This window comes from Oncorhynchus kisutch, linkage group LG18, assembly GCF_002021735.2.
Source record: "Oncorhynchus kisutch isolate 150728-3 linkage group LG18, Okis_V2, whole genome shotgun sequence".
In the NCBI taxonomy this organism is placed as follows: Eukaryota; Metazoa; Chordata; class Actinopteri; order Salmoniformes; family Salmonidae; genus Oncorhynchus; species Oncorhynchus kisutch.
Genome location: NC_034191.2, coordinates 77245483 through 77389661, shown reverse-complemented (window position 1 = coordinate 77389661; position 144179 = coordinate 77245483). Strand labels below are relative to the sequence as shown.

Here is a 144179-nt window from a genome sequence, read left to right as displayed (position 1 = left end):
AGCTGCTGCCTTGGCAGGAACTAATGGGGATCCTTAATAAACCCCAGGAAGAGTAGCTGCTGCCTTGGCAGGAACTAATGGGGGATCCTTAATAAACCCCAGGAAGAGTAGCTGCTGCCTTGGCAGGAACTAATGGGGATCCATAATAAACCCCAGGAAGAGTAGCTGCTGCCTTGGCAGGAACTAATGGGGATCCATAATAAACCCCAGGAAGAGTAGCTGCTGCCTTGGCAGGAACTAATGGGGATCCATAATAAACCCCAGGAAGAGTAGCTGCTGCCTTGGCAGGAACTAATGGGGATCCTTAATAAACCCCAGGAAGAGTAGCTGCTGCCTTGGCAGGAACTAATGGGGATCCTTAATAAACCCCAGGAAGAGTAGCTGCTGCCTTGGCAGGAACTAATGGGGATCCTTAATAAACCCCAGGAAGAGTAGCTGCTGCCTTGGCAGGAACTAATGGGGATCCTTAATAAACCCCAGGAAGAGTAGCTGCTGCCTTGGCAGGAACTAATGGGGATCCTTAATAAACCCCAGGAAGAGTAGCTGCTGCCTTGGCAGGAACTAATGGGGATCCTTAATAAACCCCAGGAAGAGTAGCTGCTGCCTTGGCAGGAACTAATGGGGATCCTTAATAAACCCCAGGAAGAGTAGCTGCTGCCTTGGCAGGAACTAATGGGGATCCATAATAAACCCCAGGAAGAGTAGCTGCTGCCTTGGCAGGAACTAATGGGGATCCATAATAAACCCCAGGAAGAGTAGCTGCTGCCTTGGCAGGAACTAATGGGGATCCATAATAAACCCCAGGAAGAGTAGCTGCTGCCTTGGCAGGAACTAATGGGGATCCATAATAAACCCCAGGAAGAGTAGCTGCTGCCTTGGCAGGAACTCATGGGGATCCATAATAAACCCCAGGAAGAGTAGCTGCTGCCTTGGCAGGAACTAATGGGGATCCTTAATAAACCACAGGAAGAGTAGCTGCTGCCTTGGCAGGAACTAATGGGGATCCTTAATAAACCCCAGGAAGAGTAGCTGCTGCCTTGGCAGGAACTAATGGGGATCCTTAATAAACCCCAGGAAGAGTAGCTGCTGCCTTGGCAGGAACTAATGGGGATCCTTAATAAACCCCAGGAAGAGTAGCTGCTGCCTTGGCAGGAACTAATGGGGATCCTTAATAAACCCCAGGAAGAGTAGCTGCTGCCTTGGCAGGAACTAATGGGGATCCTTAATAAACCCCAGGAAGAGTAGCTGCTGCCTTGGCAGGAACTAATGGGGATCCTTAATAAACCCCAGGAAGAGTAGCTGCTGCCTTGGCAGGAACTAATGGGGATCCATAATAAATACAAACAATTAAATAATTGGGAAGCACAGAGAACTGAGAGGAGGTTGCCTGCTCCACCACACTGACAAACAGTCTAAAGACTCACACTGTGGCCCTCCCCAAAGCCCACTATACTGATAACTCAACAGGAGATACACTCTTATCCAGAGAGTCATTAAACAGACTCTCTTATCCAGAGACACTACAGTAGTGAGTCATTTAGCAGACTCTCTTATCCAGAGACACTACAGTAGTGAGTCATTTAGCAGACTGTCTGATCCAGAGACACTACAGTAGTGAATCATTTAGCAGACTCTCTGATCCAGAGACATTACAGTAGTGAGTCATTTAGCAGACTCTCTGATCCAGAGACACTACAGTAGTGAGTCATTTAGCAGACTCTCTGATCCAGAGACACTACAGTAGTTTTTCATACTGGTCCCCCGTGAGAATCGAACCCACAACCCTGGCGTTGCAAGCACCACATTCTACCAACCGATCCACACAGGACTTTTGGGAAACAAACAGGCTTAGTAGGCATCACTTAGAAACATCTCCTGGATTACAGCTTCACATTATGTTCTATTAGCAGGCGCTCTTATCCAGACTCATTTAGGATACAATAAGTACATTCAAACAACTTCCTGATATTAGTATTCTACGTGAACCCTTTATTAAAAACAAACAAAGAGTCATGACATCTTTGGTATGAAACTGCTCTGTCAGTGTAAGAAATACATCTGGGATAAAAACAAGCGCTCGCATCATAGATGGGTCTAATCTGTGCAAAGCAAACAGAGAAAATGCCTTTTTGGAGAATTTAGGTCCATTTAAAAATGTAGCCTGTTTATTTTGCAGGAGGTAAGTCATTTCACAGGAGACTTCACCCAATGTAGGCGGCAGGGTAGCCTAGTGGTTAGAGCGTTGGACTAGTAACCGGAAGGTTGCGAGTTCAAACCCCCCAGCTGACAAGGTACAAATCTGTCGTGTTTATTCAGGAGCGTTTCTGTTTTACGCCTTTCCCTCCCTATTCAGCCTCCATTGATATAATTTGGGTTTAGCGTTTTGCCTAAACCTCTATAAAAAGGGTTTAAACTGATAAAAATCAGGATCAGACTCTTAATCTTGTGTTTATTCAGGAGCGTTTCTGTTTTACGTTGACTCAAGGGCATCAACCACATCAGTATTATGCTAACGCCTCAAATAATATATCCCGTATATCAGACACTCAACTATAGAAACATATGGGTGGTCCCGGGAATCAAACCCACTATTTTACCAGGCAAGTCAGTTAAGAACAAATTCTTATTTTCAATGACGCCCTAGTGGGTTAACTGCCTGTTCAGGGGCAGAAAGACAGATTGCCAGCTCGGGGGTTTGAACTCGCAACCTTCCGGTTACTAGTCCAACGCTCTAACCACTAGGCTACCCTGCCGCCCATGCTCTAGTAACTGAGCTACTGAGGACCACACATCCTTCACAGTTTGACATGCTTGGCTATGTGCAAGATGCTGTAATAAATGGCCTCTCTCTTAACTAAGCTCATTATATTAATTATCATTATTCTGGGTGTCAAATTAGATGGATTCTAATGGACATACGGTATAAAAATAACCCTAACTCTGCGTTTGCACTAGGAAGCGGCATCGAGCCATTCACTTTCAATGGAAGGAGATCGAGAGAAGCCGAGAGGAGCGACGCGAACATGGGCAAGGGATCCGAACAGGGCGGGGTCTAGAGACGTGGGTCTAGAAGCAGAGGAGACGGCGTGACAGCTGGCTCCGTCTCTGAGAGGAGAGATCCAGGGAGAATCAGAGAGGGAGGGGGAGGCCTCAGGGGAGACACAGAAGCCAGGAGGCCTGAGCCAGAGAGGGACAGAGTGACACCAGACACACCACCAGACACAGCCAAGAACCAAGGAGCCAAGAACCACCACAACATTTACTGCATCACCACCTTTAGAGATGGTATCTTATTCAGTGGCAATACCACAGAGAGCCAAAGCCAATACAAAAGTAATCTGACTGTGTGGTTATAGCCTCGGTCTACATATTATGGCCCAATGCTGTTAGTACCATGGACAGAGTCATAACAATGACTAGGTCTACATAAACTATATATACAAAAGTAAGAGGACACCCCTTCAAATTAGTAGATTCGGCTATTTCAGTCACACCAGTCGCTGACAGGTGTATAAAATTGAGCACACCGCCATGCAATCTCCATAGACAAACATTGGCAGTAGAATGGCCTTCCTGAAGAGCTCAGTGACTTTCAACATCATAGGATGCCTCCTTTCCAATAAGTCAGTTCATCAAATTTCTGCCCTGCTAGAGTCCTGGTCAACTGTAAGTGCTGTTATTGTGAAGTGTAAATGTCTAGGAGCAACAACGGCTCAGCAGCGAAGTGGTAGGCCACACAAGCTCACAGAACGGGACCATGGAGTGCTGAAGCGGGAGCACGTGTCCTCAGTTGCAACACTCACTACCAAGTTCCAAACTGCCTCTGGAAGCAACATCAGCACAAGAACTCGTCGAGAGCGTCATGAAATGGGTTTCCACGGCCGAGCAGCCTAAGATCAACATGCGCAATGCCAAGCGTCAGATGGACTGAAGCTCACCGCCAACAGCTCTCGTTCAGAGAGGAAACGCATTCTCTGGAGTGATGAATCATGCTTCACCATCTGGCAGTCCGAGAGATGAATCTGGGTTTGGCGAATGCCGGGAGAACACTACCTGCCCCAATGCGTAGAAAGAGTGAGAGAGGCACAGATAGAGAGAGTGAGAGAGAGACAGAGACATAGACATAGAAAGAGAGAGAGCGAGAGAGCACAAGAGACACAGGGAGAGAGAGAGAGCAAGTGAGAGAGCGAGAGAGAGAGACACAGAGACAACTGAGTGTACAGTTGAAGTCGGAAGTTTACATAAATGAGTTTTAATGACTCCAAACTAAGTGTGTCAAATTTCTTGTTAACAAACTATTGTTTTGGCAAATCGGTTAGGACATCTACTTTGACATGACACAAGTAATTTTTCCAACAATTCTTTACAGATTATTTCACTTATAATTCACTGTATCACAATTCCATTGGGTCAGAAGTTTACATACACTAAGTTGGCTGGGCCTTAAAACAGCTTGGAAAATACCAGAAAATGATGTCATGGCTTTAGAAGCTTCTGATAGGCTAATTGACATAATTTCAGTCAATTGGAGGTGTACCTGTGGATGTATTTCAAGTCCTACCTTCAAACACAATGCCTCTTTGCTTGAGATCATGGGAAAATCAAAAGAAATCAGCCAATTGTAGACCTCCACAAGTCTGGTTCATCCTTGGGAGCTATTTACAAACTCCTGAAGGTACCACGTTCATCTGTACAAACAATAGTCCGCAAGTATAAACACCATGGGACCATGCAGCCATCATACCGCTCAGGAAGGAGACACGTTCTGTCTCTAGAGATAAACGTACTTTGGTGCGAAAAGTGCAAATCAACCACAGAACAACAGCAAAGGACCCTGTGAAGATGCTGGAGGAAACAGGTACAAAAGTATCTATATCCACAGTAAAACAAGTCCTACATTGATATAACCTGAAAGGCCGCTCAGCAAGGAAGAAGCCACTGCTCCAAACCGTCATCAAAAAGCCAGACTACGGTTTGCAACTGCACATGGGGACAAAGATCGTACTTTTTGGAGAAATATCCTCTGGTCTAATGAAACAAAAATATAACCTTTTGGCCATAATGATCATTGTTGTGTTTGGAGGAAAAAGGGGAAGGCTTGCAAGCCGAAAAACACCCTCCCAACCGTGAAGCACGGGGGTGGCAGCATCATGTTGTGGGGGTGCTTTGCTGCAAGAGGGACTGGTGCACTTCACAAAATAGATGGCATCATGAGGTAGGACAATTATGTGGATATATTCAAGCAACATCTCAAGACATCAGTTAGGAAGTTAAAGCTTGGTTGCAAATGGGTCTTCCAAATGGACAATGACCCCAAGCATACTTCCAAAGTTGTGACAAAATGGCTTAAGGACAACAAAGTCAAGGTATTGGAGTGGCCATCACAAAGCCCTGACCTCAATCCCATAGAAAATGTGTGGGCTGAACTGAAAAAGCATGTGCGAGCAAGGAGGCCTATAAACTTGACTCAGTTTCAACAGCTCTGTCAGGAGGAATGGGCCAAAATTCACACAACTTATCGTGGGAAGCTTGTGGAAGACTATCCGAAACATTCGACCGAAGCTAAACAATTTAAAGGCAATGCTACTCAATAATAATTGAGTGTATGTAAACTTATGAACCACTGGGAATGTGATTAAAGAAATAAAAGCTCGTATAAATCATTCTCTCTACTATTATTCTGACATTTCACATTCTTAAAAATAAAAAGTGGTGATCCTAACTGAGCTAAGACAGGGGAATTTTTATTAGGATTAAATGTCAGGAATTGTGAAAAACTGAGTTTAAATGTATTTATCTAAACTGCCGACTTCAACTGTATGTACATGTTGAAGTGAACTATCCCTTTAAGGAGATGTTGAAGTGAACTATCCCTTTAAGGAGATGTTGAAGTTAACTATCCCTTTAAAGAGATGTTGAAGTGAACTATCCCTTTAAGGAGATGTTGAAGTGAACTATCCCTTTAAGGAGATGTTGAAGTGAACTATCCCTTTAAGGAGATGTTGAAGTGAACTATCCCTTTAAGGAGATGTTGAAGTGAACTATCCCTTTAAGGAGATGTTGAAGTGAAGGTTATTGTAATTTCAGTGACTATCTGCAACTAGGCCTAGATTCAGAATGATACAACCCCACAAAACATTTGAGGTGATCAATAGATGTACTATATACATATATTTCTATACATAAATACTTTATGAAGGAGTGGAACATAAAACTAAAGGAGAACTATTTAGTCAAATTCTCAAAAAATATATATAAGAGGCAAGTAAGTTGCCCAGAAATGTTTTGAATCTTCTCCAGAAGATTGATAGTAGGAGGGCGTTTGGTCACAAATCACGGCTTAAGATCTTTTGCGTTTGGAAGCGGTTCACTTTTATAGCAAAACAAAACACATCTTTCTTTCCAGACCTGCATCCTTTCTCAATGCGAAGACTGACACTAAAAATCTGTAGCAACTCTCTCTGAGGCGCCGAACAGCCATAAAGAGTTTATCAAACTCAGTTTATAATGCAGACATTACTTTTTCAAAGATACCATGTTAGCGCCAATGTTTCCATGACATTTAGGCTATACCTTTATTACTAAATAAAAACTGAGTTCTCTATGGCAGTGGGAGCTTCCATCACTCCCTGGGTGCCCCCTCAATATGATCCAAATCTCAACCCACAAATCAGATTCCACAGCCACAAATTCAAAATTAGCTCCAAAAAATGTATTTAAGGTTAGCAGTGTGGTTAAGGATAGGTTTAAAATCCAATTTTAAGTAGAGGAATTGTAAAGATGGGTGGAGTTGAGCCATAACTCTAACTTTGCGGCTGTGTTAACTAGTGATTCTGGTTTATTGGGTTATTCTGCCATTTACTCCCACAGGGGTTCTGTATTACTGCTGCTGAAGAAACACTCGACACCAACTCACAAATTCAATTGACAACATAACTTGTCCCCCCTCTCCGTTTGACTGATGTAGCCAGACTACATTGTTTTACCAGCCTAGCCAAGCATGAAAACAAAGATATTGTGTCAGGCAAAAGTATATTCAGCGCAAGCTATCCACTCAAGGTGCAAAAGCTATTTTTCAATCGCCATAACAGCATCAAGGTTGAGAGGTAAGGACTCAACCAGTATTAATGTAATGTATTGTATGAGTGTTCAGAAAGATGACAAAGACCCATAAATCTTGCATAAGATGACGTCACTCCTATGGGACACTCGTCGCTCAACCGATCAGTGCATGCGTAATGAGCGGTCAGACAGACAACAGATTATTTGCTTTGCGTTAGCCTTACCTGTATTAAAAAAGGGCATCTTTAGTCTAATTATTCACTCACTCAGAATTCACTGCTTCAACTTCAGCAGCCTACCTTTTCCTAGTTGGGCATGTGAGATCAAGTGTGCCTCATATGTGTGTGTGGTCTCATTGATATAGAGTAGGCTGCCTATGCTGAGAATCACTGGCAGTTATTTACTTCCTAAATATGGATATAGTTTACTACATTGCCTAGAAATAAATAAATAAATATTGATCACCCCTATTTGTCTCCGTCTGAAAATCGCCCCACTCCTAAAAAGGTAGTCTATATAAATAGCTCAAGAGAAAGAGAAATTCTCTCCAACTCTGCTCCCTTCAAACTACATCTAGCATATTGTCTGATATAACCCAGTAATACAGATAAGTGAATGCAAGGGGCCACGTGAGAAACGCTGGTAATTTAACCTAGGCTATTTCTGCACATTTTGATATTGCCTATAGGGCGCAACATTTCTGGAACCATGGTTAACATGGTTAAAATAACATTGAAGGGCCTGCAGTTGGGTTTGGGATCAGTTTTTGTAGCTGCGGGTGGGAGTCAGACAGAAAAGCTGCAGGTGCGGTCGGGATGAAGAAATCAGACCCGGGCAAACCTTGACTCGTCTAGACTAGCAGCAGCCTGAAGACCATGTCATGAGACAGGTAGGTTTGAGGCAGTCGCTAGCTACATCATGCCTTCAGATTACATCTATGGACTAGGCCAGTTTCTCTAAATTCATTGCGGTGGTCATGGCTTCTGACTGGATGGCTGTGACAGGATACATTGTAGAAGATGGTTGACAGACATAGCAGATCTGCTTCTAGCTCCTAAGCATATTTGCAGTATATATATATATGTCTGTTATTTCTTACATTATCAGCCCAGAACGTTTGTGTTATTACATACAGCTGGAAATAACTTTTGGATATCAGAGTGGTGGTAACTCACCAGCATTACGACCAGAAATACAACTTTCCCGAATTGGATCCTTTGTTCATAACCCCAGGGCAATTGAACTTATCCCAGAGGCTGCTCCAAGACGGCGCTGGCAGAGAAGAGGTATTTGGAGTGGAATTCTAGGCGTGCACACCATCCACCGCTTCCGAGCATATTACTTGCTAATGTTCTGTCCCTGGACAATAAAGTTGATGAGCTCAGGGCGAGGATCTCATTACAGAGAGACATCAGGGACTGTAACATACTCTGTTTCACTGAATCATGGCTCTCTCGGGATACACTGTCCCCGTCCATACAGCCAGCTGGGTTCTCAGTACATTACACAGACAGGAATAAAGAACTCTCTGAGAAGAAGAAAAGCAGTGGTGTATGTTTCATGATTAACAACTCATGGTGTGATTGTGATAACATACAGGAACTCAAGTCCTTTCATTCACTCGACCTAGAATACCTCACAATCAAATTAATACCTCAAAATCAAACTATTACCATGCGGACACCGACGTCTTGCTGCCCGACAAGCTAAACGCCTTCTTTGCCCGCTTTGAGGATAACGCAGTGCCACCACAATGGTCCGCTCCCAAGGGCTGTGGGCTCTCATTCTCCGTGGCCGAAGTGAGTAAGACATTTAAGCGTATTAACCCTCTCAAGGCTGCCGGCCCCCTTAGCCGCATTCTCAGAGCATGCACAGACCAGCTGGCTAGAGTGTTTACAGACATATTCAATCTCTCCCTATCCCAGGCTGCTGTCCCGATGTCCACCATAGTTCCTGTACCCAAGACAGCAAAGGTAACTGAACTAAATGACTATAGCCCTGTAGTACTCACTTCTGTCATCATGAAGAGCTTTCAGAGGCTAGTTAAGGATCATATCACCTCTACCTTACCTGACACCCTAGACCCACTTCAATTTGCTTACCACCCCAATAGTTCCACAGACGATGCAATCGCCATCGCATAGCACACTGCCCTATCCCATCTGGACAAGAGGAATACCTATGTAGGAATGCTGTTCATTGACTATAGCTCAGCCTTCAACACCATAGTCCCCTCCAAGTTCATCATTAAACCCGGGGCCCTGGGTCTGAACCCCGCCCTGTGCAACTGGGTCCTGGACTTCCTAACGGACCACCCGCAGGTGGTTAAGATAGGAAACAACACCTCCACTACGCTTATCCTCAACACAGGGGCCCCACAACAGTGCGTGCTCAGCCACCTCCTGTACGCCCTGTTAACCCATGACTGCGTGGCCACACACACCTCCAACTCAATCATCAAGTTTGCAGGCAACACAACAGTAGTAGGCCTTATTACCATCAATGACGAGACAGCCTACAGGGAGGATGTGAGGGCCCTGGGAGAGTGGTGCCAGGAAAATAACCTCTCCCTCAACAAAGGAGCTGATCGTGGACTTCAGAGGGAGCACGCACCTATCCACATTGACGGAACCACAGTGGAGAAGGTGAAGTTTCAAGTTCCTCAGAGTACACTTCCCTGACAATCTGAAATGGTCCACCCACACAGACAGTGTGGTGAAGAAGGCGCATCAGTTCCGATTCAACCTCAGGAGGCTGAAGAAGTTTGGATTGGCCCCTAAGACCCTCACAAACTTTAACAGATGCACAATTGAAAGCATGCTCTCGGGCTGTACGGCAACGAGCCCACAGCCGCAGGGCTCTCCAGAGAGGGGTGAGGTCTGCCCAACTCATCACCGGAGGCACACTGCCTGCCGTACAGGACACCTACAGCACCCGATGTCACAGGAAGGCCAAAAAGATCATGAAGGACATCAACCACCAGAGCCACTGCCTGTTCACCCCGCTATCATCCAGAAAGCGAGGTCAGTACAGGTGCATCAAAGCTGGGACCGAGAGACTGAAAAACAGCTTCTATCTCGAGGCCATCAGACTGTTAAATAGCCATCACTAGTCGGCTACCACACGGTTACTCAACCCTGCACCTTAGAGGCTGCTGCCCTATGTACATAGACATCACTGGCTACTTGAATAATGGAACACTAGTCAATTTAATGTTTACATACTGCTTTACTCATTTCATATGTATGTACTGTATTTTAGTCATTGTTCATCCTAATATTTATATATTTCTTAATTCCATTCTATTTCTTTGAGATTTTGGTGTATTATTTAGATACAACTCCAAATTTGGAGCTAAGAACACAACTATTTCACTGCACCCGCAAAAACATCTGATAAATACGTGTATGTGACTAATAACATTTGATTTGATTTGTTTACAGGGGGCCCACAGGGAAATCTAAAAAGCTTTAAGGGGAGGGGTCACAACACAACATGGTTCTGGAACCCACTGGTCTGGGTATTGATTAAAGTACCAAAGAGAAGGAGATCAAATGACATGCAGTCTCAGGAGGAGGGTCAGCAATTGTTGTCTCTAAGGCAATGTCACATGACTGCATCATGTGTGATGACCATCATGTCATAGCTTTGGAGAGAGAGCGTATGTGTAGCCCTATAATAAAAGGCTGAGAGGGCATTAAATGATTACACGATGCTGGCGAGACTGTTTGGAGCTGGCCATTACTACAGTTTCTTGATTCATAATTGTGCCCCAGTGCCATTAGTGGAAACTTGGCAAGACCGAGTCACACGACTCGAAGCCTTCAACACATCCAGGTTGAATCACATGGCCGCAGTTATTTGTTATCCTCATCCGAATCAGTCCTTTAAATCGTTATCTATTCTCGGAAATTTAACCAATTATGCGTATAGGATACAGCTCAAAACCTAAACACATCCACACAATCACTCTCTCCGCGATATTAATTCTCATCATGTTTGGGCTCCCATTTTATGTTTCGCAGTCGGTGAGAGTGGTTTTTAATTCGGGAAACCGGTTGACAGGCTACAGCCTACCAGTTCTGCATTATGCAGCTCTCTTCGTGCCGATCTTGTGTGACCAAATCTGAGATCTGAGTCCGAGCATCGGAGGGAAACAGATGAGGTTTCTGCTGTGTACCGATTTCCCGCACCCGCATGGATTATGCTACAGCAAACATATCCATACCCCCCCCCCCCTCCTCGCTCGTTCACTCATACCTTTAACTCTCGGCATTAGTTTTCATTGACAGGAGCAAGTGATTCTGCTGGAGGAATAACAATGCCATTCTATTCTCTTCTGCACACTGTGCATTTCTCAACCAAAAGAGATTAGGCCTGCTTTGTTTATACATATTCTAGCAGGCTATACAAAAATGAGTCAGGTTATTCGCTGTGAGGACTGAGTAGGCTCGGATTCACCTCTTTCATTTATTATGTCATCACCAAAGCTATTCCTTACCAAAGCCATTGCAGAAAGGGTTAACATAAAACGAATTAAGAGTGAACACACTAAAGACATTTTTTTTCACTATGTTTATTTCACCTTACTCGTACCTCTGCAATATTACTTAATGAGAACATTAATAACAGAGTGAAATACAATTTCAGCAATTTGTCCACTCACACCTAAAAAAGCTATCAGCCAGCTTGTCCCTAGATATCAAGTACTCCATATCTCCACCACCTAATGGTTCTTCCCCCTTGACTTAGCTATCAATCAGCAGAGGGATTGGTTTAGGCTGGTAACAGACCTACACATACTGTAAATACTAGGAGTGTAGGGATGTAGGTTAACAAGTATTCAGCCCAAGGGCTTATGAATGTATGCTTACAGTAGTATAGAATACAATTAATTCAGAACGTATTCAAACCCCGTCCCCTTTTCCACATTTTGTTACTTTACAGACATATTGTAAAATTGATTAAACGAATTTGTTTCCTCATCAATCTACACACAGCCAAGACAATGCAGGAGTGGCTTTGGGACAAGTCTCTGAATGTCCTTGAGTGGCCCAGCCAGAGACCGGACTTGAACACGATCGAACATCTCTGGAGAGACATGAAAACAGCTGTGCAGCAACACTCCCCATCCAACCTGAGAGGATCTGCAGAGAAGAATGTGGAAAAACACCCCAAATACAGGTGTACCAGGCTTGTAGCTTCATACCCAAGAAGACTCGAGGCTGTAATCGACGCCAAAGGTGCTTCAACAAAGCACTGAGTAAAAGGTCTGAATACTTATGTAAATGTGATATTTCAGTTTTTGTATAACTGTATAAATTAGTTTAAAAAAATAAATCCTGTGTTTGCTTGTCATTATGGGATATTGTGTCTAGATTGATGAGGGAATTTAAAGTATATCTAATTTTAGAATAAGGCTGTAACCTATCAACATTTTGAAAAGGTCAAGGGTTCTGAATACTTTTCGAAGGAACTGTAGATGTGAGAATAATGAACATGGTACAGTTGGTCTGTGTAGGTGAGTGTCTTATATGTCAATGAAAATGTTAACTTTGTCTGCCAAAAAAAAAAAACTATTTCTGGATTAAAAGGGGCAACACAAGACAAATTGAAACTGAGAATTCAATGCCAATCAGGTCAACATGTTGGTTTAGACAGCCATTCCAGAGAAGAATAACAACTACAGAACAGTCTAGATCTGTTCCTTTAAGAGCACCAAGATGTGTATTTTTGCTTTAATGACTGATGCAACAACAAAGATGCTAATAGCAGCAATTCAGCATCGCTGAAGCGGACAGTGACATCCTATCGGAGTTCATCCCCTGGGTACTGGACAGCGACATCCTTTTGAAGTTCAGCGCCTGGCTACTGGACTGCGACATCCTTTTGAAGTTCAGCACCTGGGTACTGGACAGCGACATCCGTTTGAAGTTCAGCACCTGGGTACTGGACAGCGACATCCTTCTGAAGTTCAGCACCTGGGTACTGGACAGCGACATCCGTTTGAAGTTCAGCACCTGGGTACTGGACAGCGACATCCGTTTGAAGTTCAGCACCTGGGTACTGGACAGCGACATCCGTTTGAAGTTCACCACCTGGGTACTGGACAGCGACATCCGTTTGAAGTTCAGCACCTGGGTACTGGACAGCGACATCCGTTTGAAGTTCACCACCTGGGTTCTGGACAGCGACATCCGTTTGAAGTTCAGCACCTGGGTACTGGACAGCGACATCCGTTTGAAGTTCAGCACCTGGCTACTGGACAGCGACATCCTTTGAAAGTTCAGCACCTGGGTACTGGACAGCGACATCCTTTTGAAGTTCAGCACCTGGGTATCGGACAGCGACATCATTTTGAAGTTCAGCACCTGGGTACTGGACAGCGACATCACACCATTGTGGGAATCTCTGAAGATAAATGAGAATAGGCCTATTCCATGACTGGTCTATCGACGTCACCGCACGAAGAGGAAAAAACAGACTTACCCCCATCCGTAAGTCCCTTATAATCCCTTATAATCTAACTTGCTAGCCCTGGTCTGCTAACTGCTAGCTTGCCTGCCCCGGTCTGCTAACTGCTAGCTTGCCTGCCCCGTTCTGCTAACTGCTAGCTTGCCTGCCCCAGTCTGCTAACCAGTAGCCCCTACTAACTGCTTGCTCGCTAATCCGGTCTGCTAACTGCTAGCTTGTTTAGCCCTGGCCTACTAACTGTTACCGTGTTAGCATTGGCCTGCTAACTGTCTGAATCGCCGTGTCCCCAGTCAGCCCAACCACTCTCTGGACCCATATGTTCACTTGTCTACGCATGCCTCTCTCTAATATCAATATGCCTCGTCCATTACTGTCCTGGTTAGTGATTACTGTCTTATTTCACTGTAGAGCCTTTAGCCCTGCTCAATATGCCTTAACCAACCATGTTGTCCCACCTGGTTTAAACGTCTCTAGAGACTATATCTCTCTCATCATTACTAAATGCCTAGATTTACCTTCAATGTACTCACATCCTACCTTACCTTTGTCTGTACACTATGCCTTGAATCAATGCTATCGTGCCCAGAAACCTGCTCCTTTTACTCTCTGTTTTCCGAACGTGCTAGACGGCCAGTTCTTATAGCATTTAGCTGTACCCTTATGCTACTTCTCCTCTGTTCCTCTGGTGATGTAGAGGTTAATCCAGGTCCTGCAGTGCCTAGCTCCACTCCCACTCCCCAGGTTCTCTCATTTGTAACTGTAAAAGCCTTGGTTACATGCATGTTAACATTAGAAGCCTACTCCCTAAGTTTGTTTTACTCACTGCTTTAGCACACTCTGCCAACCCGGATGTCTTAGACGTGTCTGAATCCTGGCTTAGGAAAACCGCCAAAAACCCTGAAATCTCCATTGCTAACTATAACATTTTCCACAAAGATAGAACTGCCAAAGGGGGCGGTGTTGCAATCTACTGCAAAGATAGCCTGCAGAGTTATGTATTACTATCCAGGTCTGTACCCAAACAATTCGAGCTTCTACTTCTAAAAGTTCAACTTTCCAGAAACAAGTCTCTCACTGTTGCCGCTTGCTATAGACCTCCCTCTGCCCCCAGCTGTGCCCTCGATACCATATGTGAATTGATTGCCCCCATCTATCGTCTAAGTTCGTGCTACTAGGTGACCTAAACTGGGACATGCTTAACACCCCGGCCATCCTACAATCCAAGCTTGATGCCCTCAATCTCACACAAATTATCAATGAACCTACCAGGTACAACTCCAAATCCGTAAACACGGGCACCCTCATAGATGTCATCCTAACTAACTCGCCCTCCAAATACACCTCTGCTGTTTTTAATCAAGATCTCAGCGATCACTGCCTCATTGCCTGCATCCGTAATTGGTCTGTGACCAAACGACCACCCCTCATCACTGTCAAACGCTCCCTAAAACACTTCTGGGAGCAGGCCTTTCTAATCGACCTGGCCGGGATATCCTGGAATGACACTGACCTCATCCCGTCAGTAGATGATGCCTGGCTATTGTTTAAAAGTGCCTTCCTCACCATCTTAAATAAGCATGCCCCATTCAAAAAATGTACAACCAGGAATAGATATAGTCCTTGATTCACTCCAGATCTGTCTGCCCTTGACCAGCACAAAAACATCCTGTGGCGTTCTGCATTAGCATCGAATAGCCCCGCAATATGTAACTCTTCAGGGAAGTTAGGAACAAATATACACAGGCAGTTAGGACAGCTAAGGCAAGCTTTTTCAAACAGAAATTTGCATCCTGTAGTACACAAAGTTTCACAAACTCAAAAAAGTTCTGGGACACCGTAAAGTCCATGGAGAATAAGAGCACCTCCTCTAAGCTGCCCACTGCTCTGAGGCTAGGAAACACTGTTACCACCGATAAATCGTCTATAATTGAGAATTTCAAAAAGTATTTCTCTTCGGCTGGCCATGCTTTCCACCTGGCTACCCCTACCCCGGTCAACTGCCCGGCACCCTCCACAGCAATCTGCTGTGGAGATCCCCCAAATCCAGATAGCTGATGTCCCCCAAATCCAGATAGCTGATGTTCTGAAAGAGCTGCAAAATCTGGACCCCTACAAATCAGCCGGGCTAGACAATCTGGACCCTATCTTTCTAAAATTATCTGCCGAAATTGTTGCAACCCCTATTACTAGCCTATTCAACCTCTCTTTCGTATTGTCTGAGATTCCCAAAGATTGGAGGGCTGCCGCGGTCATCCCTCTCTTCAAATGGGGTGACACTCTAGACCCAAACTGCAACAGACCTATATCTATCCTACCCTGGCTTTCTAAGGTCTTCAAAAGTCAAGTTAACAAAACAGATTACCATCCATTTCGAATCCCACCGTACCTTCTCCGCTATGCAATCTGGTTTCAGAGCTGGTCATGGGTGCACCTCAGCTATGCTCAAGGTCCTAAATAATATTATAACCGTCATCAATAAGAGAAATTACTGTGCTGCCGTATTCATCAACCTGGCCAAGGTTTTCGACTCTGTCAATCACCACATTCTAATTGTGTTGCTAACATTTACGATAGCAAATTTCAATTTACAAAAAAGAAATGACATTGTCGTATTTTGAGCTTCTAATCATGAAATCTATGCAGCCTACTCAATCACTTTTTATAGCTACTGTTTCCAGGCCTCCTGGGCCATATACAGCGTTCCTCACTGAGTTCCCTGAATTCCTATCGGACTTTGTAGTCATAGCAGATAATATTCTAATTTTTGGTGATTTTAATATTCACATGGAAAAGTCCACAGACCCACTCCAAAAGGCTTTCGCAGCCATCATCGACTCAGTGGGTTTTGTCCAACATGTCTCTGGACCAAACTGGAAGTCTTCCGACTAGCTTGGAAAGACAGTACCGTGCAGTATCGAAGAGCCCTCACTGCTGCTCGATCATCCTATTTTTCCAACTTAATCGAGGAAAATAAGAACAATTCAACATTTATTTTTGATACTGTCGCAAAGCTAACTAAAAAGCAGCATTCCCCAAGTGAGGATGGCTTTCACTTCAGCAGCAAAAAATTCATGAACTTCTTGAGGAAAAGATCATGATCATTAGAAAGCAAATTACGGACTCCTCTTTAAATCTGCGTATTCCTCCAAAGCTCAGTTGTCCTGAGTCTGCACAACTCTGCCAGGACCTAGGTTCAAGAGAGACACTCAAGTGTTTTAATACTATATCTCTTGACACAATGATGAAAATAATAAGTCTATAAGTCTCTGCCAGGTAAATCCCCGCTTTATCTCAGCTCACTGGTCAACGTAGCAGCACCCACTCGTAGCACGCGCTCCAGCAGGTATATCTCACTGGTCACCGTAGCAGCACCCACTCGTAGCACGCGCTCCAGCAGGTATATCTCACTGGTCACCGTAGCAGCACCCACTCGTAGCACGCGCTCCAGCAGGTATATCTCACTGGTCACCGTAGCAGCACCCACTCGTAGCACGCGCTCCAGCAGGTATATCTCACTGGTCACCGTAGCAGCACCCACTCGTAGCACGCGCTCCAGCAGGTATATCTCACTGGTCACCGTAGCAGCACCCACTCGTAGCACGCGCTCCAGCAGGTATATCTCACTGGTCACCGTAGCAGCACCCACTCGTAGCACGCGCTCCAGCAGGTATATCTCACTGGTCACCGTAGCAGCACCCACTCGTAGCACGCGCTCCAGCAGGTATATCTCACTGGTCACCGTAGCAGCACCCACTCGTAGCACGCGCTCCAGCAGCTATATCTCACTGGTCATCGTAGCAGCACCCACTCGTAGCACGCGCTCCAGCAGGTATATCTCACTGGTCACCCCCAAAGCCAATTCCTCTTTGGTCGTCTTTCCTTCCAGTTCTCTGCTGCCAATGACTGGAACGAACTGCAAAAATCTCCAATCTCCAATCTCTGGTCCATGTGTGGTGGTTACTAGTAGTACTGGTCCATGTGTTGTGGTTACTAGTAGTACTGGTTCCTGTGTTGTGGTGTCTAGTAGTACTGGTTCCTGTGTTGTGGTGACTAGTAGTACTGGTTCCTGTGTTGTGGTGACTAGTAGTACTGGTTCCTGTGTTGTGGTGACTAGTAGTACTGGCCCATGTGTTGTGGTGACTAGTAGTACTGGTTCCTGTGTTGTGGTGACTAGTAGTACTGGTCCATGTGTTGTGGTTACTAGTAGTACTGGTCCATGTGTTGTGGTTACTAGTAGTACTGGTCCATGTGTTGTGGTTACTAGTAGTACTGGTTCCTGTGTTGTAGTGTCTAGTAGTACTGGTTCCTGTGTTGTGGTGACTAGTAGTACTGGTTCCTGTGTTGTGGTGACTAGTAGTACTGGTTCCTGTGTTGTGGTGACTAGTAGTACTGGTTCCTGTGTTGTGGTGACTAGTAGTACTGGTTCATGTGTTGTGGTGACTAGTAGTACTGGTCCATGTGTTGTGGTGACTAGTAGTACTGGTTCCTGTGTTGGGGTGACTTGTAGTACTGGTCCATGTGTTGTGGTGACTAGTAGTACTGGTCCATGTGTTGTGGTTACTAGTAGTACTGGTTCCTGTGTTGTGGTGTCTAGTAATACTGGTTCCTGTGTAGTGGTGACTAGTAGTACTGGTTCCTGTGTTGTGGTGACTAGTAGTACTGGTTCCTGTGTTGTGGTGACTAGTAGTACTGGTCCATGTGTTGTGGTGACTAGTAGTACTGGTTCCTGTGTTGTAGTGACTAGTAGTACTGGTCCATGTGTTGTGGTTACTAGTAGTACTGGTCCATGTGTTGTGGTTACTAGTAGTACTGGTCCATGTATTGTGGTTACTAGTAGTACTGGTTCCTGTGTTGTGGTGACTAGTAGTACTGGTTCCTGTGTTGTGGTGACTAGTAGTACTGGTTCCTGTGTTGTGGTGACTAGTAGTACTGGTTCCTGTGTTGTGGTGACTAGTAGTACTGGTTCATGTGTTGTGGTGACTAGTAGTACTGGTTCCTGTGTTGTGGTAACTAGTAGTACTGGTCCATGTGTTGTGGTGACTAGTAGTACTGATTCCTGTGTTGTGGTGACTATTGGTACTGGTTTATTTTCTGTGTCAGCATCTCCCATTCATGGTCTTGGTCGGTCTCAGCCCTCAGGGGTGTTAATCTTCCATTTCCATTTTCCCTGTTCTCCACCCTGTGGGCCTGAGGGGTGCTTGGTTATAGTAGCTTTGATTACCTTTGAGTGGTTTTTATTTTCTGCTCAATCTCCTGCTCGCTCGGTGCAATGCGACGTTGTTGAATCAATCATGATAGGCAGCTCTGGCACGAGTCCATTCTCTTGGCAGACCGCTCGCTCACAAGTGAGGTATATCTCACTGGTCACCATAGCAGCACCCACTCGTAGCACGCGCTCCAGCAGGTATATCTCACTGGTCACCGTAGCAGCACCCACTCGTAGCACGCGCTCCAGCAGGTATATCTCACTGGTCACCGTAGCAGCACCCACTCGTAGCACGCGCTCCAGCAGGTATATCTCACTGGTCACCGTAGCAGCACCCACTCGTAGCACGCGCTCCAGCAGGTATATCTCACTGGTCACCATAGCAGCACCCACTCGTAGCACGCGCTCCAGCAGGTATATCTCACTGGTCACCCCCAAAGCCAATTCCTCTTTGGTCGTCTTTCCTTCCAGTTCTCTGCTGCCAATGACTGGAACGAACTGCAAAAATCTCTGAAGCTGGAGACTCACATCTCCCTCACTAGCTTTAAGCGCCAGCTGTCAGAGCAGCTCACAGATCACTGCACCTGTACATAGCTCATCTCTAAACAGCCCATCTATCTTCCCTACCTCATCGCCATACTGTATTTATTTATTTATCTTGCTCCTTTGCACCCCAGTATCTCTACTTGCACATTCATCTTCTGCACATCTACCATTCCAGTGTTTAATTGCTATATTGTAATTACTTCACCACTATGGCATATTTATTGCCTTAACTCCCTTATCTTACCTCATTTGCACTCACTGTATATAGACTTTTTGTTTTCTTTTGTTCTACTGTATTATTGACTGTATGTTTTGTTTATTCCATGTGTAACTGTGTTGTTGTATGTATTTTATTCTTGGCCAGGTCGCAGTTGCAAATGAGAACTTGTTCTCAACTAGCCTACCTGGTTAAATAAAGGTGAAATTCTAAAAATACAGGAAGCAGGAAGTCTGGAAAGGGAAGGCTCAAACACTCCCCTACTAACTGTTGATACATTAAGTATATAGCTCATATGGTCCAGAGGCAAACGTCCCTGAGTAGAGGCACATACGCTCACATACGGCATGTTACAGTAGGCCTATTCCACTTCTCTCAAGAACTCTTATTGTGCTTCAAGCCCCACATACCGACTGGCACACTTCGCCAACAGCACAAGGGATCACAGGGATGAGCCCACTGCTGCCACCATTGTAGCAAGAGAGAGAAGGGGAGATGCAACAGGGACTCGAATCATAGCTCCTACAGTGTAGAGGCGAGCACCAAATGGACTGTACAATGAAAATACAACGTCTAACAACTCTGTTACGATAGATCAGTGTTTCTGTCGTCTGTACCTTGGCCAGGTAGAGACTTGTACTGGTTCATGTGTTGTGGTGACTAGTAGTAATGGTTCATGTGTTGTGGTGACTAGTAGTACTGGTCCATGTGTTGTGGTTACTAGTAGTACTGGTTCCTGTGTTGTGGTGTCTAGTAGTACTGGTTCCTGTGTTGTGGTGACTAGTAGTACTGGTTCCTGTGTTGTGGTGTCTAGTAGTACTGGTTTCTGTGTTGTGGTGTCTAGTAGTACTGGTTTCTGTGTTGTGGTGACTAGTAGTACTGGTTCCTGTGTTGTGGTGACTAGTAGTACTGGTTCATGTGTTGTGGTGACTAGTAGTACTGGTCCATGTGTTGTGGTTAATAGTAGTACTGGTTCCTGTGTTGTGGTGTCTAGTAGTACTGGTTCCTGTGTTGTGGTGACTAGTAGTACTGGTTCCTGTGTTGTAGTGACTAGTAGTACTGGTTCATGTGTTGTGGTGACTAGTAGTACTGGTCCATGTGTTGTGGTGACTAGTAGTACTGGTTCCTGTGTTGGGGTGACTAGTAGTACTGGTCCATGTGTTGTGGTTACTAGTAGTACTGGTCCATGTGTTGTGGTTACTAGTAGTACTGGTTCCTGTGTTGTGGTGTCTAGTAGTACTGGTTCCTGTGTTGTGGTGACTAGTAGTACTGGTTCCTGTGTTGTGGTGACTAGTAGTACTGGTTCCCTGTGTTGTGGTGACTAGTAGTACTGGCCCATGTGTTGTGGTGACTAGTAGTACTGGTTCCTGTGTTGTGGTGACTAGTAGTACTGGTCCATGTGTTGTGGTTACTAGTAGTACTGGTCCATGTGTTGTGGTTACTAGTAGTACTGGTCCATGTGTTGTGGTTACTAGTAGTACTGGTTCCTGTGTTGTAGTGTCTAGTAGTACTGGTTCCTGTGTTGTGGTGACTAGTAGTACTGGTTCCTGTGTTGTGGTGACTAGTAGTACTGGTTCCTGTGTTGTGGTGACTAGTAGTACTGGTTCCTGTGTTGTGGTGACTAGTAGTACTGGTTCATGTGTTGTGGTGACTAGTAGTACTGGTCCATGTGTTGTGGTGACTAGTAGTACTGGTTCCTGTGTTGTGGTGACTTGTAGTACTGGTCCATGTGTTGTGGTGACTAGTAGTACTGGTCCATGTGTTGTGGTTACTAGTAGTACTGGTTCCTGTGTTGTGGTGTCTAGTAGTACTGGTTCCTGTGTTGTGGTGACTAGTAGTACTGGTTCCTGTGTTGTGGTGACTAGTAGTACTGGTTCCTGTGTTGTGGTGACTAGTAGTACTGGTCCATGTGTTGTGGTGACTCGTAGTACTGGTTCCTGTGTTGTGGTGACTAGTAGTACTGGTTCCTGTGTTGTAGTGACTAGTAGTACTGGTCCATGTGTTGTGGTTACTAGTAGTACTGGTCCATGTGTTGTGGTTACTAGTAGTACTGGTCCATGTATTGTGGTTACTAGTAGTACTGGTTCCTGTGTTGTGGTGACTAGTAGTACTGGTTCCTGTGTTGTGGTGACTAGTAGTACTGGTTCCTGTGTTGTGGTGACTAGTAGTACTGGTTCCTGTGTTGTGGTGACTAGTAGTACTGGTTCATGTGTTGTGGTGACTAGTAGTACTGGTTCCTGTGTTGTGGTAACTAGTAGTACTGGTCCATGTGTTGTGGTGACTAGTAGTACTGATTCCTGTGTTGTGGTGACTATTGGTACTGGTTTATTTTCTGTGTCAGCATCTCCCATTCATGGTCTTGGTCGGTCTCAGCCCTCAGGGGTGTTAATCTTCCATTTCCATTTTCCCTGTTCTCCACCCTGTGGGCCTGAGGGGTGCTTGGTTATAGTAGCTTTGATTACCTTTGAGTGGTTTTTATTTTCTGCTCAATCTCCTGCTCGCTCGGTGCAATGCGACGTTGTTGAATCAATCATGATAGGCAGCTCTGGCACGAGTCCATTCTCTTGGCAGACCGCTCGCTCACAAGTGTAAGAATTAGTGTCGTTACGGTGACAATATGACGTGTGTCAGCTGGAATGCCAACTTGGTCCAGTGGATTAGGTAACACATGGCTCCCTGACATGAATGACATTGCATTTAGACTGTTTCTTTTCTAGAAATTCATGTAGCTATTGGTTCTACTCAACATAAAACATGTTGATGTCTTTGCAGTGCGGAACAATAAAAAACAGAAAAATAAATAAAAACGGCAAACCTCTCTCTACACCCCATGGCAAAATGTGTAGAATTGCAGCAAATTTGCTTTAAAACAGCAAGACGTTCTCTACACCCCATGGCAAAATGTGTAGAATTGCAGCAAATTTGCTTTAAAACAGCAAGACGTTCTCTACACCCCATGGCAAAATGTGTAGAATTGCAGCAAATTTGCTTTAAAACAGCAAGACGTTCTCTACACCCCATGGCAAAATGTGTAGAATTGCAGCAAATTTGCTTTAAAACAGCAAGACGTTCTCTACACCCCATGGCAAAATGTGTAGAATTGCAGCAAATTTGCTTTAAAACAGCAAGACGTTCTCTACACCCCATGGCAAAATGTGTAGAATTGCAGCAAATTTGCTTTAAAACAGCAAGACGTTCTCTACACCCCATGGCAAAATGTGTAGAATTGCAGCAAATTTGCTTTAAAACAGCAAGACGTTCTCTACACCCCATGGCAAAATGTGTAGAATTGCAGCAAATTTGCTTTAAAACAGCAAGACGTTCTCTACACTCCATGGCAAAATGTGTAGAATTTAACTGTGGCGGTACAACTGCAGCCCCTCATGTGGAGTTAAGATTGTTGGTGGCTCCCACATCAATGTTGCCCTTCCCTGATCTTAGCCTTTAAAATGTACCTATTGCATAAATGACAGAGTAACAGAGTACGATTTCTAGGACGGAAAATTCTAGACGAGCATTTGCATAAATCCAAGTATTTCATCTTCCTCTGTCAGGAACTAAAACTGACAAATGAAAATTGTGAGTTAAACCGCTGGCTGTTCATCATATATGTATAGTCAATATAACCATATGTACATACTACCTCAAATCAGCCTGACTAACAGTAGCCTCGCTACTGTACAGTGGGCCAAAAAAGTATTTAGTCAGCCACCAATTGTGCAAGTTCTCCCACTTAAAAAGATGAGAGAGGCCTGTAATTTTCATCATAGGTACACTTCAACTATGACAGACAAAATGAGAAAAAAAAAAAAAATCCAGAAAACCACATTGTAGGATTTTTTATGAATTTATTTGCAAATTATGGTGGAAAATAAGTATTTGGTCAATAACAAAAGTTTATCTCAATACTTTGTTATATACTCTTTGTTGGCAATGACAGAGGTCAAACGTTTTCTGTAAGTCTTCACAAGGTTTTCACACACTGTTGCTGGTATTTTGGCCCATTCCTCCATGCAGATCTCCTCTAGAGCAGTGATGTGTTGGTGCTGTTGCTGGGCAACACATACTTTCACCTCCCTCCAAAGAATTTCTATGGGGTAGAGATCTGGAGACTGGCTAGGCCATTCCAGGACCTTGAAATGCTTCATACGAAGGCATTCCTTCATTGCCCGGGCAGTGTGTTTGGGATCATTGTCATGCTGAAAGACCCAGCCACGTTTCATCTTCAATGCCCTTGCTGATGGAAGGTTTTCACTCAAAATCTCAGGATACATGGCCCCATTCATTCTTCCTTTACATGGAATGAGCTCGCTAAGGTCAGGGCGTGTCAACTATAGACATCAAGAAAGCCAGTCAGTTGATTATTGACAAGTTTTTCTGTTGATAAACAGGGCAAAAAAAGGGGAGAAGGTGTCACCCACTTGGGAGAAGCTTTGTTTTCTGGAGGCAGATCTCTTGTAGAAAATGCCAATGGATGGTCTTTGAACAGCTGGAGGGGGCTTCAAGGCTTCTGGGTTTGGGTGGGGCAATATGCCATTTGTTGGGCTCAAAGGCTTCGACATCTCTCACTTCACACGTCAGTGCTCATTGAAGTTGTATCTCTTTGTCCTAGCAGGCTTGGTAGCTTTCAGTCCATATAAAGTCAAATGTATCATTGTAATGTATTTCTCTTGGCTCTTGAAAGTAAATAATAGCTTCAGACTAAGCATTACTCACTCAGTTCCAGGTTGGATGGTGTTTTCAGATTTCTGTTTGTTTCCCAGAGCATTTGATGTATAGTTTGGGAATAATAATTATTGGGTGTAGGAAGCATTCCAGGTAATTCCGTCAAAGAACAGGTTGTAGGTTTGGAGTTTTGATTTGGAGTGAAGGTTATGTTGTTTAGGGTAGCATCCTGTATATGTCCTGGTGACATAGTGAAGGTTATGTTGTTTAGGGTAGCATCCTGTATATGTCCCTGCCAAAAAAAATCCACGCTTGTCTAACTCTAAATCTATCTATTTTGTTAAAACACATGCTGAAAAAATGCGGGAGCTCATCTGCTCATGACCTCCCTCTCTCATACACTATCCATACACTAGTAAAGGGAGGTGTACTCTACAGACCTAGCCTGGAATACAAACGGAGTGTTTCAGTTTGGATTGTAGTCTAGCACAGACCCATAACCAAAAAATGTCTCGGTTTTATTCTATTACTAACAATAATATGATATGTTATTTAGCAGAAGCTTTTATCCTAGCGTTGCAAGAACCAAAGCTGGGGAACAATATGATGTTAAGGGAGGGGGGGGGGGGGGGTTGAAAAACAGAGGAAAAATAAGGAAAAAAATAAAAAATGTAGGATACTTCTTCATTATACAGTGAATTCGGAATGTATTCAGACCCCTAGACTTTTTCCACATTTAGTTACGTTACAGCCTTATTCTAAAATTCATGAAATTGTTTTTTCCTCTCCCCCCATCAATCTACACACAATACCCAATTATTCCAAAGTGAAAACAGGGGGGGGGGGGGTAATAACATGCTATTTTTTCTATGATTCCTGCAAGAAATTAGTATGTCAATTCTCTACCAGCCCAAAGTTCAAAGTTGTCAACTCAGATGGAGTGTTGGGACGTCACTATTTTTTATGGACTGAATTTGCCTTAGACCTACAGTACAAAAGTTTAGACACACCTACTCATTCAGGCAAGTCTCTTCTTCTTGTTGGTGTCCATTAGTAGTGGTTTCTTTTCAGCAATTTGACCATGAAGACCTGATTCACGCAGTCGTCTCTGAACAGTTGATGTTGAGATGCGTCTGTTACTTGAACTCTGTGAAACATTTATTTGGGCTACAATTTCTGAGGCTGGTAATTCTAATGAACTTATCCTCTGCAGCAGAGGTAACTCTGGGTCTTCCAGAGGCGGTCCTCATGAGAGACAGTTTCATCATAGCTCTTGATGGTTTTTGCGACTGCACTTGAAGAAACTTTCAAAGTTCTTGAAATGTTCCCGATTGACTGACCTTCATGTCTTTCATGCCTTCATGTCTTAAAGTAATGATGGACTGTTATTTCTCTTTGCTTATTTGAGCTGTTCTTAACATAATATGGACTTGGTCTTTTACCAAATAGGGATGTCTTCTTTATACCACCCCTAACTTGACACAACTGATTGGCTCAAATGCATTAAGAAGGAAATAAATTCCACAAATTAACTTTTAACAAGACACACCTGTTAACTGAAATGCTTTACAGGTGACTACCTCATGAAGCTGGATGAGAGAATGCCAAGAGTGTGCAAAGCTGTCATCAAGGCAAAAGGTGGCTAATTTGAAGAATCTCAAATATAAAATAACACTTTTGTTTTTGGTGGTTACTACATGATTCCATATGTGTTATTTCATCGTTTTGATGTCGTCACTATTATTCTACAATGTATAAAATAGTACAAATAAAGAAAAACCCTGGAATGAGTCGATGTGTCCAAACTTTTGACCGGTACTGTACATGACAATGGAGAAACGTTTCCGCGGGGGGAATGCTATTAATGCAAGCAATCTCGCCACTTTCAAATAAACCATGTTCTCATATTTCAGGGTGAAGATGATATTGCACAGCATAGAAAAGTGCTCTGTCGGTTATTATTGCTCTTTGTGAGCCGGTCACAAATTGATAATTCGATCGACCAATCGTGCCCTGTGCAATTTGCCAATCAATGGCAGCCGCCAAACAATTTTTATTTTTATTTTATTTCACCTTTATTTAACCAGGTAGGCTAGTTGAGAACAAGTTCTCATTTGCAACTGCGACCTGGCCAAGATAAAGCATAGCAGTGTGAACAGACAACACAGAGTTACACATGGAGTAAACAATTAACAAGTCAATAACACAGTAGAAAAAAAAGGGGAGTCTATATACATTGTGTGCAAAAGGCATGAGGAGGTAGGCGAATAATTACAATTTAGCAGATTAACACATTAAATATGGTTGCTCTTAAATTTGTTCATTTCAGACTTGTTTCTTTGAGCCTCATTGTGCAGCCACAGCACAACCTTGTCCGACCTCTTAGGCACACACACAGTGGAATTGCGTCTTTCATATTTGGAGTCCCATCTTAACAAGATTCCGTGGAGCTCTGGGGGGCCAACGTCAGCGGCCTTCAATGACGCACCACACAGAGCACAAAACTAGAAAACTGTGAACTCTCTCCTGCCTCCTAACCAACATTAAACCTCAAAGGAGCCCTCTTTCTAAAACAATGTCGCTTGGAGTGTTGTGGTGAACTCAACAGATTTGTAACACTGAAGAGTCGGTCTCCATCGGCGACTGCAGTTGTATAAATCCAATATGGCGTCTAATCGTTTCCCATAAACAACCAGGGGCATCCTGTGGTTGCCAGAGACATTATTGAATGAAGTGTTGTTAAAGAACTAGTCCAGGGCCATAAATCAAAATACATCTGGTTAGAGAAAGGGGATGCAGCCTGACGCCACAGTTGAAGGTCGAAGATCACAGTTGAAGGTCACAGTTGAAGGTCCCAAGGTAGACATTGCCACGACTCTCACTGACAAGTTTAGACATTGTGAGCTTCTGCTACCACCATCACCACCAGCCACCCCTGCTAGCCTTGGTTAATCCTAGCACAAGACTACCCTTTCCAATGCACCCCTTGGGCTACTGTATTAATCACAAGGCTGTAACCAGGTCACCAACTCATCGCTCCCTAATGGTATATCAGTCTCAGGCATATGGGATAATTCTGCCATTGTAACCCTCTACATCAGTGGTTCCCAACTCCAGTCCTCCAGTATCCCCAACAGCCCAACTCCAGTCCTCCAGTACCCCCAACAGTCCAACTCCTCTCCTCCAGTACCCCTAACACCAAAACTCTAGCCCAACTCTAGTCCTCCAGTACCCCCACCTGCACACATTTTTGTTGGGGGGTACTGGAGGACTGGAGATAGGAACCACTGCTCTACAGGACAGTATCTGCAACACTGCCCTGTTGAATTGTGGTATCCATAGATCAAAGGGAAGAGTGCCCCCTTACTGGCCCAACAAAACATCTTGTAGCAGCATCTTGGTCTTCAATACAAGGATCAACCAGACCCAACCCTGCTTAGCTTCAGAGGCAGATGAACGGTGGGTGGAGGGTGGTATGGCTGCAGCATGCCTCCTGCCACAGCCCTTATCAACAGCCAATAGGGTAATGTAACTCCCAGCACAGCCTTTATCAACAGCCAAAAGGGTAATCTGACTCCCACCACAGCCTTTATCAACAGCCAATAGGGTAATCTGACTCCCACCGCAGCATTTATCAACAGCCAATAGGGTAATGTGACTCCCACCACAGCCTTTATCAACAGCCAATAGGGTAATGTGACTCCCACCACAGCCTTTATCAACAGCCAATAGGGTAATCTGACTCCCACCACAGCCTTTATCAACAGCCAATAGGGTAATCTGACTCCCACCACAGCCTTTTCAACAACCCCACAGTTTAATCTGACTCCGCTACAAAACGGACAGTCATGCTGTGCAGCACCACACATCACTCTGGCATCAGAGGATTACCAACAGTTTTTCACAGTGCTCCACATCTGATTCTGTGATTTCCTGCCCGGCAACACCCAGCCCAGGAGGCGAGAGATGGGGGAGATTAACTCCGTGGTAACAGGCCTACCATGGCAATGCAGCGCTCTGTGAGGAAATGTAGGAAATGTACTAGCAGATTGAACCGCTAAACATCACACACACACACACACAATTAATCAGAGAGAGGGGATGGAATATAGGTCACATAAAGACAAAGGCCTGGATCTGCTCCAGGGTCATTTATATAAAGATAACTTTCACATAGCTGCTATTATAGATTTGGCACGGGTCCTCAGATCCTCACACAGTTATACAGCCGCACCATCGAGAGCATCCTGACTGGTTGCATCACCACCTGGTATGGCAACCGCTCGGCCTCCGACCGCAAGGCACTACAGAGGGTAGTGAGTACGGCCCAGTACATCACTGGGGTTAAGCTGCCTGCCATCCAGGATCTCTACACCAGGCGGTGTCTGAGGAAGGATCTAAAAATTGCCAAAGACTTCAGCCACCCCAGTCATAGACTGTTCTCCCTACTACCGCACCACACGGTACCGGAGCGCCAAGTCTAGTTCCAAAAGGCTTCATAACAGCTTCTACCCCCAAGACAGAAGACTCCTGAACCGCTAATCAAATGGCTTCCTGGACTCTTTGCATTGACTCTTTGCAATGAATATTGTACCCTAGTGATATTAAGTGAAACATATAGCTGTTGGGTTTTATTCATGTCACAGGTTAGTGTAATGCCCACGGTGCCACATAGTAGTGGTCAAACATCGTCAGGCACTATGTCTGGAAGGCTTTAGCCAATCAAATCAGATGTTAATGGTCACATGCACATGGTTAGAAGATGTTATTGGTCACATACACATGGTTAGCAGATGTTAACGGTCACATGCACATGGTTAGCAGATGTTATTGGTCACATACACATGGTTAGCAGATGTTATTGGTCACATACACATGGTTAGAAGATGTTAACGGTCACATACACATGGTTAGCAGATGTTATTGGTCACATACACATGGTTAGCAGATGTTATTGGTCACATACACATGGTTAGCAGATGTTAATGGTCACATACACATGGTTAGCAGATGTTATTGGTCACATACACATGGTTAGCAGATGTTAATGTGAGCGTAGCGAAATGCTTGTGCTTCTAGTTCCAAAAGTGCAGTAATATCTAACAAGTAATCCAACAACTACCAAATACACACAAATCTAAAGGGGTGAATGAGAATATGTACATGTAAGTATATAGATGAGCGATGGCCGAGCAGCGTAGGCAAGGTGCTGTAGATGGTGTAAAATACAGTATATACATGTGATATGAGTAATGGAAGATATGTAAACATTGTTAAAGTGGTATTATTTAGAGTAGTATTGTATAAAGTGATTAGTGATCCATTTATTAGTGGCCAGTGATTGGGTCTCAGTGTAGGCAGCAGCAGCCTCTCTGAGCCAGTGATTGGGTCTCAGTGTAGGTAGCAGCAGCCTCTCTGAGCCAGTGATTGGGTCTCAGTGTAGGTAGCAGCAGCCTCTCTGAGCCAGTGATTGGGTCTCAGTGTAGGCAGCAGCAGCCTCTCTGAGCCAGTGATTGGGTCTCAGTGTAGGTAGCAGCAGCCTCTCTGAGTCAGTGATTGGGTCTCAGTGTAGGCAGCAGCAGCCTCTCTGAGCCAGTGATTGGGTCTCAGTGTAGGTAGCAGCAGCCTCTCTGAGTCAGTGATTGGGTCTCAGTGTAGGCAGCAGCAGCCTCTCTGAGCCAGTGATTGGGTCTCAGTGTAGGCAGCAGCAGCCTCTCTGAGCCAGTGATTGGGTCTCAGTGTAGGCAGCAGCAGCCTCTCTGAGCCAGTGATTGGGTCTCAGTGTAGGCAGCAGCAGCCTCTCTGAGCCAGTGATTGGGTCTCAGTGTAGGCAGCAGCAGCCTCTCTGAGCCAGTGATTGGGTCTCAGTGTAGGTAGCAGCAGCCTCTCTGAGCCAGTGATTGCTGTTTGGTTGGTACCAGTGTCTTCTGCTTGGATTTAATTGATTAGTGTTACATCATTGCAAGCACACACGCTGCTGCGCGAGTGAACGCACACACCCCACACACCAGACATAAGGAAGTGGATGGCTGCAAAAGCGTTCTACTTTTAAGCTCGGACAAAACAGAGATGCTTGTTCTAGGTCTCAAGAAACAAAGAGATCTTCTGTTGAATCTGACAATTAATCTTAATGGTTGTACACACACACACACACACACACACACACACACACACACCTACACACACACACACACACACACCTACACACACACACACACACACACACACACACACACACACACACCTACACACACACACACACACACACACACCTACACACACACACACACACACACCTACACACACACACACACACACACCTACACACACACACACACACACACACACACACACATACACACACACACACACACACACATACACACACCTACACACACACACACACACACACACACACACACACACACACCTACACACACACACACACACACACACACACACACACACACACACACACCTACACACACACACACCTACACACACACACACACACACACACACACCTACACACACACACACACACACACACACACACACCTACACACACACCTACACACACACACACACACACACACACACACACACACACCTACACACACACACACACACACACACACACACCTACACACACACCTACACACACACACACACACACACACACACCTACACACACCTACACACACACACACACACACACACCTACACACACACACACACCTACACACACACACACACACACCTACACACACACACACACACACCTACACACACCTACACACACACACACACACACACACACACCTACACACACACACACACACACACCTACACACACACACACACACACACCTACACACACACACACACCTACACACACACACACACCTACACACACACACACACACACACCTACACACACACACACACACACACACACCTACACACACACACACACACACACACACACCTACACACACACACCTACACACACACACACACACACACACACACACACACACACACACACACACACACACACACCTACACACACACACACACACACACACACACACACACACCTACACACACACACACACACACACACACACCTACACACACACACACACACACACACACACCTACACACACACACACACCTACACACACACACACACACACACCTACACACACACCTACACACACACACACACACACACACACACACACACACCTACACACACACACACACACACACCTGAGGGGTGACCGAATGAAGCGTTTTGAAAGGAATGTCATCACGTGTTAAAACCACTTGACAGTCTCAATTCATCTATTTTTTCAGCAGTAAACAACAGCAAAATAATCATATTCATTGGAAGTTTCCTCTGAGGTAAACCCAGTCATTCTTCTCTTGTGGATCTCACTTTAATTAGGGAAATATCAAAGCCTGGCAATGGAGGAACGCTAACAACAGGGAGCTATTATCATAAGAGTTTTGCAGGTTTAATTCCTCATACCATCCTCATGTGTGTACAAATGGGTGCTAAACCAAAGGACGACTTGCTAAATGGGCACATGTTGCCGGGAGGTTAAATTCATTATCTTTAATTACCCTCAAATGCCTAACAACATTTGATGTGGATTACAGAGTAAGTCTGTGATTGGAACACCGGGGGGGGGGGGGGGGGGCATTCAGCCCTCCCTGTCTAGTTTAGGCTCACATCAGCACTGATCTGAATAGATCAGTGCTGAATAGATGAAAGCAAACGTGGTTGAATCTTCTCTCCCACATCGTTCCTCTCACCTGATCGGTGCTTTCAGATCAGTCATTGATCGAGGAAGGAAGGAATTACTAAAAGGGATTGGGCTAATTCCAGATTCTATTCATGGAGATCTGACTATTCTTTGTGCACATATTTCACACTCCAGTTATTTATTCAAGGGGAAATTAGTCACATCTATGGTTGACTTAATGTTAAACATTCCTAAACTATAGAAAACTGTATGCTACTTTGGGCCCGGAAAAGTATACTTGTACTGAAGACAAAACATGCGGCAGACCAAATAAATGTAACATTAAATTATATCACCAACGTTATCTTATACAAATGTAAGTTCTGTAAAGTTGGGCCTTCCGAGTGGCGCAGTGGTCTAAGGCACTGCATCTCAGTGCTAGAGGCATCACTACAGAGCCTGGTTCAATTCCAGGCTGTACACAACCGGCTGTGATTGGGAGTCCCATAGGGTGACGCACAATTGGCCCAGCGTCGTTAGGGTTTGGCCGGGGTAGGCCATTCATTGTAAATAAGTATTTGTTCATTAAATGACTTACCTTGTTAAATAAAGGTTAAGTAAAAAGTGATTTTGTGGCTGAGAAGCCAGACAATATTACGTGCCGATGTAACTGCAGAAAATATAAACATACTTTGACAACATCTCAATCAAATGTCCTCAATCATATATCCAGTCAGACAGTAGAGCAAGGACAGTCTGCATCTTGTTGTCTGATATTTGAGCTCCTCTGATCCGAACATTTTAATTAGTTTTTCCATCTCCAGACTGCACAGGTGCTGACACTGATAGACACCCTTTTTGTTTGTTTTATAATGAATAAGATATTTGGCAAGCTTGCCAGCAGTGGTGTAAAGGACTTAAGTAGTACTTTAAAGTATTTTTTACTCAAGTCGTTTTTTTGGAGGTGGTATCTGTACGATATTATTTATAGGTTTTTACTACTTTTACTTCATTCCTAAAGAAAATAAATGTACTTTTTTACTCCATACATGAATTCTTAGCAGGACAGGAAAATAGTCCAATTCACACACTCATCCCTACTGCCTTTGATCTGACAGACTCACTAAACACAAATGCTTTGTCTGTAAATGATGTCTGAGTGTTGGAGTGTGCCCCTGGCTATCCATAAATAAAATAAAAACAAGAAAATGGTGCCCTCTGGCTTGCTAAATATCAAATAATTTTAGACTTATGTAAATTGGGTACTTTTTCCACCACTGCATGGCAGATCAGGCAACACAACATTCCAATATGTACTAACATACCCACCCAAATATTTACACACTGGGTTATGCACAGTTCAGATGTTTATACCCTGGTTTACGCATGGTTCAGTTTGTAGCCCCCTAAATGTTTATACCCTGGTTTATGCATGGTTCAGTTTGTAGCCCCCTAAATGTTTATACCCTGGTTTATGCATGGTTAAGTTTGTAGCCCCCTAAATGTTTATACCCTGGTTTACACATGGTTCAGTTTGTAGCCCCCTAAATGTTTATACCCTGGTTTATGCATGGTTCAGTTTGTAGCCCCCTAAATGTTTATACCCTGGTTTATACATGGTTCAATTTGTATGCACCCCATTTAGGGGTATGCACCCCTAAATGTTTATTTCCTGAATTATGCATTGTTCAGATGTTTATACCCTGTGTAATGTATGGTTCGGTTTGTAGGCCCACCAGATGTCTATACCCTGGGTTATGCATGGTTTAGTTTGTAGGCCCCCCTAAATGTTTATACCCTGGCTTATGCATGGTTCTGATGTTCATACCATGGGTTATACATGGTTCAATTTGTGGGCCCACCAGATGTTCAGACCATGGGTTATGCATGGTTCTGATGTTCATACCATGGGTTATGCATGGTTCAGTTTGTGGGCCCATCAGATGTTCATACCATGGGTTATACATGGTTCAGGTTGTAGGCCCACCAGATGTGTGTAACCCTGGATCAATTCATAGGCCCACCAGACACAACCTTTCCTGTTAAAATACCTATTTCAATTCTTCTTTTTTTGAAAACCAACAGTGGTTTTATCAGCCACATTTATGGATAAGATATGTGTGAAGTAATCTCAGTGGGAGTGATGCAGACGATTGGGAATGAAGAGGGAAACTAACCAACCCACCGTACATAGCAGTGTCTCAGAATTGGTGGGCAACAGCTCCCTCCTTTGGTGGTTTCCATTGATGGTGAGACATGGCACCTGCTGGCATTTGTTGAATAAAAACAACATACAGTGCCTTCAGAAACTGCTTGCCAAACTGAGAAGTCAGGGGAGAAGGGCCTTGGTTTGGGAGGTGACCAAGAACCCGATGGTCCCCGACAGATCTCTAGAGTTCCTCTGCAGAGATCGGAAAACCTTCTGGAAGGTTCTCCGATCTCTGCAGCACTCCACCACTCAGGTCTTTATGGTCGAGCGGCCAGACGGAAACCACTCTTCAGTAAAAGACATGACAGCCCACTTGGTGTTTGCCAAAAGGACTCTCAGACCATGAGAAACAAGATTCTCTGGTCTGATGAAACAAAGACTGAACTCTTTGGCCTGAATGCCAATCATCACATCTGGAGGAAACCTGGCACCATCCCTACGGTGAATTATGGCGATGGCAGAAACATGCTGTGGGGATGTTTTTAAAAGTGGCATTGGACAGGGAGACTAGTCAGGATCGAGGCAAAGATGAACTTAGCAAAGTACAATGAGATCCATGATGAAAACCTGTTCCCGAGCGCTCAGCCTTCCAACAGGACAACAACCCTAAGCACACAGCCAAGACAATGCAGGAGTGGCTTCGGGACAAGTCTCTGAATGTCCTTGAATTGCCCAGCCAGAGCCCGGACAACTCTGGAGAGACCTGAAATTAGCTGTGCAGCAACGCTCCCCATCCAACTTGACAGAGCTTGAGAGGATCTGCAGAGAAAAATGGGAGAAACTCCCCAAATGCAGGTGTGCCAAGCTTGTAGCGTCATACCCAAGAAGACTCGAGGCAGTAATCGCTGCCAAAGATGCTTCAACAAAGTACTGAGTAAAGGATCTGAATACTTATGGAAATGTGATATTTCAGTTTTAATAAATGTGATAAAATGTCCTTGTTTTGTTATTATGGGGTATTGTGTGTAGATTGATGAGGGGGGGGGGGGAACTTCATCCATTTTATAATAAGGCTGTAACGTAACAAAATGTGGAACAAGTCAAGGGGGTCTGAATACTTTCCGAATGCACTGTATATCCCAGTTAAGATTAACGTACACCTCAGTAAATACACACTTTTATATTTTCACTCAATTGCTAATGAGAAAGATAGTTCCCATTTTGTAATGAACAAAGTGGTAGACTATAGACAGGTTCCTGATTTCATCATCACAAGCGCTTACAGAAGGCAAGCTTGTCTCCATTCTGATGGTGCCTCAAAAACACCTGCAGATCTCTGTTCATATATACATGTACAGTGCAGAAATCACATGGTTACCAATGGAGGTGTATAAAGATTTCAGAATTCAGATATGACATCCGTTTTACCACTATCCAGAGTTTGTAAACAGCACGGCCCCATCACCAATAAACCAGCACATTATACTGGTTGGGTTTTTCAAATTGATGCCGTCCTGGAGCTAGAATTGGGATCATGTAATGCTAATGACGACACCAAACAATCATCTGTATGTACTCTATTGCTGAACAGGAGGCCGCTTTCACGTCAGTTTGTTTTTCAATCATGCAAGGTAGGCTACTCCGGTTATGTCACTGCAAACATCACCTACGGAAGCATGCTCTAGCTGCGCAAATAGGTGATATTCGGCCCAAACTCTCTATGCCATGGGCTCTCCAACCCTGTTCCTGCAGCTACCCAGTGGTTAATTTGGGAAACCAAGTGAAATCTGTTCGGGAACATTGAAAATAACAGGTTTTTGCATAAAAAATAAAAAAACATTTTACTAAACTGTTGACAGCCCGTCCGCGCGCTCTAGAGAGGAATAACGGAGAGGAAGAGACGGAAACGCATGGTGGTGAGATATTCTGTAGCTAACAGTAATATCACTCAATTAATTATGAAAATATAAAAAATGCCACATTACTAGGCTTTTCAAAAATCAAATACAAATTCACCAAAAGTAGGCTAACTGTAAACCGCCCTGCACAATCATGAACCATCAGCATCGCTATACGTAGCTAAAGGGTTAGACCGTAGCATAAAGTATCCAACCAGTCCATCCAGTATGTATAATAACAGTCCACGCTCAAAGGCGATTAGTCAAATCTATTTCATTTTGGAATATAGGCAAGACGAATTTGGTACCAAAGATATTTTAAATCAGTTTATTTTGATGTGTTTCTGCCAGATGTAACATGCGGTAGGCTATGTATTGTATAACGGCACAATGATTTTAATTTGGGCTTTATTTGTCTTGGTCTTATGGCAATAAGACAACGAGTAAACTCTAAAATGCCTATGGATGTTTTTAATTAAACGTCACCCTAGAAAGCACTGCCCATTTCATTGTGCTTGGCTTTGAAACAACACGCACAACAACCATGTTTTACACTTTTCAACCTGCTGCTTAACTTCTTTATTCAAATTGATCACCGTGAGGTGAGTTTTAAAAGCACTATACTGTTTTGATGATTAGTGTTTGATGTGATTTTAGATCAAATTTGCATTGATGTCAGTGGGGGACAGAGCCCTGAGTACCAGGCCATTAGGACCTGATGGAGGGACAATAGAGCCCTGAGTACCAGGCCATTAGGACCTGATGGAGGGACAATAGAGCCCTGAGTACCAGGCCATTAGGACCTGATGGAGGGACAATAGAGCCCTGAGTACCAGGTCATTAGGACCTGATGGAGGGACAATAGAGCCCTGAGTACCAGGCCATTAGGACCTGATGGAGGGACAATAGAGCCCTGAGTACCAGGTCATTAGGACCTGATGGAGGGACAATAGAGCCCTGAGTACCAGGTCATTAGGACCTGATGGAGGGACAATAGAGCCCTGAGTACCAGGTCATTAGGACCTGATGGAGGGACAATAGAGCCCTGAGTACCCGGCCATTAGGACCTGATGGAGGGACAATAGAGCCCTGAGTACCAGGTCATTAGGACCTGATGGAGGGACAATAGAGCCCTGAGTACCAGGTCATTAGGACCTGATGGAGGGACAATAGAGCCCTGAGTACCCGGCCATTAGGACCTGATGGAGGAACAATAGAGCCCTGAGTACCAGGTCATTAGGACCTGATGGAGGGACAATAGAGCCCTGAGTACCAGGCCATTAGGATCAGATGGAGGGACAATAGAGCCCTGAGTACCAGGCCATTAGGATCAGATGGAGGGACAATAGAGCCCTGAGTACCAGGCCATTAGGACCTGATGGAGGGACAATAGAGCCCTGAGTACCAGGCCATTAGGACCTGATGGAGGGACAATAGAGCCCTGAGTACCAGGCCATTAGGACCTGATGGAGGGACAATAGAGCCCTGAGTACCAGGTCATTAGGATCAGATGGAGGAACAATAGAGCCCTGAGTACCAGGTCATTAGGACCTGATGGAGGAACAATAGAGCCCTGAGTACCAGGCCATTAGGATCAGATGGAGGGACAATAGAGCCCTGAGTACCAGGCCATTAGGACCTGATGGAGGGACAATAGAGCCCTGAGTACCAGGCCATTAGGACCTGATGGAGGGACAATAGAGCCCTGAGTACCAGGCCATTAGGACCTGATGGAGGGACAATAGAGCCCTGAGTACCAGGCCATTAGGATCAGATGGAGGAACAATAGAGCCCTGAGTACCAGGTCATTAGGATCAGATGGAGGAACAATAGAGCCCTGAGTACCAGGTCATTAGGATCAGATGGAGGAACAATAGAGCCCTGAGTACCAGGCCATTAGGACCTGATGGAGGGACAATAGAGCCCTGAGTACCAGGTCATTAGGATCAGATGGAGGAACAATAGAGCCCTGAGTACCAGGTCATTAGGATCAGATGGAGGAACAATAGAGCCCTGAGTACCAGGTCATTAGGACCTGATGGAGGGACAATAGAGCCCTGAGTACCAGGCCATTAGGACCTGATGGAGGGACAATAGAGCCCTGAGTACCAGGTCATTAGGATCAGATGGAGGAACAATAGAGCCCTGAGTACCAGGTCATTAGGACCTGATGGAGGGACAATAGAGCCCTGAGTACCAGGCCATTAGGACCTGATGGAGGGACAATAGAGCCCTGAGTACCAGGTCATTAGGATCAGATGGAGGAACAATAGAGCCCTGAGTACCAGGTCATTAGGATCAGATGGAGGAACAATAGAGCCCTGAGTACCAGGTCATTAGGACCTGATGGAGGAACAATAGAGCCCTGAGTACCAGGTCATTAGGACCTGATGGAGGGACAATAGAGCCCTGAGTACCAGGCCATTAGCAAGTTGGGCAATAACAAAGCATGTCCAGAGTGCATAACGGGAGATTACCATGACTGTCACATGGAATTTTACTACAATCAGCCGATGTGGTGGTCACCGCAACATCCCTAGGGCTGCCGTCCACTATTGTGTTGAATTATTTAAAGTACCAGAAAGTATCCATTGATAACACATAATCTTCAATGAAATACCATGGGATTAATAGCAGCGAAAACAAAATCACCTAAAACATTACAAGCAATGTTTTCAAGGTAGAGAACTGTACTCTGACCCAGCCAGCATCGTCTTGTACTTTGTACATGGTCACTGGTGAGGCCATAGACCACAGCCAAAACCAATAGAGTATCTATTACATTTCTTTGATAGGAAGGTCTCAATCCTTTGTACTGGCACATCAGTAAAAGACAGCCACACAAATTACAGTAACCCAGTTCATTATATAAATCGGTGTGTAAATTAAGCAACAAAAAAAAAGAGACAAGGAAACCTATTTCAGACATGTGACAAAGCCTACGAATGTAGAAAAACATGCTACCGTGGGCCCATTGTTGTTAAGTGTTATACTAGCCTACAGCCAAAACCCTACAATCCATTTCATTCTCTTTGATAGCAAGGTCTCAGTCCTGTGTACTGGAATGAAATACACAGTTCATTCACGGGCTGTGAATGTGAATGCCAACTCCACAAACAAAAAAAACAAGACCATGGATTTTACACAAACTTTTTTATTTTATTCACACCATTTTTCACTCCAACTATGTTGGAACTGAAACGTCAATCCGCTACTTTCCTATGTTGAGTGTTCATTCTCCTGTAGCACGGTATGAAAAATTCTAATACATATGGTTTAGAAATCATCAGAAGGGAGACACAGGCGATTCTGTAATGGTTTTGAGGGTCTTCGACATCTCTCCTCGTAGCCTCCTACAAGACATTTTCAACACAGCTCAGATGGGGCTTGGAAAGAAGACTAGTTTTGACGTTGGTAAAGCATTTACATTTGGGACAGACCATAAAAAGCCCAAATACACATAATGGTAACTAGAGGAATAAACTACTTGGGAACACCACAAAACACAATTACCATTGACAAAAAAAAAAGTTACATTTACAAATGTGTATTCAATTTAGCATTTCATAGAAACAAAAATAGCAAACTTTGGAGTAAACAAATCGACTATATACACCCGAGGTAAAAACACATTGCTCTTTAGGAGGTATTTTCCTTAGGTTATGACCTTGTTATATATCCTGTTAACTACGGTTTATTTTTCTTCAACTTTTTTATATTTTATTTATAAAGTGATGCTGACATTGGAACACAAATCACATGCAGCTTGTAAGAACCAATAAGAGAAGAGTATAGTCTCAACCAACTGCAGGCACCGTATAAAACAGGATAAAGCACAATGGTCTCACTACAGCAGGCACTACAGAACAGGAGTAGAACGGTCGGCTGTTCATTTAGCAAGCAGGGCCCTTTCGTGACACCAACTATCGCTTTCCTTTCTCCGGTTATTAATTGGCAGTCGTAAAGTATCTCTAGAATGATAATGCCTGCTCTTTCTGACACTACTGCCCACACCCGGTATTCTTCACAGTGTCTGGATATTAGCGTTGATAGAAAGATTGGTAAAACTATGACCCAAACATAGGAACCAGTTGCGATTTTACCAACTGGGCATATGCATGACCTTTGAAGAGATTATACAAATTGTGCTCTGGTTTGCAGCCTCTCGGGGAAGGTGGAGCCATCGGAGTTTAGTTTCAGTGCTCTAAAAACAAAAAAAATTGAAGAAGCTTGGCTGGCAACATTGGCATGTCTCCCTGGCCTCAATTAGATCACACAATAGCAAACTCAGCTTGGTTAATTAGTGTTGATCCTCGCTCGGTGCAACAGTACTGTGTTTGTCTGAGCAGACTGCATATCCAGCAGTGCCCTCAACACCATTCGCCTGCTAGTTATAGAATTACCAGATCATATCGTTGGTTTGGGTCACAAAAGGGCACATACAGCCAACAACCCTCCCTCCCTCCCTCCTCAACCCTTCACCTCCTGACCGTCTGCTGCCTGGCACCCCCTGGCTGTCTGCTGCCTGGCACCCCCTGGCTGTCTGCTGCCTGGCACCCCCTGGCTGTCTGCTGCCTGGCACCCCCTGGCTGTCTGCTGCCTGGGACACCCTGGCTGTCTGCTGCATGGGACCTCCTGGCTGTCTGCTGCATGGGACCTCCTGGCTGTCTGCTGCATGGGACCTCCTGGCTGTCTGCTGCATGGGACCTCCTGACTGTCTGCTGCATGGGACCTCCTAACTAGTGTTTCTATTACAATGTCTGGGTGGAACTTGAGCAGAATGAAGGCACAGAAAGGTTTGGAAAGCTGCGACTAATTGTGTCAACCCATTTTTTATGAAACCAGAGGTGCAAAAGATATGGTTGTTTTTTCTGTTAACCTGTAGGGTGAACCTTGTTTCAAGGGAAAATTGCCCTGCATTTCACTGAGAAATGCAGGGCATGTATGCAGGGCATAATGTGTTTTTTACAGTCACCGCAAGAAGAAGTCACATTTGATTTTGAAAACCAAAAGAAAGGCTGCTGGTGATTTTTAAGAGAAATGTTGGTAGGATACAGAATGAACGTTGGCCCAGTGTTGGCGACGGAGGCATAGATAGAGAAGTAGTAGTCAGCTGAACTTTTGCCGTTGTTGAGTGTTGTGGTTGAAATGTCCCAGAGATGTCCCACACTGTCGGAGATCCAGCACACACACACACGTGCGCACACACACACACACACACGTGCGCACACACACACACACACACACCAAATTCAGCATGATGAAATTTCAGCTATTTTCTTTCTCGTTTTGTTCGTCATGTATCATAGCAGCAATATCCGCTAGTCTCTCTTAATATTATGATAGATTTCACGGTTTTTGTTCACAATTTTTTTTATGCTGACCAACTGTGCAAGACAAAGCTTCCAGCCAATCATACAAGAGATATAGTCTAGATATTTACATGTACCAAGGAACCATTCACACCAGTGTGTGACACAGCATATAAATCATTCCGTATGAAAAGAGGCGGTTTTCTTTCTGTTCAACTCAATGTAAAGATGATCTTCCGTTCCTGAAGCTAATCAGACATAATAAGGAAACACTTAAAATGACTAATTCTGCACTTATCTAGAGGAGGAGGGTTACCAGCATTATAGATGAAGACTGACCTGATGCACACACACACATACACAGAGACAGAGAGGAGGCAGAGAGAAACAGAGAGACAAGGAGACAGAGAGAGAAGTCCCTGCACTCACCCTTGGGGAACACCAACAGTGAATAGTCATGTAGAGACAAAAGCATCATGGTACAGATTTAACAAGAAGCATGTGATATGTTGTAATGTTATGACCTCTGACCTCATCTGGTTTCAGAACAGAGTGTCTCTGGCCTCTCCTGGTTTCAGAACAGAACAGAGTGTCTCTGGCCTCCCCTGGTTTCAGAACAGAACAGAGTGTCTCTGACCTCCCCTGGTTTCAGAACAGAACAGACCAGTGTCTCCGACCTCCCCTGGTTTCAGAACAGAACAGACCAGTGTCTCTGACCTCCCCTGGTTTCAGAACAGAACAGACCAGTGTCTCTGACCTCCCCTGGTTTCAGACCAGAACAGAACAGTGTCTCTGACCTCCCCTGGTTTCAGACCAGAACAGAACAGTGTCTCTGACCTCCCCTGGTTTCAGACCAGAACAGAACAGTGTCTCTGACCTCCCCTGGTTTCAGACCAGAACAGAACAGTGTCTCTGACCTCCCCTGGTTTCAGACCAGAACAGAACAGTGTCTCTGACCTCCCCTGGTTTCAGACCAGAACAGAACAGTGTCTCTGACCTCCCCTGGTTTCAGACCAGAACAGAACAGTGTCTCTGACCTCCCCTGGTTTCAGACCAGAACAGAACAGTGTCTCTGACCTCCCCTGGTTTCAGACCAGAACAGAACAGTGTCTCTGACCTCCCCTGGTTTCAGACCAGAACAGAACAGTGTCTCTGACCTCCCCTGGTTTCAGAACAGAACAGAACAGTGTCTCTGACCTCCCCTGGTTTCAGAACAGAACAGAACAGTGTCTCTGACCTCCCCTGGTTTCAGAACAGAACAGAGTGTCTCTGACCTCCCCTGGTTTCAGAACAAAACAGAGTGTCTCTGACCTCCCCTGGTTTCAGAACAGAACAGAACAGAGTGTCTCTGACCTCCCCTGGTTTCAGAACAAAACAGAGTGTCTCTGACCTCCCCTGGTTTCAGAACAAAACAGAGTGTCTCTGACCTCCCCTGGTTTCAGAACAAAACAGAGTGTCTCTGACCTCCCCTGGTTTCAGAACAAAACAGAGTGTCTCTGACCTCCCCTGGTTTCAGAACAGAACAGAGTGTCTCTGACCTCCCCTGGTTTCAGAACAGAGTGTCTCTGACCTTCCCTGGTTTCAGAACAGAACAGAGTGTCTCTGACCTCCCCTGGTTTCAGAACAGAACAGAGTGTCTCTGACCTTCCCTGGTTTCAGAACAGAGTCCGACGTTTTGTAGTAACACAGACAGATACATAGAATGCATCCAAACAGCAGACTGTTCAAGAGGCATTCAAAAAAAGAATACATAAAAAATAAGAAACTCAAAACAACATGATGGCCACACAGGTAAACCTGCACGTAGGTCAGAAGAAGTACACTTGTAGACAAACAATAAGATATCTTTTGGGGCTCCATTGTCTTTCTACTGTGATGGTTTGCGGTACCGTATTTCCAAAAAACATGCTGAAATAGAGCAAGAAACTCGAATGACATCAAGACTGTGGACATACCAAAACGAACACAATCCAAATTGGTATAAACAGGCAGCTTGCAGGTTTAGGCGTGTGGCAATAGGATATCTTACAAATACAAACATTACTTATTAAATCTGCTGCTACATTGACTTGTAATTCCTTTATATAGAACATTGACCCTATTTTATAATAGTAATTATTTATAAATCTTACTTTTTACATAACAGGATTCTGACTCTCTCCATTGGTCCCTTACGGCTTGCTAAGCTGAAATGTCAAGCAGTTCACACAGTGATAATATGTCGTTTATCCTCCGTAAACGTACATTCTTATACGTAGTAGAAAAAGTTGCCACAAAAAAAAAAAAAAAAAAAAAACATTGAAAACCTATGGCTTAGTAAAAATTCATTTTCTATATTTAAATGAATGTACCTCACCTCGTTCAGTCTTTGAAGAGACGTGTGCCGTCACACACTTTGAAACAACACAAAGACGGAAACAAAGTGAAATCCAACAATGCATGATTATAGAACAACTCCAGTAATGAGTAGTTGTTTCCTTCTTGCTTAAAGCCACCTTGGAGGGGGACTTCGTGTAGTCCAGTGGGTAGTACTAGCACCCCTATCAGTCTGGTATTCAGTGAGTCAGAGCTTTGCCATACAGAGTAGAGAGAAAGAGACAGAGAGAAGACGGGACGGGAGAGTGACCCCTCGAGTAGATGGCACCAACAAGTTGGTGTTGTGGCTGCCCTAGGCAGCATGGCGAGGTCACGTCCTACCATTTGCATAGGAGAGTTTACTCCATGCTGCTCCTCCAGCTCTGAGAGGGTTTTACTCCATGCTGCTCCTCCAGCTCTGAGAGGGTTTTACTCCATGCTGCTCCTCCAGCTCTGAGAGGGTTTTACTCCATGCTGCTCCTCCAGCTCTGAGAGGGTTTACTCCATGCTGCTCCTCCAGCTCTGAGAGGGTTTACTCCATGCTGCTCCTCCAGCTCTGAGAGGGTTTTACTCCATGCTGCTCCTCCAGCTCTGAGAGGGTTTACTCCTTGCTGCTCCTCCAACTCTGAGAGGGTTTTACTCCATCCTAATCCTCCAGCTCTCTGAGAGGGTTTACTCCATGCTGCTCCTCCAGCTGAGGGCCTCTGTCAATACTCCATACAATCTCACACAGACACAAACCAACATGAGGGTTGGAGGGGTAGGTTTAAAGCAGTGGCACCAGTTAACACCTGGCTTGGAAGGCATGGTGGCGACTGTCGAGCTGTTGTAGTTGACGTTGTAGTAGCAGCAGAACAGAGTATATAAAATAGATACACTATCTATATTGCATATGTCATAGCATGTTCGCCAAGACTGAATGAGGTCATGTCCAGTTGGTTGGAGACTGAATGAGGTCATGTCCAGTTGGTTGGAAACTGAATGAGGTCATGTCCAGTTGGTTGGAGACTGAATGAGGTCATGTCCAGTTGGTTGGAGACTGAACGAGGTCATGTCCAGTTGGTTGGAGACTGAACGAGGTCATGTCCGGCTGTTTGGAGACTGAACGAGGTCATGTCCGGCTGTTTGGAGACTGAACGAGGTCATGTCCGGCTGTTTGGAGACTGAACGAGGTCATGTCCGGCTGTTTGGAGACTGAACGAGGTCATGTCCGGCTGTTTGGAGACTGAACGAGGTCATGTCCGGCTGTTTGGAGACTGAACGAGGTCATGTCCGGCTGTTTGGAGACTGAACGAGGTCATGTCCAGTTGGTTGGAGACTGAACGAGGTCATGTCCAGTTGGTTGGAGACTGAACGGGGTCATGTCCAGTTGGTTGGAGACTGAACGAGGTCATGTCCAGTTGGTTGGAGACTGAACGAGGTCATGTCCAGTTGGTTGGAGACTGAACGAGGTCATGTCCAGTTGGTTGGAGACTGAATGAGGTCATGTCCAGTCGGTTGGAGACTGAATGAGGTCATGTCCAGTTGGTTGGAGACTGAATGAGGTCATGTCCAGTTGGTTGGAGACTGAATGAGGTCATGTCCAGTTGGTTGGAGACTGAATGAGGTCATGTCCAGTTGGTTGGAGACTGAATGAGGTCATGTCCAGTTTTTTTTTTTTGTGCAAACAATCTAAGCAAATAAGTTAAACAGACCTGTAGTCCCTCGGTACAGTGATACATGGAGAAAAGAGGAAGAAACACACGGTGCGACATGCTCTGGACACGAGTCCACAGCACCTCTCCATGGAAACACAAACAAATAACTACAATAAAACGATTGTTAACAAGTACCAGATGGTCCTAAATAAAACTAAAGTTTGTTGCTTCAGTCTTTTTCTCTCGTTGAGTCCGAGCCACCACAGCCAGTCACAGAATGTAACACTTGTTGTTTGAATGGAGGCATTGACACCTGAATGTTACGACCAGCAGTCATGAAACCTGGGGGTTTCTGGGTGGTGTTTTGATGATCCTTTCCTCCGCTTTGCAGATGGGTCTGTGGCAGGGCGGGACTACGGCTGTCTGTAATCACTGTTATAGGTCCTTCACGAGCACTGGGTGAGGAGATCCCACCAATCATGAGTACAGGGGGTTGGTGTCTGAACTGACACAGGTTGGTGGTGGTTTGTAGTGGGGACAGCTTTAGCACCCAGCCATACCACTCCCCCCCCCCCCCAAAAAAAAATCACACTCTCTGACAATATCCCTCCATCAGATCCATCCACCTCAGAGACATAAAATCACGCCGGTCGGCACGGCGACAAATATAAGGATGACCGCGTTTAGAGAGGGGTTAGGGGGTATCAGAGTAAAACTTCACCACGCTGCATCGCCTCCCCTTTCAAACCAAGAGGAGGAGCAGCCTGAAGAGAACCAATGATGACGATGAAAATAATAATATTCAGAATAATATAATAAGACTAAAGGAAATGTCTACATCTTGATGCCCTCTGATTGGCTGAGCTGGGACAGGGTCTTCTTGATGCGCAGCGCTGTGAGGCGGGCGGCTCCGTTGGCGTACCAGCACTCCCTCATGATCTTAGCCATCACCCGCAGAGCCTGGAGGGAAGGAGAGAGTCAGGAAGTTAAGGATGACTTGATAAAACATCACTAAATGAATGTAGCGGTAATGTGTAAGAGTCCTTTTAATCATGGATATAAATACATTTTTAAAAAAGTGAGGATTTGTATTTCCAGCACCACATAGCGAGGCAATTTACCAGTGTGTGTCACACACACCCCTCACCCACCCTCGATCAAACGCAGAGTCGCCAGGGCTTTTTTAATCGTTTCCACTTTTAGACTCCTGAGAGGATGTGGCCATTGGACAGACAAGGTTACCCAATACCTACCTCCTCAAAACCAGGACCTCTCCACTGCTTATGGCTCATTCCTCTAAAGCTTGTTTAAGAAGGTAAACCGTTTGGAATGGAATGAGACGCTGAATAATTTTTCTGCCAGCCTTGTAAACAGCATCTGTGTTCAGCCCATCATTTGTCTACATTTCTCAGAGGCCTGTCGAGGACATCATCTTGGGGATTTCCACCAGTGCTTATTAAGACAGAGTGCACTCATTTGAACTAACTGTGACAAATACCACTCCATAGCCTTCTGACAAGTAGGCCTCTCTTACACATCTCCTACAGTACAGCATCTCCTACAGTACAGCATCTCCTACAGTACAGTGTCATGACGTTGGCCTGGGGGTTGGTTTATGAAAGTCATAAATACCTCTTCCCCCCTTTTTCCTCTCTCTACCCTACTGAGGTTACATTTGCAAAACCCTTGGTTAACATAGAGATTCTGGGAACATCAGAAGGTGGGGGGAAATTAACTATATTCTTGTAATCCGACCAATGCGGTGGTACTTAATGAATATGATGTCAGTTCGGTTGTCATCTGAGACATTCTCATCAATGATAAGATGACATAACTCTGATGTGTAGACTTTCCACTGTAGAGTTTATCGGATTCACATGGAACTGTTGTTCAATTTAAATGTTTGAATATGAAATTATGTGTGATGGGATGAAATGTGATTTTAGCTTCTAAAATGTGAGATTTAGATTTTCATAAGATAGGGCTGCTCAATCAGTGGCCCGCCCTGTGAAGGGACATGGGCTATAAAACTTTTCAAACACACCCCCCTCTCCCTTCCTATATAAGCCCTTGACGACAACATAACTTCCTGTTCTGAGGACGTCGGTCCTATGTCAGAATGGTTCAGATAATAACTACAGAATGAAGCCAACATCAGCGTGAGCTTTGGTTGTAAATGGTATGAACTTTGAACTCTTATTCACTACAGAAGTGATATCTCCTAGCCGTTGAGTTAGCAAACGCAGGTTAGGAAGGAACAGACAGAGTATCCCGTCTACCACACAATGACGTTACTACCTACTGAAGCGCAGCTCAGAGTAAATATTTATTGCATTTTCCTTTTCCAAATGGCCGGTAATTTAGAATGCGTAAGATACTGTATTTACGACAGTACAGCTTTTTCCCCTTTGTTCCTCAGTCTCCCGCTCTTTCACTCAACCCAGCCCCTTTTCCTTTGTGTAACAAGCTTATCTGTCATATCTGTTCCGCCCGCTAGGGACCTTTTCCTTCATGACGTAATTTGTAATCAAGTTATGATTAATTGTGTGTAATTAGTTAGGTATTTAGTAAATAAATAATTAAACCAAATTTGCATTGCTGATTCAACTTGTTAGCCAGGGTTCGTGCAGATAAAAGAATTCACAACTTTCAGATGAGACTGAAGTAAAATGACGATTGATATTGACTGCTATTAATGTAAAATATTACTAGGTCTTTAAGAGTTTATTCGGAAGATAACAGCTCTATAAATATTATTTTGGTGCCCGACTCTCTAGTTAATTACATTTACATGATTAGCTCAATCAGGTAATAGTAATTATGGATAAATTATTTTATAGAATAGCATGTCATATCACTTAATCCAGCATAGCCAAAGACATGACACTACTTAACTTAGTGGACTCCTGTGGCTAGCTAGCGGACTACATCAGTCTTTCGTATGTGCTCCTGTTGTGTGTAACTGTTCAACATGATTACTCAAGCATTTGCATAAACGACATTTATTAAAAAAAAAAATATTTAAAAAATATGTTAACCTTTATTTAATGTGGACACCCGTTCAAATTGGTGGATTCGGCTAATTCAGCTACACCCGTTGCTGACAGCCGTATAAAATCAAGCACACAGCCACGCAATCTCCATAGACAAACATTAGCAGTAGAATGGCCTTACTGAAGAGCTCCAGTGACTTTCTAAGGATGATCTTCGCATGTGTGCTTTCCACCATGAAGCATGGAGGTGTTATGGTGTGGGGGTGATTTGCTGGTGACACTGCCTGATTCATTTAGAATTCAAGGCACACTTAACCAGAATGGCTACCACAGCATTTTGCAACGATACACCATCCCATCTGGTTTGCGCTTAGTGGGATATCATTTGTTTTTGAACAGGACATTTACCCAAAACATACCTCCAGGCTATGTAAGGGCAATTTGACCAAGATGACCTGGGCTCCACAATCATCCAACCTCAACCCAATTGAGATGGTTTGGGATAACTTGGACTGCAGAGTGAAGGAAAAGGATCCAACAAGTGCTCAGCATATGTGGGAACTCCTTCAAGACTGTTGGAAAAGCATTCCAGGTGAAACTGGTTGAGAGAATGCCAAGAGTGTGCAAAGCTGTCACCAAGGCAAAGGGTGCTACTTTGAAAAATCTAAAATATAATTTTGCACGCCCAATTTTTCAGTTTTTGATTTGTTAAAAAAGTTTGAAATATCCAATAAATGTCGTTCCACTTCATGATTGTGTCCCACTTGTTGTTGATTCTTCACAAAAAAATACAGTTTTATATCTTTATGTTTGAAGCCTGAAATGTGGCAAAAGGTCGCAAAGTTCAAGCGGGCCGAATACTTTCGCAAGGCACTGTAGATAAGACCTACTGTTTCTATATACATATAAGGGAGGGTAACCAGATACAGTTTAAGCAGGTGGAATGTCTTGACATCCTGTGTTAGTTGTATTGTAAGTATGAGTGTGATCAATTGGCATTGATTTGTTACAATGCTTAATATTTGTGTTGTGGTGTCTACAAAAAAATCTACTTTGGTATGTATGCATGTGTGTGTGTGTGTGTGTGTGCGCGTGTGTGTGTGTGTGGGGGGGGGGGGGGGGGGGGGCAAAAATTTTCTGTCCAAACCATAAAAATATATTCAAATCAAATGTATTTATATAGCCCTTCGTACATCAGCTGATATCTCAAAGTGCTGTACAGAAACCCAGCCTAAAACCACAAACAGCAAGCAATGCAGGTGCAGAAGCACTATTTATGCCAATCAGACTGTCATTTTGGTATCAGGAACAGTGTTCTCAGTGTCTTGTCACGGTGTTGTGTTAATAGCAGATTCAGCTCAGTCCTAACATCTTGGCAGCCATTTAGGCCAGGTCATAGCTGCCAGATTAGATTACAGGATTTTATTACTGTGGATTGACTCTAATCTAATGTATCAGTTTTTACACTCAATAAACAGGGACACCAATAAACGGAGGTGGGGCGGGAGACAGAGAAAGAGAACGTAAAGAGTGAGAAGGAGACAGAGAGAGAGAGAAAGAGAACGTAAAGAGAGAGAAGGAGACAGAGAGAGACCGAAAGAGAACGTAAAGAGAGAGAAGGAGACACAGAGAGAGAGAACGTAAAGAGAGAAGGAGAGAAAGAGAACGTAAAGAGAGAAGGAGAGAAAGAGAACGTAAAGAGAGAAGGAGAGAAAGAGAACGTAAAGAGAGAAGGAGAGAAAGAGAACGTAAAGAGAGAAGGAGAGAAAGAGAACGTAAAGAGAGAGAAGGAGAGAAAGAGAACGTAAAGAGAGAGAAGGAGACAGAGAGAGACCGAAAGAGAACGTAAAGAGAGAAGGAGACAGAGAGAGACCGAAAGAGAACGTAAAGAGAGAGAAGGAGACAGAGAGAGAGAACGTAAAGAGAGAGAAGGAGACAGAGAGTGTCAAGTGAAATGAGAATGTGAAGGGGGAAAACTTGAGACGGCGAGAGAGGTAGAGTTGCAACACACTTACTTTCCTCTAGGGTGGGAAGTAACCTTTATTTAACTAGGCAAGTCAATTAAGAACAAATTCTTATTTTTACAATGACAGCCTGCCCCGGACAAACCCTCCCCTAACCCGGACGACGCTGGGCCAATTGTGCATCTCTTATGAGACACGTGAGTCTTACTGAGGTAGATGGACACATTGGAGAGTCTCAGGTTTGTGGGCTTTGATCTTTCTTGGGTTTAAACGCACCGTGAGGCAGACAGTAGTTCGGAAAGACTATCTGGAGAGAAATCCTCTCGTGTGGATTTTCAGTTGAGGAAATTGGCAACTTATTATGGCCGCATTCAAAGAGAAGACGCTACACGTTCGCGCGAGGTGATTCCCACTTCAGAACTAGGAATGTGAAAGGTTTAAAAACCAAAGATATATGTGTGTGTGTGTGTGTGTGTGTGTGTGTGTGTGTGTGTGTGTGTGTGTGTGTGCACGTGTCACCTACCTCACAGCTCTGCCACCTGTTTGGAATGTTGGGTCGTAGCTTCTGATCACACACCACCCGCCTCATCTCCTCCACAGAAGGGTCTGACTGCACCAGGTCATGGTATGGCAGCTGGTAGTCTTCAACGATGCCTGACGCAAAACACGTCAGAAGCGTTAAAATACATCACAATGGCTTGACAGAGTGCAATACAAAACTTTATTGTTCCTCAAGGGACAATTGTGTTTTCCCTCATGCATCAAAAGTAGCTCATATACTTCAATGAATTGTATGTGATTTTTATATATTAGACTGAAACAAATTGTAAACGTAATATGTAAAGTGTTGGTCCCATGTTTCATGAGCTGAAATAAAAAGAACCCAGAAATGTTCCATACCCACATAAATAGTATTTCTCTCAAAATGTCTGCACACATTTGTTTACATCCCTGTTAGTGAGCATTGCTTCTTTGCCAAGATAATCCATCCACCTGACAGGTATGATATATCAAGATAAATAAACAGCACAGTCATTACATAGGTGCACCTTGTGCTGGGGACAATAAAAGGCCACGAACAACACAGTGCCACAGATGTTTCAAGTTAAGGGAGCGTGCAGGAATGTCCACCAGAGCTGTTGCCAGATCATCTAATGTTCATTTCTCCACCACATGCCGCATCCAACATCATTTTAGAAAATCTGGCAGTACGTCCAACCGGCCTCACAACCGCAGACCACGTGTAACCATGCTAGCCCAGGACTTTCACATCCGGACTCTTCACCTGTGGGATTGCATGGGGGGGTTCTGAGGAGTACTTCTGTCTGTAATAAACCCCTTTTGTGGGGAAAATTACAAATTGACTGGGCCCGGCTCCCCAGTGGGTGGGTGGGCCTGACTCCCAAGTGCCAACCTAGGTCCACCCATGGCAGCGCGCCCCTGCCCAGTCATGTGAAATCCATTGATTACGGCCTAATGAATTTAGTTTAATTGACTGATTTCCTTTATATGAACTGTATCTCAGTAAAACCTTTGAAATTGTTGCACGTAGCATTTATATTTTTGTTCAATACAGCCAGAGAAACAGCTAATGAACAAATAAACTTGCTAAGTGCCATTATAATATTATTCAATATTATTCAATAACTGTTGATATCAGAGGGGCAAACAACCCTGATACCACTACCGACGTTATAATATATTTTTTAAACCTTTATTTAAATCAAGGGACATTTATAACTGAGTGACTATAGGGGGGGGGGGGGGGACCAACACACATACCTGTCAGAACATCTACTGGATAACTGAGTGACTATAGGGGGGGGACCAACACACATACCTGTCAGAACATCTACTGGATAACTGAGTGACTATAGGAGGGGGGGGGGGACGACGACGACGACGACACACCAACACACATACCTGTCAGAACACTTACTGGATAACTGAGTGACTATAGGGGGGGGGGGGGGACCAACACACATACCTGTCAGAACACTTACTGGATAACTGAGTGACTATAGGGGAGGGGGGGGGGGGGGACCAACACACATACCTGTCAGAACACTTACTGGATAACTGAGTGACTATAGGGGGGGGGGGGGGGACCAACACACATACCTGCCAGAGAGCATCGACTGGCTATCTCCCAGAACACCAAGCCCATGGCGTAGATATCTGCCCTCTTAAACGACTCAAAATGCTTCATGTTTATCGAGTCGTCTAGCACCTCTGGTGCCATATACCTGGAGGGAGAGAGACCGTAATGTTGGTTAGATACTAGAGTAGACAGACACACACACGTTTTACTATCCTTGTGGGGACCAAACAATTGATTCCAATTCAATATCGTATTTGCCCTGAACTCTTAACCTAACCCCTAACCGTACCCCCAACCCCTAACCATACCCCTAACCCCTGATTGTAACCCCTAACCGTACCCCTAACCGCTGATTGTAACCCCTAACCGTACCCCTAACCGTACACCTAACCCCACCCCTAACCGTACCCCTAACCGTACCCCTAACCGCTAATTGTAACCCCTAACCCCTAACCGTACCCCTAACCCCTAATTATAACCCCTAACCGTACCCCTAACCGTAACCCCTAACCGTAACCCCTAACCCCTAATTGTAACCCCTAACCGTACCCCTAACCGTACCCCTAACACCTAATTGTAACCCCTAACCGTACCCCTAACCCCTAACCACTAATTGTAACCCCTAACCGTACCCCTAACCGTACCCCTAACAGTACCCCTAATTGTACAGCTAAACGTAAACCTAAAATAGCCTTTATCCTCGTGGGGAGTCTGGGGACCGGTAAAATATCCCCTTGTTTTAATATCCTTGTGAGGACTTCTGGGGCCTCATTGATCAACAACGCATTTGATACTAAATTCTGCCGGATGTGGAGATTCTAGGATTTATTGGGATTTATTGGGATTTATTGGGATTTATTGGGATTTATTGGGATTTATCCAAATTGTCGCACGCAACATATACACATGGCACGCAACATATACACATGGCACGCAACATATACACATGGCACGCAACATATACACATGGCACGCAACATATACACATGGCACGCAACATATACACATGGCACGCAACATATACACATGGCACGCAACATATACACATGGCACGCAACATATACACATGGCACGCAACATATACACATGGCACGCAACATATACACATGGCACGCAACATATACACATGGCACGCAACATATACACATGGCACGCAACATATACACATGGCCGACGTTTTTTAATACCATTGTTATAATTCCCATGCATCAAACACCTATTTCACCAGAACGATCAATAAGCCTATTTGCTTGCAATTACAATTGATCCACCTCCCAGAGGTTGTGCGCACGTGCGGTTTGAGATTTGCCGTGGACATACGCACACTTTCCCGTCAAGTTCAACATTTATAAATACCGACCTTTGCCGGAAAACTGGCACATGCACCTTTGAAAAATGGAGCCTCTGTTTCCCACAAGGGTAAAAACCATCAACGAACATTTCACAAGCGTTCATTTCACAAGCGTTCATTTCACAAGCGTTCATTTCACAAGCTCAATCCACAACCTTCCACACTGAGGGAAAAAAATGTCTGAATTCCGTGAGCAGGTGTTGCATATCGACGATAAACATCACGAAACGCCTTCCTTATTAGATCTGGTGGTGATACACTCGCTGATTCCTTTTGAATTCATGTTTTATTTAACCTTAATTTAACTAGGGCAAGTCAGTTAAGAACAAATTATTTTTTTAAATGACGGTCCTGCGGAGAAGGGGGCTGGGATTTAAAATCAAAATAAATTCATACAAATATAGGAGAACACACACATCCTGACGAGAGAGACAACACTACATAAAGAGAGACCTAAGACGACAACATAGCAAAGCAGCAACACATGACAGCACAGCATTGACGTGGCAGCACAGCATTGAGGCGGCAGCACAACACGGCAGCACAGCATTGAGGCGGCAGCACAGCATTGAGGCGGCAGCACAGCATTGAGACGGCAGCACAGAACAGCATTGAGGAGGCAGCACAGCACAGCATTGAGGCGGCAGCACAGCACAGCATTGAGGCGGCAGCACAGCATTGAGGCGGCAGCACAGCACAGCATTGAGGCGGCAGCAGAGCACAGCATTGAGGCGGCAGCACAACACGGCATTGAGGCGGCAGCACAGCACAGCATTGAGGCGGCAGCACAGCACAGCATTGAGGCGGCAGCACAGCATTGAGGCGGCAGCACAACACGGCAGCATCAGAAAACATGGTACAAACATTATTGGGCACAGACAACAGCACAAAGGGCAAGAAGGTAGAGACAACAAGCAAATCAGCCACAACTGTCAGTAAGAGGGTCCATGATTGAGTCTTTGAATGAGGAGATGGAGATAAAACTGTCAGTAAGAGTGTCCATGATTGAGTCTTTGAATGAAGAGATGGAGATGAAACTGTCAGTAAGAGTGTCCATGATTGAGTCTTTGAATGAGGAGATGGAGATAAAACTGTCAGTAAGAGTGTCCATGATTGAGTCTTTGAATGAAGAGATGGAGATGAAACTGTCAGTAAGAGTGTCCATGATTGAGTCTTTGAATGAAGAGATGGAGATAAAACTGTCAGTAAGAGTGTCCATGATTGAGTCTTTGAATGAAGAGATGGAGATGAAACTGTCAGTAAGAGTGTCCATGATGGAGAGATGGAGATAAAACTGTCCAGTTTGAGTGTTTTGTTGCAACTCGTTCCAGTCGCCAGCTGCAGTGAACTGAAAAGAGGAGAGACCCAGGGATGTGTGCGCTTTGGGGACCTTTAACAGAATGTGACTGGCTGAACGGGTGTTGTATGTGGAGGATGAGGGCCGCAGTAGATATCTCAGATAGGGGGGAGTGAGGCCTAAGAGGGTTTTATAAATAAGCATCAACCAGTGGGTCTAGCGACATGTATACAGAGACGACCAGTTTACAGAGGAGTATAGAGTGCAGTGATGTGTCCTATAATTCAGAACGCTCAAAGTAGTTAAAGAAGTTGATCAATATTTGCCCAACACTCCAAAGCATAAAAACGGCAACCGTTCCTCGGGTTTTTAAACTACAATAAAACTGATTGCATCCTCAGCCTGGCGCGATTTCCCAACACAGTATCTCAGAGAGATATGAAACACTATCCCCCTTAACAGTTCGAGATGAAGCCAGCTAATCCATCGCAGTTTGGACGTTTCCAGGCCTTTAGGCACAGATTTAGGATCAGTTTCCCCTCCAGATCCCAACCTGCATCATTAGACTGACCTTAAACCAGTCTTCAGGGGCAACATCTCTAATCCTGTTAGTGGCCATTTTGTTCCGTAAGGGAGGAAATCCCAGATTCCTAGCGGGAGATGAGAGGGGGGTAATGTTTTGGGAAGGGGGTTCCTCTCTCCTCTGGAAAGTTGGAGCCACAGGAAGGAAAGGTGTTAGCTGCGCTGGGCCTAATCTCCCTCCACAGTTCCAGAGGGGGGTAAAGTCCGTGAGACTTCCGCTTAATTAAGCCCCACAGATTCCAGTGGGCCAGCCAGGTAGACAGACATACAGTCAGTCAGTCTGGACCAAAACACACAACCACCTGCCTGGCCCAGGGAGAAGGGGGAGAGACCAAAATGTACACTCAGTGAGCATAGCCTTGCTATTGAGAGAGGCCCCCATAGCCTGTCATCTTTCTCTATTGAGAGAGAGCCAGGTCAACCTATGTGCCCACGGCCTACGAAATGGAGGTGGAAACTAAACTACACTTCCTAACCTCCTGCCAAATGTACAACCACATTAGAGACACACATTTCCCATAGACCAACACAGAATTTGAAAAGAAATCAAAAGATTGAAAAACTCCCATATCTGTTAGGGTAAATATCGCAGTGGGCCGTCACAGCAGCAAGATGTGTGGCCCATTGCCATGAGAAAGGACATACAGTGGAGAACAAACAATGTCAATACAACCCATATTTATCTGTTTATTTTCACTTTCATACTTCAACTACCTGTTACAACACTGTACATTACCAATAATATAACATTTGAAATGTCGATATGCTTTTAAAAACGTTTGTATAATGAGTGTAATGTTTAATGATGTTTACCCTGTTTATTTCACTTTTGTTTACTGTCTATTCCATTTGCTTTGGCAATGTAAACATATGTTTCCCATGCCAATTAAGCCCTTTGAATTGAATTGAGAGAGAGAGAGAGAGAGAGGAGGGAGAGCAAGAGAAGTAGGGGAGGGGGAGTGCAAGCGAGAGAAAGGGGGGGAGCGCAAGAGAGGGAGGGAGGGAGGGGGAGGGAGAGGAGGAGAGCAAGATGAGGAGAGAGGGGAGGAGAGCAAGAGAGAGGGATTGGAGGAGAGCAAGAGAGAGGGATTGGAGGAGAGCAAGAGGGGGATTGGAGGAGAGCAAGAGAGGGGGATTGGAGGAGAGCAAGAGAGGGGGATTGGAGGAGAGCAAGAGAGGGGGATTGGAGGAGAGCAAGAGAGGGGGATTGGAGGAGAGTAAGAGAGAGGGATTGGAGGAGAGCAAGAGAGGGATTGGAGGAGAGCAAGAGAGGGATTGGAGGAGAGCAAGAGAGGGATTGGAGGAGAGCAAGAGAGGGATTGGAGGAGAGAAAGAGGGAGGAGAGAGGAGGGGAGGATGAGATGGGGGAGAAGAGAATAGAGAGGAGGGGAGGATGAGATGGGGGAGAAGAGAATAGGGAGGGAGAGAGAAGAGAGGGGGGAGGAGGGCAAGAGAGAGGGATGGGAAAGGAAGGGGAGCAAGTGAGAAGGGGAGGAGGAGTACAAGAGAGGTAAGGAAGGGCAGAGGGGACATAAAGGCTGAGAAAACAAGTCACACAGGGTTCCACCTCTAGGCTAATGGCTAGCAGGTTCCCAGATGCTTGTCGAGGGCACTTAGACAAGGGAGGCAGGATTCAATCTGCTATACCATTTGAGCGTGTTATTTTACACGGTGTCGTGTCCTGGAGCCGACCACGATACCAACAAAGTGCAACAACAACGGATGTGAACTATGAATAATACCATGCGATATTAATGAGCTGGGCCTCAGTTCTATACCAGCAGAGCTGTGTTACACAACACATTGTGCTCCGTAGTCAGCAGAGTGTTGTAACACAGCTGCTCCGTGTGGCAGCCGTCCAGCCAACAACGGCAGCCGGACTAGAATCTACACCGTGGATTGGTGGGATGCTTGATAGGAATGCAACACACCGCAGAAGACTGAATCAAGACAGTGTTATTCAAGAAGAAAGCAAAATCAGCGATATGGTTGTCAAGACAATTTTCTCCTCTTTCTATTGGAGTTGAATTATAGAAGAGTCGACGCACGTTGCTAGTAACTGCCTGGCCTGAGCTGGTAGGAACGGCTGTGTGTGTGGCCATCATCCCCTCTGTGTTTTCCAACCACACAGGCTTGTCTTGTGGAAAAGGGGGAAATGTCATCGATTCTGCTGCAGGGTGGGAGAGACGGCATGTTGGTATGAGCGCCGTGTTTCCATGGCATGACTCACGCCGCGTGTTCCTCCTCCCCTCCTCACCTACCTGCTACACCTCTCTGGAGAGCCGGAGAAGATGACGGGTTTCACTGCACCTTCACCTTTTGCCTATGATGGCGAGTGGCAGCTGTGAGAGCCAAGATGGCGGCTCCGTCACTACAAATGACGGCTCAAACGAGGCGGAATGACAGCCCCGTGGGACTCCAGTTATCTTTGAGTTTCCCCACTCTGTGGTTGAGGGCTCGGCAGCACTCTAGAGCCAGAATGGACAACCAGTTTCAAGGCACCTCCAGCCATTATAATGAGCTGTGGGAGCCAGAATGGCATCTCCCATCACATCGTTACAGCAAATGACAGGTGTGATCCCCACCTGTTACCTTCTGATTTCTGCTCAATGGTTGAGGTGGAGTAGTTTGAAGTTGCCACTAACCACATCAAAGAGCCGGCATGGCGGCTCACTCTTTATCAAATTGCCATCCCAAATAACAGTCATAACAGAGCTCGAATGGGGGATCCAGTTACCTTTTGGTCCCTACTCTGTGGTTGGGGGCGATGTCGATGGTGTCGGTGGCGGAGTCGTGGCGCACGGCCAAGCCCAGGTCGGCAATGCAGCAAGTCCCGTTCTTCTTCACCAGGATGTTCTTAGATTTCAGATCCCTGTGGGCGATGGCCGGCTTCCCTGAAATGTATGACATATGGCGTTGAGGAAGAGAGAGAGAGAGAAAGAGAAGTGGAGAGAAGAGGAAAAGCATTAGACGAGACCGATTCAAAAGAACATGATTGTATTTGACATGTTGGAGAGGGAGGGGGGGGGGGCAGGGAGGAGCATCTCAGCAGTCTCTTCTTACTCCTTCCGTATACACTGATGTGAAAGAACTGGACAGTTAAAATACCATTTTTAGCTTTAAATTACGCTGCGTCCTTCTTCATATGAAAATAAAATCTAGTCCATAATATGGTCCTATAGATGTCATATGCTAAACATTAGGAACGTTCTCCTAATATTGAGTTGAATCTCTCCCCCTTTCTGCAGTGGACCATTTTATTGAATATATAAAACATACAATGCTCAAGGGCATGTCGACAGATCTCCCACAAGGTAGAGGGAAAACAGGGACTTGAAACAGCGACCCATCAGCCACCAAGCCAAACTCCCAGCCGCCAGCCCTCTAAGATGCGAGCGCCCCCCCCCCACCCCACAGTTCCCCAAGAGCTGCCACTCAACCATTCGAGAACCCCCCCCCACACAGTCCCCGCGCCATATATCTACTACTATGCTGTGATGTTTAACATAAAATTTCAATCTAAATCGAATAGAATCCACAGATCGCGAGTTGAAGATAAATACTTTTACTAAGAGTATTAGTAATTGAGATCTCCAGATCTCCTAACAGTACTATTTCTAGGGTCAATTTTAGATCATTGCTATCCATTTTACAGCCATTCCTGAACCTGAGACCAGAAACAGGCTACCTGAGGGCAATACCAAAATAAATGGTCTATTGATTCTGTATCCTCACAACAAAATCTGCAGAGCTGCGATGATTATATGCCCCAAATATTCAACATTTTGTTGGTGGCAAGAATTCTGTACAATCATTTTTGCAAAAAAAATTATAAATCACGACGCCTGGAATCTTGCATCGTTTTATACATCAACTCATACTCCCTGTACCATGGGAATCGGTACATCAATCTACTCCCAACTATTTTGCAATATGTATGTCAACAGCTGTCAACATCCTGGTCTTCAAATGAAACTGGTAAAGGTTCCTATTTATATTCCACCACTTTGATCCTTTCTATTGGGCAGACACGGGAAACAGGAAATGGTTCAGAGTGGAAAAATCCAGCAGCGTTACAGTTCTTGACACAAAACGGTGCGCCTGGCACCTACTACCATATCCCGTTCAAAGGCACTTCAATCTTTCATCTTGTCCATTCCCCCCTCAATGGCACAAACACAATCCATGTTTAAATCGTCTGAAAGCTTAAAAATCCTTCTTCATCCTGTCTCCTCTAAACTGATTGAAGTGGATTTAACAGGTGACATCAATAAGGGACCATAGCTTTCACCTGGATTCACCTGGTCATTCTATGTTATGGAAAGAGTTCATCATATTTTATAAACCCGTGTATGGTTCTACATATCATAAACCCTATTCTCTCTGGACTAGTATCACTAGAGAATGGGTTGGCAGGGTAGCCTAGTGGTTAGAGCCTTGAACTAGTAACCGGAAGGTTGCAAGTTCAAATCCCTGAGCTGACAAGGTACAAATCTATTGTTCTGCCCCTGAACAGGCAGTTAAACCACTGTTCCCCAGTAGGCCGTCATTGAAAATAAGAATGTGTTCTTAACTGACTTGCCTAGTTAAATAAAGGGTGGGAGGATGGGATTGGTTCCCAAGTTTCTAAACCATACCAAACCATCTTTGGTATAGTGTCGCCATAGTAGTTGAATTGAGGAAGTGCGATTACAATTATTAGAATATTTGATTGATCCGCTGCACGTGCACCCGAGATGCGTTTTAAGGCTGATGGATGAGAACGTTAACTTATCATTCTCCAAACCTTTAGGTTTTGATTTATTCATAGTATTAAAAATTTTTGGCGCAAAAACTTTTTTTACTGATGCATTTGGCAATATTCAATTCATATGCACAAAACATATAAACAACAGCATTCTCTGTGAAAGTTGATACATGGGAGGGAGGGATGCACTATATATCGGAATCGGACGATATTTAGCTCAAAATGCCAACATCGGCATCGGCCTGATGTCTAACAATCAAACAAACAATATAGGAATGCAACACAGCATTCCTAACCTAGCCCACAATGTCTGCTGTGTGGATTGAGCAGTCAACAAGTGAAGCATTTGAAAGAGTAAGGAGCATTCAGCTAGACGGCTCAAAAAAGGCGAAATCAATTAACACCGAGATAATAGATTTCAATCAACCGTTCTCTGTTGTGGATGATGTTGGCTTTCGCCGACTGGTCGAGCACCGGTACCACACTACCAAGTAGGCGCTATTTTTCAGGATGTTCCACTCCCGGAGTTACACAGCATTGTTGAAACACATTCATGAGCTACTTGCTATGGGCGTCACTGCTATTAGCTTCACGACTGACATTTGGACCAGCGATGTCAGCCCCATGAGCATGCGGAGTCTGACAGCACAGTGGGTCGACGAGGATCTCGTACTGAGGAAAGCCGTATTGCATGGTTCTCATACCACTGCTGCCATTTCAATGGCATTTGAGAACATGTTTGAAACTTGGAAACATGAACACACTCCTAGCTCCATTCGAACAACTGATTCGCGAAATAAACACAACTGTGTCTGCAGCAGATGTGATACCCTGTCATGGCATTGAAACACCTGCTCAACAAAATGTCAACACCGACCGTCGGTTTAACTTGGAAGAGTACTCTACTAGAGGCTGTGAACAAGTGATTCGGTGGCATTCTCTCAGAGCCTCTACTGTGTCGCCACCATGCTCGATGCTAGGTACCAGGACCGCTACTTCGATGCAGACAAGAAACAGGGTTTACGTGAAATGTTACTACATACACATCTGGACAAGATGGAAACGGACATAGTGACAGTGGGCACCGAGGAAGAGAGACCACGGACAGACAGAGCTGGACAAGATGGAAACAGACACAGTGACAGTGGGCACCGAGGAAGAGAGGCCACGGACAGACAGAGCTGGACAAGATGGAAACAGACACAGTGACAGTGGGCACCGAGGAACAGAGGCCACGGACAGACAGAGCTGGACAAGATGGAAACAGACACAGTGACAGTGGGCACCGAGGAAGAAAGGCCACGGACAGACAGAGCTGGACAAGATGGAAACGGACACAGTGACAGTGGGCACCGAGGAAGAAAGGCCACGGACAGACAGAGCTGGACAAGATGGAAACGGACACAGTGACAGTGGGCACCGAGGAAGAGAGGCCACGGACAGACAGAGCTGGACAAGATGGAAACAGACACAGTGACAGTGGGCACCGAGGAAGAGAGGCCACGGACAGACAGAGCTGGACAAGATGGAAACAGACACAGTGACAGTGGGCACCGAGGAAGAGAGGCCACGGACAGACAGAGCTGGACAAGATGGAAACAGACACAGTGACAGTGGGCACCGAGGAAGAAAGGCCACGGACAGACAGAGCTGGACAAGATGGAAACGGACACAGTGACAGTGGGCACCGAGGAAGAAAGGCCACGGACAGACAGAGCTGGACAAGATGGAAACGGACACAGTGACAGTGGGCACCGAGGAAGAAAGGCCACGGACAGACAGAGCTGGACAAGATGGAAACGGACACAGTGACAGTGGGCACCGAGGAAGAAAGGCCACGGACAGACAGAGCTGGACAAGATGGAAACGGACACAGTGACAGTGGGCACCGAGGAAGAAAGGCCACGGACAGACAGAGCTGGACAAGATGGAAACAGACACAGTGACAGTGTGTATATATATATATATACACATACACAGTGTATTCAGAAAGTATTCAGACCCCTTCCTCCTTATCTAACATGTGAAAAACAGGTTCAGACATTTAGCAAATGTATTAAAAATAAGAAACTGAAATACCTCATTTACATAAGTATTCAGACCCTTTGCTATGAGACTCAATTGAGCTCATGTGCATCCTGTTTCCATTGATCATCCTTGAGATGTTTCTACAACTTCATTGGAGTCCACCTGTGGTAAATTCAATTGATTGGACAGGAGTTCAATAAAAACACATTTGGAAAGGCACACACCTGTCTATGTAAAGGTTCCACAGTTGACAGTGCATGTCAGAACGAAAATCAAGCCATCAGGTCGAAGGAATTGTCCGTAGAGCTCAGAGACCGGATTGTGTCGAGGCACAGATCTGGGGAAGGGTACCAAAATAATTCTGCAGGTCCAAGAACACAGTGGCCTCCATCACTCTTAAATGGAAGAAATTTGAAACCACCAAGACTCTTCCTAGAGCTGGCCGTCCAGGCCAACCTGAGCAATCGGGGGAGAAGGGCCTTGGTCAGGGCGGTGACCAAGAACCTGATGGTCACTCTTACAGAGCTCCAGAGTTCTTCTGGCCAGCCGGAAGTCACTCCTCAGGAAAAGGCACATGAATGCCTGTTTAGAGTTTGCTCTGGTCTGATGAAACCAAGATTGAACACTTTGGCCTGTATGCCAAGCATCACATCTGGAGGAAACCTGGCACCATCCCTACGGTGAAGCATGGTGGTGGCAGCATCATGGTGGTGGCAGCATCATGCTGTGGGTATGTTTTTCAGCGGCAGGGACTGGAGACTAGTTCAGGATCGAGAAGAAGATGAACGGACCAAACATCTCTGGAGAGACGTGAAAATAGCTGTGCAGCAACGCTCCCCATCCAACCTGACAGAGCTTGGGAGAAACTCCCCAAATACAGGTGTGCCAAGCTTGTAGCGTCATACCCAAAAAGACTCGAGGCTGCGATCGCTGTCAAGGATACTTCAACAAAGTACTGTGTAAATGGTCTGAATACTTATGTAAATGTGATATTTCCGTTTTTGCTATGTCATTATGGGGTATTGTGTGTAGATTAAAAAACGATTTAATCCATTTTGTAATAAGTCTGTAATGTAACAAAATGTGGAAAAAGTCCAGGGGTCTGAATACTTTCCGAATGCACCGTATTGCTTATGCGCAGCACTTTGTTAAATTTATCAAACAGTTATTGTTTTCTTGCTGAAAACACGAGCAACATCTGGCATACTGTGACATTTCTCTCAAAACACAGAGATATCGATACACACAGGGCTAGTAGTATCAATTGACCTTGGAGTTTGCCCCCCAAAAAAACAGTAGGTTATTCTGGCTGGAAATGTAAAAAATTACTGCCATGGCAGATTCGGACAAGAGTAAAATTACAGACGTTTCGTGCTCACGTAATTACATTACTCAAACTCCCCCAGTAAAACTAATCCCATTCGAAAAGGGCTGAAGTCTGTGGGACCCAAGAGGGGTAAATACATACAGGGGAAGGTTATGAGATTATAACTAGGCAGGTAGGGGGTAATAACTAGGTATATAGGGGGTAATAACTAGGCAGGTAGGGGGGTAATAACTAGGCAGGTAGGGGGTAATAACTAGGTATATAGGGGGTAATAACTAGGCAGGTAGGGGGGTAATAACTAGGCAGGTAGGGGGTAATAACTAGGCAGGTAGGGGTAATAGCTAGGTAGATATGGGGTAATAACTAGGTATATAGGGGGTAATAACTAGGTATATAGGGGGTAATAACTAGGTAAGAAAGCTAAGGTAACTGAGCTAAACGACTACCGCCCCGTAGCACTCACATCCGTCATCATGAAGTGCTTTGAGAGACTAGTCAAGGACCATATCACCTCCACCCTACCTGACACCCTAGACCCACTCCAATTTGCTTACCGCCCAAATAGGTCCACAGACGATGCAATCTCAACCACACTGCCCTAACCCATCTGGACAAGAGGAATACCTATGTGAGAATGCTGTTCATCGACTACAGCTCGGCATTCAACACCATAGTACCCTCCAAGCTCGTCATCAAGCTCGAGACCCTGGGTCTCGACCCCGCCCTGTGCAACTGGGTACTGGACTTCCTGACGGGCCGCCCCCAGGTGGTGAGGGTAGGCAACAACATCTCCCCGCTGATCCTCAACACTGGGGCCCCACAAGGGTGCGTTCTGAGCCCTCTCCTGTACTCCCTGTTCACCCACGACTGCGTGGCCACGCACGCCTCCAACTCAATCATCAAGTTTGCGGACGACACAACAGTGGTAGGCTTGATTACCAACAACGACGAGACGGCCTATAGGGAGGAGGTGAGGGCCCTCGGAGTGTGGTGTCAGGAAAATAACCTCACACTCACCGTCAACAAAACTAAGGAGATGATTGTGGACTTCAGGAAACAGCAGAGGGAACACCCCCCTATCCACATCGATGGAACAGTAGTGGAGAGGGTAGCAAGTTTTAAGTTCCTCGGCATACACATCACAGACAAACTGAATTGGTCCACTCACACAGACAGCATCGTGAAGAAGGCGCAGCAGCGCCTCTTCAACCTCAGGAGGCTGAAGAAATTCGGCTTGTCACCAAAAGCACTCACAAACTTCTACAGATGCACAATCGAGAGCATCCTGGCGGTATCACCGCCTGGTATGGCAACTGCACCGCCCTCAACCGTAAGGCTCTCCAGAGGGTAGTGAGGTCTGCACAACGCATCACCGGGGGCAAACTACCTGCCCTCCAGGACACCTACACCACCCGATGCTACAGGAAGGCCATAAAGATCATCAAGGACATCAACCACCCGAGCCACTGCCTGTTCACCCCGCTGTCATCCAGAAGGCGAGGTCAGTACAGGTGCATCAAAGCTGGGACCGAGAGACTGAAAAACAGCTTCTATCTCAAGGCCATCAGACTGTTAAACAGCCACCACTAACATTGAGTGGCTGCTGCCAACACACTGTCAATGACACTGACTCAACTCCAGCCACTTTAATAATGGGAATTGATGGGAAATGATGTAAATATATCACTAGCCACTTTAAACAATGCTACCTTATATAATGTTACTTACCCTACATTATTCATCTCATATGCATACGTAAATACTGTACTCTATATCATCGACTGCATCCTTATGTAATACATGTATCACTAGCCACTTTAACTATGCCTCTTTGTTTACATACTCATCTCATATGTTATACTGTACTCGATATCATCTACTGTATCTTGCCTATGCTGCTCTGTACCATCACTCATTCATATATCCTTATGTACATATTCTTTATCCCCTTACACTGTGTATAAGACAGTAGTTTTTTGGAATTGTTAGTTAGATTACTTGTTCGTTATTACTGCATTGTCGGAACTAGAAGCACAAGCATTTCGCTACACTCGCATTAACATCTGCTAACCATGTGTATGTGACAAATAAGATATGATTTGATTTGATTTGGGTATATAGGGGGTAATAACTAGGTATATAGGGGGTAATAACTGGGCAGGTAGGGGGTAATAACTAGGTATATAGGGGGTAATAACTAGGCAGATAGGGGGTAATAGCTAGGTATATAGGGGGTAATAGCTAGGTAGATAGGGGGTAATAGCTAGGTATATAGGGGGTAATAGCTAGGTAGGTAGGGGGTAATAACTAGGTATATAGGGGGTAATAACTAGGCCGATAGGGGGTAATAACTAGGTATATAGGGGGTAATAACTAGGCCGATAGGGGGTAATAACTAGGCAGATAGGGGGTAATAACTAGGCAGATAGGGGGTAATAGCTATGTAGATAGGGGGTAATAGCTAGGTAGATAGGGGGTAATAGCTAGGTATATAGGGGGTAATAGCTAGGTATATAGGGGGTAATAGCTAGGTATATAGGGGGAAATAACTGGGCAGATAGGGGGTAATAACTAGGTAGATAGGGGGTAATAACTAGGTAGATAGGGGGTAATAACTAGGCAGATAGAGGGTAATAACTAGGCAGATAGGGGGTAATAACTAGGCAGATAGGGGGTAATAGTGTACAGTTAGAAGAGAAACTACAGAGGCCTGACAGGGATGATTTAACATCTATTTACAGATTCTGCAGGGGGGGGATTGGGATTTCACATACAGTCTCTCCGGAACGCTCTGCTTTACTGAGAAAATGTTCTGCTCGGAGGCTCCACTAGCTAAATAAACAGTTTTGTTTATTCCCCAAATACTGCACCCCTGCCTAGTGGACATGGCCTATAGCGTGTATCCTGAGCAAGAGGGCAAAACCCAATGTACAGAACTGTACAATGAGGAAAGTAGATTCCATGACAGTCTCGACTCCTGTGGAATCTTCCCTCCTGTTCTGTGGAGGACAAGACACGTGGCCTAGTTGAATGAGTCATACTGTCAAGTTACTATGTATATAAGGTTGTGTCTCGTTTTGCCTGTATACATCATGTGACTAGGGCTGTCCCCGAGACAGACAACAAAAAAAAAATCTTAGCCGACAGAGTCATCTGTTCTTTCGACCAATCGATTTGTGAACATTTTAAAATGTGTATTTTTCCATATATAGGGCACACCCTATGTGTTAATAAAAATCAAATCTACGTAGGCTACTGAGCTTGTCTGATGCTTTAAGCACTGCGATTAAATATTCAGACACACAAATTACTAAAGAGGGAGCCAGAGATCAATATAGCCCAACCAGAAAAAAAACTCTTCCCGACCCTTCTCCTGCTGCTGGTCATCACAGATTCTGACGTTAAGCTCCTGAAGTCGCCGGTAATAGGCTACACCAGCGGCCACAGTGGTGGTGAGTTAAGACAACCAGAAATAGTATCAGTTTATAACACAGTTTATAACATAGGATTTTATAACATAAATAGTATACATGAAACCAAAAGGAATACTCCATCTCTCAACCAAAAAAACGTCCTCAGTCGCTGATTGGTGGGAGTTGCTGTCCCCTCTGACTGATGGGTCAACGTGGCTGTCACTCACCTTGCGTGCCAACGATCTCCATGTGGAGGTGGGCCAGACCGCTGGCGGTGGACAGTGACAGCTTGATCATGCCCTCCACGGTGACTGTGTAGCGGTTCAGATAGTCAAACAGAGAGCCGTGCTCGTGGTAGTCTGACACCAGCCACAGCTGGGTCCATGTCCCGTTATCTGACAAAGAGCAAAGGGTGAGACATGTACAAAGACAAAACCCCCCAAAAAATTGAGTAATTGGAATGATGGAGAGAAAAACAGAAGGTGAGGAGACGTTAATGAACACACTGAGTCGGTTGTCCTCAGAGCAATGTGATGTTAACTACAGATAGCCAAAGAGAGCTCAGAGCAGCTGGACAACCATTGACCCGGCTCCATAAAAACACACACACACACACCTCGAGCAGGGTTTGTGCATGGAGATCATCCAAATATCATCCAAATATTCTTACAAGCCCACACCAGTCCAGTCCACCTTACTGCCACGGCAGACCAGAACCCCTACCTAGATCACTGATCGAAGAGTACTACAGACCAGAACCCCTACCTAGATCACTGATAGAAGGGTACTACAGACCAGAACCCCTACCTAGATCACTGATAGAAGGGTACTACAGACCAGAACCCCTACCTAGATCACTGATAGAAGGGTACTACAGACCAGAACCCCTACCTAGATCACTGATAGAAGGGTACTACAGACCAGAACCCCTACCTAGATCACTGATAGAAGGGTACTACAGACCAGAACCCCTACCTAGATCACTGATCGAAGGGTACTACAGACCAGAACCCCTACCTAGATCACTGATAGAAGGGTACTACAGACCAGAACCCCTACCTAGATCACTGATAGAAGGGTACTACAGACCAGAACCCCTACCTAGATCACTGATCGAAGGGTACTACAGACCAGAACCCCTACCTAGATCACTGATAGAAGGGTACTACAGACCAGAACCCCTACCTAGATCACTGATAGAAGGGTACTACAGACCAGAACCCCTACCTAGATCACTGATCGAAGGGTACTACAGACCAGAACCCCTACCTAGATCACTGATCGAAGGGTACTACAGACCAGAACCCCTACCTAGATCACTGATCGAAGGGTACTACAGACCAGAACCCCTACCTAGATCACTGATCGAAGGGTACTACAGACCAGAACCCCTACCTAGATCACTGATCGAAGGGTACTACAGACCAGAACCCCTACCTAGATCACTGATCGAAGGGTACTACAGACCAGAACCCCTACCTAGATCACTGACAGAAGGGTACTACAGACCAGAACCCCTACCTAGATCACTGACAGAAGGGTACTACAGACCAGAACCCCTACCTAGATCACTGACAGAAGGGTACTACAGACCAGAACCCCTACCTAGATCACTGACAGAAGGGTACTACAGACCAGAACCCCTACCTAGATCACTGACCGAAAGGTACTACAGACCAGAACCCCTACCTAGATCACTGATCGAAGGGTACTACAGACCAGAACCCCTACCTAGATCACTGATCGAAGGGTACTACAGACCAGAACCCCTACCTAGATCACTGATCGAAGGGTACTACAGACCAGAACCCCTACCTAGATCACTGATAGAAGGGTACTACAGACCAGAACCCCTACCTAGATCACTGACAGAAGGGTACTACAGACCAGAACCCCTACCTAGATCACTGACCGAAAGGTACTACAGACCAGAACCCCTACCTAGATCACTGATCGAAGGGTACTACAGACCAGAACCCCTACCTAGATCACTGATCGAAGGGTACTACAGACCAGAACCCCTACCTAGATCACTGATCGAAGGGTACTACAGACCAGAACCCCTACCTAGATCACTGATCGAAGGGTACTACAGACCAGAACCCCTACCTAGATCACTGATCGAAGGGTACTACAGACCAGAACCCCTACCTAGATCACTGATAGAAGGGTACTACAGACCTTAAGGAAAAGAGGCCCTAGTCAGTAAACACACCCTTACAAAAGTGATTTGATGCTTTAGAGGTGAGCTGTGATTGTTTGTACCTTTGTTGTCGGCGGCGATGAAGCCCAGGATGTTTTCGTGACGCAGCATGACCGTCTGGTAGATCTCGGCCTCACGGAACCACGAACGTTCCTCACGGGAGGAGAAAATCTTGACCGCCACCTCCTCGCCTCGCCACTTGCCCCGCCACACCTCGCCGAAGCGGCCCTTCCCGATGCTCTCCTGGAGGATGATGGTCCGGGCTATGGTCCTCTGTACCAGTAGGGGCAGACCTGGGAGGAAGAAGAAGGAGGAAGGCATTTTAGAAAAACACTTCAAAAGGACCTGGTCTCTCACTGCAATGTACAGTACATAGTAACAGTTGCTTAACACTAGCAAAGACTCAATTCAAAGGAAGACATGAAAATTACCTGGACCAAACGTCAGTTTAAAAACTTATCAAATGAACTGGCTCTGCTATGGCTTTTGAGACAATATAAAAGACATTTAAACCTTAAACCCACTCCCTCTCCCTCTCCACCTTAATCTGTACAAAATCCAGGCAGACCGTGGATTGAGCTACTTGCCTCGATTAGGGTCATCCTTTATGATCCTATTGTCACAATGAAATCCCATTCCAAAAGCCTGAAACAAGGAAACTTAGATAGGGGTCGGCGTGTACATCAAATCAAACTTCACTGTGGACTTAGCCAGTCTGCTAGATGTGACGGTCTTGGTACCACCAGATGACGGTCTTGGTACCACCAGATGTGACGGTCTTGGTACCACCAGATGTAACGGTCTTGGTACCACCAGATGTAACGGTCTTGGTACCACCAGATGTGACTGTCTTGGTACCACCAGATGTGACTGTCTTGGTACCACCAGATGTGACTGTCTTGGTACCACCAGATGTGACTGTCTTGGTACCACCAGATGTGACGGTCTTGGTACCACCAGATGTGACGGTCTTGATACCACCAGATGTGACGGTCTTGATACCACCAGATGTGACTGTCTTGGTACCACCAGATGTGACGGTCTTGGTACCACACGGGGAAAAAAATGTTAAAATCCACTTTGCCCTATATCAGAAAATCCTACAAAAATATTGATTCCCACTTTTCCCCAGTAAAATATCCCAGGAACATGATTCTGAATTAAATCCAGGTATCCTAGATGTGTGGATTTCTATGCCGGTCCTGATGGCAAGCTGTTCATTTCTGGTCGGAACGAGATGACACTGTGTCCTGTCCGCTTGCCAGTTCTCACTTCACGTTTCCTGGCTAGCAGGGCTGGCGTCTGGGGGTGACAGCAGTTTCCAGCAGCTCTGTCAGCGCTACCTGTCATTAGAGCCCCACACCGCTCCAACACCACCCCGTCATTAGAGCCCTACACAGCTCCAACACCACCCTGTCATTAGAGCCCCACACAGCTCCAACACCACCCCGTCATTAGAGCCCCACACAGCTCCAACACCACCCCATCAGTAGAGCCCCGCACAGCTCCAACACCACCCTGTCAGTAGAGCCCCGCACAGCTCCAACACCACCACCATGTCATTAGAGCCCCACACAGCTCCAACACCACCCTGTCATTAGAGCCCTGTACTGCTCCAACACCACCCCGTCATTAGAGCCCCGCACCGCTCCAACACCACCACCCTGTCATTAGAGCCCTGCACCGCTCCAACACCACCCTGTCATTAGAGCCCTGTACTGCTCCAACACCACCCTGTCATTAGAGCCCTGTACTGCTCCAACACCACCCTGTCATTAGAGCCCCACACCGCCCCAACACCACCACCCTGTCATTAGAGCCCCGCACCGCTCCAACACCACCACCCTGTCATTAGAGCCCTGCACCGCTCCAACACCACCCTGTCATTAGAGCCCCACACAGCTCCAACACCACCCTGTCATTAGAGCCCCACACAGCTCCAACACCACCCTGTCATTAGAGCCCCACACAGCTCCAACACCACCCCGTCATTAGAGCCCCACACAGCTCCAACACCACCCTGTCATTAGAGCCCCGCACAGCTCCAACACCACCACGTCATTAGAGCCCTGCACAGCTCTGCACCCATTACACCATGGTTAAGGCTGAGCCCACCTGAGCCAGAGATGGACTGATAAGATAACTGCTGCTTTCACTACACACTCACAGAGGTAGGGAGAGAGGGAGGGAGGGAGGGAGAGAGAGTCACTGACTCAGTCTGCCCCACCGTGTCACAGCAGGGTGCCTCCCTAAGAGCTGTTCTGAAGCTACACAAACTGGCAGAGTTATTCACACACTCACACAGAGACGCATGCTGGTAAGTGCTCACACACGCACTGAACAATAGTACTCTGATACAATTGCACACACAAAGGGCAAACAAAGAAGAGGCCCAACACAAGAAGCCACACCTTAGCCGATAACACACACCGTGAGGCTGTGTTACAAACACAACACACACCGCGAGGCTGTGTAACTAACACGACACACACCGCGAGGCTGTGTTACAAACACGACACACACCGCGAGGCTGTGTTACAAACACGACACACACCGCGAGGCTGTGTTACAAACACGACACACACCGCGAGGCTGTGTTACAAACACGACACACAGCGTGAGGCTGTGTTACAAACACGACACACAGCGTGAGGCTGTGTTACTAACCCGACACACACCGTGAGGCTGTGTAACTAACCCGACACACACCGTGAGGCTGTGTTACAAACCCGACACACACCGCGAGGCTGTGTTAAACACGACACACACCGCGAGGCTGTGTTACAAACACGACACACACCGCGAGGCTGTGTTACAAACACGACACACACCGTGAGGCTGTGTTACAAACACGACACACACCGCGAGGCTGTGTTAAACACGACACACACCGCGAGGCTGTGTTACAAACACGACACACACCGCGAGGCTGTGTTACAAACACGACACACACCGTGAGGCTGTGTTACAAACACGACACACACCGCGAGGCTGTGTTACAAACACGACACACACCGCGAGGCTGTGTTACAAACACGACACACACCGCGAGGCTGTGTTACAAACACGACACACACCGCGAGGCTGTGTTACAAACACGACACACACCGCGAGGCTGTGTTACAAACACGACACACACCGTGAGGCTGTGTTACAAACACGACACACACCTTTAGGCTGTGTTACAAACCCGACACACACCGCGAGGCTGTGTTACAAACACGACACACACCGCGAGGCTGTGTTACTAACCCGACACACAGCGTGCGGCTGTGTTACAAACACGACACACACCGTGAGACTGTGTAACTAACCCGACACACACCGTGAGGCTGTGTTACAAACACGACACACACCGTGAGGCACAGTCAAACACTCTACACACATCCCCGCCCAAAACCCCACGGCTCCTTAACCCACCAGAGCCGGAGCCAGAGGTGGTCATGTCGTAGATGAGGTCTTTGAGAGTGGAACCCACGGTGAGGAAGGGGTGATCCATGGAGGGATCCTCCTCGTTGGGCACGCGTTGATGCACACCCACACGGCTGTGGCAAACGTAGAAGACCAGCACCAGCACGAAGCACAGCACGCACACGGGCCCCGCGATCACTGCCGCCAGAACCACAGGCCCCAGAGGAACAGGCTTCACCGTCGGCACTGTGGGAGGGGGAAAGGGAAGGGTGAGTATTAAAGGATTTTAAAAAGAGTTAAGACACAAAAACTATTTTTTTAAATCCACTCTGGCCAGACACGCCACAATAGACATGAACTATTCACAGGAGTTTTGCAACTATCAACATAATTGATTCAAATGGTTCCATCTGAATATGTAATTATCAGATGACTCCGGAGATGGTTCCGGAATAAGAGTGGGTGAGTTGGTTGAGATAGCGTGGAGTGAGACCAATTGTACACCCATTAAGTTATGGGTACAAAAAGACAGGTAACCTACAATACCCAGAATACACCAGTGTTCCCCAAAAATGTCTGACCAGTACCTGGTCTTGGCTCTTCGGTCCTTGTCGTCGAAAAGGCATCCAATATAAATGAAAGTTATGAATTGGATGGCTCACACGCTTGTCTATGTCACGAGTGTCTTCACTAAGTCACCGGTTAATAGGCATTGATAAGTCGTTATGGTACAGTACATGCCTAAAAGATGACCCATGGTGACACGAAGGCTAGCGACATCAATGGCAATGGAAGAGAAGCTCCTCAAAACCCCAAGCTGCTGGAAAATCTGGTTTTGATCACAAGACTGATAATGGCTCCTACTGTGTTGGCCACTCAATAGCCTGTACATGATCACTAACAGTTAGACAACAAACATGACTCACTAGGGGTGGCCATCTTTGTAAACATCGCTTGGGGAAGCTAAAAATAAATAATGTTTGGGGTGCGCTGAAGAAGTGTATTAAAAGTAGTAGAACAGCGAGCTCGTGGTTCTCAAACCTCTCCTCGGGGGGACCCGCAGACATTCCATGTGTTTGAGAGCTAGCACACAGTGTCTTAGTGCAGTGGTTCTCAAACCTCTACTCTGGGCCCTCAGCCATTCCGGGTACTTCATCTATTCCACAGCTAGCACACCTGATTCAACTGGTCAACTAATCATCAAGCCTTTGACTAGGTCAATCGGGTGAGCTAGTTCAGAGCTACAACAACATTGTGAAATGTCTGGTGGTCCTTAAGGAGCCGTTTGAGAACCATCGCCTTGTATTAAATGTCCCAGGAACAGCGTGGTCTCTAGTACAAGGCTTTTGGCAAACACTTTTTAAGAAATAGAATAAAAAGTCAGAGGTGGGCTTACGTTGGTGCAACGGCAGAGAATTTCGGAGAGTTTGGTGAAAACAGGGCCACTGCACTGTGTGGGCAAAAGCCATCTGTTGTCAACAACATTTACATGTCCCTATACAGACAGCAATGCCAGAACTAAATGCTTTGTGTAGCTGGAATATGTTCATTCAAAACACCTCCACTAAAAACGGGTAAATCGGCTAACCTAGGTTGATCCTTTAAACAGGGTTCTGGGCCGCCTCCACCTAATATAGTGCATTCTCAGTAGGGATGAAGGTTTGAAATAATTTCACGATTCGAATAGTATCAGTCATTTTTATTGAATATTCCTAAGATTTTAATGAACACCAGTTAATATGTAAAGAAAACTCTGTCAATTAAAAGACTTTCATTAGGCCCTTATCTATGGATTTCACATGTCTGCCATCTGCCCGGTACAGTTGAAACCGGGATTAATCCGTAAAGACCACACTTATCCAACGTGCCAGTGGCCATCGAAGGTGAGTATTTGCCCACTGAAGAAGTCGGTTACGACGCTGAACTGCAGTCAGGTCAAGACGAGAGGACGACGAGCACGCAGATGAGCTTCCCCGAGACGCTTTCTGACAGTTGGCGGGGGGGAAAAAAAGAAGAAGAAAAACATCGACCATTGTGCAAACTTTAGCTATAATAAATCATCCAGAAATATCTACAGAAAGAAGATAGATCCTGCTTCTGTGTCCTGTTTGAGTGTTTGTTAAATAGTCTAATGATTCCGTGAGTACGAAGCATCGGGCAACCACAACATGTCGGATAAACAATTTCACAAAATGTCTAATCTTTGCTATGCTGTAATAAAGGCTTTTCCTCATTAGACCAGCTTGTCTGGTGTTATTCAGAATTGATTTAGTGTTGTTTACACTATTCCAAATCGTCAGAAAAATATGTATTTATAATAGCCCTCCTACTTCCTTGAACTCTTTCTTATTGTTATTATGATCAACATTATAATAAATCAGTAATGTCATTATCATAATTTCTATGCGTAAAACAGGTGCTTGGTCCTAGTTTTTGTCCCATGGAATAAATGTTGTGGATCTTAATGTTTTTCCTCACAATCCTGGACTATCGGACCACCATTTTATTACGTTTTGCAATCGCAACAAATAATCTGCTCAGACCGCAACCAAGGAGAATCAAAAGTCGTGCTAAAAAGTCTCAGACGCCCTTCCTGTCACGACCATCACCGAAGGTGGCTCCCCTTCCCGTTCGGGTGGCGCTCGGCGGTCGTCATCACCGGTCTAATAGCTGCTACCGATCCCTTTTTCCCCTTTTCGTTTTGTTTGGTCTAATTGGTTTCACCTGTTCCTTGTTTGGGGTTTTGGTTGGGGTTATTTAAGTTCAGTTAGCCCGCCTGTGTTTGTACGGACTTGTTTGCTGTTTTTGGTTCAGGAGTGTCCTGTCATTTATTTCCGCTGTACAGCGTATGTACCGGTGTTGTACATTTTGGAGTGTTTGACGCCTGTGTTTGCCGTTACCCTCTTTTGTTCGCTGTGATTGTTCCGGAATAAATGGTGTTTCCGAATCCTCTGCGCCTGACGCCACACACATCACTCTTCGAAGCCTTACACGTCGAGACTCCCTCTGCCCACCCAAGGACAAAAATCAGTTAACCACCTAACTGAGGAACTCAATTTAACCTTGCACAATACCCTAGATGCAGTTGCACCCCTAAAAACATTTGTCATAAGATACTAGCTCCCTGGTATACAGAAAATACCCGAGCTCTGAAGCAAGCTTCCAGAAAATTGGAACGGAAATGGCGCCAAACCAAACTGGAAGTCTTCCGACTAGCTTGGAAAGACAGGACCGTGCAGTATCAAAGAGCCCTCACTGCTGCTCCATCATCCTATTTTTCCAACTTATTTGAGGAAAATAAGAACAATCCAAAATGTATTTTTGATACTGTCGCAAGCTAACTAAAAAGCAGCATTCCCCAAGAGAGGATGGCTTTCACTTCAGCAGTAATAAATTCATGAACTTCTTTGAGGAAAAGTTCATGATCATTAGAAAGCAAATTACGGACTACTCTTTAAATCTGCGTACTCCTCCAAAGCTCAGTTGTCCTGAGTCTGCACAACTCTGCCAGGACCTAGGATCAAGAGAGACACTCAAGTGTTTTAGTACTATATCTCTTGACACAATGATGAAAATAATCATGGCCTCTAAACCGTCAAGCTGCATACTGGACCCTATTCCAACTAAACTACTGAAAGAGCTGCTTCCCGTGTTTGGCCCTCCTATGTTGAACATAATAAACGGCTCTCTATCCACCGGATGTGTACCAAAATCAATAACAGTGGCAGTAATAAAGCCTCTCTTGAAAAAGCCAAAGTGTGACCCAGAAAAAGAAAAAAAAACTAAAATCTGCCACTCTCGAATCTTCCATTCCTCTCAAAAAAATGTTTTTAAAATCTGTTGCGCAGCAACTCACTGCCTTCCTGAAGACAAACAATGTATACGAAATGCTTCAGTCTGGTTTTAGACCCCATCATAGCACTGAGACTGCACTCGTGAAGGTGGTAAATGACCATTTAATGGCATCAGACCGAGGCTCTGCATCTGTCCTCGTGCTCCTAGACCTTAGTGCTGTTTTTGATACCATCGATCACCACATTCTTTTGGAGAGATTGGAAACCCAAATTGGTCTACACGGACAAGTTCTGGCCTGGTTTAAATCTTATCTGTCGGAAAGATATCAGTTTGTCTCTTTGAATGGTTTGTTCTCTGACAAATCAACTGTAAATTTCGGTGTTCCTCAAGGTTCCGTTTTAGGACCACTATTGTTTTCACTATATATTTGACCTCTTGGGGATGTCATTCGAAAACAATGTTAACTTTCACTGCTATGCGGATGACACACAGCTGTACATTTCAATGAACCATATTGAAGCCCCAAAATTGCCCTCGCTAGAAGCCTGTGTGACATAAGGAAGTGGATTGTTGCAAACTTTCCACTTTTAAACTCGGACAAAACAGAGATGCTTGTTCTAGGTCCCAAGAAACAAAGAGATCTTCTGTTGAATATGACAATTAGTCTTGACGGTTGTACAGTCGTCTCAAATAAAAAATGTGAAGGACCTCTGCGTAACTCTGGACCCTGATCTCTCTTTTGACGAACTTATCAAGACTGTTTCAAGGACAGCTCTTTTCCATCTACGTAACACTGCAAAAATCAGAAACCTTCTGTCCAAAAATTATGCAGAAAAATTCATCCATGCTTTTGATACTTCTAGGTTAGACTACGGCAATGCCATACTTTTCAGCTACCTGGATAAAGCACTAAATAAACTTCAGTTAGTGATAAATACGGCTGCTAGAATCCTGACTAGAACCCCCAAAAATTATCATATTACTCCAGTGCTAGCCTCCCTACACAGGTTTCCTGTTAAGGCAAGGGCTGATTTCAAGGTTTTACTGCTAACCTACAAAGCATTACATGGGCTTGCTCCTACCTATCTTTCCGATTTGGTCCTGCCGTACATACCTACACGTACGCTACATTCAAAAGACGCAGGCCTCCTAATTGGCCCTAGAATTTCTAAGCAAACAGCTGGAGGCAGGGCTTTCTCCTATAGAGCTCCATTTTTATGGAATGGTCTGCCTACCCATGTGAGAGACGCAGACTCGGTCTCAACCTTTAAGTCTTTACTGAAGACTCTTCAGTAGGTCATATGATTGAGTGTAGTCTGGCCCAGGAGTGTGAAGGTGAATGGAAAGGCTCTGGAGTAACGAACCGCCCTTGCTGTCTCTGCCTTACCGGTTCCCCTCTCTCCACTGGGATTCTCTGCCTCTAACCCTATTACATGGGCTGAGTCACTGGCTTACTGGTGCTCTTCCATGCCGTCCCTAGGAGGGGTGCGTCACTTGAGTGGGTTGAGTCACTGACGTGATCTTCTTGTCTGAGTTGGCGCCCCCACCCCCTGGGTTGTGCCATGGCGGAGATCTTTGTGGGCTATACTCGGCCTCGTCTCAGAATGGTAAATTGGTGGTTGAAGATATCCCTCTAGTGGTGTGGGGGCTGTGCTTTGGCAAAGCGGGTGGGGTTATATCCTGCCTGTTTGGCCCTGTCCGCGGGTATTATCAGATGGGGCCACAGTGTCTCCTGACCTCTCCTGTCTCAGCCTCCAGTATTTATGCTGCAGTATTTTATGTGTCGGAGGGCTAGGGTCAGTTTGTTATATCTGGAGTACTTCTCCTGTCTTATCCGATGTCCTGTGTGAATTTAAGTATGCTCTCTCTAATTCTCTCTTTCTCTCTCTCTGAGGACCTGAGCCAGAGGACCATGCCTCAGGACTATCTGGCACGATGACTCCTTGCTGTCCCCAGTCCACCTGGCTCCAGTTTCAACTGTTCTGCCTGCGGCTATGGAACCCTGACCTGTTCACCGGACGTGCTACCTGTCCCAGACCTGCTGTATTCAACTCTCTAGAGACAGCAGGAGTGGTAGAGATACTCTCAATGATCGGCTATGAAAAGCCAACTGACATTTACTCCTGAGGTGCTGACCTGTTGCACCATTGACAACTACTGTGATTATTATTATTTGACCATGCTGGTCATTTATGAACATTTGAACATCTTGGCCATGTTCTGTTATAATCTCACCTGACATAGCCAGAAGAGGACTGGCCACCCCTCATAGCCTGGTTCCTCTCTAACTTTCTTCCTAGGTTTTGGCCTTTCTAGGGAGTTTTTCCTAGCCACCGTGCTTCTACACCTGCATTGCTTGCTGTTGGGATTTTAGGCTGGGTTTCTGTACAGCACTTTGAGATATCAGCTGATGTACGAAGGGCTATATAAATACATTTGATTTGATTTGTCCTTACTCAAGATTGACAGGAGCTCGCCAAACAGAAGACAATGAATAAATGGGCAACTCGTAAATGGAATGAAATAAACCAAGTGTCGCCTAGGTTGTATGCTCTGCAAATAATGTGTCCACTCCTACAATGAAGACTGTAATAATAATAATAATAATAATATATTGAACTCATTAACTTCTTTGGGACTGGGGGGCAGTATTGAGTAGCTTGGATAATAAGGTGCCCAGAGTAAACTGCCTGCTACTCAGGCCCAAAAGCTAGAATATGCATATAATTAGTAGATTTGGATAGAAAACACTCTGAAGTTTCAAAAAAAAAAAAACTCTTTAAATGAGTATAACAGAACTCATATGACAGGCAAAAACCTGAGAAAAAAATCCAACCAGGAAGTGGGAAATCTGAGGTTTGTAGTTTTTCAACTCATTGCCTATCGAATATACAGTGTCTGTCGGGTCATATTGCACTTCCTAAGGCTTCCACTAGATGTCAACAGTCTTTAAAACTTTGTTTGAGGCTTCTACTGTGAAGGGGGAGAGAATGAGAGCTGTTTCAACTGGGTGTCTGGCAGAAAGCAATGAGGTCAGTCTCGCGCGTGCCCGTGAGAGTTAGCTGCGTTCCATTGCATTTCTAAAGACAAAGGAATTGTCCGGTTGAAACATTATTGAAAATGTATGATAAAAAGATCCTAAAAATGGATTCTATACATCGTTTGACATGTTTCTACGAACTGTAATATAACTTTTTGGACTTTTCGTCTGAACTTGCCTGCGCCTCGTGAGTTTGGATTTGTGAACTAAACACTCAAAGAAAAAGGAGGTATTTGGACATAAATGATGAATTTTATCGAACAAAACAAACATTTATTGTGGAACTGAGATTCCTGGAAGTGCATTCTGATGAAGATCATCAAAGGTAAGTGAATATATATAATGCTATTTCTGACTTTTGTGACATCTCTCCTTATTTGGAAAATGGCTGTATGTTTATCTGTGGCTAGGTGCTGACCTAACATAATCGCAAGGTGTGCTTTCGCCGTAAAGCCTTTTTGAAATCTGACACAGCGGTTGCATTAACTTCTTGGATATAGGGGGCGCTATTTAAATTTTTGGATGAAAAACGTTCCCGTTTTAAAAAATATATTTTGTCACAAAAAGATGCTCGACTATGCATATAATTGACAGCTTTGGAAAGAAAACACTCTGACGTTTCCAAAACTGCAAAGATATTGTCTGTGAGTGCCACAGAACTGATGTTACAGAGAAAAAAAAACAGATAAAAATCCAATCAGGAAGTGCCGCATTTTTTGAAACCGCCTCATGGCAATGACTCCTTATAAGGCTGTGGAGGAGCTAGGAGTCAGCTTACGGTTTCCACGTTTTCCCCAAGGTGTCTGCAGCATTGTGACGTATTTGTAGGCATATCATTGGAAGATTGACCATAAGAGACTACATCTACCAGGTGGTCGCTTGGTGTCCTCCGTCGCAATTATTGTGTAATCTCCAGCTGCAGTATTTTTACATTTGCTTCTGATGAGAAACCAACTGCCACGAATGATTCATCATCGAATAGATATGTGAAAAACACCTTGAGGATTGATTCTAAACAACGTGTGCCATGTTTCTGTCGATATTATGGAGTTAATTTGGAAAAAAGTTTGCCGTTGTAGTGATTGCATTTTCAGGTTCTTTTCTTAGTCAAACGTGATGAACAAAACGGAGCTATTTCTCCTACACAAATAATATTTTTGGAAAAAATGAACATTTGCTATCTAACTGAGAGTCTCGTCATTGAAAACAACCGAAGTTCTTCAAAGGTAAATTATTTTATTTGTATGCTTTTCTTGTTTTTGTGAAAATGTTGCCTGCTGAATGCTAGGCTTAATGCTATGCTAGGCCATCAATACTCTTACACAAATGCTTGTGTAGCTTTGGTTGAAAAGCATATTTTGAAAATCTGAGATGACAGTGTTGTTAACAAAAGGCTAAGCTTGTGTTTCAATATTATTATTATTATTATTATTATTTCATTTGCGATTTTCATGAATATGAAACGTTGCGTTATGGTAATGAGCTTGAGGCTATGATTACGCTCCCGCTAGAGGTTGCTCGACGCTAGAGGTTAAGAAGAAGTTTATCTATATTTCCATGCATAACACTTGTATCTTTTATCAATGTTTATTATGAGTATTTCTATAATTTGATGTGGCTCTTTGCACTTTCACTGGATGTTTGTTTGAGACAATGCATTTCTGAACATAACGCGCCAATTTAAAATGAGGTTTTTGGACATAAAGATGAACTTTATCGAACAAAATACACATTTATTGTGTAACATGTCATGTGAGTGCCATCTGATGAAGATCAAAGGTTAGTGATTAATTTAATCACCATTTCTGACTTTTGTGAAGGCTCTCCTTGGCTGGAAAATGGCTTTATGGTTTCTTTTTACATAATTGTTTTGTGTGCTTTTGCCGTAAAGCCTATTTGAAATCGGACACTGTGGCTGGATTTACAAGAAGTTTATCTTTAAAATTGTGTAAAATACGTGTATGTTTGAGGAGTTTTAATTATGAGATTTCTGTTGTTTTGGATTTGGCGCCCTGCGATTTCACCGGCTGTTGGGCGAGGTGGGATGCTAGCCACATATCCCAGAGAGGTTAACATAAATAACAAATTCCCATAACCAAATAAACTTTGTAGAAGAGAAATGATTGTAATGAAGGATAAATGTACTACTGGTGATACTGGTGTGCCCCCGCGGCCTCCGCAGTGGGCTAGTCCATTCTAGTCGCGGGGGCACACCCGTATCACCAGTAGTACATGTATCCTTAATTACCATAATTTCTCATCTACAAAGTCCATGAGACAGCTGTCTCGTGTGCCATAATTTAAAATAAATATATGTGCCACTGCTCAACTAAAATAATCTAAGTCTACCAACAGCCAAATCGACCAAACAACTAAATGACGTCAGCCCTACATACGTGTCACGTAAAGAGAGCAAGGGTTGAGGGACTAGGAAATGTTTATCCTAAACAAATGAGGGATTAACGTAACAGAACTTCAGTCAGAAATGTCTGTAATGTTTCAGCAACACGGACAGCACAATACACGTTGTAAATGTTCACTGGTGGACGCTGCAGCAGGGAGGAGAGAGAGAAAGAACGGGTGCTAGTCACAGTTAATCACTGTATTTTTTTTAACACAGTGCAGCAAGTCCAAGTCAGGCCCAGCAGAATAAAAATCAATTGCGGGTGGACTCCCTCTAGCCATTTGTGTGTGTTAGTTATTTCATCAAACAGTTGGCTTAAAGCATCAGACAAGCTCATTTAATATAGTTGATTTGATTAAAATACATAGGATGTGTCTACGTATGGAAAAATACACGTTTAAACATTTCTACCAATCGATTGGTCGAAAGAACAGTCTGTTGGGCGACAAAGATGGGCTGTCCCTGACAAAAAAACAACAAGTAATGATCATGTTGTTTAATCAGCTTCTTGATATTTCACAGCTGTCAAGTGGATGGATAAGCTTGCCAAATGAGAAATGCGCACTAACAGGGATGTATACACATTTGAGGCAAAAAGTTGAGAAATTAGCTTTGTGTGTGTATGGAAAAATACTGGGATCTTTTATTTCAGCTCATAAAACATGGGACCAACACTTCACATGTTGCATTTATATTTTTTATTCAGTGTAGTTAGTTAAATAGTTAACCAAAGAGTTCACGTGTATTATTTTTTTTTTAAACGTACATTTTTTACCTGAGAGCTGCTGTGCAGAGAGAGGCTGCTGCAGATGGCCCGCTATGAGATTGGAGCGAGTCGACGGAGGCAGAGACAGAACCAGTAGCCAAGGCAACTCGGCTATCTGACTTGAAGCAGACACAATGTTATTTATCATCCCATATACAGTGGGGAGAACAAGTATTTGATACACTGCCGATTTTGCAGGTTTTCCTACTTACAACGCATGTAGAGGTCTGTAATTGTTATCATAGATACACTTAAACTGTGAGAGACGGAATCTAAAACAAAAATCCAGAAAATCACATTGTATGATTTTTAAGTAATTAATTTGCATTTTATTGCATGACATAAGTATTTGATCACCTACCAACCAGTAAGAATTCCGGCTCTCACAGACCTGTTAGTTTTTCTTTAAGAAGCCCTCCTGTTCTCCACTCATTACCTGTATTAACTGCACGAGGGCAGTCAGGTCTGGAGTGAACCAAGGGCTATATCTGTTCTTAGTTCTGCATTTTTTGAACGGAGCATGCTTATCTAAAATGGTGAGGAAGTTACTTTTAAAGAATGACCAGGCATCCTCAACTGACAGGATGAGGTCGATTTCCTTCCAGGATACCCGGGCCAGGTCGATTAGAAAGGCCTGCTCGCAGAAGTGTTTTGGGGAGCGTTTGACAGTGATGAGGGGTGGTCGTTTGACTGCGGACCCGTAGCGGATACAGGCAATGAGGCAGTGATCGCTGAGATCCTGGTTGAAGACAGCAGAGGTGTATTTGGAGGGCCAGTTGGTCAAGATAACGTCTCTATGAGGGTGCCCTTGTTTACAGATTTAGGGTTGTACCTGGTGGGATCCTTGATGATTTGTGTGAGATTGAGGGCATCTAGCTTAGATTGTAGGACTGCCGGGGTGTTAAGCATATCCCAGTTTAGGTCACCTAACAGAATAAACTCTGAAGCTAGATGGGGGGGGGTGATCAATTCACAAATGGTGTCCAGGGCACAGTTGGGAGCTGAGGGGGGTCGGTAGCAGGCGGCAACAGTGAGAGACTTATTTCAGGAGAGTAATTTTTTAAATTAGTAGTTCGAACTTTTTGGGCATGGACCTGGAAAGTATGACATTACTTTGCAGGCTATCTCTGCAGTAGACAGAACTGCCAAAGGGGGAGGAGTTGCAATCTTGACGGAAAATGTTATAGTTGGGTATGGAAATTTCAGAATTTTTGGTGGCCTTCCTAAGCCAGGATTCAGACATGGCAAGGACATCAGGGTTGGCAGAGTGTGCTAAGGCAGTGAGTAAAACAAACTTAGGGAGGAGGCTTCTGATGTTGACATGAATGAAACCAAGGCTTTTCCGATCACAGAAGTCAACAAATGAGGGTGCCTGGGGACATGCAGGGCCTGGGTTTTAATATGGTATATCATATTCAATTGTTTACGTAGGGCTCCCTTGTGAGAGAGACCCTGGTCTCAATGGTGACTCCCTGCTTAAATAAAGTTAAAATATCTTGAATATAAAATACCTTGAAAAAAATACTATTCAGTGTCAAAATTAACAAAAATAAATAATCACAAGTATTCAAATACCAATGTCAGTTCGGCAAATACAAATAACCGTGCATATCCCTAATTCCCAGACGGTTATTTCTGTCATAATTCGAATAGTATGATTTCTGTGCAGAGGGCAGTTGTAAAGATTTTTGATGGCGTCGTCGGAATGGCCAGACAGAAGGGTGGTATGATTATTATAATTGATAGGTAAGGCTACTCAAGATTGGCAAGGAAATAACATACATAATAAGGGACGTGTGTGTGTGTGTGTGTGTGAGATGCTTATATTAACAGTCTTATAGGACGGTTAATATATCTGCCTCCCAACTGAACAACACAATTGACCCGTGACTTGAATACAAAGTGTATCTATAATCAAATGAATCAACCTTGAACATGAAGATTCGTGACAAAATGATCTCAATATTTATAGATACACCAATCAGGGGTAAGGATGCAGAGGTACAAATTAGTCCAGTAATAGAGCACACAGCACCTCACTCAAACTGCAATGAATATCAATCCAATCGGTTGTTTCTATCCTTGATGAATTGCCATAGATAGCAGTCCACTCCTAATAACTGCAACAACATAGCTGGATCACAATACTAAAGATAAATGCATTTGTAATAGGGACTGGCAAACTGCACTACGTTGGTATAGGGACTGGCTAACTGCACTACGTTGGTATAGGGACTGGCTAACTGCACTACGTTGGTATAGGGACTGGCTAACTGCACTACATTGGTATAGGGACTGGCTAACTGCACTAAGTTACTTATCAGGGGTCAGATCTCTGCTCTCTTGAGATGCACCCATGAGGGAAGGGACTGACTGACAGTGAGAGACGGGGACGGACCTGGGAAGACGCTGAGGTTGGGGTTCTTGTTGCACCAGTCGGAGGCGCAGCACATTGGGTAGATGCCTGTGTCGTCCTTGGTGGAGGGCGCGCAGATGAAGGGGCGGTCGCGGGGGATCAGTTCGCTCTCGTGCACGCACATGCTGCGCTCGGTGGTGAGCCGGCTGCCAGACTTCATGACCGTCACGAAGCACAGACCGTCCGTGGTGCACGTAGAGTTGAGACAGCGCTGGCAATAGCACTGCAGGGCTGGAGGGAGAAGAGTGATGGAACATAGAGTTTCAGGTAGAGAGACAGGGGAGGGAGGGGAGGGAACAAGAGACAGGACAAAGGAGAGAGATGAATACTAGAGGTCAACCGATTAATTGTAATGACCGATTAATTAGGGCCGATTTCAAGTTCATAACAAATCGGTAATTGCCATTTTTGGACGCCGATTACATTGCAGTCCACAAGGAGACTGGGGGGCAGGCTGACCGCCTGCTACGCGAGTGCAGCAAGGAGCCAAGGTAAAATGCTAGCTAGCATTAAACTTATCTTATAAAAAACAATCAATCTTCACGTAATCACTAGTTAACTACACATGGTTGATGATATTACTAGGTTAACTAGCTTGTCCTGCGTTGCATGTAATCAATGCGGTGCCTGTTAATTTATCATCGAATCACAACCTACTTCAATGTCGCCAAACGGGTGATGATTTAACAAAAGCACATTCGCGAAAATTTGAGAAAACCACATTCGCAAAAACCACAATCGTTGTACTAATGTACCTAACCATAAACATAAATGCCTTTCTTAAAAATCAATGCACAAATATATTTTTTTAAACCTGCATATTTAGTTTACAGAATTTCATGTTAGCAGTCAATATTAACTGGGGAAATTGTGTCACTTCTCTTGCGTTTAGTGTAAGCAGAGTCAGGGTATATGCAGCAGTTTGGGCCGCCTGGCTCATTGCAAACTGTGTGAAGACCATTTCTTCCTAACAAAGACTAATTAATTTGCCAGAATTTTATATAATTATGACATAACATTGAAGGTTGTGCAATGTAACAGCAATATTTAGACTTCGGGTTGCCGCCCGTTCGATAAAATACGGAACTGTTCCATATTTCACTGAAAGAATAAACGTTTTGTTTTCGAAATGATAGTTTGCAGATTCGACCATATTAATGACCTAAGACTCGTATTTCTGTGTGTTTATTATATTATAATCAAGTCTATGATTTGATATAGCAATCTGACTGAGTGGTGGTAGGCAGCAGCAGGCTCATAAGCATTCATTCAAACAGCACTTTCCTGCGTTTGCCAGCAGCTCCTAGCAATACTTGAAGCACAGCTCTGTTTATGACTTCAAGCCTATCAACTCCAGAGATTAGGCTGGCAGTACTATAGTGCCAATAAGAACATCCAATAGTCAAAGGTCTATGAAAAACACATGGTAGAAATAGTCCTATAATAACTACAACCTAAAACGTCCTACCTGGGAATATTGAAGACCCATGTTAAAAGGAACCACCAGCTTTCATATGTTCTCATGTTCTGAGCAAGGAACTGAAACGTTAGCTTTTTTTTTTACATGGCACATATTGCACTTTTACTTTCTTCTCCAGCACTGGGTTTTTGCCAAATTTAAACCAAATTGAACATGTTTCATTATTTATTTGAGACCAAATTGATTGATTTATGTTTTATATTAAGTTAAAATAAAAAAGTGTTCATTGTTCATTCAGTATTGTTGTAATTGTCATTATTATTTTTTAAATAGGCATGTTAAAAATCGTCAAATCAGCATTTTTTGGTCCTCCAATAAAATCGGTATCGGATATCAAAAATTATAAAATCGGTCGACCTCTAATTAATACCCCCCCAAAAAAATGACTCCAGAATGATTTCTACCCTACAAAAAGAAACTCAACAAAGCGTATGATAAAATACCAGAGTGCAATATCACATAACAGCGTGGGTGTGTGTGTACACGATACGTGTTCTGAGTGAGTTTACAGCTAAAAACAACAGATAAATAGCTACAGTGCAAAACAAAAAAAACTCAGCCCAGTTTGCTACAATAAACAAGTCTTCAACAATGTTAGCTGGTCTCCAAGGTGATCCACCTCACCACCCGTGGGCTCACTGCCTCTAAGCCAGCTTCCTTGCTCAGCCTTTTTGCAGACAGGGCACTTGCAGATGAAAAACATCTCTCTACCTCTGCTAAAAGGTTCAAAATCAAACAAAATTGTATTGGTCACATACACATGGTTAGCAGATGTTAATGCGAGCGTAGGGAAATGACTGTGCTTCTAGTTCCAACAGTAATATCTAATAAGTAATCTAACAATTCCCCAACAACTACCAAATACACACAAATCTAAAAAAGGGTGAAAGATATGTACAAATTAAGTAAACTCAGCAAAAAAAGAAACATCCTCTCACTGTCAATTGCATTTATTTTCAGCAAACTTAACATGAGTAAATATTCAAAAGAACATAACAAGATTCAACAACTGAGACATAAACTGAACAAGTTCCACAGACATGTGACTAACAGAAATGGAATAATGTGTCCCTGAACAAGGGGGGGGGGGGATCAAAATCAAAAGTAACAGTCAGTATCTGGTGTGGCCACCAGCTGCATTAAGAACTGCAGTGCATCTCCTCATGGACTGCACCAGATTTGTCAGTTCTTGCTGTGAGATGTTACCCCACTCTTCCACCAAGGCACATGCAAGTTCCCGGACATTTCTGGGGGGAATGGCCCTATGCTCAATGGGATTGAGATCCGGGCTCTTCGCTGGCCATGGCAGAACACTGATATTCCGGTCTTGCAGGAAATCTTGCACGGAACGAGCAGTATGGCTGGTGGAATTGTCATGCTGGGGGGGTCATGTCAGGATAAGCCTGCAGGAAGGGTACCACATGAGGGAGGAGGATGTCTTCCCTGTAACGCACACCTTTGAGATTGCCTGCAATGACAACAAGCTCAGTCCGATGATGCTGTGACACACCGCCCCAGACCATGACGGACCCTCCACCTCGATTGCCGGAGATGTCTGATGAGGACCTGCCTTACAACAGGCCTAAAAGCCCTCAGTTCAGCCTCTCTCAACTCTTGTGCGTTCCTGGTGTAACTCGGGCAGTTGTTGTTGCCATCCTGTACCTGTGTGATGTTCGGATGTACCGATCCTGTGCAGGTGTTGTTACACGTGGTCTTCCACTGCGAGGACGATCAGCTGTCCGTCCTGTCTCCCTGTAGCGCTGCCGTCTCACAATACGGACATTGCAATTTATGGCCCTGGCCACATCTGCAGTCCTCATGCCTCCTTGCAGCATGCCTAAGGCACGTTCACGCAGATGAGCAGGGACGCTGGGCATCTTTCTTTTGGTGTTTTTCAGTCAGTAGGAAGGCCTCTTTAGTGTCCTAAATGTTCATAACTGTGACCTTAATTGCCTACCGTCTGTAAGCTGTTAGTGTCTTAACGACCGTTCCACGGGTGCATGTTCATTAATTGTTTATGATTCATTGAACAAGCATGGGAAACCGTGTTTAAAGCCTTCACAAAGAAGATCTGTGAAGTCATTTGGTTTATATGGATGCGTTTATATGGATGAGCGATGGCTGAGCGGCATAGGGAAGGTGCAATAGATGGTATAAAATACATACATTACTCATATCACATGTAATACTGTAAGATATGTAAACATTATTAAAGCGCATTGTTTACAGTGACTAGTGATCAATGTATTAAAGTGACCAGTGATTGGGTCTCAATGTAGGCAGCAGCCTCTCTGAGTTAGTGATTGCTGTTTAGCAGTCTGACGGCCTTGAGATAGAAGCTGTTTTTCAATCTCTCGGTCCCAGCTTTGATGCACCTGTACTGACCTAACCTTCTGGATGGTAGCGGTGTGAACAGGCAGTGGCTCAGGTGGTTGTTGTCCTTGATGATCTTTTTGACCTTCCTGTGACATTGGGTGCTCTAGGTATCATGGAGGGCAGGTAGTTTGTGATACAGCCCGACAGGATGCTCTCGATTGTGCATCTGTAAAGGTTTGTCAGGGTTTTGGGTGACAAGCCAAATTTCTTCAGCCTCCTTAGGTTGAAGAGGCGTTGTTGCGCCTTCTTCGCCACACTGTCTGATGGTGGACCATTTCAGTTTGTCTGTGAGGTGAACGCCGAGGAACTTAACACTTACTACCCTCTCCACTACTGTCACGTCGATGTGGATACGGGGGTGCTCCCTCTGCTGTTTCCTGAAGTCCACGATCATCTCTTTTGTTTTGTTGACATTGAGTGAGAGGTTGTTTTCCTCACACCACAACCTCCTCCCTGTAGGCCGTCTCGTCGTTGTTGGTAATCAACCTCACTACTGTTGTGTCGTCTGCAAACTTGATGATTGAGTTGGAGGCATGCATGGCCACGCAGTTGTGGGTGAACAGGGAGTACCTGAGAGGGGTGAGCATGCACCCTTGTGGGGCCCCAGCGTTGAGGGTCAGCAGCCTTACGAGGGTTAACACGTTTAAATGCTTTGTTCACGTCAGCCACTGAGAAGGAGGGGGGGGGGGGTGCAGTCCTTGTTAGCGAGCCGCGACGGTGGCATTGTATTATCCTCAAAGCAGGCAAATAAGGTGTTTAGTTTGTCTGGAAGCGTGACGTAGTCCGTGATTTCCTGTAGACCCCGCCACATATGTCTTGTGTCTGAGCCGTCAAATTGCGACTCCAACTTGTGCCTGTACCAGCATTTCGCTTGTTTGATTGCCTTGCGGAGGGAATAACTACACTGTTTATATTCACCCAAGTTTCTAGACCCCTTTACATAGTCAAATGCGGTGGTTTGCGCTTTCAGTTTTGCGCGAATGCCACCATCCATCTAGGGTTTCTGCTTAGGGTAGGTTTTAGTCACAGTGAGTACAGTGAGTATCTCCAATGCACTTCTTTATAAACTCACTCACCGAGTCAGTGTATAGGTCGATGATGTTCTCTGAGGCTGACCGGAACATATTCCAGTCCGCCTGATCAAAACAATCTTGAAGAGTGGTTTCTGATTGGTCAGACCAGCGTTATAATCGTCACTGCTACATCATGTTTGAGTTTCTGCCAATAAGGCAGTGGGAGCAAGGGGGGGGGGGGGGGGGGGGGGGGTTGTATGCATCGCATAAGTTAGAGTAGCACTGGTTGCGTAGTGCAATCAATATGCCGGGGTGGCAGTGTAGCCTAGTGGTTAGAGCATTGGACTAGTAACCGAAAGGTTGCAAGTTCAAATCCCCGAGCTGACAAGGTACAAAATCTGTCGTTCTGCCCTTGAACAGGCAGTTAACCCACTGTTCCTAGGCCGTCATTGAAAATAAGAATTTGTTCTTAACTGACTTGCCTAGTAAAATAATGGTAAAAAAAAAATTTAAAAAAAATGCTGATAGAATTTATGTAGCCTTGTTCTCAAATATGCTTTGTTAAAATCCCCAGCTACAACAAAATGCAGCCTCAAGATATACGGTTTCCAATTTACATAGAGTCCAGTCAAGTTCCTAGTCTAATGGTATGGTTGTTAGTGAAAGGGGGGAGGGATATATACAGTTATTTAACCAGTCTCCACCCTAATCATCTACATTGATTGCAAGAAAGGCATTTCACTGTACTTGTGCATGCAACACTACATTTTTTTTACTTGATTGAAGTGGATTTAACAGGTGACACCAATAAGGGAGCATGGCCTTGACCTGAATTCACATGGTCAATCTGTGTCATGGAAAGAGCAGGTGTTCCTAATGTGTTTCACTCTCAGTGCAGATGTGGTACAGCGGTCAAGGGAACTCAACCAAAATGATTGAAATGCGATGGAAATGTGTCAGGGAAAGATCCAGAGTCTCCGCATTGCCCCCCAGGAAAATGAGCCTATATGTAAGCTATTGTTTCACACTATGTTGAGGTAAAAAATGAGTATAATTATATATGTATTATACATTTTGTATTCTAGATATGTAGGGGTGTAATAATGTTATGATGTACTGTTCTATATTTTGTTTTTGTATTTACTATGGAACCCCATTAGCTGTTGCCAAGGCAGCAGCTAATGGGGAGTTTCCTGGCCATGGACCCAGCAGCCACTTAGTTATCACTTTTGCCTTATTGCAAGGTGCTCCATCATGCTGGAAAAGGCATTGTTCCTGGATGGTTGGGAGAAGTTTCTCTTTTGCAGAATATCAGTCTGTCCCTGATGTTTCCCTGGAGAGAAGAGGCTTCTTTGCTGCCCTTCCTGACACCAGGCCATCCTCCAAAAGTCTTCACCTCACTGTGCGTGCAGATGCACTCACACCTGCCTGCTGCCATTCCTGAGCAAGCTATGTACTGCTGGTGCCCCGATCCCGCAGCTGAATCAACTTTAGGAGACGGTCCTGGCGATTGCTGGACTTTCTTGGGCGCCCTGAAGCCTTCTTCACAACAACTGAACCGCTCTCCTTGAAGTTCTTGATAATCCGATAAATGGTTGATTTAGGTGCAATCTTACTAGCAGCAAATCCTTGCCTGTGAAGCCCTTTTCGTGCAAAGCAATGACGACGGCACGTGTTTCCTTGCAGGTAACCATGTTTGATAGAGGAAGAACAATGATTCCAAGCACCACGCTCCTTTTGAAGCTTCCAGTCTGTTACTCAAACGCAATCAGCATGACAGAGCCTTGTCCTCGTCAACACTCACACCTGTGTTAACGAGAGAATCACTGACATGTCAGCTGCTCCTTTTGTGGCAGGGCTGAAAAGCAGTGGAAATGTTTGTGTTGGTGATTCAGTTTATTTGCATGGCAAAGAGGGACTTTGCATTTAACTGCAATTTATCTGATCACTCTTCATAACATTCTAGAGCATATGCATATTGCATATCATACAAACTGAGGCAGCTGACTTTGTGAAAATGAATGTGTCATTCAACTTTTGGCCACGACTGTACACCAATCGTGACAGATTTGACGGTAATCCACTGTGTTAGATCCGATTTGTTGAATGGTGTGCCCTTCCGGCGTCCTTCTTTGAACCCCCACAGTCTGCGTTCCATTGAACTCTTTACCACGTCTATTGTAATTTCATGAATGTAAAATGGCTGTGCTTCAGTTTGCACTTCTCCACACAGATAATAAATATTTTCTATCATCTTGATAAATCAGATTCCCTCATTCACAAACAGCAGAGTGCTCCGTCTGGTTTAGTTTTTAACCTGGTAGCAAGTTAAAATAGTAACTTCTAGCAAAAAAAACATAAGGAAATGTAGCTACATCAAAAATACCTTGCTTTTTCATTGTTAGTTCATTTACTCAAAAGACGCGATCAGGATACACAGGGTGAAACTATATTAATTTGGGGACAGGTCGAAACACATACGAAACATTCATGGACATTTAGCTACAGTTGAAGTCAGAAGTTTAAATACATTTAAACTCAGTTTTTCACAATTCCAGATATTTAATCCTAGCAACAAAAAAAAATCCTGTTTTAGGTAAGTTATCACTTTATTTCAAGAATGTGAAATGTCAGAATAATATTCTAAAAAAAGAGAGAATTATTTATTTCAGCTTTTATTTCTTTCATCACATTCCCAGTGGGTCAGACACTTACATACACTCAATTAGTATTTGGTAGCATTGCCCTAAAATTGTTAAACTTTGCTCAAACGTTCCGGGTAGCCTTCCACAACAACTTGGGTGAATTTTGTCCCATTCCTCCTGACAAAGCTGGTGTAACTGAGTCAGGTTTGTAGACCTCCTTGCTCACACCCACTTTTTCAGTTCTGCCCACAAATGTTCTATAGGAATGAGGTCAGGGCATTGTGATGGCCACTCCAATACCTTGACTTTGTTGTCCTTAAGCCATTTTGCCACAACTTTGGAAGTATGCTTGGGGACATTGTCCATTTGGAAGACCCATTTGCAACCAAGCTTTAACTTCCTAACTGATGTCTTGAGATGTTGCTTGAATATATCCACATAATTGTCCTACCTCATGATGCCATCTATTTTGTGAAGTGCACCAGTCCCTCTCCTGCAGCAAAGTACCCCCACAACATGATGCTGCCACCTCCGTGCTTCACGGTCGGGATGGTGTTTTTCGACTTGCAAGCCTCCCCCTTTTTCCTCCAAACATAACGATGGTCATTATGGCCAAACAGTTCAAATTTTTTTTTTAATCATCAGACCAGAGGACATTTCTCTAAAAAGTACGATCTTTGTCCCCATGTGCAGTTGCAAACCGTAGTCTGGCTTTTTTAATGACGGTTTTGGACCAGTGGCTTCTTCCTTGCTGAGCGGCCTTTCAGGTAATTTCGATATAGGACTCGTTTTACTGTGCATATAGATACTTTTGTACCTGTTTCCTCCAGCATCTTCAAAAGGTCCTTTGCTGTTGTTCTGGGATTGACTTGCACTTTTCGCACCAAAGTACGTTCATCTCTAGGAGACAGAACGCGTCTCCTTCCTGAGCGGTATGACGGCTGCGTGGTCCCATGGTGTATATACTTGCGTACTATTGTTTGTACAGATGAACGTGGTACCTTCAGGCGTTTGGCAATTGCTTCCAAGGATGAACCAAACTTGTGGAGGTGTCCAATATTTTTTCTGAGGTGATCTTGGCTGATTTCTTTAGATTTTCCCATGATGTCAAGCAAAGAGGCACTACATTTGAAGGTAGGCCTTGAAATACATCCACAGGTACACTTCCAATTGACTCAAATGATGTCAATTAGCCTATCAGAAGCTTTAAAGCCATGACATCATTTTCTGGAATTTTCCAAGCTGTATAAAGGCATAGCCAACTTCGTGTATGTAAACTTCTGACCCACTGGAATTGTGATACAGTGAATTACAAGTGAAATAATCTGTCTGTAAACAACTGTTGGAAAAATGACTTGTGTCATGCACAAAGTAGATGTCCTAAACGACTTGGCAAGACAATGGTTTTTTAACAAGAAATTTGTGGAGTGGTTGAAAAATGAGTTTTTTAGATTTTTTATGTACAAAGATCCAGCGACAGGGAGACCCATGAGGCAGCGCACAATCGGCCCAGCGTCGTTCAGATTAGGGGAGCCGGCCCGGGATGTCCTTGTCCCATCGCACTCTAGCAACTCCTGTGGCGGCCCGTGCACATGCACGCTGACACGGTGTTTCACCGACACATTGGTTTCGGCTGGCATCCGGGTTAAGCGAGCAGTGTCGTGTTTCAGAGGACGAATAACTCTCGACCGTCGCCGTTCCCGAGACCGTACAGGAGTTGCAGCGATGGGCCAAGACTAACTACCAATTGGAGATCACAAAATTGGGGAGAAAAAGGGGTAAAAAAGTACCACATAAAATACATGATAACAATAAGACCAAGTTCTATTTTAGTTCCTGGCTAAGCAGACCCTCGTGAGCAGTTTGGATGGAATGACTAAATAACATGTGTAAATGTATTTTGCAGATCAGCATGTAAGAGCTTTGCAAACCTGGATTGTACAATATATGCACATTATCATACAAATTCTTCAATTTCTCTCAAGTTGGTTGTTGATCATTTCTAGACAAGAATATTTAAGTCAAAATTGTAACTAGGCCACTCCGGAACATTCACTGTTGTCTTGGTAAGCAACTCCAGTGTATATTTATGGTCATGGGAAAGACACCTTGGCTCTAGAGCCCAATAGACCTGAACTTCCTTGCTTCCCCTCCTATCATAAAACATGAGAAATGTTGTAATTAAGTTAAACAGCACTGCTCTGAACCAACATGGCATGTCAAGGCACTATGATGGAAATCTAGGTTCCAAACCTGTCGCCCATCAGTGATCATTGAAGATAAACTGAGGAAAGAGATTAAATCATTTAGGCTAACAGTGTTGAGACGAGACTAGTCTGTCATGTTTCAGTGTCTGCCAGAACAGCAGGATGGGTGTGACAGACAGAGACAGACAGGGTTGGGACAAGTTGTCTCAGTCACAGCCTGTTCCTATTCTGGATCTGGGGGGGTAACTCACTGCCCGCTTGGAAAATGAATCACAGACACAGCGACTACGGCTACACGAAAACAACACACCGTGTCTCATCTGATCTCAGACCAGTCTTATAAGAGTGACTTTAGGGGTAGTGGCTGGCTGGTCAGTCACACCAGTCTGTTTCTGTCCCTAAAAGAGGATGTTGGATATGTGTCAGCTCATCACCTGACCACATGGACTTTGATCAGCTGAATCAAGTGTATAAAGAGCTTGGCTGGATAAAACAAGCTACATGTGCAGACTACACCCAAGTAGATTACTACATTTACATTGAAGTTGTTTAGCAGCAGTTCTCATACAGAGTGAATTACAGTCAATGAAAGTCAACAAAAGCTGCCCGGTAACAACAGCTCTCATGACAAAATATCAACTCGAGGTATAATTGGAATTATTTCCTAATTAATTTCCTAAAATGGCTCCCCCTACTGTTAATCTCAATCGTGTCGAGAGAGAAAAAAATAAACCACTCAGCGGAACTGTGGCAATGAGGCAGTCCCAGCCTCACTAAAAAAAACAACAGAGGGGTAGGTGTTAGGGGTAAGGTAATAAGGACCCACATATAGCCTAGTCCCCTAGCCCCGGGTAAGGACCCACATATAGCCTAGTCCCCTAGCCCTGGGTCAGGTAGTAAGGACCCACACATAGCCCAGTCCCCTAGCCCTGGGTCAGGTAGTAAGGACCCACACATAGCCTAGTCCCCTCACCCCGGGTAAGGACCCACATAGAGCCTAGTCCCCTAGCCCTGGGTAAGGTAGTAAGGACCCACACATAGCCCAGTCTCCTAGCCCTGGGTCAGGTAGTAAGGACCCACATATAGCCTAGTCCCCTAGCCCCGGGTAAGGACCCACATATAGCCTAGTCCCCTAGCCCTGGGTCAGGTAGTAAGGACCCACATATAGCCTAGTCCCCTAGCCCTGGGTAAGGTAGTAAGGACCCACACATAGCCCAGTCCCCTAGTCCTGGGTCAGGTAGTAAGGACCCACATATAGCCTTGTTCACTAGCCCTGGGTAAGGACCCACATATAGCCTATTCCCCTAGCCCTGGGTCAGGTAGTAAGGACCCACATATAGCCTAGTCCCCTCGCAAGGACCCACATATAGCCTAGTCCCCTAGCCCTGGTGTCAGGTAGTAAGGACCCACATATAGCCTAGTCCCCTCGCAAGGACCCACATATAGCCTAGTCCCCTAGCCCTGGGTAAGGTAGTAAGGACCCACACATAGCCCAGTCCCCTCGCCCTGGGTAAGGTAGTAAGGACCCACACATAGCCCAGTCCCCTAGTCCTGGGTCAGGTAGTAAGGACCAACATATAGCCTTGTTCACTAGCCCTGGGTAAGGACCCACATATAGCCTAGTCCCCTAGCCCTGGGTAAAGTAGTAAGGGCATGGCCCAGATATAGCCTAGTCCCTTGGTCAGGATCGGGTACTAAGGGCAGGGCCCACAGAGAGCCTTGTCCTCTAGGTCTGGGGAAGGTAGTAATGGCCCACATATAGCCCAGTCCCAGAGGTCTGGGCAGCACTGTAGCGTAATAGAAAATCCCCATCAACTGGATAAATGGACTGGATAAATGACCATTTATATCCAACCATTATGTAGGTTGGTGGAAATCCCCATCGACTGACGATGAGAGGTCTCCATTATGTAGATGTGTGAAAAATGTGGAAGAATAACAATAATAAACTACCTTCCATCCATCCAACTCCATTACTATGTGAATACTATAGGCCCATAATCGTATCCTTTGGGTACAGCCTAGGGAGCAAGGCATGCGTCACTACTCACAATACGATAAGATGTACGCGTCTAAGTTTACCGTCATTAAGAGGCCAAGGGACAACGAGCTAATATCTTGCAATCGATGTCTTAGCATTAAATGATTAAGTTAAATCAAAGATGCACAGTTTGAGACCTATAATATAGGATATGTATATTGTGAATAACATTTTAGCCATTGGACATTTCACTGAATAATAAAGCAAGGAATGTCTGACGAAAAGAATAACAGTCTTTGTAACACAACATCCATAGCACTTACAGTGCAATGAAACACCATCCATAGCTAAATAAATTAAACAGTTCGATATTGCATGCCAGCAGCATACCACCCTGCATACCACTGTTGGCTTGCTTCTGAAGCTAAGCAGGGTTGGTCCTGGTGAGTCCCTGGATGGGAGACCAAATGCTGCTAGAAGTGGTGTTGGAGGGCCAGTAGGAGGCACTATTTCCTCTAGTCTAAAAAAAAAGATCCTGAGGGCAGTGATTAGGGACAATGCCCTGTGTAGGGTACCATCTTTCAGATGGGACGTTACACCGGTGTCCTGACTCTCTGCGATCATTAAAGATCCCATGGCACTTATCGTAAGAGTAGGCGTGTTAACCCCGGTGTCCTGGCTAAATTCCCAATCTGGCCCTCAAACCATCATGGTCACCTAATAACCACAGTTTACAATTGGCTCATTCATCCCCTGTAACTATTCCCCAGGTTGTTGCTGCAACTGAGAATGTGTTCTCAGTCAACTTACCTGGTAAAATAACAGATGAGTAAGGTATGATGAAATGCTAAGTATCCTTTTATACACTGATGATATTATTATGATGGCAGAAACTGAACAAGCTTATTATGTGCAGTCTGTTCGTGTAAAAGATGGAGACTCATGATTAACCAGACAAAAACACACAAACAAACGTTACAATAATTCACTTTGTGTCAATTAATCCCATAAGGGATGGGTTGGCGATTTGACACGGAAATACACGGAAATACATTTTTCATTCATTCATACACACAGTACAATGAAACAAACATCCATAGCACCTACAGTACAATGAAACAAACATCCATAGCACCTACAGTACAATGAAACACATCAACATCCATAGCACGTACAGTACAATGAAACACATCAACATTCATAGCTCTTTATGAACTCTTGAAACAATCCAAATATGACAATTAACTCACATAGTAACATTAATTTAGTCAATTAAAGGTTTTCATTAGTCGTCACACCTCTCCTGGCATCAGTGACCCCGGTGACTTCTGTGAGAAATGTTTCAACCTGGAGACTGCCACCGGCGAAGACGTGACTCTCTCTTGTGAGAAGCAAATATATAGCCATCCATCCAGACAATGCCAAATTGATTCAACACGCCAGGCTCCCCATGCTTGCCAAGTCGCGAGTATCCCCTCTCATTCTTCCACTACAGCACCACTCTAGGGCCTTAGCTGCACTCAGAGTAGAGCAAAGCTTGGGCCTGCCAGGCAGGGACTCATTCATGCGTGACTGAGCCCTGCTCGACCTGCCGCCTGGCAGGCAGCAATCCCTTCTACTGATATCCTCGTCTCATACATACATCCTCGTCTCCTTGCTCTTTCCCCCTCATTTCCTTGCCCTCAGTCATGGCGGCCTCTTGGCTGTATGCCGGGAAGTGGCCTCTCCTTTCTCTATCAGGCTCCCTCTTTTTTTCCCCACCCGTAGCTGTGTATGGTGCAGTGACCAGCCACGTGTTATTTATATTTTCTTGGGGGGGGGGGGGGGGGGGGGGACTCGAGGCTGTAATCGCTACCAAAGATGCTTCAAGTACTGAGTAAAGGGTCTGAATACTTATGTGTAACCTTTGTTTATCTAGGCAAGCCAGTTATCTTCTAACTAGGGGGCAGTATTTTCATTTTTGGATAAAAAAACGTTCCCGTTTTAAACAAGATATTTTGTCACGAAAAGATGCTCGACTATGCATATAATTGACAGCTTTGGAAAGAAAACACTCTGACGTTTCCAAAACTGCAAAGATATTGTCTGTGAGTGCCACATAACTGATGTTACAGGCGAAACCCAGATAAAAATCCAACCAGGAAGCGCCGCATTTTTTGAAACCGCCTCATGCCAATGACTCCTTATATGGCTGTGAATGAGCTACGAATGAGCTTACGTTTTCCACGTATTCCCCAAGGTGTCTACAGCATTGTGACGTCTTTTTACGCATTTCCATTGAAGAATAGCCGTAAGGGACCATATATAGCATGTGGTCACATGGTATCTCCCGCAAAAAATCTTGCATAAAATACTGAGGTAGCCATTTTTCCAATCGCTTCTTATGAGAAACCAATTGCCTCGACGGATATATTATCGAATATATATGTTAAAAACACCTTGAGGATGGATCCTAAACAACGTTTGCTGTGTTTGTCGATATTATGGAGCAATTTTTTTTTTATAGTTGTAGCATTTTCCGGTTGATTTCTCAGCCAAGCATGATGAAGAAACGGGAGCTATTTCGCCTACAAAAATAATATTTTGGGAAAAAAGGAACATTTGCTATCTAACTGGGAGTCTCCTGAGTGAAAGCATCTGAAGTTCTTCAAAGGGAAATGATTTAATTTGGTTGCTTTTCTTATTTTCGTGAAAATGTTGCCTGCTGCCAGCAGAGCCTAGCATAGCATAACGCCATGATAAACTTACACAAATGCTTGTCTAGCGTTGGCTGTAACGCATATTTTGAAAATCTGAGATGACAGTGTTGTTAACAAAAGGCTAAGCTTGTGTTTGAATATATTTATTTCATTTCATTTGCGATTTTCATGAATAGGAAAAGTTTCTAGGGGTATTAATGTCCGCTGCGTTATATTAATTCGTTTGAGGCTATGATTACGCTCCCGGATCCGGGATTGCTCGTCGCAAAAAGGTTAAGAACAAATTCTTATTTACAATGACGGCCTATATGGAAATGTGATATCAGTTTATTTTTAATACATTTGTTTCTGCTTTGTCATTATGGAGTATTGTGTGTAGATGTAAAAATATATATATATATATATAAAAAATATAAAAATAAAAGATTTGTACCCCTCAATTTTAAAACAAGGCTGTACCGCAACAAAGTATGGAAAAAGTCAAGGGGTCTGGATACCTTTCGAATGGACTGTATACCGCCCACGCCTACCATTCGCACAGACACCAAGCCCCTCCTCCCCCTGCCACTCACAACAACGAGACCGAAAGATCACTTCTTCCTCTCTGACAACAAGCAGTTTCAACTCGCTATTTATATTTTGATGTTTGGTCCGACATTTAAAAAAAAGAGATCGGTCATATGGACACATTATTTTACTGTAATAGAGGAGAACGTACCCTTTCTTAACTCCCCACATTGAGAACAGAGCCGACTAAGACGGGAGTATCAACGAACATCACTGTGGATTATTAATGTTGTTTGTCGCGCACGGCATTGTGGTACTGCTAGCAGCATTTTAGCCCCCAGACTGTTTAGCCTGTGTTTTATAGAATGTGCAATAAAGCATACAAATATCAATTTATACATGAGGAATTGGCAACTCGTTCTCATTCTGAGAAATAAGCATCATCTTTTTCCAGGTAGGCCATTTCGGATTTCAACATCTAAACAAAATGAACAGGCCGTGTTGTTCAAACAGTTGGAGATGGGCAAGAGGGTGTATTCATAACAGTTCAACTGTTCTACCTTGTTAGCAAGCAAATAGATCCAAGTTGGTAGAATAATAATTTGAAGATAAATACACAACGCAGAGACAGAGGACTAATAGTCAATCGAGTACTAAAGTTCAAGAGGACTAATAGTCAATCGAGTACTAAAGGTCAAGAGGACTAATAGTCAATCGAGTACTAAAGGTCAGGAGGACTAAAGGTCAAGAGGACTAATAGTCAATCGAGTACTAAAGGTCAAGAGGACTAATAGTCAATCGAGTACTAAAGGTCAAGAGGACTAATAGTCAATAGAGCACTAAAGGTCAAGAGGACTAATAGTCAATCGAGTACTAAAGGTCAAGAGGACTAATAGTCAATAGAGCACTAAAGGTCAAGAGGACTAATAGTCAATCGAGCACTAATAGTCAATCGAGCACTAAAGGTCAAGAGGACTAATAGTCAATCGAGCACTAAAGGTCAAGAGGACTAATAGTCAATCGAGCACTAAAGGTCAAGAGGACTAATAGTCAATAGAGCACTAACAATCAATGGAAAGAGAAATTTTTCTGCAATAGGGTATTAAATTAGCAATGGGTCAGAGCCATGGGAGGAATTTGTCTATACAGTGAGCCTGAAATAGGATACTTGTTATTTGGCCATTGGCCCAGTTTTATTGCAAGGATTTCTAATTGGTCAACCACAGGCTAGGGCGGGGTTATAAACTACTTCCTGTTCCTTTGTTCACTGGAGAGAATGACTGAGGACAGGGGAGCATGAACTTATACCATCTACTTCCAAGCATGACTTGTCTGCTTTGAATAAACCTAAATTTTACTCCACCCCGATTTGATGTTTGTGTTATTGAAGAGTAACATCAACTGCCAACATTGGCTAGACTTTAAATACAACGTTTAGCTGGCTACTCACTAGCACGTGGACTTGTGCTTGAGAGATTGTTCATGAGACCTGTGTTCATGTTCTAGAATTCCTGCTACCAGAAGTTGGTCATTATCAGTGGAAATGCATTGTGCATGGTTCTTAGTGCTGAGCAATTAACCGAAATGTCTGTTCTATTTCAGATTTTTTTTACTAATTGACCGATGTCTGTTAGTGATACATGTATTACATAAAGATGGCATGGTGCACTATATGGTATAGAGTACAGTATATACATATGAGATGAGTAATGTAGAGTATGTAAACATTATATTAAGTGGCATTTTTTAGTGGCTAGTGATACATCAATTTTTCCATTATTAAAGTGGCTGGAGTTGAGTCAGTGTGTTGGCAGCAGCCACTCAATGTTAGTGATGGCTGTTTAACAGTCTGATGGACTTGAGATAGAAGCTGTTTTTCAGTCTCTCGGTCCCTGCTTTGATGCACCTGTACTGACCTCGCCTTCTGTATGATAGCGGGGTGAACAGGCAGTGGCTCGGGTGGTTGTTGTCCTTGATGATCTTTATGGCCTTCCTGTGACATCGGGTGGTGTAGGTGTCCTGGAGGGCAGGTAGTTTGCCCCCGGTGATGCGTTGTGCAGACCTCACTACCCTCTGGAGAGCCTTACGGTTGTGGGCGGAGCAGTTGCCGTACCAGGTGGTGATACAGCCCGAACGGATGCTCTCAATTGTGCATCTGTAAAAGTTCGGGAGTGCTTTTGGCGACGAGCCAAATTTCTTCAGCCTCCTGAGGTTGAAGAGGCGCCGCTGCGCCTTCTTCACCACTCTGTCTGTGTGGGTGGACCAATTCAGTTTGTCCATGATGTGTACGCCGAGGAACATAAAACTTACTACCCTCTCCACTACTGTCCCGTCGATGTGGATAGGGGGGGTCCTCCCTCTGCTGTTTCCTGAAGTCCACGATCATCTCCTTTGTTTTGTTGACGTTGAGTGTGAGGTTATTTTACTGACACCACACTCAGCCAGTGTCCTCACCTCCTCCCTGTAGGCCGTCTCGTTGTTGTTGGTAATCAAGCCTACCACTGTAGTTTCATCTGCAAACTTGATGATTGAGTTGGAGGCGTGCATGGCCACGCAGTCGTGGGTGAACAGGGAGTACAGGAGAGGGCTCAGAACGCACCCTTGTGGGGCCCCAGTGCTAAGGATCAGCGGGGTGGAGATGTTGTTACCTACCCTCACCACCTGGGGGCGGCCCGTCAGGAAGTCCAGTACCCAGTTACACAGGCCGGGTCGAGACCCAGGGTCTCGAGCTTAATGACGGTACTAGAGGGTACTATGGTGTTAAATGCTGAGCTGTAGTCGATGAACAGCATAGGAACATAGGAATTCCTCTTGTCCAGATGGGTTAGGGCAGTGTGCAGTGTTGGTTGGGATTGCGTTGTCTGTGGACCTATTGGGGCGGTAAGCAAATTGGAGTGGGTCTAGGGTGTCAGGTAGGGTGGAGGTGATATGGTTCTTGACTCTCAAAGCACTTCATTATGACGGAAGTGAGTGCTAGTCATTTAGCTCAGTTAGCTTTCTTGGGAACAGGAACAATGGTGGCCCTCTTGAAGCATGTGGGAACAGCAGACTGGGATAAGGATTGATTGAATATGTCCATAAACACACCAGTCAGCTGGTCTGCGCATGCTCTGAGGACGCGGCTGGGGATGCCATCTGGGCCTGCAGCCTTGCAAGGGTTAACACGTGTAAATGTTTTACTCACGTCGGCTGCAGTGAAGGAGAGTCAGCAGGGTTTGGTAGCGGGCCTTGTCAGTGGCACTGTATTGTCCTCAAAGCGAGCAAAGAAGTTGTTTAGTCTGTCTGGGAGCAGGACATCCTGGTCCGCGACGGGGGTGGTTTTCTTTTTGTAACCCGTGATTGACTGTAGACCCTGCCTCATACCTCGTGTCTGAGCCGTTGAATTGCGACTCTACTTTGTCTCTATACTGACGCTTATCTTGTTTGATTGCCTTGCGAAAGGAATAGCTACACTGTTTGTATTCAGTCATGTTTCTGGTCACCTTGCCTTGGTTAAAAGCAGTGGTTTGCGCTTTCAGTTGCGCGAATGCTGCAATCAACCCACGGTTTCTGGTTGGGGAATGTTTTAATAGACGCTGTGGGAACAACATCGCGATGCACTTGCTAATAAACTCGCTCACCGAACAGCGTATTAATCAATGTTGTTATTTGACGCAATGCAGAACATATTCCAATCCACGTGATCGAAGCAATCTTGAAGCGTTGAATCAGATTGGTCGGACCAGCGTTGTACAGACCTGAGCGCAGGAGCTTCTTGTTTTAGTTTCTGTCTATAGGCAGGGAGCAACAAAATGGAGCCGTGGTCAGCTTTTCCAAAAGGAGGGCAGGGGAGGGCCTTATATGTGTCGCGGAAGTTAGAATAACAATGACCCAGGGTTTTACCAGCCCTGGTAGCACAATCGATATGCTGATAGAATTTAGGGAGTCTAGTTTTCAGATTAGCCTTGTTAAAATCCCCAGCTACAATGAATGCAGCATCAGGATATGTGGTTTGCAGTTTACATAGAGTGAAATAAAGTTTGTTCAGGGCCATCGATGCGTCTGCTTGGGGGAGAATATGATGATGGCTGTGATTATAATCGAAGAGAATTCTCTTGGTAGATAATGAGGTCAACATTTGATTGTGAGGAATTCTAAGTCAGGTGAACAGAAGGACTTGAGTTCCTGTATGTTGTTATGTTGTTATGATCACACCACGTCTCGTTAATCATAAGGCATACCCCCCCCCCCGGTCCCTCTTCTTACCAGAAAGATGCTCGTTTCTGTCGGCGCGATGCGTGAAGAAACCAGCTGGCTGTACCGACTCCGAAAGCATGTCTCGAGTGAGCCATGTTTCTGTGAAGCAATGAATGTTACAGTCTCTGATGTCTCTCTGGAATGCTACCCTTGCGCAGAGTTCATCAAGCTTGTTGTCAAGAGACTGGACATTGGCGAGTAGTATGCTCGGGAGCGGTGCGCCAGTCTCCGGAGCCTGACCAGAAGACCGCTTCGTCTGCCCCTTTTACAGTGTCGTTGTTTTGGTTCGCCGGCTGGAATCCGATCCATTGTCCTGGGTGGTGGGCAAAACACAGGATCCGCTTCAGGAAAGTCGTATTCCTGGTCGTCATGAAGGTGAGTCAGATCATATGCCCGAACTGTGCGACGTAGTAGGGAGTTAGTTTCCAACAGGCCAATGTTCTATGTAGTTAACTACAATGACCATAATCCATTGCGCATCTAAACTTGATCGGCATGTTGTTGTTTTTTACGCCTGCGATGTAAGAGAGAAGAATGAGTGATCAAGACGGGATAAATAGCAGTTTCTTCCCGATGTATCTCTGACTGAAAATACATGATCTAAGTGACTGATAGTTGGTATTCAGCAGTCACAAAACAAGGTCTTTTTTTTTATTTGAAGAACTACTAAAATAGTGATTTTGTCAGACAGCAGCTCTACAAAGATGTGATGAATAATTTAATGTTTAAAAAGATAAAACATATCTAAACTGCAAATCGATTGATTATTATTGATTATTTTTTAATAATTCAAATTAAACCGAACATGTTTTTCTTTTTTTTAAGCACTAGTCACTTAGCACTAATGGTTGTGGTTACATTTGTAACAAAAAAGGGAATTTTTATCGACAAACTTCATCCTAAAAAAGCAGGTGAACCTATTCTGATGAAATAGTTATATTATTAGTGGGTCTTATGGTTAAAGGCTTATATTAAGCTTAGGTATACTTTTACAAGCCCTGTATTCAATAGATTACTGACTGTTTGAAATGTAGTGTATTGACCTTTTAAATTGTGCTACAAAGCTTATTTAGAAAAGTAATTAAAACCTAGATATCATTTTTTGGCCATTTCACGCAGCCGTAACCAGAGCAGAGAGAGGGAGTTGGAAGAGGGCCTTCCACAATCCACATCTGATTGGCTGCTGAGCTAGGTTTTGAAGGAGAGGAAGACGGAGAAAGAGCGAGAGACCAGAAGAGTGTAAACGTGTATATCCACGTTAAGTCAATGAGCCCCTGCTGGCATGAAGGCGGTGCCAAGAGAAGGCTTTCTGGGACCAACATAGAAAGGGAGAGAGGGAGTGGAAGAGGAGGAACAGAGGAAGGGGAAGGGGGGAGGATTTGAGGAGAAGAGGTCATTTTCAGCTATCAGCCTCCAATATTCCAATGGGGGCTCATCCTAACACAAGAGGAGAAAAGAGGTGAGGGAGGTTTCATGTCTGGTGACACGCTGCCCTGCCCCGTGTGGCCCAGCCACGCTACTACACACACACACACACTAGTCCAGTGCCAAGCGCCTAGCGCACACAGAGCCTCGAGCCACAGCCTTTAATCCATTAAACACTACACAATTTTTTCCACCAGCATGTCGTAACCAGGCAACGCACGAACAAGGCATAGCTGTCAGTATGCAGTTAGGGGGGTAAAATCTCACCCCCTGCCTCTTGTAACAGTGAGATAACGTAACAAGAGGGGGGAACAAATAGGCGAGACCTAACGACAAGCCCGGGCACTCGGGTCAACACTAGAGGTCGACTGATTATGATTTTTCAACGCCGATAACGATTATTGGAGGACCAAATACCGATTAAAATCAGCCAATTTGTATTTATTTATTTTTAATAATGACAATTACAACAATACTGAATGAACACTTATTTTAACTTAATATAATACATCAATAAAATCAATTTAGCCTCAAATAAATAATGAAACATGTTCAATTTGGTTTAAATAATGCAAAAACAAAGTGTTGAAGAAAGTAGAAGTGCAATATGTGCTATGTAAGAAAGCTAACGTTTCAGAACATGAGAACATATGAAAGCTGGTGGTTCCTTTTAACATGAGTCTTCAATATTCCCAGGTAAGAAGTTTTAGGTTGTAGTTATTATAGGACTATTTCCCTCTATACCATTTGTATTTCATTAACCTTTGACTATTGGATGTTCTTATAGGCACTTTAGTATTGCCAGTGTAACAGTATAGCTTCCGTCCCTCTCCTCGGTCCTCCCTTGGCTCGAACCAGCAACACAACGACAACAGCCACCCTCGAAGCAGCGTTAACCATGCAGAGCAAGAGGAACAACTACTAGAAAGCTCAGAGCGAGTGACGTTTGAAACACTATTAGCGCGCGCTAACTAGCTAGCCATTTCACTTTGGTTACACCAGCCTCATCTCGGGAGTTGATAGACTTGAAGTCATAAACAGCGCAATGTTTGACGCACAACGAAGAGCTGCTGGCAAAACGCACGAAAGTGCTGTTTGAATGAAAGTTTACACGCCTGCTTCTGCCTACCACCGCCCAGTCAGATACTTAGATACTTGTATGCTCAGTCAGATTATATGCAACGCAGGACACGCTAGATAATATCTAGTAATATCATCAACCATGTGTAGTTAACTAGTGATTATGATTGATTGTTTTTTTATAAGGTAAGTTTAATGCTAGCTATCAACTTACCTTGGCTTACTGCATTCGCGTAACAGGCGGTCACCTTGTGGAGTGCAACGAGAGAGAGGCAGGTCGTTATTGCGTTGGACTAGTTAACTATAAAGGTTGCAAGATTGGATCCCCCGGGCTGACAAGGTCGTTCTGGCTGATCTGTCGTTCTGCCCCTGAACGAGGCAGTTAACCCACCGTTCCTAGGCCGTCATTGAAATTAATTAATTGTTCTTAACTGACTTGCCTAGTTAAATAAAAGGTATTTAAAAAAAAATGGCAAATCGGCGCCCAAAAATACCGATTTCCGATTGTTATGAAAACTTGAAATCGGTCCTAATTAATTGGCCATTCCGATTCATCGGTCGACCTCTAGTCAACACTCTAGCGGAGGGAGGGCATGAAATGAATTTGGTCCAATCTAAGTCTGGAGTTCCGACGCATAATTTACATTTTGCACGGAGCTGATGCGTAAAAAGTAGAGAAGGTACGTCATTCTATGTTCCCCCACATCGTTCTGTCTCCCAGGTACCCCCTTAACCCGCCTCCAGGAACCTCCAGTTAAATCATTACCTGAGGCAGCAGTCTGGGAAAGTATTTAGTGGAATCAAATTAACAACTGCCAGATGGACATTAGGAAGGCTGGGCTGTGTTGTGAGTATGCATGGCTGGTTGGATTACGTTGAGATCAACAGAAAGGGCATCCACTCAGCATGAATCTGTATAGGAGGCACATCTGAACTGATGAGTAAATCACACTACTACCTAAAGCGGTGACTGCTTCTGACTGCATGTACTGCTGCAGGGAGGGGGGGGGTTGCCTAGACTACCAAATACTTGTTTGATACAACACCTTGGTTGTTTTTTTATTTTACCTTTATTTAACTAGGCAAGTCAGTTAAGAACAAATTCTTATTTTCAATGACGGCCTAGGAACAAGTGGGTTAACTGCCTGTTCAGGGGCAGAACGACAGATTTGTACCTTGTCAGCTCCGGGGTTTGAACTTGCAACCTTCCAATTACTAGTCCAACGCTCTAACCACTAGGCTACCCTGCCGCCTTTTCATCACGTTGTAAAGAGTTCATGTTACCACATTATAGTTGTGAACGGTATACCAAAACTTCGGTACTTCTTCGATTAATAGAAAACCAGTTCGGTACTAGAATTCTCTCTTTCTGTACTTCTGTCAAATGTGTCTCACGGATCAAGCCTGTATCAGCACAGCCAACCACCTAATGTAGCGCACACCATGCCTGCTCCACTTAGCCTGCACTGGGAGTCTGGGGTGCATCATGTTAGCTCCCCAATCATGTTGCATAGAAGTTACAGTATGGAATTAACAAGTAAATGTTTGCCAGCTAGATATCTTATAACAACTATTAGGTTATCTGACTAAAATGTGCTAAAATGCTCTGCAGTTCTGCATTTGGTTTGCCAATTTTGTAGCTAGTTAGCCATCTAGCTAAGTGGTTAGCTTCTTCCAAAATCAAGCACCGCTTGGTAACAGCAGAGAATCTCCTCCTGGATAAATATTTGTTTTGTGCGTGCAGCAAACTGTAGTTACTTGTATAACTTTATGAGCTGGGTTGTCTGTACAGTGAATACTTCAGGTCAGAGACTGTGTAAAAATGTCCGCAACGTGTTCATTAGCATTTAGTTAGCATTCTCTATGGGATATTACATGTACTTGTTAGCATTGCTAACCTTCAGATTCACCTGTACTGTTAATAGGCCTAGGCTACATCTTGATTTACCCAGTTTATCAATAGAGATTTACCAATCAACTAAATTATTACGTAGTTAGATTATTTTTACCAAAGTCAAATTGATGCATATATGTCTGTCCCTGAAAAATGTTAATGTAAAATGTTGAATAATGTAATGATATTGAACTCAAGATGCCCAACAACTGAACAGAGAGTTAATCTATTGAGTATCACAATGGTATCGAGTATTGTAATACTAAACCTGGTATCGAAGTAAACGTTCCGCTATTGTGACAACACTACCGCAGAAACTGACTCAAACACCAAAAAAATATATAATAATACGAGTAATGATGATTATTTTTATGACAGTTTTCATCCAGAATCATAGATTACACAATTATACGGTAATTGTGCCATCACTACTACTACCTGCCAAATATAATGAATATGTTACATCAACCTTTCTGAGCGGACTTTAGTTCTACCAACCAGAGAACTCTAGCAGTGTATGTGTTGAAAGCAGAAACTGGCGGCACAGCATGAGAGCAGGGCCTGAGGTGTGACTAAGCAACCTGACTTGTACAAATGGTACAGGCTAGTTACAAATGAGCTACCAGCGACGCTACACATAGCCTCGCCGGTTTGTCGCTAGTATACTCAAATGGATTCCAGACAGGTTTCAAATTCAAGCTAGACCTGAGCCATCTACCCTCCACCAGCTCTCCTTCTTCCTCCTCCCCCCGGGCTCTCCTTCTTCCTCCTCCCCCCGGGCTCTCCTTCTTCCTCCTCCCCCCGGGCTCTCCTTCTTCCTCCTCCCCCCGGGCTCTCCTTCTTCCTCCTCCCCCCGGGCTCTCCTCCTTCCTCCTCCCCCCGGGCTCTACTCCTTCCTCCTCCCCCCGGGCTCTACTCCTTCCTCCTCCCCCCGGGCTCTACTCCTTCCTCCTCCCCCCGGGCTCTACTCCTTCCTCCCCCCTCTACTCCTCCCCCTCTACTCCTCTCCTTCCTCCACTACTCCTCTCCTTCCTTCCTCCACCTCCTCTACTCCTCTCCTCCCTCCCCCTCTACTCCTCTCCTTCCTCCACCTCCTCTACTCCTCGTCCTCCTCTCCTTCCTCCTCCCCCCCTCTACTCCTCTCCTTCCTCCTCCCCCTCATCCTCTCCTTCCTCCTCCCCCTCATCCTCTCCTTCCTCGTCCTCCTCTCCTTCCTCATCCTCCTCGTCCCCCTCTACTCCTCTCCTTCCTCCTCCTCTACTCCTCTCCTTCCTCCACCTCCTCTACTTCTCTCCCCCCCCCCCCTCTACTCCTCTCCTTCCTCCTCCTCTACTCCTCTACTCCTTCCTCCCCCCTCTACTCCTCCCCTTCCTCTCCCTCCTCCACCTCTACTTCCTCCTCCTCCTCTCCTCTACTCCTCTGAGGTCCCCGCATTTTCCCGGACTGCTGTTATAAATGACCAGTTAGCATCCCCCTCCCTCCTGTTTATGTTTGGGGGCAGAGCGCATTACAATAATAGCCAAATGTGTTGAATAATACCCAAATAGGCAAAAGAAGGATATTGCATATTTCTACTTTTGTGTACCTATTCAGGATACATCACCATGGAGAATGATAACCATAATTATGCATTTCTATAGAGTACAGATAAAAAATATATATATTGTGTCACACACCGTATAGGTGCGGAGAAATGTATTGTTTTACAGGGTCAGCCATAGTAGTATGATGGGTGTTGTTTTACAAGGTCAGCCATAGTAGTATGATAGGTGCAGAGAAATGTGTTTTACAGGGTCAGCCATAGTGGTACGGCGCCCCTGGTGCAAATTAGGGTTAAGTGCCTTGCTCAAATGACACAGAGATTTTTCACCTTGACGGCTCAGGTATTTGAACCGGGGACCTTTCGGTTACAAGCCCAATGCTCTAACCACTAGGCTACCTGTCGCCCTATCTATCAGGAACCCATGGTGTAATTCCCATTGTGTTTTTTGTTTGGCATACATTTTAAAGTGAAAAATCAGAGCCAAAGCGTAATTCTGTTACTGTGGAATTGCCCAATACAACAAAATAAATGTGCTCAGCGCACTGGGGGCTCCACACAACCCTGATTGGATAGGTGTGTTAAGGATTCAGTAGGTACACTGGGCTGGGGTAGTAGCAACAGAGTGCCCATTGGGGCATGGCGGTGCGTTGCTCTACGAATCAGCCCAGCGCCTGCCCTCCAGATCAGGGACACTGTGTACCAGCCCAGGCATATCACACCTAATCACTTATGGATGCTCCAGCAGAAATGTAGTTTTGCATCCCAATAAGGCAGCGAGGGCTCACATCCTCTATCCCAAGAGAGGAGACAGACTCTGGTTCTGGGTGGAGAAAAAAAAAAGTGAATCTTTAACTTCTTATGGCTGCAGGGGCAGTATTGAGTAGCTTGGATGAAAGGTGCCCAGAGGTGCCCAGAGTCAACAGCCTGCTCCTCAGTCTCAGTTGCTAATATATGCATATTATTATTAGTATTGGATAGAAAACACTGAAGTTTCTAAAACTGAATGATGTCTGAGTATAACAGAACTCGTATGGCAGACAAAAACCTGAGAAGAAATCCAAACGAAGTGGAAAATCTGAGGTTGGTCGATTTTCAACCCAGCCCCTATTGAATACACAGTGGGATATGGATAAAGTTGCACTTCCTAGGGTTTCCACTAGATGTCAACCGTCTTTATAAACTTGAATGAGACTTCTACTGTGTTGTGGAACCAGATGGGAGCTCTATGAGTCAGTGGTCTGGCAGAGAGCCAGGTCCTGGTCACGTGCATTTCACATGAGAGAGACCTGTGTTCCACGGCTTCTCTACAGACATAGGAATTCTCCAGTTGGAACTTTATTGAAGATTTATGATAACATCGTAAAGATTGATTCTATACTTAGTTTGACAAGTTTCTTCGACCTGTAATATAAGTTTTTGAAGTTTTCGTCTGAAGTTCGGCTGGACCTGCACGAGCGTTTGGATTTGTGTACTAAACGCGCTAACAAAAGTAGCTACTTGGACATAAATAATGGACATTATCGAACAAATCAAGCATTTATTGTGGAACTAGGATTCCTGGGACTGCATTCTGATGAAGAACGTCAAAGGGAATATTTAAAATGTGATATCTGATTTCTGTTGACACCAACATGGCAGATAATTGTATTTATTTTCTGAGTCCCATCTCAGATTATTGCACGGTTTGCTTTTTCCGTAAAGTTTTTTTGAAATCTGACACAGAGGTTGCATTAAGGAGAGGTATATCTATATTTCCATGTCTAACAATTGTATTTATCGACATTTATAATGAGTATTTCTGTAAAATGATGTGGCTCTATGCAATATCACCGGATGTTTTTGGAACTAGTGAACATAACGCATCAATGTATACTGAGATTTTGTGATATAAATATGAACTTTATCAAACAAAACATACATGTATTGTGTAACATGAAGTCCTACGAGTGTCATCTGATGAAGATCATCAAGGGTTAGTGATTAATTTGATCTCTATTTCTGCTTTTTGTGACTCCTCTCTTTGGCTGTAAAAATGGCTGAATTATTCTGTGAGTTGGTGGTGACCTAACATAATTGTTTGTGGTGCTTTCACTGTAAAGCCTATTTGAAAACGGACACTGTGGTGGGATTAACAACAAGATTACCTTTAAGACGGTATAAGATACATGCATGTTTGAGGAATTTTATTTATTATCATTTCTGTCGTTTTGAATTTGGCGCCCTGCACATTCACTGGCTGTTGTCATATCGATCCCATTAACAGGATTGCAGAACTAATACATTTTTAAACAGCATACCTAACACTTAGAGAGGCTGCTGGCATACAGGGTACAGCTCACTGTCTCATCTGTCACTACTAGGTAGAGGGAACAGTCCTCCACCATGCCTTAAAACCACTAAGGCAACTAGGCCAGACCATAGGCAAGTGGACTAAGAGATTTGAAGCTAAAACAAATGCTGGCCTTGACGCAGAGAGCCAGCGGCTGGTTACAGGCTGCCGGGAACATTAGGTAGACTGAAGCCACTCCTCAGTCAAAAGGCACGACAGCCGACTTGGAGTTTGCCAAAAAAGCACCTAAAGAACTTTCAGGCCATGAGAAACAATATTCTCTGGTCTGATGAAACCAAGATTGAATTCTTTGGCCTGTATGCCAAATATCATGTCTGGGAAGAAACCTGGCACCATCTCTACAGTGAAGCATGGTGGTGGCAGCATCATGATGTGGGGAAGTTTTTCACCAGCAGGGACTGAAAGACTTGCCAGGATCGAGGGAAAGATGAACGGAGAAAAGTACGGAGAGATCCATGATGAAAACCTGCTCCAGGGCGCTCGGGACATCAGACTGTTGGCGAAGGTTCACCTTCCAACAGGACAACAACCCTAAGCACACAGCCAAGACAAGGCAGGAGTGGCTTAGGGACAAGTCTCTGAATGTCTGGCCCAGCCAGAACCCAGAGACCTGAAAACCGCTGTGCAGCGACACTCCCCAGCCAACCTAACAGAGCATGAGAGGATCTGCAGAGAAGAATGGGAGAAACTCCCCAAATACAGGTGTGCCAAGCTTGTAGCATCATACCGAAGAACACTCAAGGCTGTAATTGCTGGGTCTGAATACTATTGTAAATGTGATATTTCAGGTTTGTCTTTTTAATACATTTGCAAAAATAAAAAATAAAAACTGTTTTTGCTTTGTCATTATCAGTTATTGTGTGAAGATTTATAAAAGGGTAAAAAACAATTTCATCCATTTTATAATAAGGCTGTAACATAACAAAACATGGGAAAAGTCAAGGGGTCTGAATACTGAATACATATGCACCGTATATCGCCAAATTTGACTTAGCAGCTTGGCCATCTAGTGGGAACTGCTGCTAGGAGGCACTTACGAAAAGTCTGGTCGAGGTTCAAAGAAGTCTGGTCTCTCCAGGTTCAAAGAAGATGTACTGATTGACAGCAAGGCTGTTTAGACGATAGGCTGGCCTAGGTCCATTCAATTAACTGTCAGAACCAAATCAAGAGATTTCTCCTCTTTGCCCCCTATGCAAACACAACCGACAAAGCATTATCACATACAAAGCAGAGAACGTGGCTGACTTCACACTGATAAGGGTCCAATTCTGGTAAGCAGCAAGCCGCACGGGGGTTAAACTTGTTTCGGAGGGCGGCGGCACATTTATCTGAATGAAACATGCAGTCGTCAATAATACATTTCGGCAACAGCAAGACCTTTGTGATTTACACTGGCATTTTTAGAGCCTCATATCATCTGGAGTCATTGAAGTCCTCTAATGCCTCCAATTAACTTCATTCCATAGCGCACAATCTGATTATGACTAAATCAGCCATTTTCTAACAGCGTTGGGGGGGGGGGGGGGGTTGCTAAGACCAAGCTTCAGGTGCCTGCTGCACCGAAGAGCCCCCCACCCCAGAGAGGCTGCAAATGAAAAGGATGGTATAAAGTTTAATCTAATACCCGGTTCACTGCAAAAAGAGAAGCAAAAAGACAACAGCCTCAGATTTCAGAAATCAATGGCAATTGGATTTTCACATCTTTGGAGCCTGTGGCTGCAACCTCTAATGAGGTAATTGAATTATCTCGCATTCAATAGCAGAGCGACCCGTTCAATTGCTATGCAGCAGCGGAGAGAGAGAGAGAGAGAGAGAGAGAAGAGAAAGGAGTCCTCGTTTCTTTGTGGTGTATAGACGACTGCGCCAATTGATAGCCTGTGCGTTCTCTTACAGTAAAATGGTGGGTAGGCCTACTTTGTCTCTTCGTCAGAACTTTCATTCATTAAAAAGCACAGTACGATTTACAGGCGTGATACTAAAACGAATTACAGAAGTAGAACTCCTCTAGAAAAAGGTAATCTTGTTCAATTGGAATATGATTCCTTGATGGGCTCATGTAAATCAACAACTATTGATTGTTGCTACATTTTTTGTTGTTGATAAGCCCATTGATAATACGCATCCCATCTTCGAGTGTGTGGCTATAAAACTCTTTTAGGACATTGCCTTTAAGTCGGCGTAGCCTCCAATTACAGTTTTATCTTGTACCAATGCTCTTCTTTAAATCTCAAGAGTTTATGACAATCCACTCAGACCAACCGGGTCAGGCATTGGTCCTCTCCTGCCGAGGGCAACAAGACAGAGCCAGTCACCACCGCGAACACCGAAATAACGGATGGCCTACTTCGATTTAGCACACTATACTTGAAACAATGTTCACCTGGGACTGAGAGTTCTCTCTTGCTGATAAATCACACAATGTGAGAATCACATTCTCTATGCCAAATTGGTGCGACCTCATCCTCTCTACACTACTATGCAAATTGTCTGAGTCGCTGCCTTTCCTTGCGCGCACACACACACACACACACACTTTGAATGTGGAACAACTTAGAAACCTTACAGACACATATGCTTCAAATGTGGAACAACTGACAGATGTTACAGACACACGGGCTTTGAAATGTGGAACAACTGACAGATGTTACAGACACACGGGCTTTGAAATGTGGAACAACAGAGATCTTACAATAAAATGAGATGTTCTGGCCCTCATTGGTCTGTTCAGATAAATGATAAGAGACCTCTATGTTAATAAATGTATTTTTCTTAATATCTATATCTCTAAATAAATATGTTTGAGTTATTTATGCAGGGCTCAACTGAAAGAGAGACCTTAGTCTCAGTAAAAAACTACCCTGTCAAAAAAAAAAAAAAAGTATCAAATAAAAAAAGATCTGAAAAAATAAATAAATATGTAACCCGCTCTGCTCCAGAGCTTAGCCTATAGCTGGGGTAGTCTGTGTGCTTTGCGTCACCCAGTCAGCCTTGGGGTAGCCGAACTGTCTAGACCAGGCTGAGAGAAGTGGCAGCAGAATAGGAGGGATGTGGTGTGAAGTCACAGTGGTCTAAACCAGTCTGCTAGCTCAAGTCTAAATTCTGAAAGTAAATACATACTGGAAAAGGAGCCAACAAGTGCTCAGCATATGTGGGAACTCCTTCAAGTGCTCAGCATATGTGGGAACTCCTTCAAGTGATCAGCATATGTGGGAACTCCTTCAAGTGCTCAGCATATGTGGGAACTCCTTCAAGTGCTCAGCATATGTGGGAACTCCTTCATTGAAGGAATATATTGTGATTTGTTTTAACACTTTTTTGGTTATTACATGCTTCCAAGAGTTATTTTATAAATGTTTATTTATTTTACCTTTATTTAACCTAGGCAAGTCAGTTAAGAACAAATTCTTTTTTTCAATGACGGCCTAGGAACAGTGGGTTAACTGCCTGTTCAGGGGCAGAATGACAGATTTGTACCTTGTCAGCTCGGGGGGTTTGAACTTGCAACCTTCCAGTTACTAGTCCAACGCTCTAACCACTAGGCTACCCTGCCGGCTACCCTGCCGGCTACCCTGCCGGCTACCCTGCCGGCTACCCTGCCGGCTACCCTGCCGGCTACCCTGCCGGCTACCCTGCCGGCTACCCTGCCGGCTACCCTGCCGGCTACCCTGCCGGCTACCCTGCCGGCTACCCTGCCGGCTACCCTGCCACTCACATAATTGTGATGTTTTCACTATTATTCTACAATGTATAATTTTTTTTAAACACCCTGGAGTAGGTTTGTCCAAACTTTTGACTGGTACTGCATGTCACCATTAGTAAAATGTACCGTTAATCTCTGTCATTTGGTTACACTCATTTCTGTTAACGTCAGTAAAAAACATTACAGTAATTTACCATTCTCATTCTGAGTGGAAACGTTGTTTCCAGAGTTCACAAGCTGCTACACTTGTTTCTGGTATATTTCATAACCATCATTTACGAGTTGTCAATTTTTATAATTTAAAAAAAAATGTATTTTGGTTTGTAGAGGTTCATGTGGGGCGGCAGGTGCCTAGCAGGTAGCCTAGCAGGTAGCTAGATCTTCTGTTGAATCTGACAATTAATCTTAATGGTTGTACAGGCGTCTCAAATAAATAGGACCTCGGCGTTACTCTGGACCCTGATCTCTCGTTTGAAGAACATATCAAGACTGTTTCAAGGACAGCTTTTTTCCATCTACGTAACATTGCAAAAATCAGAAACTCTTTCCAAAAATGCAGAAAAATGTATCCATGCTTTTGTCACTTCTAGGTTAGACTACTGCAATGCTCTACTTTCCGGCTAAAGCACTAAATAAACTTCAGTTAGTGCTAAATACGGCTGCTAGAATCCTGACTAGAACCAAAAAAATGTATCATATTAGCCTCCCTACACTGGCTTCCTGTCAAGGCAAGGGCTAATTTCAAGGTTTTACTGCTAACCTACAAAGCATTACATGGGCTTGCTCCAACCTCTCTCTCTGATTTGGTCCTGCCGTACATACCTAAACGTACGCTACGGTCACAAGACGCAGGCCTCCTAATTGTCCCTAGAATTTCTAAGCAAACAGCTGGAGGCAGGGCTTTCTCCTATAGAGCTCCATTCTTATGGAATGGTTTGCCTACCCATGTGAGAGACGCAAACTCTGTCTCAACCTTTAAATCTTTACTGAAGACTAATCTCTTCAGTGGGTCATATGATTGAGTGTAGTCAGGCCCAGGAGTGTGAAGATGAACGGAAAGGCTCTGGAGCAACGAACCGCCCTTGCTGTCTCTGCCTGGCCGGTTCCCCTCTATTACAGGGGCTGAGTCGCTGGCTTACTAGGGCTCTGTCATTCCGTCCCTAGGAGGGGTGCGTCACTTGAGTGGGTTGAGTCACTGATGTGATCTTCCTGTCTGGGTTGCCACACCCCCCCCATCCCTCTAGTGGTGTAGGGGCTGTGCTTTGGCAAAGTGGGTGTGGTTATATCCTTCCGGTTTGGCCCTGTCCGGGGGTGTCATCGGATGGGGCCACAGTGTCTCCTGACCCCTCCTGTCTCAGCCTCCAGTATTTATGCTGCAGTAGTTTGTCGGGGGGCTAGGGTCAGTTTGTTATATCTGGAGTACTTCTCCTGTCCTATCTGGTGTCCTGTGTGAATTTAAGTATGCTCTCTCTAATTCTCTCTTTCTTTCTCTCTCTCAGAGGACCTGAGCCCTAGGACCATGCCTCAGGACTACCTGACATGATGACTCCTTGCTGTCCCCTGTCCACCTGGCCGTGCTGCTGCTCCAGTTTCAACTGTTCTGCCTGTGATTATTATTATTTGACCATGCTGGTCATTTATGAACATTTGAACATCTTGGCCATGTTCTGTTATAATCTCCATCCGGCACAGCCAGAAGAGGACTGGCCACCCCACATAGCCTGGTTCCTCTCTATGTTTCTTCCTAGGTTTGGCCTTTCTAGGGAGTTGTTCCTAGCCACCGTGCTTCTACACCTGCATTGCTTGCTGTTTGGGGGTTTTAGGCTGGGTTTCTGTACAGCACTTTGAGATATCAGCTGATGTACAAAGGGCTATATAAATCAATTTGATGTTGTTGTTTTTTGCCTAGCAGGTTAGAGCGTTTGTCAGTAACCGCAAGGTTTCAAGTTCGAATCCCCAAGTGTACAAGGTAAAAATCTGCCTTACTGCCCCTGAACAAGGCAGTTGAACAGTAGGTTATCATTGTAAATAAGACGTTGTTCTTAACTGACTTGCCTAGTTAAATAAAAGGTAAAAATATATATATAAATAACAAGTGAGAAATGAGGATGTCTCTGGTTTCTTTGTCCTGATAAGTACCTGGACTGCTGTGCACAAATGTAGCAAAGTGCTAATTTGGGGATGTCTGATTTCTGATGGTCTGATGGAGCTTCTCAGTCATGGCTAAGTTCGGTCAATTTTGCTACCGACAAACAAACCCTCAATCAACCAGTCAACAAAACGGTTAAATTGTTTCCAAAACAGAAAATGACGTGACCAGCCAAATACTATTATAGGTCTGTATATAATGACGAGATACTTATGTTTCCGTCCTAACAATGGGAGTCGGCACAAGGCGGGAAGGAAGGCGACAAGCTTAGGTCCAAAATAACCCATAGAAACACATTGGGCTTTTTTTGGAAAGATTCTGGCGAGAGTGAAACCTCTTGCTTTGCCTCTTCCTCTCTGATACTATGCATTCATACAAAGGACCTGACATTTTTAATTAAGAGCTTAAATGGAAACATGCAACAATAACAAGAGGCTATATAGCCTATTATTGTACATGCAACTCCTGTAATGAAGTAGCTAATAAAAACGTAATTTTCAAACAAAACGCAATTCGCAGAAAACAGTTATAAACCTAATGCAAACAGTGGAGAGACATTAAAATCTCTGTTAGAAATCTCTTTAGAAAGAGGAGGAATCTAATATCAACAACTATGATGGGTTGCTGTTATGACTAAGCAAGGCATGCCTCATTATTTGAAGTAAAGTAAAACGTTCAGAGTTCACATTGCACTACGCTGCTGCCTCCAGTTCACATAGCAAAGTGGTGGGTGATGCGCTGATAGTTAACGGTAGGCAGGATAGACCCAAAAAGGCGACTGTGTGCTTTAATTAGGCTCTGCATGCTGTCTGACAGGTGGTGGGGTATTCCTCTCCTCAATCTAGGCTTTGTATGCTGTCTGACAGGTGGTGGGGTATTCCTCTCCTCAATCTAGGCTCTGTATGCTGTCTGACGGGTGGTGGGGTATTCCTCTCCTCAATCTAGGCTCTGTATGCTGTCTGACGGGTGGTGGGGTATTCCTCTCCTCAATCTAGGCTCTGTATGCTGTCTGACGGGTGGTGGGGTATTCCTCTCCTCAATCTAGGCTTTGTATGCTGTCTGACAGGTGGTGGGGTATTCCTCTCCTCAATCTAGGCTCTGTATGCTGTGCATGTGATAAATAAGATGCGTGTCAACTAACCAAAAATACACACGCGCCAATTTAAATTGCACAAAATTATGCAAATTACCCTATAGACCGATAAGCATGACTGGTCAAATGTATTTTTGGCTGCAAAGTGCCAACCAATTAACGGTTAACATCAGGGCCTGCCCACTCCCTGGCCCTCCCCCTCCATTATGGCAGGGCCTGCCCCCTCCCCCTCCATTATGGCTGCCCTCTCCACTATGGCAGGGCCTGCCCCGCTCCCTTGCGCTCCCCCGGTCTGCCCCATTATGGCAGGGCCCCTACCACTATGGCAGGGCCTGCCCCCTCCCCCTCCATTACGGCAGGGCCCCTACCACTATGGCAAGGCCTGCCCCCGCTCCCTTGCGCTCCCCCGGTCTGCCCCATTATGGCAGGGCCTGAGCCGCTCCCCGTCCTTCCCTCATTCCCTCCATTGCGGCAGTGCTTTTGTCCACACCAGATGTGGGGATGGGCGAGGTGGACCGTCCTCTCAGACCAAAACACTGTCTGGCTGCTCAAGCAGAAACAAAAGCACAAGCTCAGTGTTTAGGACTCTCAAAAAGGAACTGGTGGGAAAAAAGGAAGCATACCAGTTAGTTCTCTCAATTAGGCCTACGTGTCACAAATAACTGGCTATGATAATATTTGTAAGTTATTCTTTGTTGGTTAAAAACAGAAAGTCAAAATAAAATTGTAAAAAAACAAAATGGCCAATATCCTTTTTCACAGGTGCATTGAGGGAGCAGTGAGTTTAAATACTGTTGACGGCCAATTCCCAGCAAGCAGACATTCAATATAAACATGGTGATGGCTGAACGAGCCCTCTAATGAATATGCATCAGGTTGATTTAAGAGAAAGTCTCCCGTTGATGCCAGCTGTTCAGCAGAGACCTTCAGCCCCACCAGAGCAGATGCTCCACTGACTCACTGGGATGAGAGTCGGTTAGCAACAGATGTTTTCGCAAAAGAGACCACAAAATACCTCAAGGTAGTAATATCTGCATAATGAAAACAATTTATTTATTTATTTATATATATATATCTCACACACACACAGCTTTTTATTCCAAATGTGCTCAAGATTAGATGGGTTTGTTGCCTGCTGCCTGCCTCCTCAAATTGTTGAGCATGGAGCTTAAAGGCACAATCTCACCCATAAAATTGGACAGAAAAACACCATCTAGTCTCATCAAGATAAGTCGGCCAATGTCTTTAGTGTTCAAAAAGCGAAACTCCTTCCAAAGCGGTTGAACACTTATTCATTCAAACCAAAAATGTCAAAAAGTCAAAAATTTCAACTATCAATACTGCAATGGGTTTGTGGGTGACTATAGCTCACTATTGTTCAAGATATGCAAGGATACTTCAGCCTATTGAAACATCTGTGTATGCCTGGCCTGTACATTGCATTTCTACTGGTGTTTGCCACTATCCTGACCTGCTAATAACACTTCAGAGAGCAGTAAGTCGCACAGTGAGTACCAGTCAATGCGTAAAAAAAGGGGCAATCTGCAATTCAAACTAAAAAATTAAAAAATAAAAATTGCCATGCTGCCACTGTTTCTGGTAAACTGCTATGGGATAGGGCTGGAAAAATGTAACCACTCTCAAATTCAGGGCTATGGATCCAAAGACTGATCATCCATATCAACATTACAGTTTTAACCATGTCGAGGCAATACAGTGTTTGTTTACAAGCTTATGTTTTGGGTTCCGATTAGCTTAGACAGTTGAACTAAGCTCATGACGCATTTATGCTCAAGAATAAAAATGGCTATGAATCATTCATTTAAAAGTTAAATAATTTCAAAAAATGAATGTAACAAAAACACACAAAAAAATAAAATAATAATCAAATCAAATCGCAGATTGCCCCTTTAAGTGCAACTTTTTTCCGCCCCTCTCTTTGCATAGGCCTTACTAATTGCTTGCATGTCAGAGCATATGACTGAGTGTTCTTTATAAATACCCTGCTCACCAAGCTGCCTCAGTGGCACACCGAGGAGTCGTAAAACCTTCCCTTCTGCTGCTAGAGGGGAGGGAGGGAGCCCTGAGAGGGCACATTTAATGTTTGATACAGCCCGTTCAAAAAGAGAGTGGACTGCAGTATTAAAAACCCCAAACAAAGCTAGCATCCACATTCAGCCATTAACCAAATAGATGTTGCCACGCACACACACTGAACACACATTTCCCCGTGGGACTGGAGAATTCACACCAGAGATTACTGTAGGATAAAACCAGAAAAGACTAATGAAAGTTTAAGAAACCATGAGACAAAACAATCCTGCTATAACACTGGTAGATGGGGGGGGGGGGGACAATCTCAGCAGCACATTTATATGTCGGTAGGCTTTTTCCTATCACCGCAGAGGCAGATAAATCCAATACACATTGAACTACTCAGTGCGGTGGAGCTACCGTGCCGTGTGGTTATGTACACAAGTTGACGGTTTCAAAAATTGCACATGTCGGGGGAGTGTTCAAAAGCACCGACTCAAGTGGGCTGTATACTGTTACGTAAACTGATCCCCCCCCCCCGTTCCCGTCCCAAAAAAAGTGAGTTCATAGCAGGTAGGCTATTCGAAGCGTGTGTCAGCTGAGGTGATTGGAAGGTCTGAAGAGGCGGCCAACCCCAGTCATCTCAGTGGGGGGGGGGGGAGCTCAACACACGCACACCTCAATGCAGGAAAGTAGTTCCGGCTGTATGGATGTATGTGCACGTCATTCCATCATGATGGCCAGGAGTTTTATGGGCTAGATGGGTCAAGTTCATACTAATAGGGGATGGGGGAGGGGTAGAGGTACAGTTGTTTTGCCCTTGAGAAAGGCACTTAGTCAAAATTGCTTCTAGAAATATCCTCCAGATAAAAGGATAATGACAAAAGCAATTCACCCGGTGGCTTTAATACGAGTGTCTGTAGAGCATTTGGGGGACAGGAAGTCAGCGACTGATTGAAACAGATTGCAAAACAGGTAGTCCTTGACTATTTCAAATGTAACAGAAGAGAATGATCAATGTACTCCTTCTCTGGCAGCATTCTGTCTCTCCTTTTCTTCAGCCCTTTTCACATGTACCAACAAATGGGTGTGATCATTCTACAGTGGTCCATGCAAGCGTACGCTCAGACGGGTGTGATCATTCTACAGTGGTCCATGCAACGCACGCTCAGACGGGTGTGATCATTCTACAGTGGTCCATGCAAGCGTACGCTCAGACGGGTGTGATCATTCTACAGTGGTCCATGCAAGCGTATGCTCAGACGGTGTCGTGTACGATCATTCACTTCCGGTAGTTTGCTTGAAAGATGAGTTGCCATTCTTTCACCTCAGTAGAAGATCTTTGGTCTGACAGACGTTTACGTGACAACCCAGAATGCATTGTATAATGTCAAAAAAACATGGCGCCACACATAGCTGGCAAACAGCATATCATTAGCTCATTGTAAATTGGTACAACCTTCAAAAATGTATTTTACACACATGTGTCCATTACAATAATCTATGCAATAATCAGAATGCATTAGATGTCACCAGTACTTGAAAACATGTGAATGAAACTATAAATTCCAGACGGAAAATGTACCAGTTCGTGCAAGACTGCGTAAACGTCTGCATCGTTGATCTGCAGAAAAACTACGGAAGTACTTGGGCTCAAAGAGAGAAGTTTGTCAGACTCAGTAATGCCTCCAAAATAAAATTGTCCTCAACACGGAAATGTGGCTACCTCTATGTGAATTAATGAGGAGGGCGGAACACACCTCAATTTAAACTGTTGTTCGGATATAAAAATAGTTCCTGAAAATAATTTGAAATTGACAAGACGAAACATTGCCTATAGATAATTATCAGGCAGCGTGTGTTAACTGTACTGTTGCGCAACAAATCACATATTAGAACAATGAGTGCATTCTGACATCACGTTCATAAAAACAACTCACGCTGAGGAGACCGTTAGAGATATTTGGAACTCATATGTGAAAAGGTTTAAAATAAATAAATAAACTAGTTGCAGCAGAATTCTCGATCCCGGGTAAAAGCGGGGGCCGTCTGAATCCATTCACTACCCCTGAATCCATTCACTACCCCTGAATCCAATCACAGCTGGGCACAAATACAACTTCTCAAATTAGTTGTGGTTCCTTACTCCAAGGACAAGAGGCAGTTTGGGGGTCAGTCACTGAAATGTTTCACATTCCTCTGACCAAAAGGCAAAATGACTGTATTGACCATAACAAACACCCCTTTTTGACTAGTTGGGGGGGGGGGTTATAGAATGTGACTGAATTCAAAAGTCTTGCTCTGCACTGTGCTGCTGCGGCCTGGAGTTTATACCTCTTTCTGATGCCGACACGGCAGCACAGGTGCTTAAAGCTTTTGATGTGGTCTTATCGGTGACATGGAGGTATAGCACTTAAACTAAGCTGCGCATATTTTTTTCATTTCCCTGATGAACATGCGCTGTTTACTTGCAGTATGCTGGGGAGAAAGCAACGCAAGTTTTGAGCAGATCGCAAATTAAAGGGGGCTCTGAGCAGGGCACACAGGATTGTTGAACACCACAGGAGCTGGACAGTAAATGAGGTTTGCAAAAGGTCACTGGAGGACGCAAAGGTCAAACACCAGCTGTCTCAACAGATAATGTGAAATGAACTGCTATTGTCACCAAATGCCCCATCCAACGCAGCTAAAGGTGATGGAATTGTTTAGAGAGTCCGTTTAGAGAGAAGCACCATGATGAAGCCTAAACAGCATTGGTAGGAGGTCCAATCTAACTGACAATTGTCCGATTTCAGAGGGAAGAGTGTCATGCATGTTACCGACTGCATGGTGAGCACTACTATCACCAACGAGCTGACATAAGGACACGTAACGTGTGTTTACGTTAACTATTTCATATCTATGTATCTTGACGCTGTGCATCATTTATGACAGCGGTGATAGCATTAAATATTCTAGGGGAGGTAAACTGGGGATGCACAGATTCATCCCCCCTATTTTACACGCAACAGCTTCCCAGAAATGCATAGATCGCCTAGATGCTAAGCTTCTTAACGGTGTAAAAATAAGTAAATGTAATCCCCAAAAAAATAGTCCAGCACCTTCAATCTGAGAAAGTGGTCTGCTCCTTTATCCGTAGGATTATATGCATCAAGCATATGGATTTCATTCTGTTGCAAATACACCCGGCCTCGTTTAAGCTCCCACGTCACCGAAAGCATGTCAATCGTATTTCAAAAACGGACAACAACAAAAAATCCTCTCTGCAGGTCAACATAACAATTGAGTTTTATTTAATAACATTCTTTTTTTTTAAAGGACACTGGTTGAAACGTATGGGAACGGTTCCCTTTACGTGATCAAAATACAAGCGCTGTGAGCTGGGACTGTATTCATCATGTTTCCATCGACTCTCCGTCCACACAAAGGAATATCATAAGGTTCCTCCAAACCAGCAGAATTACTCCATATTCTAGTTAATAATTAAGTTAGTTTGTGGTAATCACAGGTTGACCGTATTCACAAAAATATTTTTTTCTGTATTTAATTAAACAATAACGGCATTTAGGATGAAGGAACTCAAGGTTCGTGAAACGTGTGAATGCACATTGTCAGCCACATAGCTGTTATGGAATGTACAATAATCGACATTAGGAATTTAGAAAGCATAGAAGAGGGGGGGTCGAAATCCTTGTTAGGGGGTTGTCTCACGATGTTCAATTGCATGGATAAAATGTTGAACGAGAACTTTAGCTGCCCAGCTCTACACTTTAGTAACAGTTCCAGCTCAATTTCGAGCAAAATTCATCAAACTGATAAAACGACTAGTCAGTTACAGAATAATTACTTGGTCAATGGCTGACAATTAGCTCACATTACTATCTAGGGGGTGTCCGAGTAACCTCTGAGCCACAATGTTACCAGCAATCCGTGTGTCAAGGAAATATTGTCTATTTTGAAAATCACCACGAGTGAGATGCAATTTGTCTTGCCAGTTCAGCTCCCAGTGAAGCTCGTACAATGAGTATGACTTTGAACATCCCCTCAAGATCAGTCACTAGCTAACGTTAGTTTTGCCGTTTAACTTTTGTCAACGGCGTTAAAACCTTGTTTTACAACAAAAAACAAAAAGCATGAGTGACGAGCAACTACATACTGTAGCAACAACAAAAAGACTAGCTAAAATAGGTTAATTATAACCAACTGTATAGCTATTACGGTGTCAAGTTCAACTAACCCAATCTCTTTCGATTGAAGAAGTATTTGCTAGTTAACTAAAGGGGAATCCTCCCTCAAAATAGACAGCCAACCGGAGCAGTTTGTTTATTAACAGTGACTATTTAGCTACACGGACACAAACGCAAAACACAACCATTGCCTGGACATTTCTGCCATGAGGTTTTCATCTAACTCCTCGGTCAGTGTCCAGCACGAGAAATGAACGATTAAGACCAATAAACAAAACAAACACAAACAAATGTGAGGGATACAAACTAAAGTCTTTGCTCAAGTGAGAAATAACAAGTTACTAGTTAAGTCAGTCAAAGCTCGAAAACATGTTTACAAATGACTTCGCGCATTGATCCTGGACTAAAGCCAACGTCCTCAAAAAAAAAGCTATTTTCCTCTCGCAAAAGACGTTCCCCTCAACAATAAACATCGGCTCTGACAGCGTCGCTTTGCTCCGAGTCTGACCTGCGCCATCTTTGAGAAGTCTTTTTAGGCTGCCGCTTCTTGAAAACAAAGAGCAAACAACCGACGCCCCGAAATCAACTTCGTGTCCACAACCTATTAAAATAAAATGTAAAATAAATAAAAAATCCCAGACATAACCTCGCTCACTTACCATCATTTTCTTGAATCATAGTCCCAAAGAACAGGACTATTAACACGAGAGAATAGGGTACTGAATCCATCGTAGTTGAGACTTACTCCAGACTGACTGTCTCAACTTCTCTCGCTAGTCCATGGTTGAGGGAAACCCGTCTGATTGGCTGGTACCGTGGGTACCAAACCCCGCCCAGACCAAGCAAGCCTTCTCGTGCCGATGTAAACATTTCCTGACAGTTCACATAATTATCCATTTGTTCATCTCAATTGTCAGTAGAAACCACTTTTTTTTAAAGAAAGTCAGCCGTGTCAGCTGAAAAAAAAGGCAGCAAATTAAACTAAATGAACTGTTAAAGCTGCAAGACAATGCTCCGCTGATTGCAAGGTGTAGCAGTGGTTTATTAAGGATTCACTCCATGGTGCTGAAAAGAAAGCTCTGCTGTTGGGACAGCTTTTATGTAGGCCTTAACAGTTTGTGGACACCGTTTGTCACCGTTATAATGGAATGCATGTATTGTTTAGTGTTGTGTTGTGGCTTTGCTGGCATGCATCTAAAACATTATTATTTTTTTGCCTCACAAAGATTTACATGCTAAAATTGCCACTGAACTTTTACAAGGCTATTTACAGCTTGCTTGTCTTAATTGGCTAAATGCACTTACATTTGAGTCATTTAGCAGACGCTCTTATCCAGAGCAACTTGCAGTAGTGAGTGCATACATATCCGTACTGGTCCCCCATGGGTATCGAACCCACAACCCTAGTGTTGCAAGCTCCCCCTCCCCAAGGGGGAGGAATAATGGTCTGGGGCTGTTTTTCATGGTTCAGGCCCCTTAGTTCCAGGGAAGGGAAGTCTTAAAGCTAGAGAATACAATGATATTCTAGACAATTCTGTGCTTCCAACTTTGAGGCAACAGTTTGGGAAAGGCCCTATCCTGTTTCAGCATGACAATGCCCCTGTGCACAAAGCGAGGTCCATACAGAAATGGTTTGTCAAGATCGGTGTGTAAGAACTTGACTGGTCTACACAGAGCCCTGACCTCAACCCCATCGAACACCTTTGAGATTAATTGGAATGTCGATTGCGAGCCAGGACTTATAGCCCAACATCATTTTGCTATATGATTTAGAATTCTAAGACCCCGTGAAGTATCAAAAAATATATATAAAAAAATTATTTGATAAAAACATATTTTTGGCCTTACTACTATTAGCCCATACAAACACATGGAACAACAGATTCACAACATGGAATAACAGATAGGCCCCCCCCCAAAAAAAAAATCTAAAGGAACTTGTTCTGAAGTGTCTGTCCTATATCTGATTTTTGGGGGGACATGTATTAAACCATTGATATTTTCGATAGCAAATGAAGGAACAAGCAGCTTTGGCTTTATTTATTCTTGCTCACAGTTTACACAAACTGAAGAAATGCAGAATTTACATAGTCAAACATTGCATAAAAAATAGCAAGAGAGAACACTTAGAATACAGAATACATGGCCAACATAATACAAACACTTAGAATACAGAATACATGGCAAACATATTATAAGCACTTAGAATACAGAACACATGGCCAACATAATACAAACACTTAGAATACAGAACACATGGCCAACATAATACAAACACTTAGAATACAGAACACATGGCCAACATAATACAAACACTTAGAATACAGAACACATGGCCAACATAATACAAACACTTAGAATACAGAACACATGGCTAACATTATACAAACACTTAGAATACAGAACACATGGCCAACATAATACAAACACTTAGAATACAGAACACATGGCCAACATAATACAAACACTTAGAATACAGAACACATGGCCAACATAATACAAACACTTAGAATACAGAACACATGGCTAACATTATACAAACACTTAGAATACAGAACACATGGCCAACATAATACAAACACTTAGAATACAGAATACATGGCAAACATATTATAAGCACTTAGAATACAGAACACATGGCCAACATAATACAAACACTTAGAATACAGAACACATGGCCAACATAATACAAACACTTAGAATACAGAACACATGGCCAACATAATACAAACACTTAGAATACAGAACACATGGCTAACATTATACAAACACTTAGAATACAGAACACATGGCCAACATAATACAAACACTTAGAATACAGAACACATGGGCAACATTATACAAACACTTAGAATACAGAACACATGGCTAACATTATACAAACACTTAGAATACAGAACACATGGCTAACATTATACAAACACTTAGAATACAGAACACATGGCCAACATAATACAAACACTTAGAATACAGAACACATGGCTAACATTATACAAACACTTAGAATACAGAACACGTGGCTAACATTATACAAACACTTAGAATACAGAACACATGGCTAACATAATACAAACACTTAGAATACAGAACACATGGCCAACATAATACAAACACTTAGAATACAGAACACATGGCCAACATAATACAAACACTTAGAATACAGAACACATGGCTAACATAATACAAACACTTAGAATACAGAACACATGGCTAACATAATACAAACACTTAGAATACAGAACACATGGCTAACATAATACAAACATTTAGAATACAGAACACATGGCTAACATAATACAAACACTTACATAATGAATACATAATGGAATACATAATGGACTACAGTCTTCTCTTGATGGTCAAACTGTATTGTGTAAAAAATATGAATAGCCATAAATCATTTAGCAGACGCTAAATGATTTAAGAGCTACAGCGAACTCTTTCGCCAATATTCTGGAATAATTTTCAGCACGAGACTGCTCCTGTAAAGACACAGTTTAAATCAATGATGTCGCTCTTGTTGCGGCCGATTCCCTGATCCACCTCTACGCAGACGACACCATTCTGTATACTTCTGGCCCTTCCTTGGACACTGTGCTAACTAACCTCCAAACGAGCTTCAAGGCCATACAACACTCCTTCCGTGGCCTCCAACTGCTCTTAAACGCTAGTAAAACCAAACGCATGCTTTTCAACCGTTCGCTGCCCTCACCAGCACGCACGACTAGCATCACCACCCCAGATGGTTCCGACCTAGAATATGTGGACAACTATAAGTACCTAGGTGTCTGGCTAGACTGTAAACTCTCCTTCCGGACTCATATTAAACATCTCCAATCCAAAATCAAATTTAGAATCGGCTTTCTATTTTGAAAACAAAGCCTCCTTCACTCACACCGCCAAACTTACCCTAGTAAAACCATCTATCCTACCGATCCTCGACTTCGGTGATGTCATCTACAAAATATTTTCCAACACTCTACTCAGAAAACTGGATGCAGTCTATCACAGTGCCATCTGTTTTGTTACCAAATCACCTTATACCACCCATCACTGCGACCTGTAGGCTCTAGTCGGCTGGCCCTCGCTACATATCCGTAACTCTGTGTTTTTGTCTGTGTCACACTGCTTTGCTTTATCTTGGCCAGGTCGCAGTTGCAAATGAGAACTTGTTCTCAACTAGCCTACCTGGTTAAATAAAGGTGTTCTCAACTAGCCTACCTGGTTAAATAAAGGTGTTCTCAACTAGCCTACCTGGTTAAATAAAGGTGTTCTCAACTAGCCTACCTGGTTAAATAAAGGTGTTCTCAACTGGCCTACCTGGTTAAAGAAAGGTGTTCTCAACTAGCCTACCTGGTTAAATAAAGGTGTTCTCAACTAGCCTACCTGGTTAAATAAAGGTGAAATATAATAAAACCGTTCAGTTTCAATTCTTAACAAGTGCACTGATTGGTACATTGTTCAAACACTCACAAGTTTAAGTTTCATCGTTATCAGGAAACTGGACCTAGATTTGCAAAACGTACAATATGTTACGAATTAGCAAAACGTATGATATGTTACGAATTAGCAAAACTTATGACATGTTACAAATTCCAATTTGTTGTGGCTAAATTTAGCTAGGTGGCTAGGTGGCTAATGCTAATGTTAGCTAGGCTAGGGGTTACATTTAGGGGATAATAAGGTTAGGGTTATGTTAGGAGTTAGATTAAAGGGCTAAGGATAGGGTCAGGGGAAGGGTTAATTACAATAGTTAAGGTTAGGTTTACACGCACACACTCACGCACTCACGCACTCACTCACTCACTCACTCACTCACTCACTCACTCACTCACTCACTCACTCACTCACTCGCTCACTCACTCTGCCCTTCTGCTACCCTCAACAGGATAAAGTCCCTGACCTCCCCTCCCATACCTGTGGTTGGTGACAGAGATTGATGATGGTCCATTGTTTGATCTCCATCTGTGGAATATTCAGTTTGCTCTGCAGTCCCACCAAACCCCCACAGATGCATTAATGAGTCCCCTCCTAAAAAAAAAAAACGAAGGGGGAATCAACGTGAAAACGTTGCTCTGTGGATATTGCGACAGCCGGCAGGCCAGTGTTTGCTCAACAGAGAGAGAGTAGAGTGGACTATGCCCCTCTTGGAGTCATCTACCCAGAAACAGCCCAGGCTCTGGTGGTGGTGATGGAGGAGTGCCAGCGCAGGCCGGGAATGGTTGGGTGTCCTTTATCTGTCATTCCTATTTTTGGTGGGGTGACCTGGTCCCCAAAAAATCCCCTCTATACACCACCATTAGGATCTTGGCCACTGTGGCGTCTTGTCCCCTTAGGGACAGAGCAGAAGACTGAGGAGAGTTTACAGATGCTACGCTGTGTCAGACTAGCACGACAACCCCCAGACAAGATGTTGACTTTTGACAATTGTGTCATTTCACTCTGGAGGGTGTGGCCCATTCCGATGGTCCTGAATAAGTTTCCCCTCCCACCTGGTCTTGTCTGTAAGGCTGAGCTTAAACCGTAAATCTGATCCGAGATCAGAACCAGATTATGTATAATTTGTCACTTTATATTTTTCAGTTCTTATTGTTCTGAAGTAGCTCCCTTCCAATACAGTTTTGCACCATTTTGGGGTACAACTTATTTGCCAGGCAATGAGCTCGACTATCATACTTACAGTAGCCTATGTTCAGCCAACCTGATTGGCTTAGAAATCTGGATGAGTAAAGGTTGCAGACGAAAACCTTGACGTCATGTCAAAGTGAAGATGGTATGATGTTCTAAACATCTCTTGGAACGTCTGAAACAATGGCAACTAACAATCAGTCCACTCAAATCAAATCAAATGTATTTATATATATATATGTATGTATGTATTTAAAAATGGGGCAAAACATGTGACCTACTAAACTGGTTTATTATTATAGAATTTTGAGTTTTTCCACTGAACCATAGTCATTTCCATCATGTATGTTCAACCCCCCCCCCCAAAAAAAACCTGTCCGTTTCTGTTTAAATGTAAACGATTTAAGTAGGGCAAGTGAAAAAATATTTTATCTTCAGGGAGGGCCTTGCTCTCGAGTGCACTTGTTCAGTGAATTACATAGTACTGGAAAGATAACAGAACGTCTGTACTAATTAGAAGAAGAAGAAGAAAAGTTCAAGCTCCTGAATATCTCCACAAGTCTTGTCCTTCATGTTGAACACTACACGTTTCTCCAGAATTCCGTGCTGGAAAGAGTACAGGGAGGCACAAAAAATGATTTAAACTTGAATCATTAGTGTTCGCCTTTGATGAAAAGTGGTGTGCATTCGTTGGACCCCCTCAGTAGGAAGCAGCTTATCTGCTGAAGTAGAACGAAGCTGAAAGCCCGCAGACCCCCCCCCCCCCCCCCAACCATAACGCAGCTATATCAATACAAATACGTCACAGCCACTTTGTGAACAATTGTTCAAGCAATACAATCATAAAAATAACATTACACCAGCACACTGTCACTTTGATATAATTCGTGACAGGTTGCTGTCTTTATTTCCGCAAGACGTCGCTTGCTGCGAGGCCTTACAAAGTAGATCCTCTGTAGATGTATATTTGAGTATCTTTTTTTACGTCCCACAATGATACCTTCCTCCAATTTGCATATTCCTCCTATCCCTTTGCAGCCTTTTGATTTGTCTCCGAGGAACAGACTGGCTTTTTCGCCCATGTTTACAATCAATTGAATTCTGTGCCTAACAATATTGGCACCGTGTGTGCTGCTACCACGTTGTGTTGCTATTGTAACATGCTATGCTGCTGCCATGTTGTGTTGCTACTATGTTGTGTTGCCACCATGTTGTGTTGCTACCATGTTGTATTTCTAACATGTTGTGCTGCTACCATGTTGTGCTGCTGCCGTGTTATGTTTCTACCAATGTTGTTCTACCACCATGCTGTGTTGTTGTCATGTTGTGTTGCTGCCATGTTGTGCTGCTACCATGCTGTGTTGTTGTCATGTTGTGCTGCTACCATGCTGTGTTGTTTTCATGTTGTGCTGCTACCATGTTGTGTTGCTACCATGTTGTCCTGCTACCATGCTGTGTTGTTGTCATGTTGTGCTGCTACCATATTGGTCTGCTGCCATGTTGTGTTGCTACCATGTTGTCCTGCTACCATGTTGTGTTGTTGTCATGTTGTGTTGCTACCATGTTGTGCTGCTACCATGCTGTGTTGTTGTCATGTTGTGCTGCTGCCATGTTGTTCGACTACCATGCTGTGTTGTTGTCATGTTGTGTTGTTAAGTTGTATTGATATCATGTTGTGTGTCATGTTGTGTTGCTGCCATGTCGTGTGGTCATGTTGTGCGGTCATGTTGTGTTGTTATGTTGTGTTGTGTTGTTGTCATGTTGTGATGTGATGCTGCTATGTTGTGTTGTCATGTTGTGTTGCTGCCATGTTGTGTTGTCATGTTGTGTTGTTTTTATGTTGTGGTGCTGCCATGTTTTTCCATGTTGTGTGTCATGTTGTGTTGCTGCCATGTTGTGTTGTTGTCATGTTGTGATGCTGCCATGTTGTGTTTTCATGTTGTGTTGTTGTCATGTTGTGATTCTACCATGTTGTGTTGTCATGTTGTGCTGCTGCCATGTTGTGTTGTCACGTTGTGATGCTACCATGTTGTGTTGCTGCCATGTTGTGTTGTTGTCATGTTGTGATGCTGCCATGTTGTGTTGTTGTCATGTTGTGATGCTGCCATGTTGTGTTGTCATGTTGTGATGCTGCCATGTTGTGTTTTCATGTTGTGTTGTTGTCATGTTGTGATGCTACAATGTTGTGTTGTCATGTTGTGTTGTCATGGTGTGTTGTGTTGCTGCCATGTTGTGTTGTCATGTTGTGTTGTTGTCATGTTGTGATGTGATGCTACTATGTTGTGTTGTCATGTTGTGTTGTGTTGCTGCCATGTTGTGTTGTCATGTTGTGCTGCTGCCATGTTGTTCTACTACCATGCTGTGTTGTTGTCATGTTGTGTTGTTAAGATGTATTGATATCATGTTGTGTGTCATGTTGTGTTGCTGCCATGTTGTGTGGTCATGTTGTGTGGTCATGTTGTGTTGTTATGTTGTGTTGTTGTCATGTTGTGATGTGATGCTGCTATGTTGTGTTGTCATGTTGTGTTGCTGCCATGTTGTGTTGTCATGTTGTGTTGTTTTTATGTTGTGGTGCTGCCATGTTTTTCCATGTTGTGTGTCATGTTGTGTTGCTGCCATGTTGTGTTGTTGTCATGTTGTGATGCTGCCATGTTGTGTTTTCATGTTGTGTTGTTGTCATGTTGTGATTCTACCATGTTGTGTTGTCATGTTGTGTTGCTGCCATGTTGTGTTGTCACGTTGTGATGCTACCATGTTGTGTTGCTGCCATGTTGTGTTGTTGTCATGTTGTGATGCTGCCATGTTGTGTTGTTGTCATGTTGTGATGCTACTATGTTGTGTTGTCATGTTGTGTTGTCATGTTGTGTTGCTGCCATGTTGTGTTGTCATGTTGTGTTGTTGTCATGTTGTGATGTGATGCTACTATGTTGTGTTGTCATGTTGTGTTGCTGCCATGTTGTGTTGTCATGTTGTGTTGCTGCCATGTTGTGTGTTCATGTTGTGTTGTTATGTTGTGTTGTTGTCATGTTGTGATGCTACTATGTTGTGTCGTCGTGTTGTGTTGCTGCCCTGTTGTGTTGCCATGTTGTGTTGCTACCATGTTGTGTTGTCATGTTGTGTTGTCATGTTGTGCTGTTGTCACGTTGTGATGCTACTATGTTGTGTTGTCATGTTGTGTTGCTGCCATGTTGTGTTTCTGCCATGTTGTCTTGTCGTGTTGTCTTGTCGCGTTGTCATGTTGTGTTGCTACCATGTTGTTGCTGCCATTTTGTGTTTCTGCCATGTTGTGTTGTTGTCATGTCATGTTGTCATGTTGTGATGCTACTATGTTGTGTTGTCATGTTGTGTTTCTGCCATGTTGTGTTGTCATGTTGTGATGCTACCATGTTGTATTGTCATGTTGTGTTGCTACGATGTTGTGTAGTCATGTTGTGTTTCTGCCATGTTGTTTCTGCCATGCTGTGTTGTCATGTTGTATTTCTGCCATGTTGTGTTGTCATGTTGTGATGCTACCATGTTGTGTTGTCATGTTGTGTTGCTGCCATGCTGTTTTTTCCATGCTGTGTTGCTACCATGTTGTGTTGTCATGTTGTGTTGTCATGTGTTGCTGCCTGGTTGTGTTGTCATGTTGTGTTGTCATGTTGTGTTGTTGTCATGTTGTGATGCTACTATGTTGTGTTGTCATGTTGTGTTGCTACCATGTTGTTTCTGCCATGTTGTGTTGCTACCATGTTGTGTTGTCGTGTTGTCATGTTGTGTTGTCATGTTGTGTTGCTGCCATGTTGTTTTGCCATGTTGTGGTGCTACCATGTTGTGTTGTCATGTTGTGTTGTCATGTTGTTTTGTCATGTTGTGTTGTTGTCATGTTGTGATGCTACCATGTTGTGTTGTCATGTTGTTGTTATGTTGTGATGCTACTATGTTGTGTTGCCATGTTGTGTTGCTACCATGTTGTGTTGTCATGTTGTGTTGCTGCCATGTTATGTTTCTGCCATGTTGTCTTGTCATGTTGTCATGTTGTGTTGTCATGTTGTGTTGTCATGTTGTGATGCTGCTCTGTTGTGTTGCCATGTTGTGTTGCTACCATGTTGTGTTGTCATGTTGTGTTGCTACCATGTTGTGTTGTCATGTTGTGTTGCCATGTTGTGTTGCTACCATGTTGTGTTGTCATGTTGTGTTGCTGCCATGTTGTGTTTCTGCCATGTTGTCTTGTCGTGTTGTCTTGTTGTGTTGTCATGTTGTGTTGCTACCATGTTGTGTTGTCATGTTGTGTTGCTGCCATGTTGTCTTGTCATGTTGTGTTGTTTTTATGTTGTGGTGCTGCCATGTTTTTCCATGTTGTGTGTCATGTTGTGTTGCTGCCATGTTGTGTTGTTGTCATGTTGTGATGCTGCCATGTTGTGTTTTCATGTTGTGTTGTTGTCATGTTGTGATTCTACCATGTTGTGTTGTCATGTTGTGTTGCTGCCATGTTGTGCTGTCACGTTGTGATGCTACCATGTTGTGTTGCTGCCATGTTGTGCTGTTGTCATGTTGTGATGCTGCCATGTTGTGTTGTTGTCATGTTGTGATGCTGCCATGTTGTGTTGTCATGTTGTGATGCTGCCATGTTGTGTTTTCATGTTGTGTTGTTGTCATGTTGTGATGCTGCCATGTTGTCTTGTCGTGTTGTCATATTGTGTTGCTGCCATGTTGTTGCTGCCATTTTGTGTTTCTGCCATGTTGTGTTGTCATATGATGCTGCCATGTTTTTTCTGCCATGTTGTGTTGCTGCCATTTTGTGTTGTCATGTTGTGTTGCTACCATGTTGTGTTGTCATGTTGTGTTGCTACCATGTTGTGTTGTCATGTTGTGATGCTGCCATGTTGTGTTGTTGTCATGTTGTGATGCTGCCATGTTGTGTTGTCATGTTGTGATGCTGCCATGTTGTCTTGTCGTGTTGTCATATTGTGTTGCTGCCATTTTGTGTTTCTGCCATGTTGTGTTGTCATATGATGCTGCCATGTTTTTTCTGCCATGTTGTGTTGCTGCCATTTTGTGTTGTCATGTTGTGTTGCTACCATGTTGTGTTGTCATGTTGTGTTGCTACCATGTTGTGTTGTCATGTTGTGTTGCTGCCATTTTGTATTGTCATGTTGTGTTGCTACCATGTTGTGTTGTCATGTTGTGCTGTCATGTTGTGTTGCTGCCATGCTGCGATGTTGTCTTAGGTCTCTCTTTATGTAGTGTTGTGGTGTCTCGCTTGTCGTGATTTTGTGTTTTGTCCTACATTTTTATTTTTAGTCCCAGCCCCCGTCCCCACAGGAGGCCTTTTGCCTTTTGGTAGGCCGTCATTATAAATAACAATTTGTTCTTAATTGATTTGCCTAGTTAAATAAAGATGAAATAAATACATATGTTTTATCAGAGGGAGTAACCAAAGGCAGCAGCATTCTGCTGCGTCTACTTCTCTATTGAGGACACAGGAAACGGTTAAATCAATACTTTTGACTCACAATGGCAATCAAGCCGAGTAGATAACATCTCCCTTATCAGTGAGCAGCTCCCACGGTATGCTTTGTTTTGGCTTCTCTTGAGAAACCATGTAACAGTTGGTTAGAGGAAACCATGTAACAGTTGGTTAGAAGAAACCTTGTAACTGTTGATTAGAAATGTCTCTAGAAAGTGCACTGGCCTCCACCAAAGTCTCTGTAGCTGGTGTCTGGTTCAGTTTGAAGTGGCCTCTTCTCCTTGGAAGGAAACCAACTGCACCACATGGCCATGCAAATGAGAGGAACAGATAGGTGGAGGGGCAAATTAGCCATGTGCTGAGTAAATCTGGTGGAGCACTGAAACCAGAGTCTCTCTCTCTCAGGGACGTCATGCACTCAAAATATCTAAAAAATATATATTTTTTCTTCGGAAAAACAGCATTTTCCTGCAATTTTGAGCCATAATCCTCAAATAGTTTTACAGCTGCACCATTGAGAGCATCTTGACTGGCTGCACCATTGAGAGCATCTTGACTGGCTGCACCATTGAGAGCATCTTGACTGGCTGCACCATTGAGAGCATCTTGACTGGCTGCACCATTGAGAGCATCTTGACTGGCTGCACCATTGAGAGCATCTTGACTGGCTGCACCATTGAGAGCATCTTGACTGGCTGCACCATTGAGAGCATCTTGACTGGCTGCACCATCGCTTGGTATTGCAACTGCTTGGTATCCGACCGCAAGTCGATAGAGAAGGTAGTAGGGGCCGAGCTCCCTGCTATCCAGGTGGTGTCAGAGGAAGGCTCTAAAAATGGTCAAAGACTCCAGCCACTCAAGTCATAGACTGTTTTCTCTGCTATCGCACAGCATTTGGTACCGACGCACCAAGTTTGGAACCAACAGGAAGGACCCTGAACAGCTTCTACTCCCAAACCATAAGACAAATAAATAGTCTGTATTGACACGCTTTTACAGAGTGCTTGGACTCATCACATGCTACTGTTTATTATCTATCCTGTTGACTCGTCACATAGGCAGCTGCTACTGTTTATTATCTATCCTGTTGCCTAGTTACTCTACCCCTACCTATATGTACATACAGTATCTACCTCAATGACCTCGTACCCCTGCACATCCACTCGGTACTGGTAACACGTGTATATAGCCAAGTTACTCATTGTGTATTCTTCCTTGTGTTATTACCTTTTAAAAAATGTTTCAATATCTCTCTGCATTGTTGGGAAGTATTTCACTGTTAGTCTACGCCTGTTGTTTTACGATGTGACACATTCAATTTAATAACCATTATGCTTCATTCTATGTAAAATAAATATGTATATTTTTCTGAATATCTAAGTATACCTTTTAAGCTGTCTGTATATCCTCCTGGCTGGTGGATATTTTTGTTTTGTTTTAAAGAAACTAAATATGCTTCTCTGCATTTCTGCTGAAATTGGGGTAAAAGTTTGAAAGGAATGTGAGTGTTATTCAGTACATTTAGTAATTGCTTGCTTTTCCAAAGTCTACCAACCCTTGCCAGCAGGCATGCCAGCTGAGATAGGTTAGACAAGCTAGCTACTCTAACTTGATAGCCTGAAATGGCTTCTTGGTATCTAGTTATGAGGTTTGGAGATTGTGAACCTATCTGGGCTGAAGACAACTTCATAAAATCGTTAAGTGTCAAGTAGTATTACAGAGAAACAACAACAAAAACATTGTTTTACAAACAACCAAAAAGGAAGTGACGTCACAAACCCCTTGACTTTTTCTACATTTAGTTGTGTTACATTCTGAATTTAAATGGAGATTTGTTTTGTCACTGGTCTACACTCAATACCCCATAATGCAAGGTTTCCCCTAACTTGGTCTTCGGGTCACACAGTTGATCCAAAATAATGAACTAATCATCCATCATGAATCATTTTAATCAGCTGTGTATTGCTAGGTCAGTAACCAAACGTGCACTCCTTGGGGTCCCAAGGACAGAGTCACGCTGCCATAATGTTAAAGTGGAATTCTATTTTGTTGTTGTTTTGTTGTTATGTTTACAAATGAATTAAAAATAAAAAGCTGAAATGTCTTGAGTTAATTAGTATTCATTAGTATTCATTAGTATTCATTAGTATTCATTAGTATTCATTAGTATTCATTAGTATTCATTAGTATTCATTAGTATTCATTAGTATTAGTATAAAAACCCTTTGTTATGGCAAGCGTAAATAAGTTCAGAAGTCAAAATTAGCTGAACCCTTTGAGCATGGTGAAGTTATTAATTACACTTTGAATGGTGTATCACCCAGTTACTACAAAGATACAGGCGTCTTTGCTAACTCAGTCGCCGGAGAGGAAAAACACCGCACAGGGATTTCACCCACAGGAGGCTGGTGGCACCTTAATTGGGGAGAACGTGCTCATGGTAATGGCTGGAGAAGAACAGGTGGAATGGTACCAAATACATCCAACATGTTTTCCATGTGTTTGATTCCATTCCATTTGCTCCGTTCCAGACATTATTATGAGTTGTCTTCCTCTCAGCAGCCTCCACTCAATTCACCATAAGGCCAATGGTGACTTGAAACAGTTACATAGTTTAATGGCTGTGATTGGAGAAAACTGAGGATGGATCAACAACATTGTACTTACTCCATAATACTAACCTAAATGACAGAGTGAAATGATGGAAACATGTACAGAATAAAAAATATTCCAAAACATGCATTCCAAATCTGTCAAAACAATTAACTTTATGTCCTGAAAACAAAAGGTTATGTTTGGGGTAAATCCAATACAGCACATTACTGAGTACCACTCTCCATATTTTCAAGCATAGTGGTGGCTGCATCATGTTATGGGTATGCTTGTAATCGTTAAGGAAAAAAAAGATACGGAATGGAGCTAAGCATAGGCAACATCCTAGAGGAAAACATGGTTCAGTCTGATTTCCACCAGACACTAGGAGATTAATTCACCTTTCAGCAGGATAACAATAACAATAACCTAAAACACAAGGCCAAATATACACTGGAGTCGATGACCAAGAAGAATGTTCCTGAGTAGCCCAGTTACAGTTTTGACTTAATCCACTTGGAAATCTATGGCAAGACCTGAAAATGGTTGTCTAGCAATGATCAACAACCAACTTAACAGAGCTTGAACAATTTTGATAATACATTTTAGATTTGAGATTCTTCAAAGTTGCCACTCTTTGCCTTGATGACAGCTTTGCACACTCTTGTTCAGTTAGCTTAGCCTTTGGCAGGGATGTCATCACCTTTCCTATGCATTTCCTCAGTAACATGGGGATTTACTACACATATCTTTGTTCAGTCTTACTAGGTCTGGCATTGTGCGAGGGAAGGAAGGAAGAAAGAAAGAAGGAAAGAAAGAAGGAAATAAGGAAGGAAAGAAGGAAGGAAATAAGGAAGATAAGAAGGAAAGAAAGAAGGAAGGAAAGAAGGAAGGAAGGAAGGAAAGAAGGAAGGAAAGAAGGAAATAAGAAAGGAAGGAAGGAAAGACGGAACATGGCGTCTGTGTCTTTCTGTGACAATGCGTGGTGATAATATGCGACAATTTTAAAAAGGGGCGTACTTTTGAGTTTGAGTGAAAGAGAGGGAGCAACGGGGCCAGGTGGTGGTGGGGGGGGGGTTCTTTCAGGATTGAGTGACAGATGTGAATATTAATGGTGTTGCCCTCCTTCTCTCCCACTAATGATGCGGGGTGCACGCACATATGGCTCCCAAATAGGATCCTGGATGTACCAGCCTAGACAGCTGGTGACATCCCATTTACCACATGAAGAGGGGGTCTGCCACCAACACCGTGTCGTGCCCCCAACCTGTCACCTGTAAACCAAACACACGATGGGATTCTGCAGTGTGGAAAAAGGAAGTTAGAGCCCTGGCAGAGCGGTGCCTGGTAAATAGCTTATCCCTCAGACGACTGAAGAAAATTTGTAATGGGCCCTCGGATCCTCAAGAAGTTCTATAGCTGTGACATCGACAGCATCTTGACCGTATCACCGCCTGGTATGGCAACTGCACCGCCCTCAACCGCAATGCTCCACAGAGTGTGGTGAGAACGGCCCAATACATCACAGAGGGCGAGCTCCCTGCCTGCCGTCATTTATGTCAGGAGGTGTAGGAGGAAGACCAGGAAGACTCTGTTACTGTCTGGGCCTCGGACCAACAGGCTCCAAGACCACTTCTACCACCAGGCAATCAGACTGCTGTACAGCTAACCCTAATTGTCTTCCTGCACAGACCTACACTGACTGTCCATACATCTATCCTTTACACACACACACGCACACACACAAGGTAGAAATCTGTCATTCTGCTCCTGAACAAGGCAGCTAACCCACTGTTCCTAGGCCGTCTTTCTCTCTCACATCACACACACACACACACACACACACACACACACACACACACACACACACACACACACACACACACACACACACACACACACACACACACACACACACACACACACAATGCTGCTGTTCTATTATATACTATTGATTCAACTTTGTGACACTATCCACTCTATATTTGTAAATAAAGTCATACTTGACATGTCACATTAATAATCTATACTACATATCCTATTGTGTATATGTCAGTTAATTACTAGCTAATTGCCCCCCAACATCGGACACCCCCAACATCGGACACCTCCTAACTTCGTACACCTCCTAACTTCGTACACCCCCTAACTTCGTACACCTCCTAACTTCGTACACCCCCTAACTTTGTATAACTCCTAACTTCGTACACCCCTAACTTCGTACACCCCCTAACTTCGTACACCCCCTAACTTTGTATAACTCCTAACTTCGTACACCTCCTAACTTCGTAGACCCCCTAACTTCGTACACCCCCTAACTTCGTACACCCCCTAACTTCGTACACCTCCTAACTTCGTACACCCCCTAACTTCGTACACCCCCTAACTTCGTACACCTCCTAACTTCAGAGGTCAGAGGTCTAGCGATTAGAGGATCAAATCACCTCGAGTTTAACATTTAAACGGACTGGAAAATAACGGTACGTTTTGCAACTAAAGACACCCTTCTAGCTAGCTGACCACCGATTTCCATTGCAATTTACGTAAGTTAGGTTTTGAGAGTAAAAAAAACTAACAAATATATATATAGACACTGTATATTGTAAAATGTGACTGCGCAGACCAAAAATCATTTAACATCCAACATTTTACCTCTGAAATATATTAAAAATATTTCAGGCAAGTCTTTTTTACCGGAAAGCTAGCCAACCAGTTAACTATCTAGTTAACACTTTGGATACGAGGTTGGTGTCTCTTTTTTAGAACAACATTTAACGGACATATCTTAGAATTGAACAAAACAGTAAGGTGGACAATAACTGGGGACCGTGTGCCGATAATACAGGATGTACTTGTTTTGCTAAAACCGCTTATCAAAAAGTAAGCATTTCACGTGACAAATAAACTTTGATTTGATAGTATTTCCACTGAAATGTCAAACATGCTAATTGCTAACCCGTTAGTTAACATTTTTTACGACACCAATAATGACAAAACATTGACGGCTTGATCACAAGATAACACTGTTGCATTTATATACTATATTTATTCCTATAATATATTATTGATATAATTGATATAATTGATATTGGTTATTGTACTGTAATCTTGAGGAAGCTAGCACATACTTTTAGCACACACTTTTATACCTGTTGTAAACTATGGATGTGATGAATCATATACCTGCTCTAAACTGACCCTCTCTTTCTCAGCTTCGAACTATGAGAATTTCTGCCATGAAATTGAATGTGTATTTTACTTATTTGGAGAGTGTTAAAGCTTCACGTAATCCAGAACCTTTTGTTTGATCTATTATGGTAGACTGAGCAATGCGGCAACTGAAAGGTTGCTAGATTTAATCCTCCGAGCTGACAAGGTAGAAATCTGTCATTCTGCCCCTGAACAAGGGAGTTAACCCACTGTTCTTAGGCCGTTATTGAAAATAAGTATTTGTTCTTAACTGACTTGCCTAGTTTAAAAAAAAGGTAAAATAAATGCATTTTGACATTATATTTAGGGTTAGGGCTGAGGAAGACTGAGAAATCACTTTTGTATGATTTTGGGCAGAACAATGATTTTGGGCAGAACCTGTAATGCAGGTAAATTGCCAAGCAGGTATGAGCCACTCTGAAGAGATTGTGACAATGAGCTCAGGGATAGAGTTCACTATCAGGAATCTCAGTATTGACTTTAGTCATCTCTCATCTCTCCACGGCTACTGCTAATGTACAACGAGCCATCTGGCACAAAATGGCTGCCATGCATCACTATATTCCTGGTGATATTATGACCAGTGATGAGTGATCTACAGTAAATGACTCAGCTCGCCATGTAAAGAGCCTTGGGAGCTGTAATTGAAAGCAGTTACATTAATTGAATCCATTATGATCATTAAGCGTGAAAGGAAAGAAAAAAGTGACTGTGTATCAAATAAATTCTGCTGTAATCTAATAAGGTGCATTACAGGACAACATACCACACTGCTTTACAGAACCAGCGAGAGAGGATCGGTTCCTAAAGTTAGAGAGGCAGGTGGCTGTAGATGTGACCTTTGGCGTCTTGGGCACCGGCTAGTTAGACGTTCACATGCTCTTTCACGTTGAGGGATTATCAGACGGTGGTGCTGCTCGGGCTTCTTCAATGGGATTTCACATTCCTGTAAAATTGCTGAAAAGGCAAGTTCATCTCCGCTCCTCCCTAGATCTCATTGGAATCTCCATCACATGACTGCCCAAGCCAGGGGCGTCTTTACTGGGAACGGAAGCAAACGGAACGAAACAGGGAGAGGACCTACCTGAATTGGAAAGAACGGGTTCCGTTTGAAGCAAACGGACCGAAACAGGGAGAGGACCTACCTGAATTGGAAAGAACGGGTTCCGTTTGAAGCAAACGGACCGAAACAGGGAGAGGACCTACCTGAATTGGAAAAAAACGGTTTCCGTTTGAAGCAAACGGACTTCGTTGCAAAATTTTTGGGACTACTGATTACACCCCCATCACATAATCTGTGTATTAGTACATTACTGTATGGGCAGTAGGTTCTAGTGGTCACTGGTAGTTACTTAGCAGCAGTGGATCAGAAAAAAAAAACTGCTGTTCTGTTCTAGGAACAAATTTTACATTTTGGATACATTACTGCTCTTAGGGAGAGCCGAGAGTGGTTCATCCCACAAAAAAATATTTACACATCTCAAGCAGACACACACCACAGCCCAAATCCGAGAGAACGAGACAGAGAGGGAAGAGGGATGAGAGAGAGGGAAGAGGGATGAGAGAGAGGGAAGAGGGATGAGAGAG

General features: G+C 44.1%; 1 protein-coding gene across 3 annotated transcripts; it reads right to left on the bottom strand.

Moving 5' to 3' along the window:
- Nucleotides 1-39106: 39106 nt before the first annotated feature.
- LOC109880013 (TGF-beta receptor type-1-like) lies at nt 39107-126497 on the bottom strand. Of its 3 annotated transcripts, XR_004204064.1 has the most exons (10): nt 126373-126497; nt 85097-85345; nt 72703-72939; nt 69345-69575; nt 67307-67474; nt 58302-58458; nt 52355-52479; nt 50757-50887; nt 42638-46236; nt 39107-42595 (listed from the first exon to the last, which is right to left on the bottom strand). XR_004204064.1 is itself a non-coding variant. In XM_031796853.1 (9 exons), exons 1-9 carry the CDS (start codon nt 126440-126442, stop codon nt 46111-46113), a joined length of 1494 nt encoding a protein of 497 aa, XP_031652713.1. In that variant the 5' UTR covers nt 126443-126497; the 3' UTR covers nt 39107-46110. The 3 variants fall into 3 exon arrangements, 2 of the variants coding, with proteins under 2 accessions (XP_031652713.1, XP_031652714.1); XM_031796853.1 differs by having other exon boundaries at nt 39107-46236; XM_031796854.1 differs by having other exon boundaries at nt 39107-46236; nt 50757-50875.
- Between the last annotated feature and the right edge of the window lie 17682 nt (nt 126498-144179).

What these genes read in the sequence shown, in the direction of transcription:
- LOC109880013 (XM_031796853.1), bottom strand. Translation starts at nt 126,442, where the DNA reads ATGGATTCAGTACCCTATTCTCTCGTGTTAATAGTCCTGTTCTTTGGG. An exon ending in CATCGCCGCCGACAACAAAG is followed by an intron (nt 67,475 to 69,344) that starts GTACAAACAATC and finishes GCTCTTTGTCAG; the next exon opens with ATAACGGGACATGGACCCAG. An exon ending in CAGTCGATGCTCTCTGGCAG is followed by an intron (nt 50,888 to 52,354) that starts GTATGTGTGTTG and finishes GTTTTGCGTCAG; the next exon opens with GCATCGTTGAAGACTACCAG.